The sequence below is a fragment of the Nipponia nippon genome, unplaced genomic scaffold (genome assembly GCF_047370975.1).
Source record: "Nipponia nippon isolate SJK-2023a ecotype South Korea unplaced genomic scaffold, ASM4737097v1 scaffold_14, whole genome shotgun sequence".
Lineage (NCBI taxonomy): Eukaryota > Metazoa > Chordata > Aves > Pelecaniformes > Threskiornithidae > Nipponia > Nipponia nippon.
In genome coordinates this window covers 11174928-11304451 of record NW_028262330.1, presented here as the reverse complement: position 1 = coordinate 11304451, position 129524 = coordinate 11174928, and the positions used below count along the sequence as shown (strand labels likewise).

The 129524-nt window shown below is 43.8% G+C and overlaps 1 protein-coding gene across 1 annotated transcript; it reads right to left on the bottom strand.

Annotated features, from left to right (window-relative positions):
* Positions 1-13875: 13875 nt before the first annotated feature.
* COX10 (cytochrome c oxidase assembly factor heme A:farnesyltransferase COX10) lies at positions 13876-120165 on the bottom strand. Its single transcript, XM_087750794.1, has 7 exons — positions 119908-120165; positions 119145-119269; positions 117112-117436; positions 107863-107987; positions 47662-47732; positions 28970-29202; positions 13876-16514 (listed from the first exon to the last, which is right to left on the bottom strand). The coding sequence occupies exons 1-7, from the start codon at positions 119948-119950 to the stop codon at positions 16072-16074; spliced, it is 1365 nt and encodes a 454-aa protein (XP_087606920.1). The 5' UTR covers positions 119951-120165; the 3' UTR covers positions 13876-16071.
* Between the last annotated feature and the right edge of the window lie 9359 nt (positions 120166-129524).

Genomic DNA, 129524 nt, shown 5'->3' with positions numbered 1-129524 from the left:
TGATGCGAAGCCTTCCAGCCCCGTTAGCCAAGTACAGTTTCAGCCTCCAGGCTTTGGATCCTCCCGAGGCGTTTCCTCACGCATGAGTCAGGTGCTATCTGGGGCATTTTTCCCTAAAATACCACATTTCCCAGCATATAAAAACCACCGAGGAAGACGGTAAGGGGAGATGATGAGGTTTTGGAGCACGGATTTGGGGATGAACAGACCCCGCTGCTTCTCCACATGACCCTTACCTCAGCTTGAGGTCTCCTCCTCCCGCTCTGAACATGCAGACCCCAACTATCAGAGCCCCCGCGCTCCCCCGTGGATGGGGAACAGCACTCCCCTTTCCAGCCCCTCTGCCTCGATACCCACTGCTAATCCAGCACGGGCTAGAATAGCACCATGGAAGGATCCTCATCCAGCTCAGAAGCCCTCAAAACCCCCATGAGATGTTCTTGCTGCTCACCCTCCACCTCACTAGTGGCTGCACCTCAGGGACGGGTGATGTGATCCCTGTAACTGATCTCCAGATCACTTTTTGGGATGAAAGGTGCTGTCCGAAGGTGAGGCAGTGGTGCCGATGCTTTTATCCGCAGCTGTCCCCTGCCCAGCACATCTATCCAACATGCCGGTGGAACATTATCAAGATCCAAGACGTTATATTAAACAGACTTACCTCAAGTGTAAATTCTGCCTAACCGAAGTGGGTCTCCAGCATCATCTAGTGCTGTAAAACCACAAAGAAAAGGACATTTGAGAGGATTTCAGTTTACGGACCGTGGCTGGGCTCTCGGACGCTCTGGCTACCGTCTGCACTCGGGGGTGTCTCTCCCCACCCCGGGGCGAGCCAGGCCCCATATTCCCATGGGAGCACCCTGGCTCCTGCGGCCTCTGGCTGAGGCACCCCCAGAGCCTGCACTCAAGAATGTTAATCAGACTCGGCTTTATCCCTAAACAAGATTTAATGACGAAATAGTAAGTTTAATTGCTAGACTAAAGACAAGGGTTCAGAGGTCTATCTGCTGTACAGACACAAAAGAGAACCACAAGACAAGATAATGCAGTGCTGGATTATACCTGTCAATCCACATTTCCCTCGGTTCCTTTAGTGTCTCAGCTAGATTAGGACGATGGCAGCCCAACCTTCCCACCCGGCAGGCATGTCCCCGGAGAGTTCACAGCTGCACGCCTCGGTGCGATGGCTGCGTCCCTCCTCTGGAGGCTGCAGGACAGAAAGAGAAGCGGGAAAGCCCAGGAACCCTGGCAGGCTGGGATTTCCCACTCCCCGTTCCCCCCACGGCTGCGGGGAATTGCCAGCTGGGGGTCGGGCACTGCAGCATCACGGTGTTGGGGGCATCTCAGTCATTTCCTCCTCCCCAAAGTATTTGGATTTACCTATTCTTTTGACGTGCGTTGGCTTTTTGATGAGCCACACCTTTCGTAGCACTGTATTTTCCAAAATCCCTGCCTGTACCAATACCTGGTGAGATCTGTCACAGTCCACGTATCGGGAGTAACAAGCAGAGACCAAACACAACACACCAGCCCGTGAAGCTGAATTCAGAGCGTTTGGCCGAGAAGACCCTTCCCACGACACCATCAGCTCTGGGACCCTCCTTTCCAGGACTGGATCATGCCAGCATTTTCCAAGGAGCCGGTGGGGTTTTGCACACTCCATGGAAGCGCCTTAGTCAGCATTCACCCAGCAGGCATGTAACTCAGCAGCTTCGATGCATGGGTGCAGCTTTTCTACCATATTTTTATTAGAAGATGCATGAATTTTTGTACTGAATTAGCCTGCTTTCAGAGCACTCTTGCTTTAAGGGCAGAGCCAGGTTTTGCTGGAACCTCTACCTTTTATTTTTAACTTTTGCTACGAAACAAAAGGCAAATCTTTTCCCTACCAAGGGCCTCGATTTTCTTGTGTGTCAGCAGTGATAGCACGATGCTGACTTCTTCATATATCAGCTTTATATCAATTCATGAAAAGCGTCGTGCAAAAGTGAATTGTTCCGATCACACTGGCTGTGGTGTGAGCATCTTGTAAAATTATCCCAAACTACAAACTAGAGTTTACAAACTCATTAAACCAGGCAGATTGAAGAGGGGAAATAAGACCCTGAGAGGTGTACGACTTCTCTAAAAGCTGCTCAGCGGATTAACACAGAGCTAAGAATAGAGCTTGGGCCACCCAAACCCCCATCAGTACCAGTGCCACTGGTCCCCATCCTCCCTGGGACCAGGTATTTGCAAAGCAGATTTTGGAATGACGCAAGGAGATCTTTTGTGCTTCAGCTATGGAGTCAAACAGCGAACAACTCCAAAGCGTTTCTCTGCTGTGAGATAAAATTGACGGCACTGCCGGGACCTCTGTGGTACGAAGGGTGACACGAACCAAGCAGAGACGAGATGCAGTCGTGGGAGGAATCGCTTTCGGGTTTCCCTCTGTGTGCTGGCGAAGCTCTGCCAGCTGGCCCAGACTGGTAATTGTGGGGAGAATTACAGAGGACACTTCTAGGCAGCGCATGAATCACAGCTGCGGGCAGCAATCATCCCACAGGTGACACAGGCTGGCTCTCCTGGACCCAGGTTTACTCACCTCTTTACTCGGTGTTTTGTACAATTCAAAACAGAAAACCTGCTGCTTGCGTGCAGAGGTTGCTCCACTGCACGTTCCTACGCCCATGAGGTAAGAGGACAACCCTTCAGATGGAATAATTCTCCTTGTTCCTTACATCCACCAGCACCAGCCAGGATAACATCAACAAAATGTCACAGAAAGTTTGGTTTAAGCCTTTAATATATGTCAGCTGTAGCTTGTAAAAGTTGGATTGGCTTTTTAAGAAAAATAGCCCCAAGACAGGTTTTACGGTAATTGTATCTTCAACAGTTGGATGTCAGGAGTTTTTTCCCTAGGAATGGCAAACGGGTAAGTGATCAGAAACAGCATCCGAGCAAAGGTGGGTCAGGAGGAGGGCCGAGACCGCTCAGTCTGAGCTCTCCCTGGAGCAGGGGGGGCAGGTGAGGCAGGTTTTGACAAGTGGGTTGGGAACCAGTTGTGGCTCCATCCTCCAGCCTGACCCACCTGCCTCCAGCTGCAGCCTGCACCTCTGCTCGGCGGGGCACGGGTCTCCTCCATACCTGCTGCCACCTCGGGAGCAGGGCTCCAGCGAGGCTCCCACGCTTGCTCTTGGTTCTTGCAATTTGTTTAACGTTCCACATGCAGCAGTTGTGGCAGGAGCACGTGCGTTGTGCCCCACCGGTGAGGGCAATGCTGCAACAGGGGCTACATCGTGAAGAAACCGGGGTTGGAAAGAAATGGGCACAAACAGAAATGCAAGACTGGGTTTGCTCCATGCTGTTGCTGCAGAGCCCTTGAATCATAATAGTAGCTGTCTTGCTAGCTGGTTAATCAATAAACTAATTGAGCTGCATCAGTACAGTCTCTGGATCCCATTTCTTGATGATCGATTTATTACACAGACGGCACTGGGAAGGTGCAGCTCCTGACAAGGGGTCATAGTGGCACTTAGTGGAGCACCGCTGAGATGGGCCTGGAGGGTGCCCAGCTCTGCCAAACGCACTTGATAGGGCAGAAAGCAGAGCACCCAGCGCACCCTCAAGCCAAGACGATCAAAGTCCCCAGCAAGGTCGGAGGAAGGGTCAGCTCTGCGGGCTCACCTCGCCGGCATCCACCCTGGATGACTCTTCCCAGGCCACGTGCCCTGCAGCTGCGGTCATGTGCTTTCCAGCATCCTCCTGGAGTCTGACACAAGGCAGCATCTCCCAGTGCTGATCCTATCCTGTTGGCCTGATGCCGAATTTCACCTTGTTGCTTTATCTCTTCCCAACTAGAAAATCCGTACGTCCTTTTAGCAAACGTTATTTTCCTGCCACTGAACAGGCCGGTTCTGAAATGCTCAGCATCTTCTTTCTTCTGAAGTACAAAGACTTGTATGTCAGTGACAGGGCACATACAGCTCCGTCAAGATCTGCAGGAGCCAGTCCTGCTGGGGCAATAAATAGGAGCAGGTACCCAAAATCAAGCCAAGGTGCTCCTGGTCCCAATCCAGACAGGATGCCGTTTTCCTGACACAGTTGTAGTTTTGTTTGGAGAAAAGTAATTTGCCATTTCATGATGTTAATCAAGTGCACGTTCACGGGAAAATAAGGCATTCTGGAGCGTGTAACCCTGGAGTGCTGTTGCACATAGTGACCTGGCCGGAGGGGAGGTGACCAGCCCGCACCACCTCCTTTTTGGGAACGCACAGCACCTAGCACACCAAGATCTAGGTCTTTGGTGTGAGGCTTCTGCATGCTATTGTGTGTCCTCTTCCATACATGGTTTTTTTTGTCCTTATTGGTCTTTTGCAGTACTCTGAGATGTTCCTCAGTCATGGGTCCACATCCCCAGCCCCTGCCTCCTTGCAAGGTCCCAGGAAGAGAGATCCCGCATATCTTTATTCCACTTCTTCCGCCCTAAGAAGTCCTCGGCGCTGTCCCCTCTCTTCCTCGCGTGTCCTTTGCTGGTGGACTGCAGCTATTTTGGAGCAGAGGGGAGCTGAAGATTGCCAAGGTATAAATCTTGTGCGTCTGCCAGCGGCCTCCTCTCCCTTTGTACCGCAGCAGCTCCATCACCACACACATCTGCTGGACTCATATTAATGTCACGATAGTGAGGTAAGAGCTGGGGGAAAGGGCCCAGGGCATTTGGGATTTTGTCCTGAAAAACGCATGCATTGGTATCACCCACAGAGGCGCAGCTTCTGGTGAGTGTTCCACGGGTCAGGATTGCTGGACCAGCAGCCAGTGACTGTCCCAGCTGCAAACAGCCAAATGGTGGGGCTGGGCCACCCTGGGGCCAAAAGGGAGTGGGGTGACTGTGGGTACCATCACTGGGACTCAAAACAGGCCAGCCCCTGGCAAGGAAAGCGCCCAGGGCTTCATGCGCGTAAGCCCAAGTGCCACATACTGCCCTCGAGCCCTCAGACATGGCTTCGTAACCACGCCAGCGCTCAGGGACACCCCAGGGACATCGTTGCCTCTTGCAGCATTTTGCTGCCGAGTCCCGGGCGTCCTCCCGCCGGGGCAGCGGGCAGCACCGCTCTACAGATGTAAGAGGAGATCTTATTTCTCTCAACCTGAAACCATTTCCTTTCCCCCACTGCTCTCCCTCCCCTCACCCCCTAATTTGTCCCTGGGGTTTTAATATCTATTTCTCCAAGTGCCACGGGCCAAATTTACTGCTCGCATAACTCCGACGACTTCAATGGAGAAGAGCGTTTAGGGTGCTCCAAGGAGGCGTAAGTAGGAGTGATGTGATGGAATTGAGTAAAGGAAAATATAGTCTGACTGTCAAGAAGAGTTTCCTACCAGTGAAATCTATAGACTGTGGAAGTTTCCCATGGGAACAAGCAGAAACCAAGTTGCTGAAGTCATTTTAAAACAGCACAAGAGAATAGGAAATCAGCCCAGTGACTGGCCAAAAGGAAAGGCGAGATGACATAATGCTACTTCTCCTTCTCTAATTTCTGTGGCTGCATTGCTTTGTCCGTGGAATTATTTTCACACAACTGGATTTCTCCTTGTTTTTTTCAGCGATGCGACGGCCCTTGCTGCTTCTGAAGAGGCCTCAGTTCCCCCACTAAATTCTGTCCTGCATTAAAGCAATACCCACCGCAGCCCCCGTTAGTCCTCCTGTTATTCCTGCTGCTTACAAACTTCTTCTGGGGTCTTTTCAAGCTTCTTCCCTGACTTACCTGAGTCTTCGGCTCCAGTTCTGTGCTTATGTAGCTGTATAAAATGAGTCAGCCTAATTTGGGAATAATGGCAGGGCTCATCCAGGCCAAGGCAGAGGCGTGCCAGGCTGCGGAAGCTATCAGACATGGATCTGTAACTTACTGGCAAGCAGGAGAGAGACCAGGGATGGAAATCTTCCTATCTTCAGGGATCCTCCAGGCAGATTCCTGGTAGATCATCTGCCGGAAAATCATAAAGGCAATTAGCACATGGGGAAACGCTGCTGTCCCTGGTGACTTTTGGTTCTGATAACGACTGCCTGCCTCTTTTGGGCCCGGTATCGAAAACCAGGTCTGCACAGGCAGCGGGCATGCCCAGTTACAACCCCGTGGCTTTTGCAATCTCTTGCCCACGGAACTTCCTAATGTATTTATGAATGACTTAACATTCGCTCACCGTCTCAACATTAGCAACTTAAAGCTCTACTGCTAGCAACCTCCTACCTCGCACAGTTCCCAGATAATTACAGATTAGAACCGGCTAATTTTTATTTTTGTAAAGCTGTCAGAGATCTATGTTTGTTATTATTGTCTCCTAGGTTGCCAGTTGCATAAATACATATGTAAAAACCCCTTTGATCTCTAAGTATAATGACACAGATTTATCAAATGTTTGCCTTTTTCTGTCTCTTTGAAAAGGCTGATTTATGGAGTGCAGTCCCTACCTCCCTTCCTCTCTTGAAATATGAAGTGTTTGTGAGCAGCCAAGGTAATATTTAATATCCTGCCAAGAATCCTTTGCACTTCCTAACAAATGAACTACAACCTAACCAAATGGTTCACATCTGTTTAGCCTCTTCTCCTTTTTAACTAAACAAATTAGCATTAGAATACCTGGGAGGCACACAAAGTCCCTTTCTAGATGACAGAACACAGACAATTATTAGCAAGGGGAGTAACTGTACTGAAAGGAGCAGGCATGGACCTAGCAGATGTTTTCACATCTCCTGTAGTGCCCATGAATGACCCGCACCACGGCGGACGTGCTGCCACGGCCTTTTGAAGTGGGCGAGGAGTCCATTCACAGTCCCCTTCTGAATGAAATTAAAGGCGGCGGCCTCAGCTACTTAAATGTTTCATTTAAACCGCTTCCAGATAAGTTTTGATGTTGTTCCCCCCCCCCCCCAAATGGCTGAAATAAAGAGCATCGCCCCACTCCTCCCCACGCACGCCAGCTTGGAGGTAGCGTCCTGCTCAGGAGGCAACGGGCAGCTCTGGTTTTATTTCTGTTTTCAGCAGCGGGTTCTCATCCCAAGAGCATCAAACCACCCAACCTCATTGCCCTTTCTCCCTGCAAAATAAGGCACAACGGGTTCTTTGGGGTTTAGGGGAACCGCAAGGCGCAAATGAACATCTGCAAAGTATATTTTGGATTATTACGGACTTCTACAGTCCGCACATAGGCAATTACAAACTCACACCCCTCCAACCACGCGGGGCCTTTCGAGCACCCCTGCTCCCGCCGGAGTCTCAAACGCCTTTTGACCAGAGATGGAGGCGCAGGTTGTGGGGCTGAGGCGGGAGGGGATGGGGGAGACGGGCTCTCCGCTGAGCGCTCGTTTAATTGGATTCATCGCTGGAGGAGGGAGCCAAATGAAACACACGTTTTATTAGGGCTAACACTTAGCTTTTGTTGTAAATGTTTTGAAAAAGAAAACACTCTAAAGCCTCAAGAGATACTGCTATTCAATATATCATCCGAATAACAAGTGATTAAAACCAACAACAGCTACTATGAAAATGTGGCTTTGTAGCACTGGACCGCATGGGATGCAGCAGGGAAAATCATTATGAACACACCAGCGGGGTGCAATTATAAATAAAAACAGCTCTGTAAAGGCTACAAAAGCAGCAATAATCAGTCCGATCTGCGGTTTAGTAAGGGCTAAAGACATTTACGGAAGGTGCTATTTATTACCAGAGACAGGGACACCACTGGATTAAGGGGTGCAACTTCAGGATAAGTCAACAGAGGGAGTTCACTGCCATCATGGCCAAGTGAGACACAGCCTGCACATCCCTGTGAGCAGCCCGGACCGCGGCATGTCCGTCTGTCCGTCCATCCAGAATGGCCTTCCTGCAGTCCCCACTATAAGCAAAGCATACAAAGGGCCAGCGGCGCTGGAGCAGGCTCGTTAGGTCCGAGCTGCGGAGTCAGACAGTGTCTTCGGCACGGGGCACGGCTCGAAGGACAGATCCAGCGAGGCTGAGTAGCTCATACAGCAGCGTTTCTTCCAGCATGATGGCTCCTCATCTCACCCATGGGCAGCTCGCGAAGGTCCTCACGGAGCCGTCCTTGCAGAAAGCCCAGCGAGACTGCTCCTGAGCGGGAGCGTGGGATGCAGCGCAAATGCCGTTGCAGATGCTCGGTGACCCCTGGGCACCCGACCTGCTGGGCAGCAGAGCGGCCGTGCAGAGGACAGGCCCCTTTCCACCCCCATGGAAGCATCTGTCATCGACGGCAGTGCCCGGGCTGGCCGAGGTCCCCGGGGTGGGGACAGACCCGCACCCCGCGCGGTGCCGTGAATGAGGAGCACAGGGGACAGCCGCTGCAGGAACATCTGCCTGCAGATGCTTCCACTATGCTCTTCCCACTGCTCATTTTTGAAGCAAGGGTTAATAAGCCCGACATATCGCCAGCTCCTGCCAGTCCTTGTTCCCGTTGAAAGCCAAGTGCACGTAACAGGCAGGCAGTGGCCCTAAGCAGCACACCGGGGGCATCAGATGGGGGAGAGGAGATCTAAATAATATTCTTCTGTTGCTGGGTAACTACATGGCCTCGGGCATCCCGCTAACCCTCGGCATGCCTCGGTTTCCCTTCTGCGCCGGCTGGGAGCGGCTGGGTGCAGGGCCGGCCAGCGTGTCAGTCACCCAGCCCTCCGGCTGCTCTGCGGTGCGAGTATCGGTACGAACCTCCGAGTTCAGCTGATAAACTCGGGCTGTTCCTGTCCCCGGCTTGGACGCCGTCCAGCGGCTCCCCTGGAAGCAGGGCGGAAATGCCTTAATCACCTCGTTTGCATCTCTGTTTCAAGTTTAATTTGATACAGTGCCTCCTCTCCCCGGCCAAAAAAAAAAATCCCAAACATCTCCCAGCCTTTCTCGGCAGCACAAATCGTGATCTTTCTCGTCGCTCAGAAAACAAAAGGCGAGTCCCCGTGCCAGCCACTTCTCTGCAAATGAGCTTCAACTGCCGTGCGCCCGTCTGCATCTGGGCAGCCAGCTCCCATGCGTGGGGACGGCGGCAGAGTCCGTCCTGCCGGGCTGGAAGCTCTGTCCTCCCCTGGCACCACGGTCTGGTCTCTACCCCACCCCACCTGCAGGGATGCCTCTTTCCCTCTTCTCCCTTGCTTTTTGGAGGGGCGAGATGTCCCTACTGGTCCCAGTTAGGGACAGTTTGGTCAGTCTGGGAGACTGGAGCCCTTCTGTTTCCAATCACTCAGGGCAATTCCCCAAAGTCTGTGTTTCTGTTTAAGGAAAAGGCAGCCCAGCTACAGCTGCAGTTTAGTCGGGTACAAGCAATGTATTTTATCGCACATATTTCATGAAAAAAAAAAATCGAAGGAAAGCTGTAGTTATGACAGAAAGTGGAGGAGGGGACAGAAGGGACCTTGGCATGCGTCTTGGGCAGCAAAACCAGGGGGAAAAAACCTCAGCCACCAAACTGCCCCAGCCTCGGGGGCCACACGCGTGAGACGTGAAAGCCTCCCTTCGGGTATCGCACTCTGCCTCGCTCGACGGGCAGGACTAAAGCAGGGCTCCTAGCAAAATGCTAATACAGGTACGAACTTAGGGCAACTTTTCCAGCTCTAGGGAGAGTGAGGCATCCTTCCTCCCAGGCACCTCTGTTTAGTGGCAGCAGCTCCCTGCCAGCTCCCCGGTACGGTCTGTGCCTACCACGCTCAGAGCATCTCTTCGGAGGTGTCAGCAGCAGCCTGGTTTCAGCTGGGACAGAGTTAATTTTCTTCCTAGTAGCTGGTATAGAGCTGTGGTTTGGATTTAGGATGAGAATAACGCTGATAACACACTGATGCTTTAGCTGTTGCTAAGCAGTGCTCACACTGGTCAAGGACTTTTCAGCTTCCCCTGCTCTGCAGGGTGCACAAGGAGCTGGGAGGGGGCACAGCCAGGGGGGCTGACCCAGGCTGGCCCAAGGGCTATTCCATACCGTATGACGTCATGCCCAGTATAGAAACTGGGGGAGTCGGCCGGGAGCGGGGCAGTGCTGCTCAGGGACGGGCTGGGCATCGGTCGGCAGGTGGTGAGCAACTGCATTGTGCATCGCTTGCTTTGTATATTCGATGATGATGATGATCTTACTTTATTCCAATTATTAAGCTGTTCTTATCTCAACCCACGAGGTTTCTCACTTTTACTCTTCCGATTCTCTCCCCCATCCCGTGGGAGCTGGGGCAGTGAGCGAGCGGCTGGGTGGGGCTTAGCTGCCAGCTGGCATTAAACCACGACAAGCAGCAACGCTCAAACAAGCATTTGGGAGCAGGAACCTTTCAGGGACGCGGGGAGACACGTGGTACCTTCCCAGAATGGATAAATGCACCAACCTGAACCGGTGCAAGCCCACTGCCAAATCGTCAGTTCTCACTCCAAGGCCTGGAGGTGCCAGAACTGGTTAGGAGCGGTAGGAAAAACGTCTCCACGTTGTGGGAAAACAGCTCGTTTTGCCAACCTTGTTCTGTGAAACAGTTGAACTGTGCCTTTTTGAAACACTGGAAACTAAACCCCAGCCCGAGGCGCTGACCCAGGCTGGAAAATCTTCAGCGCAAACAGTTAAAGTCTGGAAGCAGAAAAGCAGAGGTGACGGAAAGTGTGTAAGGCAGAGCTGATGAGAGATGTTCCTGCCAGCTCTTTTAAACACATGTACTGCTGATGGCGGTCTAAATGGCTTTGGGACACTGCACACATGCTGTGCTCGAAAGACCTCCTTTTCCTTGGGCCGGGGAGAATTTGGCTGCTCTGGGCCTGACAACAGCCCTTCGGAGGTGCGGGCACCCCTGCGACACGGCAATCCAGACCAACGCCAGCTCTGACAGAGCACAGAAACTGTCTGGCGTTCAAGAAGTACGCCAAGCTCAGCCGAGAGAGGGGTTTGGGAGGCAGCTCCAAAGCTTGCTAAACTTTGTGTCGAAGCCCTAAAAGGCTGTAGCACATTTATTTCGGAGGGGACTAAAAACCATCGATGGGAACCACCCGGCAAGTCACAGTCTGAGGAACTCTCCGGGAGGAGCGTCCTCACCAGTGACGCTCCTGACCTCACAACTCGGGAGATGCTGACACTGCAGTCAGGCTCTGACTTGTCTATGGCAGGGCCAAGTGCTGGGCACGCACCCACCGGGGACGAGCCCTGCCCCGCAGGACTGACCTGCAGAAGAAACGGCAGCACCAAGAGGCCAACAACTGACCCCAGGCCACGCCGCCAGCGCGGGCAGCATCCTGCATCCCACGAGCTCTCGCTGGGGCTGGCTCTTCGCCTGCTTAAGAAATACCATGACCAGAAATGCCATCAGGGACAGCCTGCAACGCAGCTTCTAGTATTACCACCTCCAGCAGAGCTGCTTGGTAGGAAAACAGTGCTGATATTTATGTTTTAAAAGCAAAGCGTTCTGTAGACAGCCTGTATTTCCAAGGAAGGGGGAATATCTAATCACCTCTGGAGAGCAACCAGGACAACACGCTTTCTATCTGTAACGATAACGATTTCTTAATAGTATCACTCTGTTTCCATTCCTGCTCCCGTGGGATCGTCGGAACTGAAAAGGACGTGTGTGTGTTGTGTAAGCCTTGAAATGCCGTGGCCTGGCTGAGTGGGAAACGCTGCTGGAGCCAGGAGAGTGTGAATGTGTGACTCTGCTGGGGCAGATTATATCGGAGATTGATACAGGAAGCGAGGAAAAAAACCCCAGTGGGGGAAACGGGAGGGGAAGGGGCTGCGTGCGCAGGGGTTGGGTTTCCTCATTCATTCACGCCGGAACAAAGCGCGGAGCCCCGCCAACCGCCCGGCTCGCTGGGATGCCTGTCACGCCGAGGTACCGCAACCGGCTTCAAGCAGGACCCGGGGGCTCCTCGCCAGTGCGAGAGCTCGGGGCCGCTCACAGCCGCGTCGCTCAGCTGCCCGCGCTGCCCTGCGAGGTCAGCCTTGGGCTGCGGTGAAGCGGCTTGCTGATGGTCGGAGCGAAGAAGGGACGCGGGGCGGAATCAAAGCATTAGCCATTGCTCTCTTTACAGGGCCATAGACAGTAATGGGTAGGGGTGCTGATAGACGAAAAGCTGGATGTGAGCCGGCAATGCGCTCTCGCAGCCCAGAAAGCCAAGCGTCTCCTGGGCCGCATCCCCCGCAGCGTGGGCAGCAGGGCGAGGGGGGGATTCTGCCCCTCTGCTCTGCTCTGGGGAGACCCCCCTGGAGCCCTGCCTCCAGCTCGGGGGTCCTCAGCACGGGAAGGACATGGAGCTGTTGGAGCGGGGCCGGAGGAGGCCACAACGATGACCCGAGGGCTGGAGCACCTCTGCTGTGAGGACAGGCTGAGAGCTGGGGGTGCTCAGCCTGGAGAGGAGGAGGCTGCGGGGAGGCCTCATTGCGGCCTTGCAGTGCTTAAAGGGGGCTCAGAAGAAAGATGGGGGCAGACTTTTTAGCAGGGCCAGTAGCGATAGGACAAGGGGGAATGGTTTTAAACTGAAAGAGGGGAGATTCAGACTGGATATAAGGAAGAAATTGTTTACGCTGAGGGTGGTGAGACACTGGCAGGGGTTGCCCAGAGCGGTGGGAGATGCCCCATCCCTGGAAACATTCAAGGCCGGGCGGGACGGGGCTGGGTGGGCTGGAAAGGCCCCTGCCATCCCAAAGCATTCTGTCATTCTGTGACTGACAAAAACGTGAGCTGTTTACTTGTCCAGCAAGGCGAAACGTCATCATCCCTATTTTACAGATGGAGTGCATTTCTTAAACAGGGATCTGGAAAGAATGAAGATCCCCTGAGCCTTAGGGCTACTGTTTTATCCACAAAACCACACAAAAGGTTTAAAGTCCAAACAGACTAAAACCAGCTTCAACCTTGGAGTCACTGGCACTCTCTGAGCTTTGGTACAGGCTTCTCGTGGTGCGAAGCTGCCAGCTGTAACAGCAACGCCTAGGTGGGACCCCCTCAGCTACCAGCGGGCCGCGGGGCTGGAGGGACACGGCACATGGCTGCTGTTTTTTCACTACCACGCAAATAGCAGGTATTCTCCCCGGTTCATGGGGACATCCTGAGTAACCAGGATAACGGGACACCAACCAACCTATATTCAAATTCTCCAAACGGGACACGGAACAAAACATTGCAATTCTATGCAGGAACGGCCGTTCGGATTCAAGGAGCTGTGCAAAGCCCGACGCTTCACGGCCCAGGACTGAGATGCGGGAAGCCCCAGTTTAACTCCCGGCACCGCCCCGCTGTGCAAAGCCATCACAGCAAGACACTCGCGCGCACCTCGCCCGCCTCTTCCCCTGCGGAATTTCGGCAGCAATATCAGAATACTGAAAAGGGCACCCGAGAGCCCCCACTGTACCATCGGTCTGTAACCGAGATTTCGGTTTGGCAATGTTTTTATTTTCAAAGCACATGCAACAGCAAATTCCTAAAGGCAGTAAAATGACAGGAGATGACTTCATCCATGCCTGATACACGGCCATTTTGAAGCACAGCAGAGACCACCTTCTAAGTCAAAAAAGCTTTTTTTTTTTTTTTTTTTTTTTAAATAAGGTATTTCTTACCTTTAAATCCCAGATCCACTCATTCTAAAACCATGGTCTCTCTCCAGGCCAGACCAACGGGCGGGGAGATGTTGGTGCAACTCTGTGACCTGCATTTTGCAGACACTCAGGGATGATTATAAAGCTCCTGTCTGGCCGTAAAACCCGTGAATGTTACACGTTTTGGCCCAAGAAATGAAGATGACTGCTCTTCAAAACTGAACCACAGGCATCTCCTTGGGACCTTTAATCAAAACTGAGTTTGTCAGGACAGCACCCCGTCCTTGCAGGACATCCTAAAGCCTGGCTCTATAACGACTTAGGAGAAAACCACAACCCTCCTGCTTCAGCACCACTTTCTGCCTCTGAGAGCAACATCTGTGGGTTTTGTGAGCCATCTGCTCTTTTCAGGTTCCTCTCCCAGCTAAAGGTTGACCAAATTCTTCGGTTTTGCACAAACCCTTTCCACTCACACGCCACTCGGTTTCAGTGTGCTTTTTGCACAATAACCCCGTATTTCACAAGCCGTCCTTGCTCTTGCAGTGATCAACAATATTGTTGCTGCAAGAAATGCCACAAAACTATCAAATACCTTTGCAATTAACTGACCTGTACCAGAGTTTCAATCATAAGTGAATTGTTTAGAACAGATTTTGAGCATTCATCTCTCTTTTTGTACAGTACACACTTTATTGCAGAGAAGACCGGATGCATTTTTAAAACAAATTCAGGAGTTGCACAGTTTCCAGACTTTTCCACGAAGTGTTGCCCACAGTAACTTGAGTACAGCAGAGTCCGCCAGACAAAGAAGAAGAGGGAACTCAATCCTGTCATCTGCAATCACTTGAGAGAGTCAGAAAATCTCGCAACCGCTTATTGAAGAGCCAGGTAAACCAGGTGGCTCTGCTCCCGCGAGCACCTCCGCCAGCAGAACAGAGCTTAACCGTGTCACTCCTGATTTACACCAGTGTAACCAAGACCAGAAGTTGGGCTTGCATCACGAAAGCAGCCAGTGAAGATTTTATGTCAGCGTGATACGCATGTGGTGGCGGATTTGTGACGTTTCCCGCAGGGCTCAATTCGGGATCAGATTAGAGCCAGCGTCTCCCATTTCAGGTACTCCCGTATCTTTGGATCGATGCACAACGGTGCTGCCCAGTCCCTCTCCGCATGGGAAAGAAATCTTGGCATGAAAACGCATCAAGTCATAACAGGCACTACCTACCACAATAAACTATAACAGAGTCCGTGTCTACCCTGGGCGCTGCTGTGTTTGGAAGCATCCCAGCGGGTCCCAGCCGGCCCCAGGGAGGCTGAGGGTTAGCCGCAGCCCGTACTGGCATCACGAGCACATCAGGCTGTGGCTAGAAATACGCTTCGGTGTATCAGTTAACAAAGATAATGCATTTTCCTAGTGAGACCGTCCACAGTAATTGCTTTTGAGAGACACTGGCTGCAATTTCAACATTATAATATTAGATAAAAGTCCCCAATTTTTTTTTCTGCCAAATGTGTTTCCTCACCAATGACATACCCCGAGCGAGGCCTTCGCGCTGAGCCACCACGGTGTGATATTAAATACAGATCAAACTCTTGATGCAAGCACAGAGCTCATCCGAGGAGACTGAATGGGCTGGCAGAGAACACATCAGCATAGAAAAACCTTAAAACTACCAGACTCTGAGATCTGGTTCTCACTCCTACACCTTTTCAAAGTTTCACTGACATAAACAGTAATGGCAATTTTTACCAGCGAAGATCTGACACACAGGGCTCAAACTCTAATGACATAAAACCACACGGGAGTCAGAAATTCCCCGTGAGGGATGTACAGCAGAATGGCTCAGAGTGTGTTCAAGGTACGTGCTACAGAAGAGCTGCTCATCTGGAGGCTGTTTTGTGTTTAAATGCTTATGTGTGTGTGCTGAAAGACAGCTTTCTTTACTCCTTTAGCATTGTGCCCGCTGTATGAAAGATAAAAATGTACTGGGGTGAATGGGAACCTTGGGAAAAGCAACTGATTGAAAAAAGCCTCAGAAACTCAAGGCTTCTGCGTAATATCAGAGCAGGGGTGGCACGGATCGAGACAAGAAGAGTTCACCCAACCCACCATGTGCCTCAAAGCTTAATTTGGAAAGGATGCTTGGGGAGCAGGGGCGATAAATCATTCACCTGTCGCTTCCCGGCGGCTTCGCCGAGGCTGCCAGTGCTGGCGGCTAGTGAGTGTGCGCATGTGACTCGCTAACTGAAAACCTACCCACGAGACGAGAGACCACAACTCCCGGAGACTTTGGAAGGCCATCCCAAAGTGATGTGCTTCTGACATAGGCTAAATTTGAATCTGTGATGAGTGAGTGAGCCTGAGGCCCGTGAATGCTTTAAGCTCTCACGTCTATTCCCTTTCGGAAGAAAAGAGAAAATTATCACATAAAGTGGTCGCTAGGCACAAATGATTCTTCTTCAAACAAATCCCCACAGGTTTCCCCCTTGTAATTACTAAAACATACTACCTGATGCGTCACGAGGACGACAAGTAATTGACATTTAAGGCAATCTAATTTCCATAGCCCTCCCATGATTTCCCCCGAGCAGATCGCCTTTGTCTTCCTTCTCTAGGAACGACTTCTTGCACGTGAACATGACGAGCAGCAGCATTGGCAAATGCCACAGACTGCAGAAGAAAAGCTTCCTGGAGCTGCTGCGGTCTGCATCCCTGTAGAACCGAAAGCCGAGGTAGGAGATGTAGAGGTTAATAGGAAGCGAAATGATGGGGAAAGTCCACGTGGTGATGTCGAGAACAGGAGCCACCGTTGAGAGTCCGATTAAGGCCAAGCAGTGACGCAGAGCCACCCGCCTGCACAGCGCCGGGTGGGTGACGGACATCATACAGTATCCTCCTCGGGAGTAATCCTCCCGCAGCCCCCAGCTCAGGGCGTTGAAGTGAGGGAACTGCCAGGAATAGAGGATTCCTCCTAACAGTAACGCACCTGCAGCGGGAGAGAGAGAAGGAAACATGCGTTAGAAGAAGTGCAAGCGGTGCTACGTAAAGAGCTCTGCAGATTCGGGCTGTATTTGCGAAAGAGCAGCGCTACGAACCTGTTACAGCGCACTGCGCAGAAGACCAGGCACGCTCTGTAAGGTAAGGCATGCTCTGCTTGCTGTTAACGGCATTTACACAGGGTTGCGCAGGGTGGTTCTTCTGTTTTTGGAGCACTTGAAAAGCATTTCAACAAGTCACTTCCTCCTAATGAACCATCGCTAATTGGTTTCTGCACCAATTCAGTCTCTACCTGAGGGAAGATTGATGGAAATGAAGCAAAGTTGGGCAAGAGTCTGTTCTCCTGGGAGCCTCCAGCTTCCACTCCCGGGTTCCCAGTGGGTGCGTCCAGAGCAGCGTCACACTGGCCAGAAGCAGGGAGCCCTGCTCAAGAACAGCGGAAAAGGAGGATAAGCTGCTTCCTCCTGGGAACTGGGAAAATACCAGCTCCTGGTAGCCTGGAGCATGGCTGAGCTTTGTGTTTGCCCATTGCCTGAAGGGCGGGAATTGCTCATGGCACGGAGCGCCTTGATCTCGGACCTCGGGCAGGCGGCAGAACTGGCAGGAGCTGCTAATGAGGTGACAGAAGATGGAGAACTTTTTACTCCTTCCAGTCAATTGTAGGAACTTCTAAGGAGTTTGATCAAGTAACTTTATTCACAGCAATTAGCCACTTTTACATTTAAAAAGGAGCTGTGGAAGCACCACATTTTTCACAGCTATCCTCGGGACGTGGCACAGGGCTTATCGAGGCAGAAGCAGCTTTAATGCTGATTTCAGCAAGCTTCAAGGAGGCCCTCGGACTAAATTCCCTTCACTAATTTTGTCTGAAGACACAAAAAATCCCCCAAGGCTGTTGCACATTATGAGCATTCCTGGATTTTCCTTTTGTTTCCCCAGCTCCCAAACACTCCGCTCCGGCATTAACACTTTCTTTGCATCTCCCTGCCTCCATGAGCCCATTCTCTACGGAAACTACTTCTCAAGTGGAGCCGTGAGTCTATCATTTTCTTAAAGACTTGATAGAACCAGAAACAGCAACGCTTATCTGCACACAGGTTCATGCATTTAAATTCTTCCCCAAACACTCACTTCTGCCCCAGCGACTGCTCGGGCGCTAGCAAAGACCAAGTCGCTCTCTCCTCTGAACAGCTTCACGGTTCACGGCTTCTCTCCATCCGCTCTGGCTGTACCTTCCTTGGGGCTGCTGTTGCCTTAAACAGCACACCTTACACTGCTGCTGTCATGCAAATAATCATAATGATCTACGTTTGCAAAAGAGCCTTTTTTTTTGCCCTACCTTATCAACCAGTGAAGGAACAGCCCATTAGACTTAATGAGCTTTTCCAGTTGCGTAGAAGATCCAGTAGCGGTATAACAGACCCGCCTCATGGTTTTTTTAAAATGAGTAGCAAATACTCCATTAGGTGAGTACATGCTCTGAAAGCTGATTACAGGAAGAATGGAGATAGACGCTCATGCATGGGGCACGCAGCTTTCAGAACACCATTGCCCGCTGTGAATTACAGGTGATTTCCTGGACGCGGCCCAAAACGCTTGCAACTCCTGCCGTCCCGTCCTACTGAAGCCGATGTTCGGGGTGCGGATGCTTAGCCCCTTCTCTCAGTCGGAACTTTTAAAGATGGTTCAAAATGCTGCACCCCGAAATTACAATTCATTTCAGAAAATCATGGCAACAAAAGTAATTTTGGCCCTAAGAAAACAGGATTTGATTCAGAAACCCAAGGGAGTGGCTCTACTGAAATAAACTGAAATAAAACTTAATCAAGGAGCAGTACTCCCTACACCAGGAGAAACAATGGGGAAAATGTTCTTGTAATATGTTGTTCTTCAGCTTTTTCCTATTCTTGTAAAACATATTACTGGAGGCAAGATCCTGAATTTGATAAACCTAAGATAGGAATATTTTTCACGTTTCATATCTGAAATGCCTTAGAGACATTAGCCTGTCATTTTTCAAAACTTAGGGGAAGGTAAGCTACAATTACCCATCAGCTGAGGGAACTCAGGCAGCTGGAGCCGGGGCCAGGGTTCAGAGGCAGGGGCCGTCCCCGCTTCCCAGGGCCACGGACCAGCCGGCCTTTCAGCTGCCGTGCGCCGCGTCCCCGTGTTCCGGCTGTAACGCGGGCTTTGCTTATTCAATTGCTCAAACGTGCGCAGCCAAGCTCAAAACACACCCTAAACCTCAAACACACAAAAACCTTTAACAATTCTCTAACTATGACACCATTAAAAAAAAAAGTCATCTGGAGAAACTTGTAAACACAAACAGACCAACTAAACTACTTGAGGCTGGATTCCCATTTACAAAGCTCTGGTTTTTACATGCAAGCCTTTGGAATTTAATTACTTTGATTACATTACAACCATTGAGATAATTGATATTTTACAGAGAAGCTGAACAGTAAAACAATTTAATAGCCCATTATGAGGATTTTAACTGACCCGATCTTTTTGTTCAGGTTCCCATGTGCCTCGGCCATCCTGCAATTTCCTCTGCCCAGGCTGAGACTGTCAGGTTGTCAGAGGTTTTTAAGTGTCGCGTATGACTGATGACTGGCAAAGCACAGCACATGGTACAGCACCATTCAGCATCAAATGAGCCCACAGTAGGAATCCTGTCAAGCCCAGCGCAGACACTGTAATACTCATTAATTACTAGATGAATGTTAACTTTGTCATAATTAGGTCAGCAATGTTTTTAAGCAATATTACAGTGAGAGTAACTCTGGAGACTAACCTGGTTCAAAATAGCGCGGAGTCTACTCTGCTGCTCCTGTGCAGTTCCCAACAGCTTGGGAACGCAGTTTAATCAATGCAAATCCCCTTTTTCTCTATGGGGTTTATAATGAAGTGAAGACCAGACGAGGTCGTTCACAACTGTAACACGTGGAGCTGGCACAGAGTTTGCAAAAGCGAAGCCGGCCGTCGGAGCAGAGCCGTCGCGCTCGCTTTGGCAGCGGGAGCCAGCCAGCACCGGGGGATGCCGCAGCCCTCGGGCTCCTCGGCTCCTCCGCGGCACGTGGAAAACCGGAGCACGGGCAGGCCGATAAAAATCCGTATTAGATCTCTCAGCTTTTCTGCAACTGTTTATAAACTGCAAGACCACAAGTACCTGGCTCGTGGATACCCCAAACTCCTTGGCCTTTTGGGCTAAATTTTTAATAGCTGCATTTTTAGCCCATTTATGACCCCTTCCAAACTCTTCACTTCTCCAGGTGTGAGAATGGGGGACAGCTGCGAGCAGACACTTACGAATCCTGACAACTTGGCACAGGAGTCCTGTTTGATTTTGGAAAAAAAATGAAGTCTCTTTAGGCAAACAGGACCTAGGTCTCCAGTATTCTTCCACTGCTGTGTGCAAAACAGGTATAAAACATTTTCTTGTTGAGCTCCTATGTTTAATCACTTTGTACTAGCTTAAAGCATCTCAAAAGTTACAGGATTGCAGAGAACCAGGTGGGTCCTACAGCATCCACAGAGTTAAGGATACATAACAGATTTTACAATTCTTCATTAATTTTAAGGTTAAGCTATTATTTCTTTTCTTAAATTCTTTTAGAAGTATTTAAATAGTAATAACATATCTTCTTTTTAATAAACAAGAACAAGCTGAGATTTTTATTTTATTTTAATATCTAAGATAAAGCCAAAATGTCAACTGGCATTGAAAAAGATGGAATATGATTCTTTCTTTCTGTAAATATATTTTTATCTAGTGAAATACAGAAGCTTTATAAATTGCACTTTTCCTAAACCAAACAAGACCCACAGTCATTCGGAAACTGCTGGGCAAGACGTTTTAAGGACTCGCGGCCTGTGAAGGATACGGACTCTGTTCACATCTATACATCATCTCCTCAAGAACGAGGAGGCACACTGAGCCGCTAACAGTGCCAGCAGAAATCGTGCCGGTAGCATCGTTCTGAGCAAACCGTTTCATTCGCGTAAAGCAACGTGGGGACTGCAAATCTGTCTTCTCGTCCACTAAAGGGCAGAAGTAAATGTTTGGCTCCTGTTTGACTGCCTCGTGCTGGGGATGCCACTCTCTTCAGCAGCAATTTGAAATATGCCTCTTTCATGCTGGCAATACCTTTCATCATCAAAGAGCTTTATACATTGTGCAGTTGGCACATGGAGCAGTAGCGATGATTTCACCCACAGATGAATTATTTCAGCTGAATTATTTCAGCTGCCTGCCTTCAACAAGGCACAAGAGTTTGGGATGATCCAATTGAAACTCCCCAAAAAAATTTCTGAAGGCAAGTTCTTCCAGGGCAGAAAAGGACTTGAGCTACAAGAGAGCAGAGGCTGGAGCAGAGCGCGTGTTGGTGGGAGCACCGGCCTCGGGAGCGGGGCCAGCTGGAGTCCAACCAGCCCGGGCAGGCGGAGGAGCGTGGGCCTGTCTGCACAAGCCGAGGCAAACGTGTCCCAGGTTATCTACGGAGCCTGCTGCATCAACATCGTGTTCCTGAAAACACGCTGGAGGTGAACAACTTATTCTTTCTTATCCTTCTCGTTGTTCTTTAGACAACATGCAGTGCCTTCCCTCTACACAGTGTTCTGCAAACCTCTGGTACCACTTTCAAGCTCTAGACAGGACAAACACCTATTTATTTGATCAATAAAACAAAAAAAATAAGGCAGGGGGAGCTGATCTGTAGCATCAATTCAGGAACGGACTCGCTCCTTCTGTCTTTGCCTTGCTGCTGCATATGTATGACTGGGAAGTGGCCAACCAGGCATTAAAATAAACATGGAATGGTTAAAATATCAGCTCCAAAACAGATGTTGAAATCTTACTGCATTTCCCAAAGCTGGTGTTTACTGCCTTGGCAACCTAAGAATGCTGTTTTGCTTAAAGCACAATTTTAGTAATTCTTCTGCCTTAAATAATGCGAAGGAATTTTAAAATTATTTCCAGACCCTGGTAGCTCCCTGACTTATTAGAGGAAAGCACCGGCCTTTTGTCTCTAGGAGACTGGTATGAGTTTGCTGCCGTCAGGAGGGGAAGGCTTTGGTAGGCTAAGCTCAGCCTTTTAATGGATCGTAGTCAGGAAACAACCACACACCGTTTTACTTGATAGCACACAACTGGCTCTCCTCCCTTAAAAGATGTTGAACAAATTACTCCTCTTTAATCCAGACAAGGTAGATTAGAGCTCAGAGCCTTGACTTGGTCCAGCTGTATCCACCTGCTTGCGAGCAACCACGCCACCTCAGAATGCATTTTTCACCTTTTCTACAGGAAATTTAACATAACCCATCCAAAACTCCTCACCGTAGTCCTGCATGGTTTTTACAGGATGGGACGCTCGCAGGAAACGCACTGGATACATCCCCAAAGCTTTCATTTTCTGTCTTTTCTTGTGTGCTCGTTTACAACAAGTTTAACACGGTAGTCTTCCCCGGAGGCTTCTGTACTATGCAGCAATTATGGGGGTAAAGAAAGATTTTGAAGTGTCGTCAAAGCCTTGCTGCCCATTGCAGATTCAATGTAATATTAACCACCCAAAGGATTATTTGGGGGAGCTGGTACAAATATTCAGAGTGGTTTGGAGGGTCACGTCCGTAACACAGCTGTAATCTCCTGATACGTAAGGATTGGGTTATTGAGCTGGCAGTAGCATTTTCTGTTTGTGAAAGGGAGTTGGAAGGTGCAGTAATTACTGCCTTTCCTTCAGCTTGTTTTGGTGATGGAAAATGACTATTAGGGTAAATCTACCGGCCTCCCACTACAAGCATTCAAGATACCGCTCTGATACAATCACTCCCGAGGAAAAACGTTACCTACTATTTAATTTTTGTGTTTGGAAGCAGAAAAGAGATTAGCTCTACAAAACTTGCATCTTAATTTGTGATTATGAAGCCTTCTCAAACACAAAGACATTTGGGAATTATGTAGTTATGAACCTTAACCAAACTGATGCAATTCTCCTCTATTTTACCACTGCAGCATTTCCTATCTTAGCACCACAGCAAGACAACAACCGGCACTTCTGCTTCCACTGGAAAACAAAAGCAGATGCTCCTGCTTGTGTCGGACGCCGCCTGAGCGGCTAAGCAGCCTTGAGAAGGAAAAAAAGGAAAAGTATCGCTTCTAAAGCTTTGCACAAGGTCTCTGGGCTGCAAACAATGGTCCCGGCCGTCGGTGCGGGCACGCACAGCCCCGCGCGCGGCCCTAATTGTGCACCTTCAAGGTTACACGGTCACGTAAACGAAGGGCGAGGAGGAAAACACCGGAAAACTCAAAAGCTTCATGGTCATGGGTTTCAATAGCTGTTTCTTTTGAAGGATGGCACAAAAGGCTTGCGGAACAGGAGCATCTCAGGGCTGCGATAGACTTCTCTGCTGCAGCACATAAAGGGAAGGGGATGTTGGCCGTGTCTATGGCTTGTCTGCCAAACAAAAGGACAATCCTTAGTGTCCACCACGAATGGGAGACGACGTTGGCAGTGGGGTTTTTCACCTCAAGGGAGTGTTCCTGGCCACTGCCTTTAACAGGAGGAAACCAGATGTCCTCAGGTATGCTCGCCACGCGGAGAAAAGCTGTGTGCATACGGATACACAGGCGTGCACGCTTTTTGTATGACACACACCAGGTTATTACAGCCGAAAGTCTCACAGGTAAACACCTTTCATTATACAGGCGAGGTTGAGAAAAACAACAACGTTGTACATAATTCGTCTTAGCTAACCCCAGCAACAGATGCCGTAAAAAAAGCGAGCCTGTTGGGTAAGATGAAAATACGGTCTTTGCACAGACCATTCGTTATGTGCAAATATATTTAGGAAGTATTTGCCAAAGGACCAGACTCACCGGAGGACTGCAAGCCTGCAGAGCCACGCAGAGGCTCCTCATCAACCACCTCTTCCCACCGGGGCTCCCACAGAGCCCGAGGGTGGGCATCCCCCCTGCAGGCCCCCTGTCGTGCTTCTGCTGGGGGTGTTGTGTCACACCCGGGGCACCGGTGCTTCTCCTGCGGGTGTTGTGCCACACACCCGGGGCACCGGTGCTTCTCCTGCGGGTGTTGTGCCACACACCCGGGGCACCGGTGCTTCTCCTGCGGGTGTTGTGCCACACACCCGAGGCACCGGTGCTTCTCCTGCGGGTGTTGTGCCACACACCTGGGGCACCGGTGCTTCTCCTGCGGGTGTTGTGCCACACACCCGAGGCACCGGTGCTTCTCCTGCGGGTGTTGTGCCACACACCCGAGGCATCGGTGCTTCTCCTGCGGGTGTTGTGCCACACACCCGGGGCACGGGGGTTGCTGCACAGCCCCATCTCCTCCAGGTGCCCAACAGCCGTGTGTGGGGCAGAGAACCAGGTAAGGGCACGCTGCCTGTGAGTTTGTGGGGTTGGTCCCCCAGGTGCCCCAGCGGTGGAACTGCCATTTCTTTTGTCTCTTGTGAAGATGGAAAGGGGGAAAAGAAATAGCCCATTGGCTTTTGTCCTAAATTCAGACCAGCTGCTCCTAATATTGTCCCTCTGTCTCAGCTTTTACCCCCACAAAGGACACTCCTGGGCCCCCAGCTTCCAATTCTCATATGTCAGTGGCATGAATATCTCCGTTTCCTCTGGAACAGACCACAGATTCTGCTGTCTTTCATCCGAGAAGTGAAACCCCGAAAAGCTGAGTTTACTAGAGGGAGTTTATAGCCGGCGTCTCCTCTGGTCCTGCGGCAGGACCGCGGAGCTCCCGCGCGGCTGCCTTCCAGACCTGCTCGCACATCAAGGGGCTTTGAAAGCTCAAAGTGCTTAACTGGAAGGGACACAAAGATCTCCAAGCTTATTTTGCATGCAATTAAGCTGTTGCTTTGCTCTCCCTCCTCCTGGCAGACAAGTGCTACACCAGGGAAGGTATGAGAGACTCCAGGCATTGACAGGTTGGGCGCAGCCCCCCCTCTCCCCTATTCTCTTCTTTTTGTTACTGAAACCATCCATCTGCCAAATGTCACTAGCTGATAAGAACTGCCCGTTTTTAAATCCCCATTTGTAAATAGATGTTGGCTGACATAATTAATGTCTACCATACAACACAATTTGAATTACAAAGTAAAGGCAATTTAAAAATCAGCCTCCGCATGATTACAATTGATACTCAGTCTATAAATTCCATGGCCCCAGGAATTATTTAAATTTCAGAAAATGAATGAAAATCAGTACAAGATGTCTTTCAGGAAAGCGAGACCAGAAGTGGAGCATCTGAGATAAACTAAATAGTCTCTTGAGATAAACATTCTTTGGTGCAGTAATACCTATGGCTCCAGGCCACCATGGGTCTGTAATGTCTGCTATACTGGCAGGGCTGTTATCTGCTACGCCACTGCCACCTACTCAGAATAAATCCCCTTAACTGATAAGCACATTATGTTGAGGACCCCTGCTTGTCACTTCCATCTAACTGGGTGGTTTATACCAACGCCGCGGCACTGAATTGCTCCGCGCTGAGAGGCCGGTGCCGCTCGCCGGCTGGGATCCAGCCTTCAGCGCACAGGCACAGGAAGGTCGGTGGAAGAAGCGCAAAATGTATAAGGCAAAATACGGGCTGTGGCGCTTGGAAACGCTTACCCTGGATTCAGTTTTTCTGCTAACTAGAAATAACAAGTTTAAATGGACAGCAAACATTTCTAACAAGCAAGCTGCAGCATTCGTCTGGGGAGAAAGACCAGCAACACATGAGTAATTTAAAGCATGTATACGCTGTGCCGCTGGCACGCCAAAATAAACGGCTCCGTTACTTCCTAAAGACATCCGTACAGAGGCTCAGCAGCGGCGCGGCCCAGCCCGCAGCTCTCCTGCGTGCGGACCCTGCGCAGGAGGATCCAGCACGGAACCGGGCACTGCCGAGCTTTGCCTCTTCTTCCTGCCTCCGTGCTATCACTTACGGCTTGGAGTGAATTTCATTATTTTTCCTGCTAGTCCTTCCTTTGTAAAATCAGGAGAAATGATGTGAGGGCATCTAGATTTACTAGAAAAACAAATCTCTTTGGAAATAAATACTACCACAAAGGAGCAATGAAATCTGCTTTCAAGGAAGCAAACGTGTTACTGCAAATCACAGGCTGGCAGTTAAGTTCTGCATAAATACACCAGATACATGGAAGTGATATCCACGTGATAAATTACGTTTATCAGGCACCTTTGACCATCTCACCTGCGCTGGGCTCCCCCAGCGAGGAAACGTGAACATTCCCGATCTTTCATCAGTTGCAAACAGCTGCCATTAAAAAAACACAAAAACCCCCAAACCCACAACAAAGAATTCCACATCTTCCCAGAGATAACCTTATCTTTCGCTTTTGAAATGTGAGGTTTTCCCTAAATTATGTTGGCACAAAATGCAGGGTTGGGGGCAGGAGGTTCAATCAGGCTCCAGAGCATATAGTTAAAGTTACCTAGCAGGGGCAGAAATGGAAGCAAGCATCACTGGGAATCAGGGCAGGACCTGCAAAAGATGTGTTGTGTAAGAAATACCAGCATCACTGGAAATATAAGGGTCCCAGATTTTTATCTGCAATATGGGATATTTGTTTCTTGTGCAAGAAACTGTCAAGGTCTTAATCTTTGAAATAAGAAAGTTATAAACCAAATAAGGACGAAAGTAAACAAGGCTGCTCCAATCTGAGACGCTTTGTTACTGTCTCTGGAATTGGGAACTAGGAATCAGCTCCAACTCTCTCAAACGACCAAAAGCCCCTCGCAGCACGAGCTCTGCACCGCGCCGGTGACGTTACTGAGCCGCTGCCGTTACAGAAGAGGGCAGACACGGCTGTCCCGGGGTGCCCCACCGTGCGGCGTAGCACTCGGTTACCTCCCTCAAATGGTAACGAAAGGTCTGTGCTTAAATATTGTTTTCCCTACAACCAGCAACATGTACAACAATGCGCCTGCTGTGAGAAGATTACAAGGAGAGAAAATTCACAGGAAAACGTAAACTCAAAAAACCACCAGTTAAGCAGTGAGAACCTTCCTTCTCATTAGTTTTCTAACTCCCTTCCTTCACATTCCTCTTTGTTATTGAGTGGAATGATTTTTTTTTTTTTTTTTAAAACGAGGTGTAAATGCATTTTCACACCTCTGCCTAAAACTAGGTTAAGTCTCCAAGCTAATTACACATTATTAATGAGTTCAACAACTGTGGGTAGGCCGGTTAGAGAAGGGATGCAGGTCTGCACGTCCTGCATGTATGCAGGCGGATGCACGCCTGCACGCCGCACCGGTCTGATGCCGCCAGATGCTGAACTCTCTTCTCCCTTCCAACAGCAGAACACTTAACACTGGAAATCGTAGTTTACAATGCAGTCCTTTTCTTCTATTTATAGCTTCTCTTTTCAAAGCTTTTTTTTTTTTTTTAAATCCTGAAATGCACTAAAATATGACATTCAGGTCACCGTTTTCAGGACTCTCCCCAGGTGTACTTCACTACAAAGACCAGCATCAGCTCAATAACATTTCTTTCTCTATGAAACAAGCTGCCTGCCCTCACTGACACAGACCGGGAGGTGACTGTAGAAAGTTTTAGCTACCCAGAACAAACAGTACAACATGGGGTTGCGCACCGGCGCAGATCATCATGTTCTGGCAAAGTCTGCTCAGATGGTTTTGGTAGACCAAATGCCATCATCCACTGATGGCATCATTGCCAGAGACTATCTCCTCCACAGCAGAGCTGGCAGCGGGCCTTGTAACCGCATCTCAGTGGCAAATAAGAGAGGAAGAGCTTACTTGGGACAAAGGTGGTGCGCTCTGCTGCCTGCCCTGTCTGCCTGCCCTGCCTGCCCTGCCTCCCTGCCTGCCCTGCCTGCCTGCCTGCCCTGCCTCCCTGCCTGCCCTGCCTGCCGTACAGTGACAGCTTAGCTTTTTGCGAAACAGGTCTCAAAGAGCAAGTCGTAACTTGACAAATTAAAGATAATGGAACTCGGTGCCAGTTTACTTTGCTGGGCTTTAAGTGCAGCAGTTTAGCTGCCATTTGAAAACCAGGGGTGAAAATTTGAACTGTGACAGCCTCTACAGCAAGGGCTTTTGGTGAGCCAGAGCTCTTCACTCCAGCTCCTCCGGACTGGACTTTGCAGGTGAAGCCTGGGCACTGAGAGTCATCTTCTAGCATCAACTCTGCAAAGAGACGCCAAAACCAACGCAGAAATCTCTAAACAGCTTAAGATCTGAGGTCTAAGCAACTGCAGCCAGAATGATACAGTCCTTAAAAGTACACATTTTGCGTTTTCAGTTCATTCTCTTCCCTTTAGAAATACAGAGCTTTAAATGATGTCTGTTACGCACTCCTTAACGTGAGACACTATACGTATATATACATATCATTTATAGGCCTAAACATAAAAAAAACCTTCCAGAGAAGTAAATGTTTGTATAGAAGTGGCACACACGTTTACAAAAAAAAAAAAAAAAAAACAAACCACAAACCCTTCCTCTCCTGGCTCTGGATTAGATCTGTACCAGAACGTGCACACACAAAGCCAATTCAGACTGAGTTTTATAGGAAGTGCGCAGCATAAATGAAGGCGTGCTATGGATTTTGCACAGATTCTGATAACTTCTGTTTAAAAGCCTTGTTGTTGAAAGTATTATTCAAGCCTTAAATATGCCACACTGCGGGATGAGTGTGTGCTAAAAAAATTCTTAGCAGACCTGTTAATTGAACTTCATGAGTTTCTTCAGACTATAACTATGTGGAGCCACTTTGATTCTTAAGTTTCTAGCTGGCAAGAAAAACAAGCCCTAATTGTGTCAGAGTTTAGCTGCTGAAGAGATCAGTGTTTTACGAGGGATGTAAAAACGGTTCACAGTTACTAAAATAGAAATCTTCGTTTGCTTTTCAAGGAGGAGGGGAAGGAACATTTATAACTTAGAGTTTAGAAGTGGGCAATTAAAAAATACAACAATAAATTAATCTTCCTAGGACATTTTCTGGCTTGTGGAAAGACAGTAATAAACACATCTGGAAATTTTCCAGCTGAAAGCTCCTGACTTGTAAGTTGGATCTTACTGGGTATGGTTTTAATCCTGAAATTACATAATATTTTCTTCCATGTGAACTCCGAAGACACTATCTTCCTTCTAGATTTTTTTTTAAGACGGCCTAAACACATATTCAATAGGACACGGTCTTTTATCAGCTCACATTTGCCGCTGAAATCCCCCCGTAAGGAAGATGATACAATCATGTCTACTTCTTCGGTCCTTATGGTACCACACTGTAACAGACTTTGGCATCGCAAACTGCAGAATATATCCACTTTTGAAGGAGTATCAGGTCAACAAGCATAAAGAACGAGGTTTGCTGCCTTTTGAGTGGGTCTTTTTAGCTATCCCAAAGGCAACGCTGACAACCACTCACCCAGATGCGAGGGTTTTATACTCACCAGCATCAAGACTACCAGTAGCCGCAGTCCAGCCCATGACGGGGGGAATGGCACCGACGACAGCTCCCACCCATGTGTTGGCAATGCTCATTCTCTTCATGGGTGTGTAACAACACGTGTATAAGAAAATGTTGAAGGCTCCCAGGGCCCCGGTGAGGGGGTTGACTCCCAGCGTCAGCAGCGCGATTCCCGGGACTCCGCAGGAGGCGGCAAAACAGACGGCGAGCAGGGGGCTGCGGGCAGAGAGCAGGAGACACGCGCTGAGCAAAAGAGTCTGTCTTAAAGAATGACTGCGGCCCCTCTCCTTTTGCCTCCTCCCAAAAATTAAGATTGCATTTTTGTTATTTTTTTACTGCCCAGCCCACATTTTCCCATTTGACTCCCCACCCTAAGGCAAGCCTTTCTCAAAAGTGAAGACAATCTTGCTGCAGATGTGCAGTGACAGGTGATTCTTATTCTCGTGATCCCTGTCCTCGCCAACTAAATTCAAGCTATGCAGGTAAACAGCCCTTACAGAGAACTGCTGCTTCCAGCAGACCTTTCTCTTTCATTTTCATCTTAGCAAATTTTGACCTGTGGAAAAAGCACTCAGGGTTTCGAGTGACTGAGAATGCTTGTAGCTTGTCAGATTTTTAATTTATTGCAATTATCCAAGGGATCCTTTGACTGAAATGCAACAGGGTTAGACACAAAATTAGGAAGCATTTATAAGAAAAGAGTACATTCAATCAGTTTGAAATTATGTCAACAGGAATGAAGTATTTCTTGGCTTTACTGAGAAAAGGCTGAATTTTCTACATTCCCATTTAGCTTAGGCACTGTGTTAAGCAGGGGTAGCACACCACTGCAATTCTGGCAACAGAACCAAAATTAAAACTTATTATCTCCTAGGTGTGACTGGAATTAACTGAAGATATTTTAGGTTTGGCCAAAAGCAGCAAACAACAAAGATGCACATTATTTCTCTTGATTTCTACTGCACATCAGCTAAGAGCTCAGGGAAAGCTGGAAAGTCCTGTTAAAACCTGTAAGAAAGCGGCTGAAGCTATGTAAACTTCTGCTAATAAGTTCCACAATAAACATCCAAATACGATGAACAAGGATTTTTTGTTTGGCTACCAAAACCACACTTCACAGGCAGCACCGTGATCCAACCCTAAGGAAGCTTTATCTGCGTTCCCTTGCACCAGATCGACGTTTGCTGGTGGAGGTATCTTTATACACGCTTGTTCGAGGGTGTTTGGTGGGATGGAAAGAGAGAACTAAATGCCACTAGGAAACAACGTGGTGTGGGAGACCTCTGGAAGGGAGGAAAATGCCATTAACCGAGTTGCATTTAATAACGCACGTGGCTAAATACACGCTTCTAGTCATCCATATAGGAGCCAAAAATATGTGTGCTTGCAACAAATGTCTCTGCATGAAGTTTAGCTTTACACGTTTTGTGTAATTGAAAACTATGCAGCCTTTGTATTCTATGATCACTCTGCCCTCTGGCCAAATCCTTAACCCTAAAATACGTGTTGCAAGCACTGCTCCAACCCTCATAAGAAAAATTTGCTGGTGGGGATGAATTTTATGGGAGTTCTATCAGCAAAAAATCCTACCATTCAACTCTTGATTTTTAAGACCTTTGTTGGACCAATATGGTATGGAGATCCTAAATAACTGGAAGAAGGAAAATGAGCCAATCTCACACTAAAGATCTGCCTTCAATTTAAATTAAATTGACTAAGTCACTTTATCCGGCTTTTCAAAACCATCAACAGATTTTAGGTTACGGAGCGTGCACAGAGCACATTTACGCTCCAGCATTACCAGCCTTGGCGTTACTAATACATCAGGAATAGAGGCAGGGTACAGCATTGCCATCCATCGACAATGAGATCTACAAAATTTGCGACTGTTTTCAGGAGCCGTACTGCGAGAGGAGCCATACGGTGCTGTGCCCTTTGGTTTTGCAGCTAGCGGTGCTCTTTTGCAGAAAGGCAGCAAAACACAATCTGTACCGTAAACTATCTTGACGCCGACTACAAACGCCGTACTTCGTAGACATTGTCCCTCCGTAGTAAAAGCCTGACTGGGTTCGGTTAAACAAATCTATCTTGACTGATGCCTGAATAAAATACAGTCAGACGGTAAGCACCAGATTTACACAATACACGCTCTCGAGGTGACAAAAGACCAGCGTGACCCTATGAGGCCGGGCTACCCACGTTCGCTCCTGCGGGGCCCACAGACATAAATGAGGACACAGCTTGACCGAATGCAACGAGCGCTTTTCTCGCTAATCAAGAGTGAAGACTCATTTACACGTCTCCAATTCAAATGAACGCTACACACCATGAGCTGGTCACGGAGCGGCGGCCACCAGCCCTTCGTGCCTCTTATGGGAAGGGAAGGCGAAGGCTGGGAGCGCAAAGCCCTCCTCCATGGTTGAACTCAGCATCGCATCTCTCCCACGTCGCTCCCCTGCAGCAGCGATAGCCCTGCGGTGCCAGCCCCGATACCAGCCGTGGGCTGCCTTCACGTCCAACTGATGGATCGGAAAAGTACCTTTAAAAAAACGAGGCTTTACCAAAAGGGAAGGGTGACGTTACGTGACTGAGACCTTCAAAAAAGTTGTTCTGTTCCTGGTGGATGAAAACACAGTTTTGTTTCTTTCTTTCTGCCTCTTTAAAAGGAAGCTCCTGGAGGCAGTTTGATTAGTGTCTGTAATAGTCCTAATGACCTCAGGGCAGGGCATCAAGTCAATGATGGCTGTTCTTCATAAGCAGTTGAACTACATTACTTTTAGACATCCTGAAAGTATCACATTTTCTGCTTCTCTCCAGTGTTTCCTTATTGATCAAGGAACTGTAGAATTCTTCTGGAACTTACCAAGTGCCCGCCCCTAAAACTCCAACTGAGATCAGAAACCCAAACTGTGATCTGATGATTCAGCTTTATTTCTGCCCCTTGAAATACTATTTGGCATTACAAGGACATTGCAATAAGAAATTAGGACCTTGCTTTCTTGGTGAGACATGAGGTAGAGGAGAATTCAACTCACTCTCACGTAAATATGTCATGTTTATAAGGTCTATGAGAAGTATAAGCAACTCCTCATTGGGAAATAGAGAATATTTGAAGAAAAGGTAGAGAGATTTCAGTCACTGGCGCAGTATTTCTGCTTCTGTGACTCAGGATTTTAAGAAGAAAAGGCTGACTCTAGGTTTAAATCACGGCAGTTTAAGGGGTATTCTGATTTCTACCAGTTTATGGTCTTCTAGGGACCATTATGCATTTCCATGCTCACATTTGGTCTACCAAAACTCAGGCATGTGGTGTGAGGGTCACTGATCTGATGCACGCTCCTTTGCCGGGCTGCCCGTATCTCACTGCGGCAGCACAGACCAGGATCCCATTCTGGAGCAGGAGGAAGGCTGTGATGCCAAGTTGTCACTGGATTTGCCCCATCACCTCATGTCCAGGCAGTTCCTCCCACTACAGCCTCGTGGCATCACGCAGGCCAGCGTGCATCACAGGAGCATCCGTCTTGGGTAACCCAACGCTGGGGAATTCTCACGCCGTGGTCAAAAGTGGCTGCGGGGTCTCTGCTGGTTTCCTTCATCCTTAAACCACCCCATGCAGTAAGTGCAGGCTGATGACAGACACTGGTACATAAGCCTCATTTCACTCGGGCGTTCACTTATGCTAAGGGAATCGCTCCCATGGGAAAAAAAGGCAGTCTTCCATTGGAAAATTGGCCAAGGAGCTTGCTCAGAAAGCAAACATATTGAGTAAGAAACTAGGTTTTATGATGGATTCTTGGGAGGAGTTGGTTTCAGTTATTCGACTGATTAAAATCAGACTCTGGAAAAATACTACAAGTGCCAAATGAGTTCTCTTCAAATTTCAACTCTAAAATACCCAGTATGTCACCACATAGGACACCTCCTAAAGGAAAACCAAGAACTGGTAGTTCTGCCTTGTCCCTCTTCTCTGCCTTATTGAGAATGCCCACGCCAAAGTCTGCCTAATAATACTGCTGAAAGACATTCACATTCAACTAAAAGCTTTTGAGAGAACTCCAGCTTGATTAGTGAATAATCAAACCTTTCCTGATCCAAAGAAAACGTGCTGACACGTCTCTCCTGTAGAGTTCGCCCAAGACAGACCCTCCCCAGTCACACTCCACTGAGAGCATCCAAGAGGAGGAGGAGGAGAAGGAGGAGAAGAGACCCAGGCTTCTCCTCATTCCCCTCAAGCTTTTGCTGACACAGAGGTGTCTGGGGCGATGCCGTGGGTCAGGCTCCAGGACTGCTGCTGTGGGGGAACAGGGAGCAGGCAGGAGGAATCCCACGGGGGTGATATTCAGGCCCTTGCACACACGACGGCGAGGCATCCACGTGGACCCTCGATCACTGTATCATTCACAGCAACTTTGGACAACGCAGCAGCCTATTTTAATGCATGTGCAATAGCATAATCTTCCAATCTAGTTGCCACTTACAGATGAGCTGGTTATACGTATATAATGATCTTGCACACATGCACATGAAATATATTTATTTAATAGGCTCCAGAGTCATGGATAACAGTACTTATTGACTCACAGCATTACTTGGAAAAATTGAGAGGGGAAAACAAATTAAAGCATTTGCCCATCTCTAAAATTAATGTACTATTTTACCTATTTCACAGCAGCATTAGCAAGCTTAATCTCTCTAAAGATCAATAGCATCACTACTACGCATGCCTTTCTATGCTGTCTTTGGCTCTTTGGCAAAACATTTTGTGAAGACGACTGTCAAAGTACAGTTAGAACTACAATTTAAAAAACAGTACTGAAAAGGGGAAAAAGTTTAAAGAAAATTTTGTTTGGAAAAAACAATCAAGAAGCTAGACAAAATTCCCTCTTAAAACCTATCGATATTTAGAAATATAGAAAATTCCTGTACCACCATCTGATGCTTCGACCCATCTCTGTGAATATATTGACACTCGCATACAGACACAAAGCCCATACGAATCCTGAATAGGCGCATTCATGCAATCAGCAGTTGTATGCAATTCATGTTCAGATGTTATGTAAATACGTAAGAAACTTAATTTGTGACCTTGTGTTAATGGGAAATTGGGCACGCAAACCATATTTACATAAAAGCATAAGCCTGAACGTAAGTGTCCATTTAAGACTGCCTGCATATTTTTCAGGTGAAGCGTAAGTGCTTACATTTGAAAATTAGATTCAAAGCCTAATACAAAAGGTAACAAAACAAATTCTGTCTTCTCCCTGTCTGTCAAAAACCTTTTATAGCAACATCACCCATTTCTAAAAGGGCAAACTAAAAAAAAAACCCCAAAACAACAATGCTCTCTTGTTTTGCTGCAGCATGCACAGAATACCTTAATGGATTGAAACATCTGAATTCCTGGTTGATTATTTTGTATTAGATCTTATTACTATTGCCAACTGTCCCTCGAGCCACAAGGCCAGGGCTGCATTCTGCCAGCCGCGGGGTGATGATCTCAAATCAGCCGGACAGGGATGGTAAAGAACGCAGCGGGGAGGGCGACCGCTGCGGCAGAGCGCGGGCAGGCGCGCAGGGGCAGGGCACGGCACCGCTGCTCTGCTCCCCAGCCTCCAGCCAGGCTGCACCTCCCTAAAGCAGGTCCTCCACGTCCAGGCACGGGCTGTGGGGGGAGACGGAAGGTGGGAAGAAAAGGAACTTATTTAGAGTCATTTCTGCATCCAAACGAAGCCAAGATACGCATCCTTGCTTTCCTCTGCACAGGACTTTAATAATGGCAAATATCCTTACACCCTTTAACTGCAATTTTACTTATTTTTGGTGAGGCAAAACCTGGTTTTGGTTCTATCTGGTGAGTTTTCTGTTTCATTCAAGACACAGGTTCAGCAAGACCCCCGGGCTTCCTCCCCTCGCTCGTTTGCTCCTGCCACCCACAGAAACGGTCCCAAATTATCCCCGACTTCAGCATCTTCCGCAGTGGCAGGTGCTGAGACAACAAAGGTGAGACTGACGGCTCAGATTAATCTCAATATTGCTACTCTGGGCACAAATTCCATCTGCGTATAGTGTCAAAACAATTTGTCGTAATAAGAAAAGGAACAGCCTGCATCAGCCTTGCGCACAGACAGGCCAAACATAGCGGGAGCTCAGGAGAAGGTATTTAGCAGACAAAGAACACAAGTGTGATTCTCATCTCTGCAATTTCATTTCGCCATCACGGGCCGAGATACAAGTCCGGTGCATGAACGCAGTTCCAAAGCCATAATTAAAATCAGATTTCAGAAGTAAGCATCATACGTTGCTTATTATTTCTGGAGTCTGTAGATACTAAAAATGTCCCCAGACTACTCGCCAGTACAAGGCTGCTGGAGAAAGCCCCCTCTTCTTCCTAATTTTTTCCAGGTCAGCAATAAGTTTTAAGGCTTCTGAAGCTCCTCACAAACTAAGAAAAAGCATCAGCCTGAAGTTTTTCCATTTTTCCAACAGCAATGCAAGGTTACACAAACTGGAGCGCAAGTCGTGTCCCGTTGATTGTTTCTATGGACATAAAAGCCTGTGGTCATTCCAAGAGGGGAGGATGCCCATGGAGATCCCCAGCACAAATGCACCTAACCCCGTGCAGAAAACCATCATTTTCCCCAGCTGCTGATTTACTGTTTTGCTCATCTCCTGGCATCTTCTCAATTCTTGCGGCCAGGCAACACCAAAAGTTGCTGACAGCCGGTCCCAGGGTAGGAGCTGAGCCTGTGATCACCGTGACTGTCATATGGTACTGAGCCATGACTTGGTCACCTCCCTCAGCTGGAGTATCAGCCGAGGGATTTTTTAAAATTTTTAGTTTTTTTTTTTTAAAGATCAGCACCCAAGAACTGCTGAACCCTCCTCGGCAGCTTTTAGAGATCTACCAAGAAAACCAAGGAAGGCCATCAACCCCAGCAGTTACACCAGGCGATCCCATCCCACTTGGTAGAGACACAAGGAGCCGAGGACGTTACGCACTGCAACAACATACGACTATATAGAAGCCTTCCTGCTCCTGTGACTTTAGGTAGCAGGGAAGAAGGCCCATCTCCTTCCAGCACACATCTGGATCGCATTTGCGTAATTTCCAGCTCTGCTTCCCCAGATGGACAGACGCCTGAAACCAGCAGTGGGGTCGTCTGCTGGCGCAAGTGCCGTAGAGTCAGCTGACTGCGAAAAACGAGCCAGAAAGCTGTAAAAGGCACATTTTGCCCTGAATAGCAACGGTAGCTTCCCTGAAATTATTTTTGATGGGAGGTTAAAAAACCCACTCATACAGCTTCTAAGCTCAAAGTGAGGCACAAGGCATTCGAAACCAATCAGTAATCATGGCAGACAACTGAACGATGGCAATCTACCAACAGTGAAATGAAATTTTAACTTTCCACACAAATCCTTTCAGGCTGCATATTTATATATTTAGTAATAAAAACCATATTCATGACCATTGTCAGCTGTAAAAGTTCTATAGTAATAACAACAACACTAATGGAAACTGAAACTGGAACAACATTGCCTGGATCAGTAGCTTCATCTCTGATGACTTTTCTAAAATGATTCTGTTTTTTTTGCAAAAGACGTTAGATTAAACTCTGAAAGAGTCCTACAGACAGATTGAGGATGTACCGGGTAGAAAAAACATCCACACTCACGTTTCAGATTTTAAATCAGAGTGGTTCCATGATGATGCATTATGACCCCTAATTAGTATCGTTCTGAGGCAGCATAGCTTTTTTTAAGGTCTCAAAGCATGACTGACAAAATATTTTTATATTCAACTACAACTTTCAATTACAGATTGGATTAGTCTCAAGGAGAGATATTTCTTTCCTATTAAAAGGAAAAAATAGCTTTAGCATTGGCAGAACGGACGTATTGCTAGACCCCTTTATTTCTTTCACATAGATCTGATTCTGCATCAGCCAGAAGCTTTGGTGAACACACGCAATGCACGCTCTCACTTTTGATATCGTCTTCCACAGGTATGTTGTGACTGAACATTATGAAAAGCCCAAGAATCTGCTGATTGAGGCTTAATCTTGCAAAGTACCAGAATTATATTAAACTGAACAATATCTATCAAGGAGCTAAAATGGTACTATTTTAAGGGAAAAAAATGTAGAGAAAGATCTTAATAGATATTCATTTATTCTCTCTCAGTCATGCAAGACAGTTCATGACTCATGACAAGGGATGAAGGATGATGTGTTTTAAAACTAAAACGTGAAACTAAATTACACTTTTAATTGGGAATTCAATTTTTCCCCATCAACTCCAAGTATCAGAATACACTCTTGTCTACCATTTACCACTGAAGACTGACAAGATGTCCTTTAGGAGGTGCAAACAAATGGGGAGCTTTGTCAAGTCTTTTTTTTTTTTTTCTTATTAAATTACTTAACTTTGTCTTCACAGGTTAAGAAGTAGTATCTACATTCTGTCAGTGTCTGGTATCTCATCCCCAAAAATGTGTTGCTGTGGCAGGTCAGGCCCTACACGCACTACAAGCATTGAATTTTATATCAAATCCCCTTTAACTGGGTAGAACACTACCACAATTTTTAAGATTGCCAGCACACACTTGTTGCAATTCTGCCTGCTTATGTTTTTGTAGCTGGCTTTTTGTGATTTGGTTTCTGGTAATAACTATGACAAAGATGTTGATAATCTCAGATTGGACAGTACTCTCCCCCAAATGTAAAAAAATAGCGTGGAAAAGAGTGGAAAAGTTCTAAAACCAACTTGTAACACAAAACCTGAGCTGAGGAGCGACTTTGTGTTAAGAGGAGGTATGAAACGTGTGGGTGCTCCCAAAAAGCCTAATGAGCTGGGTTAATGGGTAGCATTTAAACGCACTTAAATCAGGAGTTCAACACCATAGCATTGTGTCTCTAGATGAAGAGTTTACAGACCTGAACCTCAAATAAACTTCTTTCAAATGCAAATCTCTGTAAAAGGAATCGCCCTTAATACCTTTCCTTTGTCCACAGGGCTCAGCCAGGCCTATCGGCACCAACCTGGATGTGGTTTTGAATGACATCTGGACCATCAGCGGGGAAAAGGGGCAGGATTCAATGAGTGATGTCTAAATCTCCCAAGGAATGTCATACAGTGAGAACCTGGCACATGCGGAGCTCAGCGACGGATAAACACGTATAGCTGGCTGTGTCTCATCACAAAGTTACCTTCTTAAGTTTTGCCACTAAATTGCCAACACAGCTCTGGTTTTGCTATCTAATATACTTGTTAGAAGCGTACTTAGTGTAAATAAATACAGACTAAGATAAAATATCCTGTGCCTGTGTCAATTCAGCTCTCTCCCAATGAAGAAACAAGCCATGCACGGAGCCCAAGGCGCCCCGTCATGGCTGTGTATCGCTATTGTATAAAAGCGTAATCGACACTGTATTTTAAGCAAATCGGAGGCAATTAGTTCCCCTCGCTTCTCAGAATCCGAGCTGCAGATGTTCTGTCTCCCCTGCCAGAGCGAGGGACTTTAAAACTATCATAAACAAACACGGCTAATTTAAAAGAATCATTTCATCTTGAAAGGGACACATCTCTCTTTTTTATGCTTGCGTAAATCAAAATTGGCTCGATCGATTTTGCTGAAAGTTTCCACAAAGACGCGACGTGTATGCTAAGACGAGATGAGAGGGATTTCAGCTCGGCCAAAAGCAGAGAACTCGGGAGTCCCACCCTCAGCGTGGAGCTTTCTCCTAAACATATCGTGCTCCCATTTTCACCAGTCTAACTCCACGCAAACGATGCCAGGATCTGGTCTTCCGTTGTTCAAGGGTTCAAGAGTCTGCCCGGACAACTGAGACCGAAGCAACCACAGGTTTGGGATGAGATAGCTCAGCAAACCCTGGGGAGACTTGCAGTTTATGAATACTACGTTCAGACAGAAATAAAACTTTTCATGCTGCCCTTTGTTATTAAGCAGATGCTCCAATTGGGCCTCGTCACTTCACTGGAAGTAAAAAATTAAAAATGAAAAGGACCCATACTGATAAAATGTTTATGTTCTTCTTACATTTGCCATCCACACCAGAATGCTAATCATAACAACTCCAAGCAACCCTGCAGAGCATTAGCACGCTCCTTGTTATACGGCTTTGTTAGGCAGGAGTGAAAGGGTGAGTAATAATATTCACAGCTTCCCTGCAGTCACGAAAATGTAAATATTTTTTTAAAGTGCTTACAAGACAAACCTACAGTAAATTTGAAAAATGTCCCCCATAATATTTAAACTAAATCCTCCTCTTCAACCTAACAAACCTAACCTTACAACATGGCAGTTAAGTGATCCATTAATTTCATTTCAAAATCTCAGTTCTCTGTTCATTTAAGAACCAGAGACCAGCTGACAAACAGGATGGATAATACGGTCTCTCCAGAAACATTTTTCTGTGATTTAGAGTGATTAAATCTAACACATGCTTCTGCTGAGCCCTCAGCCAACGTTTGGAAAGCAGTGGGTAAAGAAGTCTCAGGCCAGTTCTCAATCTCGTTAAGATGGAGAAAACTGACGTTCTAGAGTATTTATCAACCTGCTTTTCAAAAAAAGAGAAAAGATAGTCCAGCCATTCTCGGTATAGGATCACTGACTCTAAATACATTCCCAGGAGCAAGGAAAATGAAGGAAATAAGTTATTCACTACAGCCACAGACAGCAGGACAAGGTGCAATGCTCTGCAGTGGCAGGAGGATCAGGCTCGAGACACCATGAAGTGGAAGAGCAATCGAGCAGATGAGCCTGCCAAACTGCAATTTCAGTCAGATCCTTCCTGCCCATGGGCAGATTCCTCTGCAACACTGCAAGCACGCCTTTGATATTCCTATCATTTCAACACTCCATAGCATGCTCTTAAGTAGTTGCTATGTTTCACCTGAGACGTGAAGAGGATGAGGATGGCTGCATTTTGGGATTTCTGCATTATTATTTTGGTAGTTTATCTACAGTTAGCATCTGGAGTTATATTTTAGAAATCTTTGGTGGAAAGAAAACAAAAAACCCCTTCATATACCATCAAAGTACTTGAATACAACATCATTATTGTCACACACGGGCAGCACTATGAGTCACTGTGGCTCACGCTCCTTTACAGCATGCCTTATAATATAATATTCCTTGTGATTCTACATCCCTAGCAAAAAAAAAAAAAAAAAATAAAACATATCAAAGAGGTTCTCCACATATCTCAACCTCAGGAATGCAGCTTTTCTAGTCATAAAGACTAGAGAGCAAGCATCTGTGTTAGCGCAGCTAATGGAAGTTTAAGAAAAACCTCTTCTATATCTGACTTGCGAAGTTGATAACATGTAAGTTATAACTTGTAGAAGACACGATAAACTCTGGCCTTCACAGAGAGAAATGCACTTCTAACATGACTTACTGTAAACAGATCTCAGGGTATAGCAGCTTCTAATCAGAGGCAGCTCCATAATGGACTTGTTGAGCGGTGACATCTCCTACAACACTTGGCACATGCTGAGTAATGATGCTGTTGTGGTTAAACCAGATAAGGTTCAATACTAATACAGGGAACAAAGTGTGGGGATTTTGACTGCATTAAGCCAAAATTTACAAACATGAACGTGAAATGTTTGACAGACACGGGAAGAAGAGCCACCAGGAGAACACTGCATTAAGTTGGGGAAAGGTTCTTGGGCTTTGAGCTTTATTTTTGCTTGTTTGCGTGGCGTAAGAGGGAAAATTCACTTTAACATCACCATTGAAGAAAATGACACATCACTAGTCAGTTAAAAAAAAAAAAGTCAACGGTTACAACTAATGTCCAAGAGGCCCGTTCATATCGGACACAAAGATGGAAGGATTAGTGTACAATAGCTTGGCTCCCTCCAGCTCATGGGGCTCTACCCCCTGGCGAGGAGCTGACATGAGAGGATAAGACAACTCCATTAGGAGCCCGTATCACTTCTCCGCAGCGTTCCCCACAAGCAGATGGAGCAGCTATTTAGCCAAATGCACCGTGACTCCTGGTTTATACATGAGCATCTGGGATGTCTCCTAACGTGGGGCGATGTACAATGTACTCCGATTTATCAACCGCCCCACATGCAATTAAAGATTCGGATAAATAATTTGGCGGGGAAGGCCCCTCGGCTGAACTGAAAAGCAGCAAGGCGTGAGGGGTCAAGTGTTTCCGCAGGATATATGTTTACCAAACGGAGCTGCCTGCAAAGGAATGTCTCCGTTGAGCTGCGGCAGAATTAGGTCCGGGCAGGAGGACCGAGCTGAAGGCACTAGCTGGATAGCTAGCAATTTCTTCGTTTCAACTGAAACGAATTTGGATGTAATGTTAGTTATTAAAACAACCCTCTTTATTGCCCTAAGAAACAAAATATATATGTAGTTAGAGCTATATAATTTCCTGGTAATACACATTTTGATCTGAGGATAATGTGCAGTATCACCATTTTTCTGTGAATTCTACAAAAGGACTCTAATACCTTAGAACCATTTAATCAACATCCTATGCAGGCAGTGAATAGATAATTGAAATATAAGTACTGTCATCCATATCCCCTTTGGGAAAGTGACACAGTAAGCATTATATCATTCCATTAGTCCATCCTTTGATGTGGGTTTTATTCTCATTAAACTATGTTTTAGCCTGAAGGTTTCTCTCCCCCCACCTCTCCATGACGTGGCCATACCAGAAAAAAAAAAAAAAATACCCTGCTGTTCAAAAGGCAAGGACTACATTTTTACAAGCGATTGTTCATGTCAAAAATATCAAGCTGGCTTTTTAATTTCTTGTTTACCAAATACAATCAATGACAGCTTCTGGAAAACACAGGGTGGAAAAAAAATGAAGCCAGGAGGGTGGTGGTGGGGAAGGAATGCATTTACTTGTTTTCAAATAATAAAGCCTGAATACAAGTAGGATAAAAAAATGCTTGAAAAGGCTGCCATGGTGGTGTCTGCTTTGAATTGTGCCCTGTTTAAACAAGAGGAAAGCCTCCCACTGAAAAAAGAAACATTTTTATCATTCAAAAAGATCTCAGGGCAGTCCCTTTAAAATGAGGTATTTTCTAAACAAAATATTGGAATGTTTCCCTGCAGGGAAGGAGCATCTGATCTCTCAAAAATGATTATTCTTGAGGAACTGTAGATTTATGGAGTTTTTGTTTTATTTGTTTTAACTTAAGTAGAATGAAACCTGTCTGAAATGACCACCCAAGGGAGCAGACCAGTCAGCTAAGTAGAGGCTGATCTTTAAATGGGAACCAAAGTTGTACCGAAACCCTTGGGGAGGTTTTAAACTGCTGGCTTAAAGCAGGGCTGGCTGAACGCTTAATGCAGGTTTCAGCATAAGCTGAGGACATGGATTTCCTCTCACTTACATCAGTGTAGCTCTACCAACATCACTAGAAACGTTCCCGACTTACATTAGTGTTAGCAAGCAAAGAATCAAGCTAATTACACAGAGTTATCAACAGTGATTACAGGAGGATTTTTTTTTTTTTTTAAATGCACACACATTTTTTCAGCATGGACTGGTTTTGTAACACTTTGTAGTAGCAGGTCTACTACAGGCAACTGAGTGGAAAGCTCAGCTTTAGTCTTGAGTCTCAATGTGTTTTTGAATAAATACAAAGTTCCATGTGCTGCAATTTTCTATCAGTTTATGAATGTCCAACTTCTATATTTGCAGTTATAACTACAATTCATAAATACAAGCCATCAGTGAGAAATATTGCTAGCTTAGGAGCTCTTTTTGGTCTGATTCTTCAAGAGTTTGGCTTAGTTTTAACTGACCAAGTCAACACTCCACTCAGAAACGTCAACTAGTAGGAAAAGCGTTACCGTCTCCATCAATTTCCATAACCATCAACCCTGGCCATGAGAAGCGGGAAGCTCATACACAGAACACAGCTCCTTGTGCATTGCTGGGTGAGGAGGTTAATGGGATTCTAGGAAAAAAATATTTACTAAACAACACAAAGATTTATTCCTTTGGAAGCATCCAAGGCACTATCTGTGTTGTGCCACCTTCTGCCAAGTTAGTAGACTTACACTTCTTAAATGCGCAAGGAAGGGCAAGCTTGAGAGTGCAAATATTCTGCCTAAGGAGAATATAATTAAATTCCATAGCATATTATTCCAATAGTGAAGGTTTTTAAGACAAGACTGGATAAAACCTGGAGCAACCCGGTCTGCCCTCAGAGCTGACCCCGCGGTGAGCAGGAGATTGGACTACAGCTCTCCTGAGGTCCCTTCCAGCCCGAACCATCCTCTGATGCTGCCCTCACAACGCTTCACGGCCCAGGTGACACGAAACCTGGAGGTAGAGCGAGGGAGAAATCCCAGCCCCGCTGCAGCCCCTGCTAAGACCAAAGCCAAAAGCTGTAGGACCTGGTACAGAGAACAGTTGCAAATTGCAAAATACTGCAGAAGCAGAACTGAAAGGTGCCTACGTGGCCGTGAGTTAGTTATTTAGAACATGCTGTTTGACGACTTATTTTTTTTTAAGATGAAAAACTATTCCTGTACAACTATTAAGTTTTTTATGAGTGCTTAGCACAGCAGATCCAGCAGTACGGTAAGTTCATAAAAACAGCCTGCTTTTTAACAAGAGCGTACGCAGGTCTCTGTAGAAGGGCAATCAAAACTGTCACTTTGTACAATATAATGGAGCAGGACACTTGTCATCCCAGAGGCCAAGCTCACTCAGCTACTGCAGCTAATACTAGAGATTTATTTAAATTAATCTGCAGGAAAATTAAATCCATTACCTTAAAAAGCAAGGGAATAAATCAAATGCAACAGGAAACCAGGAAAAGCTGCTGCCATTTCAGTCAAATCTAAGGTTGTGTGAGCACATGAAATTTTTCCTCGTCAATGACATAAAAACAATTCATAACAGGAAAAATAATATCAGCTGTCGTTACAATGCAAAACGCAAATATGCTCAGCGAGTTGAACACCGCAGCCGAAGTATGAAGAACATCTCAAGCTGTTTGTATTTCCAAACAGGACTTGAGGGGTCAGGGGAGGGAGGAGGACATGTGGGCAGGCTGGAATGATGGATGGCGTTTAGTGGCATGCTGTGTTTGGGTCTACTCCTGTTATTTTTGCAACAGGATGTCTCTGATTACTCTCTGAATAGAGAATAAGTATGGTTACGTCTCATTGCTCAAAGGGAACGTTTTTTTCAGAGCCTCACAAATTAAATAGGACATTGTAAAGCAAGCAGTCAATGAACTATCAGGTGCTGTTTGTCACAAATCTAGCAACGGTGTCAGGAAATTCCCTGGGGGCATCAGCGGTGGGTTTGGGGGTGGCAAATAAGGTGTATGTACTCTTGTCCTATGTACTGCAGACCCCAGCTCTGCAGAGTCCTTCTGTGCCATTGCCTATACGGTTTGGTCCAGGCCAAATGATATAAAATATATATAGCAGGGACAAACTAAGCCTCTAGATAACTATTTCAGCCATAAAGTTGCTGCGATGTGGAGAGGACTTCACAAAGGACGGAGGACAATTGCTTTTCCAAATCCCATCCTTCCAGAGATGTCTGCAGAACCGGCTCCAGGCTCCCAGGGTGCTGCCTGCAGCGACGGTCAGGCCAAAGCTGCCTAAATTGAACACTTATTGAGTGTCACCAGTAGGATAATGACACTGTCCCCAGCCAGACCTCAGAGGCCATGGCGATGTTCACACTCCACAGCGCAGCCCTGGCCACGGAGCATTTCTTTGAAAGCTACTGAGGTTTCTCACTGATGCCAAAGGGAACTGCAAGTCCTCGGCAACTTGTAGAAAAGGCTGAGATGTGGGGACTTGGGAACGACATGAACGTGCATGCAGGGACATGAACACACGCAAGCGTTGCCAAGATGGGGGGGTGTGCTGTTTTTTCAAAGCAAAGGCTTCAGGGAGAAAGGAAGGGGAGAAATGTCGGAAGCAAGGTCAGTTAGAACAGACAGCTGGTCTTAAACCTAACTAAACTCGGGGCTGAAGCTGCAAATGGAGGCCACAAAGCGAAACACACGGGAATAATTTCTCTACAACAGCGTAACATTTCCTAATGAGCCAGCTCCATGAATTAGCTTATCTAAAATAGAGGCGCCAGCTCATCCAGGGTCAGGATGACTCAGTAACACCAAGGACCTCTCCCTGGGAGTTACCAGTTTGATTCTGGCCCAAGTTCAAAGCATCCAAGAATTGTCTTTGTGATGCCACAACCTCTGTAAAAAAAGTCACTGGTCTCAGTGCAGTTTCTCAGTGGGCAGATGTTCACATCAAAGCCACCATCGAAAGCCTTTCCAAGGAGGTGCAGTGAGCCAACACGATGGAGAGTCAACAACCTTCTCCCTCTTCAAAAGGGATCTCAAGCTCAGGACTGGACCATACAAAAACCGGTATGACCCACACTGACCAGTTCTGTAACAAGGACTATGCAAAATAAATAAAAAGGAAAGAAAGAGAGAAGAGAGAGAGAGGGAGAGGGAGAGGGAAAGGGGGGCGGGGAAGGGAAATCACAATATATTTGCAAACAGTGCAAATGAAGGCGGATCGTAAAATGATGGCTCATTTGCACCAGATATCACAGACGTTTTAACACAGCAGAATTAAAAAAGCACCAAACATTTCATGATATGAAGCAGCTAAAGAGAAGAAACTGTCAAAACTCACATGTCAGACAAATTTTGGGCAAGAACTCTGTACATACCCCAAGCTCTCTGGATTCCTTCCCAGAGCCAAGACACCAGTCTCTCACACACAATTTATCCGTCTCTGTCTAGTCTGTTTTTGACTAGTTTTAGCACAACCATTTAAGGGTTTTATTTAATCAGTCAGGAAGGAAAGAGTTCAAGGAACACTAGGGAATATGTGGCAAAATATGACAAGGTTAGATCACTTGCACTGGATTATTCTCCTCTGGCACACCGCAGAAGAAATAACCCCAGTCAAGCTCCGCATGTTCAACGGTCTACAGGGAACGAGACCGGCATTATTCAAGGTAAGTGACACTTTAAAGAACTTTAAATTAGCTGTTGACAGTCAGGTAGATAGATTGATGAGTGATTACACGAAGTCCCCAACATTACCATTTTGTGGTGAAAGCAAATATGAAGGGGTGGGGGGAAGTAAGAAAAGCCGTTAAATACGGTTCTGCCAAGCTGTGGTGCATTCAGATGACAGTGAAGTTCGTTTAAGGACACTGGAAACTTCTAAAACAAATTGCTTTCTCTGAATCAAAAGCTGACAGAAAGTTTCCTAGCTATATTTTTGACTCCAGAAACACTGCAAGCCATGCTAGTAGACTATGATAAAAAAAACCAAACCAAAACAAAACCAAAGAACAACCAATAAAAAAAATCCCCCCCATCATCCTTCTTCCTAACAAGCATTCCTTCTTCCAGGGCTACAGGACCACACGCGAGCGGAGCAGAAGCGAGCACCCCTGAACTGCACAATTAAGGCTGACTTACTGTATGTACAACAGATGCCCTCACTGCAGTGGTCCCTAAAATATGTTTTTTAAATAAAATTAACTCCACTCAGGAATCTGTAATTAGCACCATCTTCAAGAACAAATCGGAACAAGCTCATTGAAGCGCTCTAACTATTTACAATGAGAGGGAATTTACCCCCGAGGTTCACTTTACTATTTTGTCTCAATTTTCTTGTAATTTCATCCATCACATTTTTTTCAGTCCTCCAAAGGTGATGGATAAAACACAGAAATAAATAGGACCAACTGTTCGCAGAAGCCTAAGGGAAAACATAATTTTGTTATAAATAATCCTTGGCACAAATCATGGAAACGCAATACTAAAATTGTTTGTTGAATCATTTATGAATTGGGCCTTCAGTTTTAGTTTGCAAATAAGTTAAAGTTTTTTGTTGATGTTCTTTTTCACTTTGCTTTTTTAGCTGGAAAACAGCCTTTGAGAATCTGAACTGATATATAATCCAGAAAACAGAGTGAATGACGGATTTTTTTTTTTTTTTAAAGGGAAACCCTATGCTAATATAGGGCTTTTTGGGGGGTTGGGGGAGGGATTTACTCATGGATGATAATAAACTAAATGATGACAAATTTTTACTTTATTTTCATAAGATGCCACCATTGTGAGTTTCCACTCCAGCTTTATGCTAAACATGTAGAAAAGGCCAAGACAAAATGGTGCCTTACAAACCCCCCCCCAAAAATGAGTTGCAGATACCTCTGCCGGGAGACTCAAATGAATGTTCATGATCTAACAGATAAATGTGACTACTGAAAACAACATACACTTTTGTGTTTGTTCTTAGATGTGAAATTTTGAGGATTTGTTGTTACAAACGAATGCGAAAGTTCAGTGGAACATAACTGCGCGCTACCGCGCTGTGCATGTCGTCGTCACGCATGAAGAAAAACACAACACGAGTGGAAATTCTGCTGTCGTGAGACAGCATTGCAGTATTTTAGAGGACAGCTGATTACCCAAACTCCTCACATGAAATTTATAAACACGAAGAAATATCGAAGAACAGAGAGGTGCATTTCTTTCTTAAGTTTTTTTGTCTGAAATTGCTATTTTTCGTCATCTGAAGAGAGAGAGAAGCTTGGAGATAGATAAAAGCAATGCGAAGACTCATTTCTCATGAGCCGGAGCAGGTGTGCACAGCCTTACCTGATCTGTCCTCGCACCAGTGGTCTGTTTTTTGTCCTGTTCATATTTGAGTCAAACGGAACCTCAAAGAACTGTAATAAAAAAAAAAAAAAAAGGGAAGAATGAAAATGAAAGGATGCCGGAAAGCATGCCATGCGTGGAATGTACTGTCTGCATCTGCAGGTGCTTTAATCTCTATTTTTGAAGGTTCAGAAATACGAGGAAAATGGCAAACTCCTTTTACGGAGCTTTGATAGTCTGCATTAATGCTTTTGGCATCCCCTTAGAAAGAAAATCACCTGGAGGACAAAAATAGTTTGCACAAGTCCCCAAAAGTTAATTATTTGAAGTTGAGTTTGATTCCAAGTTCTGTTCTCGACAGGTTTGACACAGCTTTTATATGTACACAATTATATATACACATACACACAGCCCTGCCCCCAGTTTTATATTAATACAAACAGCTCTTGCAAATGTTGCGCTTCTGGTATTTAAAAGACAAACACTAAATTTTTTTCAAGATCATCTAACTTCTGAGAACCTATAACCCACCCCAAAATCAATCAACTCTTGTAAAACGCTACTGAAACTGCACTGAGCATCTAGTTCTAGCAGCCGGGAACAAACACGCCATATGGTGTTATTTAATGTCACAACCCAGTTTGACTTTAAACATCGCCTATGGGAAAATTCAGGCGGCACTATCTTCACGCTAGGAATTCCTGCAGGCTTTTGTGCGCTCCGTTTTATAAAGAATGTTACTGGAAAGGCTGAGTGCGCTTTGCCATACAGCAAACTGTAAAGCCGTTCAGCTTTACGTGTGGCAAATTAATAATAAAAATAATAAGCATATATTTATTTATAAAAAGAGTAGTTTGTATTTATAGAAAGAATATTTTCTACTGACCTTATGTCTGAGGTTTTGGGGTAGGATCCCAATTATGGTGAATATGTAGGAAAAGTACCATAACAAATCCTAATTTCAAACAATCCGACGGACAGTAAGCTCAGTACAGTCAACTGCAGACAGATGTCAGGTGACGATACGATAAACAACTGTATGATAAAATCTATGTCATTCCAGCAAGCTGATGTAACCTTTTACACAACAGAAGACCAAATTAACAAACATCTTTATTTTGACAGTGCCACATTACTGGTCTTGCTACCTTAATGGGGCAGCATTCCCGGGGGAATGCCAGCAGACGGGGACGTCGGGAGCAGCAGGGACCCCATCGGAGCCCTACAGGTGCACATCAGGGGAAAAACACTCATTTACAGGCACACAGAGACACCAGGAGCCACCTTTCCCATCCATTACTTTGAAGTACTGACTATATAACAATTTGGGAACCTCTGCCGTTGCTCCTACGTACTGCAAGCGGGGCAGGGATCGGATACCCACGGATCATCCTGCTGAACACAGCCCGTGACATGGTGATATTTTTAACCTCAGGTTGAATCATCTTCCCAACAGTTTTAACCATTCCCAGGAAAGAGGTTATAAGAAAACCCTTCATGCACACGAGCGAGAGCGAGCGCGTGCACGTGCTCAAGCCCACACGCTAAAGTTATCCTGCTCAAACAAAACTTGCTAACAGTATGCTCTAAAGCCAAGAAATTTGGCAGTGGGCTTCATCTTCATGTTTTGTTATGCTTGTGAAACTGTCCAAACCTGGGAAAGAACGCGACTCAGGCGGGTGGCAGGGAAGGGAGGGGAGAAGGTGGAGGAAGCAGCAGAGCCAGCAAGGGGGGCACTGGCCGGGGGACCCCAAACCTGCGCTCCCCCCTGCCAGCCAGCAGCTGTGAACCCCCTGGAAAAGCGGCTGCCTCACCCCCCTCTAGTGGCTGGCCAACACAAATTAATGGATAATTACTGTTGTTAACTCGGCTGAAGCCTGTGCTGCGTATTAAAGCCCTCAGTTTGTCCATGATGGATCCAAAACCTACCACGGTTCTGCAGGGGAGGAATCCTGCATTTGTCGGTTTGCGGTAAAGGCTGCAGATGAAATGCTCAAAAGTTAAAAAACATAAAAGAACGGGAATTGAAATCATCAACACAGATCTTAATGACTAGTTCACATCCAGTTCACTAAAATTTCTCGCCTCCATCTGTGCATTGGGCTACGCAGCCTTTGGATGGTTTGCTCTCGGTAAGCCTCCATTCGGAGCAATTGGATGGAGCACCCGACCCACTCCCAATCCCTACCGACTCCCAAAGCCTTCCAATTTTATTATCGATATTCCTGAAGCAAACTCAGGCTGCTCAGCCAAGAGTTACTCACGCAAAAGAGGAAGAGACTTCAGGAAGAAAAAGGGTTAGCTTATACGCCTTTCACTTTGACAAAGCGTTCCAGTGCAGCACTAGGCAACTCATTTATTTAGTTTTAGCTAGGCAGCTAATAGGTTATTTCTCACCCTCTGTTTGTTATGCCTGAGCTGCAGCGGCAATGGTCACTCCCAGCTACAACTGAAGCTGGTGGAGACCCTGGTTTAGAAGAAAAGCACAGAGGAGTCTCCGGGGCAGCGACAGGCCCCAACGCCCGGAGCCCCGGCAGCTCCGGGCAGAGGCCAGGCCGGACCGGCACGGCTACAGCGCGGCCCTGGAAGGGCTGGGTGTTTCACAAAGAACCTCTGTAGGGCACCAGAACGAGTACCTTCGGAGAAGGGAAAGCACCCCGTTTGGATCCGAAACCAGTGATTGCTTCTGACAGCTCAGCATTTTGCTAATGGTTTGTTGCACTGTTACATTTCAGAGACAATTATGTTAAATGAAGAAAAAAATGTCATTTGACATCAGACTGGTAGAGCAATACAAGGGAAAAATTCTATATAGCTGAAGTATTTTCTCCTGAAAATATTCTGAGCTACGCTCAGTTTTGCTTTGTTTTTAAAGACACAATTTTCCCTTTATTTCTGTTTGCAAAGTGTGACTGCTGTGAGCTTACTTCCAGTTGAAACTTGTGCACGTGAGGAGGTTCTGGCTCATTTGAGAGTATTTAAGCTTACCGGTAACGGTATGCTGTGTGCAATGGATAAAATCAAAATAATGCACAGGTTTTAAACTCCATGTGTCTCAAACACAAAATGACTGAAATGAAGAACAGTTGGACACTCAACACTGTTGAAAGAATTTAAACTTAGGCAGTTATCAGTATAACCTGACAATACCATAATCAGTGTATGAAATTTTTCCATATATTTAATATTGTAGTTAACCCCTGAATAGAACACAAATTCCGAAGAAGAAATTCCTCTGTTGAGTTAAGGAGTCAAAAAATGCCAGTCTCTGCTGGACACAGACACGGCTGCTCCCGAAATTAAGATTACTGCATGACTTAAGTCTGAATTTTTTCGCTTTTTAAAATCTGACAAACTGAATAATCTGTTACTGTCAACTGTACGCACGAAACTACATATCCGATTGAACCACAGTTAAGAAAAATCCTTTTATTTGCAATGCCCCAGATTCTTTCACTGAGCTAGTTGCTATTACATGTCAGCAAGATGCCATTTATCAAACTTTTCCCATTTTGCTCCCAGATGTTCAGAAAAATTCTCTCTCCACTTGAAATTATTTTCCCCTGATATTCTAGAAAAAATGAAAAAAGTGCATCTCAAATATCATTCCATAGGAATGAAAGAGTGAACGCAAACATATTATCTCATGCCAGGCCAGCACAGTACAGCCTGTTTTAGCGAACAGTAAATTCAGTAAGATGAATCCTGAATAAATAAGTATTTCAGAAGCACTCAAGAGGCTTTTTCCTCAGGAAGCGTGAATGCATCAGTTTGGCTGGACAAGGCAGAATATTATCTGGCCTAGGTATTTGGGAAGCTAGCCATCGAAAGGACAGGCAGAGGGTTAAATCTACAGCATCTAAAAATCCCTGAGTGACAAAACTTGGCAACAGCTTTCAAGATCCTAACCTAAATTTTAATCAGTATGCATGAACATTTAAAACATGATGATGGAAAAAAATAAATCAGGCCAGCTAGTACTTTGTGGTTTATTTCTCTGGCAGGCTCATCAGACTCTTTTGTGTAGATCTCATCTAGTTAATATACAGTAATTATATCTTAAACATCTAACAATTCTTAGATTAGCTGTCACATTACTGCTTATAGCTATTTACACTCACGGGGTTTTTTCCCTCGCTTCTTCATACTGGTTTCCACTTTGTTTTTAAGTGAAACGTTAAAGATTGTTTCATTTCTTCAAGCTACCTCCTGGAAACAGCAGTGAATGCAGAGGGTAGCTAATCATTCAGACCTCCTGGGGGACACGTAGATTAATGATTTTATTTGGACTAAGCCAAGATTCCCGTAGCATCACCTTGCAGATGCAGACGGCATTACGCTACGCTGGTGCTTCGAGGACTAACGTGATACGGAAAGAGCGCGAGGGCGTCCCGTGCCTTTACAGGACTTGCTCTCGCTCTTTCCGTATCATCGGTTAAACACCAATACCACCTAATAAGTTTTCAAAGACACTGGCCTGCCTATTTGCAGTTAATGAAGCCAGCAGAGCGGATGGAAAGCCCTGAGCACACACTGCATTTGCCATCCGTGGTCATTCCTGCGAGAGAGATTTTAACTACTGAATTATGACAGTTCAATACCTTTACTCCTGTTCACACGAAAATGTAAATAGCGTCCATTAAAAGGAACAACGCGCCATACAGTTTATCAAACAGGTCACCCACACTTAGGCTAGTAACCGTCTCTCGTATACCGCTTTGGATGTAGAGCGTAGCGAGCACCAGGCTGGCCCCCGCCCAGGGCCAGCTCTAATCTGTGACACATGGTGGAAACAGCAGCAGCTGAAATAGGCAACCGGTCTTCCATGTATTGACATAACATTTTACTCTAATGCTAAACACATATTTACATCAGAACCAATAATCCCATGAGTCTAAAGACAGAGCGGAACCCTGCTATTAAAAGACAATTTAATTCAAGGCAACTTGGAGGTCTTCCCATCGCAAAACCATCCCTGCATCTGAGGAGGCTTCCATGTCCTCTTTGGCAGCAGAGTTGCCCTCTGGAGGTATTTCTCTCCGAAGACTCCCGGCAGGGCAGTGTTCAGGTGAATCTATGGCACTAACGAGCGAATGAGAAGATGAGGCTGTTGCCAAAGAGCAGTCGCCGCCTCCTGCACTGAAGTGCTGCTGGTCTCCAAAATCCTCTGTGTCTTGCACTGCACTGGGGAGGAGGAGATGAGCTACAGGGATGGGTGCAGGTGGTGGCCGAAGCCTCTCCTTGGCTAAAATCTCTTGCTGCAGACCCAAGCAAACATTTTTAACACAATGCAAATAACAACCAGTACAGCTCGACTCCCGACTTGAGCACTTCACTAAATGTCACTAATGGGTGAAACTGGACTGTATAAGGCAAGTCTTGCAAATATTGGTCTTGTTGAATTAGATGCTTCTGGGGTTCTCCGATTTCCCCTGTGCTACAGTAAGCTCTGATCCTCTTGGTCTTCTTTGGTATTGCCAAAGGGCAAGCAGTTAACCAGAAACATCATAGAAACATGTTGGAAACCAAAAAGGCGCGTGAATCAGGGAGGTGGTCCACCAGCGGCTGGACCAAAACCAGGTGGAGAGCGCGGTGGCAGAGTGGAGTCTGGATACCTGGACAATAACCTGAGGTTTCCTGGGAAGGTGACATCCCGAAAGCTGTTCCTCACAGCTGGCCATGCGGCCTCCAAATCCATCAGGTTTTACCACCAGCCTTCCACATAAAGTCTCCCGACCTTCTCATGCGCTCAAAGGAAAGTTGCTCTAAGCAGCACTGGAAACCCATCAGACCACAAAGAGTTGAGTTCCTTCCCTAGTGAGTGCTCTTCCCTTCCGTATTACCTCATTATTTCTACTCCTCGTGTTTTCAGTGATTTATCTTACATTTTGATAAAGTAATATATAATTACATAAAAGGAGAAGAAAAACCATAACATATAATTTATGGTAAATAAGATCAAAGTCAAGATTATTATTATAGGTTTTCTTCTGGTTTCCTTTCAATCACTTTTATATGAAACCAACAAAGAATAATTAAAGTGTATTACAAAGGTCTTTTTATTCAATTGTACACAGATGTGACTAAAAAAAAAGCGAAGGGAAGGATTTTCAAAAGCACTCGTGTACTGATCTAACACTATTCTCACCGAAGTCAATGGCAGTTTGACTTCAATGAGAGCAGAGACAGACCAACACTGAGTGATTCTGAAAATCCCACCCTAATTGTACAAACAAGGGAAGGCTTTAGAGATTGCTGGCTTGGAGATTGTATATTTGAGAATCATAAAGGGCACACAGCACCTGTTTGTCTTCAAGATATGAAAATAAAGCAAGGCAAATATTTTAAGGATTAGAAATGGCTTTTTTTTTTTTTTTTTTTTTTTAAGGCAGTATCTGAAAACCCTCTGGCTCTGCAGTTCCCAGTCTAGCTATAGATCTGCTTTAATATTTTCCATTTCAAAGAGGATTCTAATTAAAAACGAGATTGATGCAAGCCTGAACAATGTTACTTACAGACAGAGAAGGGCAGCTAAACCCCGAACAGTCATGTCCCAGTGAACCCAGGAAAGGACTGCTAGGTAAAGCAGCTGCCACAGTTTAGTTTATTATTTTTTTAAAAAGCTTCCACAAAAGACACATTCTTCTTCTTAGCCAGTGTTTAAAAGCCCGTTGCTGTGTAGAGGGCAGAGAACAGGAGGTAACTGCAAAGAAAATGCTGATACCTGTCACTTCAGAAACATATTTTCAGGATGGAGAATGCAAAGACTAGCAGACTTCAGTTAGCTCTGACTTGTCCCCTCAGACGAACGCCCTGCCGCGTGGGCTCTGCTTTCAAGGGCTCAAGAGATGACACGTTGCTATTTCCTTGACTACTTACAAGTGCGTGACTTTCTAGGGATCCCCAGAGACATCCGCTGCCCCCAAAACTGAGATTTTTATTTTACATTTCTCATTGCACTTAGTATTTAAGTGCACTTAGCTGGCAGCAGTGCCCAGAGCCCTTGGCACACTGCTCTGTATTTGTTTTTAGCTCATCCAAATCCTTTCAGTGGGTTTGACCAACAAAACAAGCGGTCATTAAACCCTTGCAGCTTAGCGGCCTCTTCATCACCACTTTGGCCAAACGATACCCTTTGGTGATACCAGAAGTACCATTACAAAGAGCTTGAAAAGTGCATGACCGTGTTAACACTCAGGAGCGTCAAAGCGACATGGTTCAAATACCAGAGTGCCTCCTTAGTGCTGCTCCGTCTACAGGTCCCGTCAGGATGACAGGGGGTCGGCATGGAGGCGAGGATGCCGGACGCATCCCGAAACACGCCGCCTGTAGCTGCTGAAGCACAGCTGGATGAACCGCTGTCCCTGCAGGTGTGGATGTGCTTGTGGCATCCACCTGGGTAAAAGCAGCAAGGGTGGAAGGAAAGACCCCGGGTACGCATGTGCGTGTGTGAGCGTGCTGCAGTAAGCGAGGAATTAATGAAGTAAGAAAAGATAATGAAGGACTACATGCGGTTGTCAGTTGTATGAATAACTCTGAATGAAATAATGGGGCATTTGCACCAAATTACTTTATCTACTTTACACCTACATACAACATTTTTCTTGCTTTCATCTTTGAATTAAATTTGCTAGCACCAATGCATTAAAGAAAAAAAAAAAAAAAAAAAAAAAAAGCTTGTTCCATCTCATTTTTTCTAATGAACATGATATCCAAGACTTGAAATGGGAGAAAAAATGTCAATCCCCTGTTTTGGTAAACAGAAAGCAGGTTGGGCGAGCACCGATGAGCCCAGCTCTTCCCACTAAAATCATATTTTGCTAAGAAGACATTTAACAAAAATGGAATAATAAAAATAAAACCAGGCCCTTATTTTATAAGCTGTTCCATCTTGCAAACTGCTGACATTGTGAGCCACCCAAATAGCATATTCCCGAGGCCTCACGGAGGTCAGCCACAGCTTCAGGGGAAATGCAAGCTGGATGCCGCAGACAGGCTTTCACCTCATGTGATCCACCTTGGAGAAACAGCTTTCATGGGAAGAAATACTGCTTTCTGGCCAGCTGCCAGAGACTCCTAATAATATCAAATATTTACCACCACCAAGTCCTTCTTATTTAGCACACAATTAATGCATCCACAAACAAAGCTCCTTACTGCAAGCCTTCCTCCAGCCCCACTTCCAGGAGGGCGCTTGCCCATCAACCCGTTTGGGCTCCTTAAACCAAAGGGAGCCGTTTCCAAAGCACAGGACGAACTGCACTGAATGCCTTCCCATCCTTTTCTTTTGGACATGACTTTGTCACCGGTGGGCTCTTCCTTTTCATCTTAAAATGAAAACTGCTAAAAAATGTGTTCCAGGTCTGAGCCCCCAGTTAGAGGAAACACCTCGTGCCCTTCCCTTGTGCTGACCCAACCAACTGTACCCACAGAATGACCTGATCTGGCCAAAAATATAAGTAATTTCCCTCTGGATCTTTTCATTTTTTGATCTGTCTCACTGGATCAGGTCACCCTGGGCATGCAAACGGGAGAGGGAAAGGGTGAAGCTGTGACTCAGCTCGCACCGCTGCGCTGGTGCATCACGTACCCCAAGACAGAAGCAGCAACACAACGGTGTGTCTCCCATTTAGGTGTTAACCTCTTCTCTCTATCCAGGCTCAGGGAGATAGGCAATGAAGCAATATTCATCTCTAAGCACTGGAATAATAAGGGAAAACTTAGCCTACCCACGCACACTTCAACAATTGGACTCTGATCACCCCAAATCCGTCACCTACCTATGCAAGGGTTTTTGCGAGCTTTTAACGATGAATTATAAGCAGAAGTCAGATGCAGAGACACATACTTCCTGCTCTTCCGGAACTACTTCTGTATATTTTATGAATAATTATTAGAGTTGAATAAAAGTACCACCTTTATGCTTACCAAAATACACTGCAAAGCCACCACTTTGCAAAGCCATTTTCTCAAAGAGATTCCTTTGCATTAAATCATATTTGTCACGACGCCAGCATGCCATGAGCGCAACGTATAATTTAAAAAACAAACAAAACTTCAAATTACAATCTCTTCGCTGAAGATAGGAATTGCACAAGGTCAGTATCTGGTTTAAGTTACTATATGTCCTAAAATACACAAGGCCAGGCCCCCTGGACACTGTGCAGCTGCCTTGAGCAATACTGCAGATAAAATCCAATACTGAAGATGGCTTAGACAAATTCCTGTGGTGGAACACAATTGTTACTCGGGAACTGTTGGGGAAGTATTTCTGCTGCCCAATGCAAGCGCATAAGTCAAGGAGGAGATCCAGAGTCAACTGGGAGACTCGAGTCTCCTCCAGATAGCAAGTGAGAGCAAATAGAGGCAGGAGCTGGTCTAATAGAGATGCAAAGCCTTTATTTCTCTCTAGTAACTACAGAGGGATCCCTGATCTCCCGTCTTTAGCCAGGGCAGTTGTAAAAGCGGCAAGTAACAAGACAGCCCTCTAGACTATCGCTATCAGCTGCTTTTCAGTCCCCTGCGACTACTAGAGAGAGCTATAAAATAAAGCAGCCTCGCGCTGCTCTGTTCTTGCCCAGGAGATTAGAGCAAGGAAGTGGAAAGGTGAGATTTAAATCACTTCCACACGTCTCCTGGCTCCAACCCATGTGTCCAGGATCCAGGTCATTTTAATCAGCTTTTTATAATTTGTCACTCAAATGATAAGAATACTAATCCTCCGCAATGTGCTTCCTGCCAGGCACCCGAATATTAATCCATAAACTGTTCTCTTATATCACATGTAGATGTATTCCCTTTAACTGCTTATAGCTGACATGTCCCCTTAGCAATGCTTGCTTTCTTATAAGACAGCCAAAAGTAGCACCGTACATAAAGCAGCAGGCTTGCCTGCTTTTGGCTACAGGAAGGTTATTTATGTAGTTGCATACACATAAATTACTTATTCAAAACATCTTTTAGTTTTGGAAATAAATTAACTTTTTTTTTTTAAGTTACGGGCACCTGTGAAAAAGAATTTGCTTTGGTCCATCTGTATTTGGCAAAAGAAAAATCTACAGCTCCTTCTGGCCAAAATATTAAAAAAAAAAAAACACCAAAAAAACAAAAAAACAACACAAAACCAACCCCCCCCCCCAAAAAAAACCCACAAGGAGTGAAATCTGGGAAAACTGTAATATAGCTGATAACAAAGCCTCAAGGTGAACAAGGGTGTAAAGCAGCATCAGCGGTCGCTGCCATGCCTCAGAAACCCAGTACGATAACACTGCCCGACTGTCGCAGAACCGATCTGCTGGACTGACCCACAACTCAAACCTCTCAATATTAATAAAATCATTCCTCAAGAGTTATTCCTTTAAATTATTTAAAGAGTTGATATCAGGAAGAGTTTCAAGGCATATTTTTACATAGGGCACATGTAAGGAATCTACCAGGTCTATAGGAGAGAGTTTACAAGGATACCCTTTACAATAAAATTTCAGAATGACTTTTTCCTGTTGTTCCGATGCCTGAAAAGAAAGCAAGAAATCTCTGCGGGGGATTTCATGATTTACATTCACTGGCAAGAGAACAGCCTCATTGCTTCACTCCACCACGCGCTCTCCGTGCCAAAAGGAGTCTAGTTTCTTACATTCTGAAGAGCTGTACATGTTAAGAGATAATATCAAAGGCACCTTGATGAGTGCAATATTGTAAATTCATTTGTACAACACCGGCTTTACTTTTTAAAAATCTTGGCAATAAAGCAAATTAAGAGAAATCTGCACAGAATTTAACAGAAAGCTGTCAATATCCTAATAATATATATTTACTCTCTTATTAATTTCACAGACCACAAAGGAAAGCCACATCTCTGCTGAGGAACGTAATAGTCAAACAACCTCCCAAAAGTCTACAGCTAAAGACAAAGACGCACTTCTGTGAACAGGGGGTTTCATGTGAGGGTCCTCAGACCGCGCAGAAGAGGACTGGTAAAGACTAGCAAGAAAAGCAAGTTGCATAGGCAACATGGCAGGCCACATCTGTGACACGTTCACGGCGTTCTCTCCTCCTCCTCAAGCTATCGCAGCTCTGCTGATCAAAAGACGTGGAAGAGTTGCTCACAGAACTATATGAAGTTTCTGGTCAAGCCTAAGGATTTTGCCCATAGTAAATTAGTTTTGGTAAGGGATTTCTCTTCATAAAACCATGATTTTATGCAGAATGTGTCGATCTGCCAAATACAGTAACAAGGTACAATATAATAACAGATATCCAAGGTATACTTAATCACTTAGTGCCAGCTTTGCAGGTAAAATCCAGTAACCATCTACTTTTTTTCTTTCGTAAAAGCATAATGCACAAACTGGGACAATTAACTGAGGATGGCCATCGTTATGCTCTTCTGCTAAGGGCTGGACGACAAACCTATACACTGAGAAGTCAAGTTACAAAGACATCGCAAACCAGTAATTAGGTCTCACCTTTCCTTCCCCTTCATTAAGAATGAAAGTGAAGCAAGAGTCTCGCGATGACCCATTAGAAAGCACAAACACCCAAACCTGTTGCAGGGGAATCACATCATCCATCTTTCTAAAGCTGTCAAGAAATGTTTGTCATTCCAATACTGCTTGCATCTCCCAAATGCTAAGATAACACGCCCATCAATCTCAGCTAGAGTTAAAAGGGGAGTTGAAAAATAAATAGTTCTGAGTCATGTTACGAAGAGGGATTCCACACACTATTAATTTTAGCTTGGAAACCAATTAAGACACCAAATCAGCATCACCTCCCTCCCGTTTTAAGGTATAATAACCTATTCGCTTGTGTAAATTTATTTATTTTGTGACAGTGATCCTTTCAAATGCTTTAGAAGCTTATACAACAATAATTTTAGTCCTGGCTTCTGGCAACAGGAAAATTTTTGCCAAAAGGAGGTCAAAGATATGGACAAGACAGCATGATTCTCTCTTTTTTAGAAGGCCATTCTTACAATAAAAGAACAATAATCAGAAACATAATGTCATATAAGCAAAACCCCTCCTAAGCACTGCATGAGCATGAATATGCTGGAATAAATTGGTGCTTTCCACTCAAAACCTGGGGCAGCCTTCGTCCCCTTCAACCCAACTGCGGCTTCATGCTCACGAGTGCCCCCAGCTACGGCAGCACTTCTCTGCCTCAAAGCAGTAATCAAGTGATGTGTGTGTCCAAAACTGCACAGTCCTTCTGTAAAAAGGTTATTACGGCACGAACTCCCTGCCCATCCGAAGGTCCCGACGCTCCCGCCCGGCTCCTGGAGCTCATGCAATGGATATTACCTCTACCAAGCAGCGAACTTGCAAGAGCTTTTTAATATTGACACGGAAATGCCGCTCTTGTCAGATTTGTCTTCCAGGTGCCTCAAATGTCACATTTGTTTGCTAAGTGCTAGTCCAATATGAAGTTTTCTGAGTATCTATGGGGGGGAAAAAAAAAAAATAACCAACCCTGCACCTCAGTGTCCTAATTTCCCCTGGGTGCCAGCAGCCATCTGAGAGCTTTCTGGGGGACTATTTCAAACTCCTTTCTGTCTGCGCCTGCACAGGGATGTGGAAGCTTTGACTAAAGAGGTCTCACTAAAGCCGGAGAGTTGGGACTAGTGTTTTATTCAACCACAAGGAAAAAAGAAAAGATCATCTGGATTCAACGGGAGAGTTGCTGAGGGTCTTTGTACAAGGGGTTAAAGCCAGACTCTGCATCACAGGAGTTTTTGGCATTCTGTTCATTTTCCATGGAATTAAACCCAGAATCATGACAAGTCTTTCTGTGATGACGGAAGTGCATTATAGTATCTAGTTTTGGATCAAAAACTTTGTTTAGGAAAGTAGGAATATATGCATGAGAAGACAAAAGATCGGAAATCCAGCATCAAGGTCCCACCAATTAGAGCAGGTTTTCATTGCTGGCAAGTATAAGATAAAACAAGAATTTAATTTGCTTGTCTCAGAGCCCAGATCTGTGTGTGACGCCACCTACCCCAGCGTATCTATGGACAAGCCTAAAAAATTAAAAAAAAAATAAAAAGCTATCTTCTCCAGAAAGGATTGTAAAATCAAATCGGTCGCTCTCACAGAAACTCTTGAAATAATAATAAAAAAATTCATTACGAACTGGAACTAAAATGAACATTGTTGTATTTCTATGACAAAAAAAGAATCTGCTGAAACATCTGCTTTTGGGCCCGATTTCAAATTCTTCAGCGAGGAAAGTGTGTGTATATACCAGAGAAACACTAATGTTGCAATTCCAAAAACAAGCTTGCGACAAAAAGTTCTTATTCCAAAACAAAAGTACCCATTAAAAGCCATTCCTGAGGAAAAAAATTCTGCTTTAAAATTCACATCCTACTAAAATTCAAATGAATTTCCCTAGGTAGGCAAATCCTTAAATGTATACCTCCATTTAATTATGCTGCAGTTCCTGTGTAGACAAGTCCCAAGATGCTCTTACATGATAATCATTAAATATGAAGTGGTGAAATGAATTGCAACATTTAGTAATGCTTCTTATGAACTAAGATTTATAGAGGAAGCATGAAATAAAACTAAAAAAGCACATGGTTACTGGGTCTGCATGTTGTACTGAAAAAAAGACGACGGATATGAAAATAGCCATTGAAAATTATGAATAGCTGGGCACAGGCATCGTACCAAAACTCCTGCTGCAGAAGGTAATGCTCAGCCCACCTACTTATTTAATCTAGGCAATCGGAGTATTAAAATTAGAATGAAATCTAATTATGTTTTACAAGTCATTTAAACACTGAACACATCATGAAAATAATTGACAGAACTGTGCTATTTAGTAAATACGCTTTTCTGCTTAGCTCCACACTTTAGCACTTGTTTAAACGGAGCGGTGCAAAGCTGAGGTATAACTTGCAGTTTCACTATAAAAAAAATATTTCAGTTCTGAAAAACCATCATCTGTTCATGGCTGCAGAAATTATAGAAATGCAAAATATCTCAAATTGTGGTCCCAGGAAAAGCAAAAAGAAAGAAAGAAAAAAAGAATAAAATAACTGCAATCTGGCAAAAGAAACCCCAAATGCAGCGAAAGGCAGCTGGGTATCCAACTCCTTTACGCACCTTGACAGTTTCTCTCTAAACATAGGCTCATACAAATAAAGGTTTAAAATATATTTTCTACACTAAAACATACATAAAACAGGTTTGGAAGATTGCTCACAGGGTTTATAAGCACTTCATTTACACACAAGCATATGCATTTACTATATAAATATTTATAGTTTGGCAGTTCACTCTCCCAATCTGCACGGGTTTTCTCTGTTGGGTTTCACCAGCGATATTTCCTCTGAATTTCCACATTTCCAGATGCTTTGCTCCTGCAGCCTTGATGGAGAACAGTTGTGCCTATTAGCAGACAAGCTGCTGACAACTAAGCCCAGCTTCTAAAAGCTGGCAGAGAGATAATCTGGCACCGAGATCTGATAAGTTTAAAGAGAAGAGGCACGGTGGCCTGCAAACACTGAGAAGTCGGAGGAAAACCTAGTCAAGCCCGGAGCCTTTCCTTAGGACGCTTCTCATCTCATTCCAGAGTATTTCAGTCAAATCAAGGAAAAAATCTCATCTTAGACAACCATCCTGTTGCCCAGCACCACTCAATTCTTAACAGACACAGCCTTCTATGAAAAGAAGGAAAGAAAAAGTTGCTCCGTGAAGTTATAGCCTCTTAAATAAATTATATTTACAAAAGTATTTAATAGAGATACATTTTAAAAGGGTTGTTTCTCCTGCTTAATGGTTTAAAATACGATGAAGACAAAAAAACCTGTTATTTTATTCTGCCTTTCCTTCCCACAAATAAGCAGCACAGTATAATCTTCTTCATTGTACAGAAGATATTATTTTGGGGGCGGAAAAAAGGCAAATGCACCTGGGAGCGCAGGAGATGTTTACTGCAAGTATTCACGCCTTCTCTGAAACTCTCCGAAGGCTGAACACCGGTATTCCAGCTACCACCAAGCAGGGGTACCACCAGCAGAACAAGTCAAACCAAGTATGAACCGGCAACGTCAGCAACACGTCTCCATCTCAGCCCCTCGGTTTTCAGTCTCCTTTCTCGCACGGTTTTGCACGCCGTGCACAGCACACGGCGAAGGATTTGCCGAAATGCCCCAGCCAGGGCTTGCCTTCGCATCCAGGGGAAAAAAGTAATCCCACTGTGTGCCCACAGCTTATGTTTTCTTAATCTCATGGTCATCTGTTTCTAAGGTAAGACCAGAGATTATAGGAGGCTTCGGTTTTATCTCAATAGAAACTTGCTGGGGCAGGTCAGCGCAACCGGCGCAGGCACACCGGGAGCTCGTCCTGGTCTGGCCCCAGCAAGGACAAGTTCAGGCAGCATCGTGCTTCATCTATCCCAGCAGTAATGTCATCGTGACTTCCCGAAGGATGAGCCGTCCCGCTGCTTCCCAGCGCTGTGCCAGACCAGACAGTGATTTTACTCAGACAGTGATTTTTCTTTAGACAACACTGGAATCCTTCCAGGGTAGATAAAATCTGAATTTTTCCATGCAAAGAACTTAAATACTCATCAAAAATAGAAGACCTCATTTATATTCTTATACTCCTCCTCAGGCACTCAGTTTTGGCCACTGTTGAGAGACAGAATTTCTTTGTTTTGACCCCAAATGACTTTCCCAATGCATCTTACAGGTGAAGGGATTCCCTCCCTCTCCCGCTGCTGCCCTCCCACCCGCTCCTTAATTAAAGATGCTGAGGTCTAACAGAAAGCATGTTACAGATTAAAACTGGACTGTGATGCATGAAAAATAAGTATGTGGATAGGTTTGGGAAAACAGACTGTTGGCAATTATTTCAGTGTTTATTTAGAAGCTTTAAATTGTTTTAAAATAGATGGCGAGGAGGATTATTGCAATTTAACAATAACCAAGTGGAAAAAAGCACAAGGAAATGTGTTTGTCACTTCTGAACCAATGCCAGGGACTGGAGATCTCTTTAGGAACGCAACAAAATTGAAAAAATCTTTTATAAAGTAACATGGCAAGCGGAACCACTGTTTAACCAGAACTACCCCGGTTCAAAGGACCGACAGAGCCAGGACCAGCACCCTCCTTCTGACTGCGAGCGCACAGGGGCTGCCGCTCTCCCAGACAGCAAGGCACGAACAAAGAGCCGAGCTGCCTCCACGGTCAGGTTCATCCAAATACCTTTTCCATGAACGAATCAAATAGGCATTTATCAGCTGAAAGAGGACTACGCAACCCTACGGGGTTTTATGTAGGAGTTTTTCCCTTCATAAAGAGTCCTGAAACTTTTAGTGCAGAAGGTCTTAGATTATCACGCTGTAGCCAGACTAGTACAAAGCATCCTTGATGTCTAGACCAAATGAAAAGATTAGCAGGTCTGCTCCGGTGCTGATTACACCAGGCTCATGCTATTTTTCCAGCGGATGCTTTCATAATTAAATATCAAGTAACAGGAGGCACTTCAACATTTATGTCACCCTCACCTATGAAAATAATAAAAAGTTTATTTGCATTGAGAACTATAAAGTACTAAGAATCATTCTATGGCTGTAACAGCAACCTGTCAAGCTGTAAAGAGAAATCTAGATTTTAGTGAAGGAGGTCCCTTGGGAACGCTGTGTATCAGCAAAGCAGAACAGCAATCCCATTATGCCTGTAACGAATACGGACAAAGCGGAATGAGTAATAAAAGCCAACAAAAAACAACTTTCACTCTGATTAGCGATCACAGACTAATAGGCTTCAATTGCAATTTAAAATTAGGTGGCACCATCAATCACTCGGGTCTCTCCGAGCAGCAGCCGCTCGCCTGCTAAGGAGGCATCAGGGCTACCTTCAGAGACGGACTTCTACGCTGAGCTTTGCCAGGGTCTGAGGTTCCTCCAACAGAGTAGTTGTGTTGATCTGGAAGAAGGGCAAACCCCCAAACACGACCCTGAGCACGACGAGAAAGGGCAGGTTCTCCAGTCTCTCAATTTTTTTGGTAAAGTTAACAGACTTGGTCCAGACAGGCCTATCAACTCTTTGGGATGAAGAAAGGTGACAGATTTTAGCTGGTTTAAATAGCTGTTGTTCTGCATAATGCAAATAGATCACATTTAAAATTCAGAGAGGGCCATTCATAGGAAAAAACCAAACCACAAAGGGAATGAGTATTTATTAGAGAAATAAACAGACAAATAACGGACCCATTAAACAACGTTCATACTTTCTTGGTAATTCCATCAAAATACAAGACAACAGGCCAGGCTTTTATGGGGATTCTTTGTTTTAAACAGCTGGGTGTAAACCTTGAGCAAGCTACTCAACCCTCCTGCTGAATAAAGTTCTCCCTTGCTAAATAAAGCCAAGGGGGCTGCGCTGCCTCTGATACCCAAGCAACCATGGCATACGAAAGGGATTACCGTTTCATAAATTGCTAAAAAGTTTACAATAGCTGGAAACCTTCATCTAATTTCCAGCTTAAATTTACGCATAGCTAATTTATGCCCATTTGTTCTTTTGCCAACACTGCTCTACAGCCTAAGCAGGTCCTTTTCCTCCATGGTACTTACCCCTTGATATATTTATAGAGCAATCATGTCCACATCAGCTTTTGTCCTGCCAGGCCATGCAAGCCAAGCTCTTTCAGCCACCTCTTGTAAGCCTGGCTCCTCATTCCTCCCACAGCCCAGCAAGTCCTTTTCAGCACCTGTTCCCATTTGAATTAATTTTTCTTGCATATGGGAGACCAGAATGGTGCACAGTTTTCCAGATGACTATCTGCTAATGGCATTAATAGTTCCCTACCTCCGGGGAAATGCCTTGCTTGAGAGAGTCAAGACTGCATTCGCCTTTTGCACGCTACTGCACAGTCATGCTCTAAGAAAAGTACTTTTTTTTTTTTCTTTTTCTGTTCTTTCTGCCTGAGAAGCCTTCAGGCTTGATCCAAGAGTAGATAATACTCTGAACTAGAAAGCAAAAAACCTGGCTCTTAACCTAGGTCGGGTATTAATAGCCCACAGAGCGATCCTGAAGAAGTCACTTCATGTTCCTTTTTTTCATTCCCACACTTGCCTATTTAAATCCAGAACTCATTGAGGACAAGAATCACCTCTTAATCTAAATTAACCCAGTGCCTCACAAGGATCCTGCCTGCGGCTGGAAAAATCTTCATGCCTCCCAGGTTAGGAAGTTTCATGAAACAGTCTAACTCTCCATTCTTTTATGGGTTTGTCACCATTTTGGAAAGACACATATATAAATGCATACACACACAAGTACGTGTGAGATGAGGTGGTATTAGTAAATAAAAGGAGAGCTGCTAATGGCATACTGAATCATGGCAAAATCTGAAGGCGTTTCCAGGAACTTGCAAGTTTTCTGTTATTTTTGTGAATGTTCCCATAAACGTCCATTACTGAGCAATCTTTGGGGAGACTGCAACGTGTGTGAAATTTACTGAAAATGAGAAGAAAAGCTGGATTCGGGGAGACATAAATTCACTGGGCAATTTGCAACGTCTGCTGTAAAACCAGCACAGATGGGGACAGCGCTGGTTAGAATTACGCTGGGCTCCCAGCATGCTGCCCCCGTCGTAAAAACGAAATTGTGAACAGAAGATGAATCGTCTTGGATATTTTTCATAAGTTTTTATAAATTATACAAAATGACAGTCAGGGTTAGGAATCCTCACAAGGAAATACGTTAAATCTGAAAAAAACTCTTAACATTAGAAAAAAACCCTCTTATCTAAGGGCAGAGGAAACCAATCCTTCCAGACTTGTCACAGGGCACGTGAGATCTAAGCATCATTATTAATATACCACCAAGCTTATCAGAGACAAACTATATGCTACCTACCAATATCCCGACAGAAATTTAATGTCTCCTAGCACAGTGCATCACTCGTACAGGTTTCAACTTATGCACACACAAAAATATACCAAAATTCAGACAACTGCAACCCAAACTAGGTTCCCACCAAATGCAGCCACTAACATTTCTAATTAAAAATATAATAGTGTAAGATGCGTAGTTATATTAAACAGGATCAATTCTGAATTTATAAAGTTCTAAGGACTAATTTTTTTTTTTTTCAGTTCAAGTCTATTAGAAAAAAATATGCTGCTAGGTGGCAATAGCCAGGAGGGAGCTGTGCTGCTACCCAAGTTTTTGCTGGCACTTGCACCAGCACCTGAGGACGAGCCCTCCCGAGGATCTGAGCTGGGAAAACCCTCCCCGTTCACAGGGCTAGGCAGGAGGGCTTCCAAATGGCACATTAAACACAGAACGTGTGCTAAAATACCTTCTATCAGAGCAAAAATATATCCTGTGTGATACTCACACTCAGTTAAACTGCTTCAACTGCAACAGCAGGTTCAATCAAATACTCGGCTCGGATGCACCGGAGGAGCCGCCAAATTAATACGTGGGACTAGAGAAAGGCGGCAGCAGCTCTGCACGGGCTCCGGCAGCGCGATGCCAGGTACTTTCTGTACTCAGCCTGACCTGAACACATGCAAGGTGCCTTTCTAGTGGCAAAGTAAAACTCCTCGGGCTAGCAGTAATGCTGAGAAAGAAGCTTAAGAAGACATTTCAATGTGGAAAGTTTCACTCGAGCTAAGGAAATGGCCGATCCTGGTCCTTCTCACTTATCACTACCACAAAACCCACATTTCACAGTCACGCTGTTACACTGCCCCAATACGGAGCTTTTGTGAAAGGCCTATTTTATTTTAAAATATACTTCAGATTCGAGTTCTCTGCCTCAACGATACATTTGCCTGAATTATTGCTAAAAAAAAAAAGTTATCCAGCTACCCACCACTTGTCTTTATGGCTCATCTCATCCCGAGTATTTGTAAGCACACCAGCTACGCTCACTCACAGCTATTAATTTAAATGCCTGTAGGAAAGAAAAGCTTGGCAAGAAAACAACGCTGAGTGTCTGCGGTGGACATAACAGCAGTAAAGTCAGCAGACATACCGATACGTATCACCGATAGGATAACCCAAGTACAGCGACCAAAAGCTCAGCCGACCTATTTATGGTAAAAGGTTAAGAATTAATTATGCTGGGGATGATAGCTCAGTGGTTTGAGCATCAGCTCAGAAATAACTGGACTTGTTGGGAAGTCAGTAGTTGAATTCCAGTGGGGCCAGTTTAAGCCGTTCATCCCAGTGAGGTAGACAAGCTGGGCTCCAGGAGGGTTACTGCCTGCGGGTCTCCTGGGCTACTATTTAAAAACCTAAATCTTATGTATGAGTGTTACGGGACCATGCAACAATTTCCCCTAAATACACGCTACACTGGGCGGCACGGAAGCCCCGTCCCTCGGGGCGAAGTGACAGCATCAGCGCGTGAGGACGCACGACAGCTCACACCCCGCTAATTCACAGGGCCTGAATATGCAGCTCCCCTTCCTCAAGGTAAAATGCAGGAATATTATTAGTGGTTTGGATGCTATATATTTTAATGGCAAAAGGCAACAGGCAACTTCTTCTGCCTATTCTTTACACCAATTGAAAACAAAAGGATTTTTCCAAACTGGGTCTTCCTGTCTGATACGTGACCGTCGTTTATGTTAGCTGCTACGCAAAATGTCACCCTTTTTCTCAAGGCGTATAATAATGTGACAACCATTCCGCTGTGAATATTAGCAATGCTTTAAGGAAATTATTTTTATTCCTCATTATATAGAAGGTTACCTGAGAGGTTGTTATTATTGTTATTAACGGCAATTAGCATCAGACGGCAATTCATGATTTCCAAACCCAGATACAAACATTAGCAAAATATTTGCCAATCGAAGGCCATGTGTTATTCCCATTGCGTGGGAAACAAATTATCGAATTCAAGTGATTTGTGTCTTTACAACTGAATTGGGAAGCTTATACAAGACTTACCATGCGAATAGTACATCGGGGATAGTTTCAGTAGACTACAAATTATTCTGAGACTCCGACTCACTCTCAAACAAAATATTCTCAGTCTGAACTCTCTTGCAGGCAGACTTTACTATAAAGCAAGAAAAGCTTAAGAAACCACTCAGAAGAAAACACTAATAAAATTTTATAAAGAAAAATCACTTGTAAAGCCATCATTATTAAGAACTATATTTGGACTCCGGGCTGAGAACTCAGCTGATGTAAGTCTATCCTAATGCCATTTAATTGAGTTATATAGATGTAAAACGCGAAAGAATCCACTCCTGAGCCTACCAGGAAAACAATCTCCGCTCACATTCTGTGCAAACGTTGGTCACTATAAATACATAATAAACATGCAAGGATGAGCCACACGCAGGGTTTTGGATAGAATATTATGCACTCATAAACAACTTTAAAGTGTATACATAACGCTTGGACCAAAGGATGGATCTTTATATTGTGGGAAACCAAACTTGCCCGCGTGAGTTGCATTTCTAACCTCCCCATGCGGCCAGGATTAGAGGACAGGAGAGGAGAGTTCAGGCTTTGGGAATGTTTTAGAGGTGGAAGAAAACAGGCATCCCCAAACCTCTGTGAGAAGCTAGGCTGGGGGTGAAGGTGCACCCCAAAACACCACCAGCATTGGCCGAGCAGACCCGTACGGGCTCAGCCTCTTTGCTAGGGAGCTTGGGCTCTCCAGCATGGCCAGCGCCGGACCCACGGCAGAGCCACTCGTGGGCCACGGATGCGCCCCGTGCTCTCAGACTGATGCAGTACGGCAGCGCCCGCTTCATCTAGCACCTTCTCCTGTGCTGCTTCTCCTATGCCAGAAAGCAATAGGTTACTGGGGAGGTGGGGGAAGGGGTTATTTTAACATTAATATATCATAATACTTCCAATAAGTGACAGCTTAAACAATACTTCTCAGACAGAAGCAAAACATCTGACATTTTGTCTCCTTGAATCACTAGCGAAAAGCTGAATTTTGCAGTACAGAAGAGTTACAAACCTAACAATTGAAGAATAATAAGAAGAAAGCATGTACCAAGGGATTTCTCAGCAGAAGAATGATATACTAGACAAAAATAAAAGGATACACCATATGTTGAGTAATAAAATTGGCAAACCTAGTAAGGTTCAAATACTGCTATTATACACATCTGGGCAAAATGAGGGGAGGGGGGGGGAAAAATCATTAAGCAATCTGAGAAGTCCCAAACAAAGAAACTGTAAAATTCTGAACTGTAAAGCAAAGGAAACACACTTAATCCCTCAGGAGTTTAAGTATGTATTTCAACTGGGTTATACCATCCCTCATAAGGACATGGAAGCACACAAAAACCTAGAGACACAATATAGCCACTGTGAGCCTGCCGGCAGAAAGCCAACTGGCTTCAGTACCCAACAGCCCTGGCACCTGTTGGGTTTATCATCGGCAAATGCATTACCTCCTTGGGGCACGCAGGGAAGGAAAAGACTCTACAAAGTGCCCGTTTTCCAGCAAAAGCGCACGATTGTGGACGGCGAGTATTTTAAATCGGGATTTCCAGCTGCAAAACAAGCCTCCCGCAATGCTGAAGTAGTCGGGGCTTTTGTGTGTTGCAAAGCAATGTGCAGAAATACATAACCAAGCAGCAAATAATATAATCCTGCCCTCAGGAAACTCTGTTTCATCTATAACTGCAGATGTAACCTCTTCCACGGCCTCCCCTGAGGCTAATTTATTTATGAATGTTCCTATTAAAAATAGGACTACTCACATAGTAGCTTACTTTCCAGCGTTAACAGGGGAGGCAGGATAAATGCAGTTTAATGAACAAATGTCTTGTGACAAGACATCTCTTTTTACGGGTCCACGTAGTCTGGGTTCACCCTGCCAGACTGAAAACACCGTGCTCTCGGGCCGCCTCGATAGCAGACCCTTGCACGCAGGCGCGGTACGCCAGGTAGGTTGGGCATTTTGAGGTGGCTTTTTGTTTGTTTTGCTTTTTCTCAGATGCAATTAGAAGTCCTGTGGCTGTATCAGAAGTTAGAAGGAAACTGCACACAGGTAGCCAGCTACCATTGCCTTGGATTACAACATAAAAAATAATACATATCCCTAATACTACATTAACACAAATTGCCTTTTTTTGAATTTTTATTTTTTGACAGAGTGGTTTATAAGCTAGTCTCATGCCTCTTGGCACCATGGAAAGGTTTGTTATTGCCATCACTCTACGTGTTCTTCAAAGGGAGGAGGAGACGGCTTTCCCCTACCAGGGCAGCAAACGGCACGTGAATGGGACCAGGCTGCGGGGGACGCGGTGGGGGAAACCTCACAGCTCGCTTGGAATTGCCCTTTGAGGAAAGGGGGTTTGGGGGGATCGGGGGAGGTGGGGAAAAAGAGAGGCAATATGGCTGTCCAACGGAACTGGGGAAACTTCTCCGAACGTAAGGGATGGCACGCAATAAATAATAAAGAAGCAAAATTTGAGAGCACGACGTAAAGGGACGCACAAAGAAGGCTTTGAACAATAGCAGGGCGCGAGGGGAGGAGACGAAACAGAGATGCCTTTGAATGCCAAAGGCACAGAAGGGAAAATCTCTGCCATGCTTTTCATCCCTACGAACAGTGACTTCTGTTCAGGGCTTCTGGAAAAGCACGTGGTGGATTTGGAAAAGTCTCCAGCCATGGAGAAAGACCATGATGGAAGATCTTCATTTGGGGGATGACCTGGCAAGATCCTGACAGCTTTCAGCAGCTGTACTCGGAGTCCCAACCGCCCGCCTGCCGCTCCGCCGACGGCTGCGCTCGCCCTCGCTCCCCTGCCTGTCATTCTCAGCCCATATCAAATGAAAGAGAGATGGGGCAACCTTGGCAGCCTGCGTGATAGACGGGCAGGAGTGGGACCACAGGAGGAGCTGCTGAAAGGTCTGAAATTGCTGATGTGTCCCACAGCATGAAGGACACTTGCCATGCATAATGGATAGGATGCTGAGTATTTTCCCAGTATCCCAGTTGGCCTGTGTACCACTTGCTGCCTGCTTCTCAAAAAGGGAGAGGAAAAAAAAGAAAATAACCCTGTGAAATTTTGTGACGGGGTATCAGAACAGCTTCTGTGTTTTGAAAGAGCCGTTTGTATGTTGCCACCTTCCCGAAGGATGCACAAACAACAGAGCAGAGCAGGGGAAGGCTGTCGCATTTGCCGTCATAGATGCCCAGAGCAGGGGGATGCGGCCGGTCCTGCCGCAGCCCGGCTGGGTCAGCTCCTGGGGCCAAAGGCTGAGCTTTTTAGTGCTTGAAAATAAGGCATATGCACTTTTTATTTAATACCATGTCTAAAAATTAAAATACAAAGACTGCCTAAAACAACCAACGGAATTACTGGACGCAGAAAACAGTTTACTGCTGGAAAACCAATATCCAAACCCACTTTTCATAAATACTGGGCATTACCTGAGCTACGGACTTCACCGCTCGTTCAGGATATCAGCAATGTCAGTACAGTAAAAAGCTTTTCTGGCACTCATACTGGATTGGAAAAGAAATTAAAAAGAATAACCCAAAAATTGAATTCAGCTTTTCAAGGGGGAGCTTGCATTTACACTTCGCTACCCGACAGCCTCAAGCGAGCCACAGCAGCCCCTTCCCTGCCATTCCCAAATTAAAGCGAATCAAAATCTGAAAAATTCGGGCACCAGTTTTCACATCCAAGATTCCAGATATTTGCTTCAAATGAGATTTCAAATTCTACTTGTAATGGCAAAGCTGCTTTCACACAGGCATATCTTGCAGCCTGGTTATACACTGCTGTATATCTGGTTATACACTCTTGTATAACAGAAACAGTAAAAAGCAACAGGGGAAAGGTTCAGTGGGATTTTAGAAAGTCTAGTTGTACACGACAGTAGTTTGGACAAGGAGCAGAAACTGCGAAAAATTGATTTTCTTCAGTTTCCACAAGTGTGGAAACCAGGATTTTTTAAACCAAATTAAGCCCCAAATGTAATTAAATCCATAAAAGCTATGAGGAAATTGAGTCCATACCACATACTAACGCTTAAATTTATAAGCGGTGGAAAAAAATCCACAGGAAAAAACACATTAAATTCTATATATTAGTGTAACAAAATAAGGAAGGGAGTGCTTTAATAAGTTACGCTTTTTATGTCATCCAGTTACCAAAAACAATATTTAGGACTCCGGTTTTTCAAATCCGTAGCAATTAAAAAAAAGAGTGCAAGAGCGAGGGTTTGGTCGGATCAGTGTCACAACATGGAAGGAAGAAGAGCGGCTCGTGGAGCAGCAGGAGCAGGGAACAGATTTTTCAGAGTGTTAAAATAATAAAAATAAATGAGGATTATGGGCGTTACCACTCACAAGTTCGAAAATTTAATGAAAAAGAATAGTAAAACAGTATCAGGCAAATATATGAGATTCTGGGTTCTAATAACAATGTTTCTTAATGATGCAGAAGGGAAAAACTGACTGAATTCACAACTACTTTTTGTGAAAGCTCATTCCTTTATGAAAACATGTAATATTGTGTTGAATTTTTTTTCCTTATTAGAGACAAAAGATATCCTATATTCTGACATGAAGTGCTACACGCAGTCTTACATGCACTCGTGCGTGCAAAGTGATCTCAGTTTAAGGATAATGTATTTTTGTGTTCAACCATTTAAATTATATTTAAAGATATTTTAAGGAAAGTCTCGTCAATTGTTCAGCCGAAACAAAGATTTCTTTTGCACTTATTTTCCTAAAATGCTTCATCTAAGATGTTCAAGTCTGCATAATTTTATTGATCTCAAAACGTTTTTCAAGAGATGACACTGCGTTCCCAGAGGTAATCTCAAAGTTGAACATCAAAGTTTATATTACTTTTCTTCGTATTTTTTCCCTTTTCTTTTTTTTTCTTTTCTCATTGTGAAAGACACTATAAAATGCAAAGAGCACATGATCTTAAGCAACATGAATCTTCAGAGGATTGCTAAAATATTTGATGATTGTGTCCGGAAGCTATGTAAGGGATTTCACTGCTGTAAAATATTTCTGTAAATATTTCTACCATATTATCTGCAGAAACTATATATAGAGAAAAGCACTATTATTTGATTCAAGCGCTGAAGATTACTTAATGCAAAGCTCTGTAGGTATATCATTAAAGATAATAATAAAATACAAGCGTTATTGTGCTCATAAGATTCCCAATTTTCAATCGCAGAGAAGAAAGCCTCATAAATTTCCAATACTAAAAAATCTCATATATAAAGACTATTTCCCAGTGATTTTTTTTATTCCATGAAGTTTTTTAAGGATACTGCAGCCAGCTTTCCCTCCTACACGCCCTTTGCAAAAGAGCAAGGCACAGGAAACAGATTTTAGGATAAAAAGGGAGCGCGATCTCTCAACCAAATCCCCCCGGCATTCCCTCCGAACGAGCAGCATGTGAAAACTGAGAGAGAATCTGGTCGGTCGAGAAACCGTAGTTGCAGAGTGCATTGCAAGAGCACGTAAGAACAAACAAACGGTTATCTGATGGCTTCAGGAAAAGGAAAGTGTAGGAGGAGGAAATAATATTAGTTACCCTGCAAGTACCATTCGCAACTGGAGTAGGAGCCGCCGTGAAAGGAAATATTGCAGCTCCACTGGCCCCCAAAGGATTATAAATCTTTTGGCCCTTGGGAGCAGGTAAAAAAAAAAGGCATTTCAATCATTAAATAATAAAGAACAGTGCTGAAACCTTCCTGGTGATAGCATGTGCAATCAGGTGTTGGCCAGACGGACGGAAAGTGATTTACAACAATGGGTCTGGTGGGTAAGGAGACTTCTCTTTGTAAATACCAAAAGGTGGATCTAATTTAGTAGTATTAAAAATCAACATGTAGATTTGGATAAATTCTCTAATCTTGCAATGAATTTTATCATTTCGGAGTTCTTGGCCAACTCTTTGTGGTTTCTTAAGTAGTTTTATGAGGCAAGGGAAAAGGATGAATGAAATTTTTCATTTGTAGGAACTGTAATAATTTTAAACCTTGGTTTCAAACTAAAAAGCAATTAGGTTAAACACGGAACACCCCAAAGAAAAATTTGATCATTGCAATAAATAATATCTGAAAACCACAGCAGCTTCAACATTAGGAAACTTTCTTTTAGTCAATTGTGAAACAGCGACAGACTGCCAATGGAATCACGTGGAACAAAAAGATATCAATAATGTAGGATCTTTTATAAAAGAATTCAAAGCTAACAGGAGTCAATTAAAATATCACTTCAAAAGTAAATTAAAAGATCACTACGGACTCCTTTTGGATCGGGATTTCCGCCCTACAACACTATTACAAAACCTAGAAAACAAAACTCCCTCCACTCCTGCTCCACATAGCACCTTCCCAGGATAATCCCCTGCATGTAATTGTTACAGGGAAATAAAAATATACAGATATAATAAATTATTTATAACATCGCAGAACATGTGAAATGTTAAGTGGCAGATGTTAACAGGAACAGTAGATTTTCACATATTTTTGAGAAATGCTGCAAGTTGCTGACAGAGAAGATACAGAACAAAGTTATCCCGATAGCTAATTGAATTCCCAGAGCTCTTTCTCAACAGCAAGGGTTTGGTTTAGTTAAAGAATCTTTAGTTAAAGACATTTTTCATACATGCATATACTTTAATGCACTGATAATGAATTATAATTTAGAATTGTAAATAATCTGGTCTAATTAAATTACACTGCAATATAGGATTTCGGATATTGATTTAACTCATCTAAAGCTACATGACGGACGATTCAACTGCAGGCAACAAAAACTCTAGCCTTGATCTCAAGAGGCTTTGTACATTGTAAGGACCCGAGTCTTAAAATTAAACTTTGCTCCCAGTTTTTAATCACTGCTTAGGAGAGACAGCTGTGGTAATTTTCCCCCAGTAAAATAAATTCGCTTGATAATTTTTCTGGGTTGAATTGCATTGATTTTCCAAGATTTGTTAACACAAGTCCAAATTACAATTTTTTAAAATATCCATGATGTAGGCAAACACCCTCACATCCATGCTTTCTTCCTGGAATTTCTTAAGCCATGCCTCGACAGAAAGGGGGGAAGTAGAAAAACAGATGAAGGGAAAAGCGTTGCTGAAATAACACCACTGGCTGTTTTGCTCCAAGATATGGAAAATATAATTTTAAAGTTTTCTGCTAGAGAAAACTAACTGAAATAGTTCCACGCTAGCCAGACTGGGAAGGTAGCTTAAACCTTTTTTCCTTTTTTTTTTTTTAAATTATCTAGTTTCTTATGCAAGTTTTGGGCATCAAACCTTAGAAAATGACTTCGGGCTTTCTACGTGTTCATAAAATGTCAGAATAAACTAAACGTAATAAAACCACACTTGGAAAAAATGGTCGCTGTGTTAAGAAGACGTAAAAATAACGCCACCTCCTTAGCTACACACCACGGGTACAACTGTTCCGCAGTCCTGCTCTGCGCCCATCGGCCTGTTTATCGCTGTGCTCGTTTGTGGCCAGCGAATTCAAGCAGACAACGACGTAAACGATAGACCGCCGTCATCATCCCGACATACACCTTCTTCTGCGCGCCACAGCCAATGTGACCTTTATTAGAGGATTTTTTTTTTTCTAGTAAGCATTTGCTAAAGGAAATCTCATACGTAAGAGCGCACATGTGTGTTTTATACACTTATTTCACTTCCAGATTAAAAAAAAACCCACCAAAAATGGATGGAATCTAACAGTGGCTTAAATACGTGGAGGCTCGATCCCGCAAGCACTCACATATGAGCTCAGACACAGCAAAGTTGCTTTCTTCAGGCAGCAGGACTACCCTCCACCATTAGCTGGCTGACAAGTACTCACCATTTAAAAGACGCAGTCTTAAAATGCTATGTATCCTACAAAAAAAAAAATGATTTTTATATCTATGAAATTGCTGCGTTTCCGTAAAATCTCCTGTTAGATTTACTTCACTTTAAATAAAGCTTACTTGCAAAATGTTAATGCAGCCTCTCTCTGTATCAATTAGCACTATTACAGAGGGGGTGACCTCTCACCTTGGCAGGCAATGATTAAGGGCCAGAAATTTTATTGATTTTTCTGTTAGCTTGATTTCCTTCAGCCATCTTGCTGTCTAGAAAACACTTTCTGCTACTCACCCTGCTTACCGCCAAAGGAACTTCACCTTGTCCAGGAATACTGACTGTTTATGCAATGCAAAGCTGCACTGCCATCGATTATTCATCGAAATTCAGAAATTAATTTATTCCATTCATCTAGCAACAATTTATTTATAAAAACGGGCACCATCGCTGCCCGCAGCGCCCAGATGTGCAGGTCTCGGTTCTGCCGCTACAATCTCGTCACCGAAGCAGGACCTTCCCTGCCCTCCCCAATAAAATTACACCCACATTTTGGAAAGGATTTTGAAGCTAAGTAGCAAGTGTAAAAGTTTATTTAAAAGCTTATTATTAAAACAGACGTAAAAAGCAGGACTAAGTCATACTAATGCAGTGCTCAAAACACAGTAGGCATTTAATAAACAATAGCTTACGCCTCATCCCCAAATAGCTAGAGTCCCAACACTGGATAACACTATTAAGGACTGATTTTTTTCTAATATCTCCCATCCCAACTGAGATCAATTCTTCTACTAGTCTGGTAGTGGATTTAACTGAAAATATGGTGGTTTCACCTCTCCATAGGCAATTGCAGCTATGGCTGAAAGAGAGAAGGAGCTTACACGCCCACCGCCTGGTGCCCAAAAGGCAAATCAGCAAAAATGGACAAAGAAACTTGAAAAGTAACCACGGCATTTTTGCCTAACAAGGTCACCAGAGTGGGAAGAAGAATAGCAACCAAAGTCAGTTCAATAACTAGATCGACACCGATAATTATAGCTACTTTTTTTTTTTTTTTTTAAAACCTATCCTATTATATCTTTTCCCAAAGAAAAGGAAGAAAAAGCAAAGAAAGAAAAAGAAAAGCAAAGAAAGCAAGAGAGAGAAAAATACGAGCAGATGTGTCAGATTAATAAAAGTTTTAAGCAAAATGGAGAAAACTGGCAGGAGAAGGAAAGCTTCGCCTTATACTAACTCACATTTATTTTAAAAAATATCAAAAACATTGTGCACTACAAAATGCACTCACTGAACCTGCACTCACAGGGACATATTTCTCCTCCTCTGTCAAGCTTCGTTTTTCCTACTGAATCGAGATCCTCACTAAGCCAAATACTTTTTTGAAAGTTATCTCTAGCTTGCCTACACAAATACATTACTATCTGAAAAGACCCCTAACGTTCTTACGAGGGCGAAGATGCTGAATAAACACCAGCTTGGTTTTTATTTATATTAATGTTTTAAATAGCTTTTAAAACATTCTAGGAGAGATGATTTTTATTTATAGCTTAGATTTTTGTGTGTCACATTTTTAAACAAAGGGGGGAGAAACTCTGCTGCGCACATTAGACGTCAGGCAGACATCAGAAAGTTGTACAATTTCAGAAATGGAGAGACCAAATTATAACAGTAATGTCGTATTTGCTTACGTTACTGACTTCTCCTCTCCCTGCTATTAAATTCCGCGTTGCGGCGCAGGGTTTTTGGAGCTACACACACCACCGCTGAGAAATCTCCCCGAAACCTTCGCAGCATCGCCGCAGCTCCGAGAACAAGGAATTAGAAAATGTGACATTTGACAGGCAGCGGATAACAAGGTGCAAAAACTGCAAAGTTCCTGTAGGTAGAAAGCAAGCAAAGCAATGTAGTGGAAGAAAAAATTCCTGACAGCTCTGACACATGGGACCTATTTTTCTCCTCGATGCACATGTAGTTCTCCTATGAGTATAATGAGAGCTGTGCGCGTATGGGGAGGAGGAAAGGTTACTCCGTAGAGCAAACTGGCCAGCTGTCCCCCTTTAAAAATACTATGTCAAAGAAAGCACGAAGATGTTTTTGGTAACTTTTTGAGGCAACTAACCTGTTTGGCAAAGGCTTTAGGTCACTTCAAAGTAGAAGTAGGAAAAGACAAATGTTTATAACATCTCAGCGAATGTCTAATGCCTAAAATCAATCACTTGTCTACTCAAAAGATAACTCCTCCAATTCCAGTCCGCAAAGTAACAGCTACATCAATCCAACAGAAAGCAAGGATAAGAGGATTGATGGCAAAAACTGAGATTTCAGTGATTAAAAAAATATTCTTGAATAGCTGAATTACTCAAATGCCTCCGTTTAATGTCATCAATGCATTACTCCAGGAATGGAGATAATAAAAACCCCTTGTTACGCCAGGCCAGTAACAGGAGCTTCCAAGGAGAGTAATGGAAGCACAGCAGCAGATTAGCTGTGATTATAATACTTGTACCTAAAGTCGCACGGAGGTTCAAGCACGGACGGGATTACTCTAGCCGTGAAGAACACAGTTTGGCTGGCAAACCCGGGGGCTGCCACTGTAGCTCTGCAATTCACATTTTTTCTGTTCTATCCAGGTAGCAGTTACAGGGTTAAACTTTCAAATTATCAGATGCTAGCTGCTGGTGAACGTGCTTCTCTGGGTTTTAGACACCGCTTTTCCTCTTGAATGATAAAAGAGCCCCTCTTCTCTTCCCTCTTGCCGACCACAGCAGGTCCCTCAGCACTACGTTTGCACCCCAGGAATGCAAAATGACTCCTCCAGCCACCAAATTGTCACTGAGAACGCGCTTCCTACTGCTTCAGTTGCAGGCTATTATTTTCAGTTCTGCTTTTCAGAGCATTAAATTTGTTGGCTTTTTAAACCCACCCCTACGTCCAGCACCAATGTGTTCCACAAAACCAGGGCTGATCTCCTCCTGGGTGCAGCAGCATCCCTTTTCTGGAGGTGGAAACATCTGTGGCGCACACAAAGCAACACCAGGCTCCCCGCGGAGCCCCGCTGCGCTCCGAAACCGGGTCCGAGAAAGGAATTGGCTTTTCATCTCCATTGCTGGCGAGCCGTGAAACACTTCTTCAGCACGCCCCCCTCTCAGAAAACCTCAGCTCACGCGTTCCTGTACCCACACGATGTCTCCGGGATGGGGCAGGACAAAGATGCTCTCCAAGCCACCTGAAGCCCAGCGGGATTTTCATGCCCAATTTTCAATGGACCACAGGCTGACTATTAAAAAGACTGGTGGCCGTATCGAAGATAGACCTCCAACTCTAAGGCAGAAAGCTACAAACCCTGTTCTGTTTAACTGATCCCGACACGCCTGCTTGATCCAGGGAAAAAGAAGCTCTGCGGCCGTTTACCATAGGAGGGCTGTTCAAAGCAGAAGGACACCTTATGTTAAAATCTTAATTCTTACAAACCGTAGCATGAGACTGCAGAGAGGGCTACACCTCCCAGCCAACAGCTACAGAAGAACAAAGTCCATTCGCCAAATATATGTTTATATGGAATAGAGCTGAGGTAGATTAAATGTGATTTCTGTTTATTTTAAAGATGTCAAAACCCCAAGTCTTCATACAGCTTTCTAAGTTAAAGGATGTATCTTTTACATTAATTAAAAATGCAGCATGTCATCCTCTTTAAAGAAGTTAACTTATATTCGCACATTTTAGAAGTTAATTCTTAGGAACATTTGTCAGCTCAAACGAAATTTCATTCTTAATAAATAATCCTTCCCAAATGAGAAGAAAAAAAAACCACCAAGGGAGAAAAATGATGAGCAACACAGTCTAGATAATTGCCACCTTGCCAAGAACATGTGAGCTTACTTTTTTTAGAGTTCTTTAGAATTTGAAGCAAATTCATTCTTAAAGTAATTATTAAAACGCGAACTAAATAAATATTAACTTCACCACTCCCTACACACCCTCTCTGCAGAGTTTTCCTGTAAACAGCTTGATTTTCTCACTAGAAATTACACCAAAGCAGACAAAGAGGTTTCACTGTCTGCAGCCCAGAGACATCGAGCCAAGGTGTGAAAGCAAGTGAAAAGAAAGGGAAGAAGCAAAAATATAGTAATAGCTACTTAAAACTGCAAAGTTTTCTAAAGGATTTGTTTCAAAACCATCCTCGGCCATTCTGGATTTCAGTGCTGAACCATGCTCATGAAGCTTCAAGGTCGTTTTGAAAAGTTTGAAATAAAAATAAAGCCATTTAATATTCTCGCTTCGTAAAATAGGTAGGTAGAGTTCACGTTGTCACAACACGTGAGAAGTTAGGACGGGCTCCAGACCTACCCCAGCAGAGCGGGGGCCAAGCAGGAGGCTGGAGAAGGCTCCACATGCTGAGGGACCTCGGCTCCTGCCCGCCGCGGCCCTGGCAAACACGACTTTCTCTGCCCGCAGAGCCGCAAAGTCATCGAATCATAGAATCGCTAAGGTTGGAAAAGACCCTTAAGATCATCCAGTCCAACCGTTAACCTATCACTGCCAAGTCCACCACTAAACCATGTCCTCGAGCACCACGTCTACCCGTCTTTTAAATGCCTCCAGGGATGGAGGCTCAACCCCTTCCCTGGGCAGCCTGTTCCAAGTCCTATCAACAGAAATATTTTCCAAATGTGATTTATGTCCCCAGTCCAGACCATCACTTCGAGGAGCTGGTATGAAGGAAAGAGGATGAACTACCTGCAGCATTCTGGTCCTGCAGCGGGCAGGGTGATACATGTATTCACCCAAAGCCCTCGACTGGAAACCCGGTCTCATATAGCTCACGTATGGATTTGTAACGATACATACACAAGTATTTACACATGCACACACACCCCCAACTTAAAATCACCGTTAAACCATTTTCAGAATTCCTCCTCATCTGCGATTAAATGACTGAATTCCTAAATATTTGTAAATTAAACCTCATAAGGATTTAATAAACTGAACTGATAAGAGACATGAGCTTAGTAAGGATATAAACAAGGTGGTCTTTCTTTAATCCTACACCATGGCTATTGTAAAGAAATACGAATGAGTACCAAGCTCTTATCTAAAATTCAGTACTCTCCCAGCGAGCGTCCAGCACAAGCGAAACCATAGCAGCCTACATGATAAATATTTAGGCAAAACAGGTGGGTATTTTTTATGCATTACAATACTATCTCTCATGAAAGGAAATGAACTTTATAAATGAGTCAAAGCACAGATGAAGGCATTTTCTCTTCTGAAGCTGATAATTAATGTTGTTAATTTGAAGCCATGCACTTCATTCTGTACGTAGCTACCTATTATTTAAGGTTTTGCTGTTAATCTGTCCCTCCCAGCAGACTCAAAAACATATCGTTCAAATGAGTCATTCAAAAAATAGTCAAAGTCAGAGCAGAAATCCTGTCTAAATAGCTGGCTCTTATGAAAAGTACAGACTACTACATAATACATAATATCCTGTATAACCTAACAGTCAAAACTGTTATGTTACTGGAAAACAAGAAGATATTACCATATGTGAAGATGGGCACTTCTATAAATTAAAAATAGAAAAATAAAGTCCTGCAAGCAATATACACCAGCGTGGTCTAAATATAGCTTTGCAAGCGTCATGCAGTAACACTGTTAACTTGAATCAAAAGTTGACACCAACCCGCAGCAAAGATACCCACCCGCAGAAGCGTGCCTTGCTCCCGTTTCAGCCCCCGGCCGCAGCGCTCCGCAGGTACGGCCGAGCCGGGCCGCGGTCACGCACGCCAGCGGCGCCTACCTGGCCCTCCCGACCCAGCCGCGACACCGGGAGGTGTAGGACGCAGGCATCGGCCCCTGCAAGTCAACAGGTTTGGGGATTATAACCCAGCCAGCTCGTGATTCTCATCCTCTGGGGCTCACTCAGAGGTTTAAATCAATGAGGTGATTTTAGAGCACACACCAAGAACGCTGGTTTGCACAAACGCCCTTCGGTGCCGCTGAGGACTGCGCGCCACGTCTGCTTCCAGCACCGGCACCGCTGGGCTCCCGCTGGTGCTGGCATCGGGTACCACGGTTAGCAACGACAGCACGAGGAAAAGAAAGTTCAGCTGTTAACTGCAGCTCTGCAACAGCTTTCACAACAGTAGTCTTAAAAAGTCACTGTGCACATGAAAAAAGCAGTTTTTAAATTAATTTACTAATAAAAAGAAATTTAATTTAAAAAAAAGTCTTCAGATGAGTTTTCTGAATATGTGTTATGTCCTATATGCCAAGTTCTTCTGCTCAGGTAACAACTCCAACTTCTCTTCGCTGGAACAATAAAGTCACGCTACCTGTTCCAGCATCCGGAGGGTTTCCAGCAGCACGGGATGAAGGTGAAGCAGTAAAAGTAGACCTTCCCTGAAACAGCAACTGCTAATTTCAAAAAAACAGTCTTGAAATGTACCTTTAGTTTTAAAAATGTATCAAAAAAAAAAAAAAAAAGACATTAAACACTCAGCAGACTGTTTCTGGCAGTGCGTGCAGGGGGCATTTGGGGTTTGTTTTTATGCAAACATGGATCCCATTGCCATAAACACTGACTTTTCCCATTTGGGATTTTGGACGCAGGGCGGTGCTCTGGGTTCGAAACCAGCACCAGCCTGGATCCGGCTTTTGCAAGCGCAACGCGCGCGCGCGCCCAGACCCAAAGGTGCAAAAGCCCACGGCAGGGACCAAACCGCCCCCGGCCGGGAGCAGCTCGAGGCCCCCGAACGCAGGGTGCGTACGCGCTTCTGCAGACGTTTGCTAGACCTACGTTATAGGGAACACAAGGAAAAAAAAACCCCGCCAACAAAACAGCTTCTTACAACATTTATTTAACCAAGATTTCCAAACTATTCAAGAAATCATTTCTCACTCCACCACACTCCACAACCTAGATTGTGATCCTAAGTTATTTTGACAGAATCCTTTTAAAGTTCTCCATAGCAGAAGAGGGGGGAAGCCAGGCAGCTTTACATCCAGGAACTGCAAAATCTGGGCTATGGGCTTTTTGTCTTTGCGGTTTGCTGCTATAATTTAAAAACCACACACAGCGCTGGAGTCTTAGACCACTCTTAGAAACGCGACTTTGGAATAAATTAAGAACACTCGTGGGAAGGGGAACCAAACTTTCATGTGGCTTCCTGGAGGCTGTTTTGGCACTGGAGAAAAATCAGACACTACACAGTAGTGGATTGGTAATAAACTGAGCCATAGCGGGACTTACAGCCACTGTCAGGCACTCGGTGACGTGGACAGAAAACATATGTAGAATGAAATCATGGTCCCATGTCATTCCAGAGCGCAAGAGGAATTTTTCAGTGTGGGGATAAATGCACGCCCAAACATACAGACATAGATGTCCACGTTAGAGGGAATGAAAAATGTAAGAGCTTTAGAGCAGGTCTTTCATTTGCGTCTTTCTTACTATTCTTGTTTACTGCATTAAAGAAAACTGTTTATTTTACAGGACCCCATATTCGCTAAAATAAATGTATTATTATTCCAATAATAAATGCAGAGCATATGCATAAAGCCAATAGTAAATCTGTGAGATAAAGCAGAATTGTTCAGGTTTTCAAAATGAGAAAGCACTTGGTGTTTACTAGGCACAAAAATACATGCACCACAAAATACTGCTTTGTAATTAAAAGGTCTATTTCTGGCAATTACCATGCAGTTTTCTCAAGTTTTCCATCTTCTTGGACAGACAATGATTTAATTCAGGTTTTAATTATGTTACAGAGAGATTATTATTCTGTAACAGATAAATAGCATTAAGTCAGTTAGAAGTTATTTCAGGCATTACAAAGTTACTGAGACTCCCTGCTAATACGGTTCCTTTCTTTCCCAACATTTCTCTGTCCTCTACTAATGTAAGAAAGACCTACACAATCAAATGGAAAATGCAGCTACATGCTTCTCAACGGGAAACCGAAATTGGCTGTGCACCAAGCACATCAGTATTCAGAGATTTTTTTTTTTTTTTAAAAAAAGGAAAAAAAAAATCACATTAAGTTGACTGTCTCCTAGCATTTTTGATTACTCAAATTATAAAATCAAAGACATTCCCATGCTAGCAGTGAGGCCAATGAGCGGATGAATTAAATACGCTTTCACTATGAGATGTCTCCTTTTGAGGTTCACTGCTCTTCTGTTTTCTAGTAGTACATAACAATATTCGTATTTAGCTCCGTAGGATAAATCCTACTCCTGTTAAAGACAGAGTAAAAGCTACCAGTCCAAGCAGAATTCAGCTAAAGAAAATGCGATTACAATGAACTAGCACACTACCCCACACAAGAGAACGGAGTATAGTACTGCACAAGGCATAAATAAACTTCAAATATCAAGAAATCAAACATTTTCTCAGAACTTTTACCAGATATAATCAAATATATAGTTTAACTTTTTTATTAAAATCTTATTTTACTAATCAAAGTAGTTTCTTCGCCCCCCTCCAAATCGCATCTGAAAGCTCATTCATGCTGCTATTCAAAATATCTAACAGTCAACGCTAGAATTTACCTAACATCGTTCCTAAAATATTATCATATTTGTTGGCAGAAAGCTGTTCAAGGCATGGAGGCAATTAGTTCGGAGAGCACGCTTCAGAAAAGGACGAAGAATCCCCCGAGATTACTAGGAAAAAATGCGAACGCTAAGGGCACGTTGTTCAACGCGATACACCCCCCAACAACCAAACACAGATGTACGATTAAAAGGCCAATTAAAGGAACATTAACCTTTAACCAAAAATATAACAGTAGTTTAAATTAGTCAAGAAAGTCAGAGCAGAATGTTATTTCAAACTCCTTTTCCTATGCAGACTTCTTTAAAGTGTTATCCATTCATTTTTGTTTTATGAGGGCAGCACTACCCATAAAACTAACATTTTTGAGGTTAACACATGGCTAACTTGGAGAAACAATGTTTTCACAAGAATGTAAAAAAAAAAAAAAATAAAAAAAAAAATCAAAAAGCCAGACCCCACCACATATCTGCAATATGCATTTTACACATTTTGAAAGTCAAGGTGGCAACGCTGGTTTAAACCAGGATTCGCTTTTGATAGGAACAGATTTATCAGTAAAGTATGCATACGTTTATGTAGCATAGTTTGTTGCACATTGCTAACACTCAATCCTGTACTATTAAATTCTAATTTCAAAAATCAACCATAAATGGTCAAGTACAGGGGTTATACTGAAGTTTCATGGTTAAACAGAAGGTGTTCAACAATTTACTGCATTAGGTGATCGAAAGGATATTGGTATAAAGTGAACTTGGGAGTAATATCTAAAATGGAGGTGAAATCGTAAAAGGCACTCAAGTTAGGTTGTTTAAAATAAAAAACAAAGCGGTGAGATGCACAAAATACAGGGAGCAGGGGGAAAAAACCCAGCAATGATTCAACAGGAGCGCCTCTTCTTAACCACAGGACCCCATTACAGGCATTTTTCTAATTGACGCTGAATTAGCATTTACTACCCCAGCGAGAGCTCTGCGTGGCAGACGCTTGAATGGAGGCTGCTTGATGGCTTGGCTCCTGCTCGAGGTGTAACGAACAAGATTTAGGGAGCGGAGGGAGCGGCGGTGTCCCGGCCCGCCGAGCGCCAGGCTCCCAGCCCGCGCGCTCGCGGCGAGCTATGCGCGCAGCCCCTGCCCTCCGCCCCGTCCCCGCACCTCTAAAACAATGTATTAATTATGCATTCGCCGGGAGTCTGGAGACTGTGCTTAATATGATTAGTGCTGCTGTCTACCCAACTTAAGTGCTGACGTGTATTTTAAAAGCTGAAAGTCGAGCGGATGTCTTCTGCTACCCAGAACATTAGGTTTGAAGTCTTCTCAGAGAGCAGAGAATAAAGATGAAATCTTTTCACAAGTGGCATAAAAGAAATGCCAATACTCTTGCGCATACCCCCTACGAGTACAGCTCTGCCTTGTTTTCTGCCCGTTGGTTTGGGGTTTTTTTTGCTGTACTGTTACCAGCAACAACAAAAACTATTTTCTTGTAATGGGATTCTTTTTTTTTTTTAATCAAAAGTATTTTACGGTTATGGGTCTGTTCGACTCTGCCTAGCTCCTAAGTGTGCCATCTAGTATAGTTTCTCTACCTTCCCAATTTAGTTGTCTTAAAAATAGTTTAATAACAGTAGCCAACATTTGGTTTTTATACTGTATTAGCAGAAGAAGGAATAAGTCATTAAATTAATGACTTGAAATATTTACTTTAAGTAAAAGGTTAAAAAAAAAAATGTACAAAATCTGCCTTGAAAATTATTTCGACAGTATTTTCGGATTTAATGGTATACCCACTACCATGGCTATTTTAAATATCTGTCAAAAGAACCTTTTATTTGTGTGCATTTGCTTGCAATCAATTGCTGAAGAGACTCTAAAGATGAAGCTAAATGTTAATTAAGGTTAGCTTCCAAGAAAACAAATCCTACAAATGTCTCAGGAGTAAATTTATCATCTGATTTTTGAAGCTGTGATCTGCAGAAATATAGGCCACTAGCACAGCCGATGAACTTGAAATTAAACTTCAAAGGGAAAACTTGACGTTCCAAGCTGTTTTAATACAACGAAAGAAAAAGCTTCAAAAGTTAGTTTTATTAATTGTAGGCAGGATCCTTGAACAGATCCTTAGCCGGCACGCTCTGGCCGGTGCTATCTTACAAGATAAATCTGCGGCGCTGAGCCCCGCGCTGACAAGATACGCCGTGCGTACGGCGCATACGGCTTTGGGAGGACCACCCAGAAAGACAGCCCCACGAAATAACTCTCCTCCAGCAGCATCAGCTACCAGGGCACCTATACGCCCAATACAGCATCTGCGAAATGAAATACTTCCCAACAATTTAAAGTAGAAATCCACATATTACAAGAAGACGAACTGAAAACACTTACTGCTCAGTAGATGGTGTCAGTGGTGTTTGATGCTCACGCTACTCCAGTCCCACCAGCAAACCTGTTTCTGTCCTAGTTCAAGTGGTCTTTGGTAAAACTAATATTCCAGAAGAAGAAAGGAACTTGCAATTTTTATGCATAAAACATTTTCATGCCTTGGATAGCAGTGAAGTTGCTTTCTAGTTGCTACACATTTCCAAATATTTTTGCATCAGCCGCTGCAGGAAAACCCTGTACAGTGAACGCTGCCATCTCTCCATTATATTTATGCTTTGTTTTCACTGCATCTGTTTTAAAATATCACAGAAGACTCAGTGTTGAAAGCTAGCGACCAGACGAGGACCCTATTCTCTCCGCATTCAAGCCTTGGTTACGTTTCTAACACAGGCTGATGCTGAAGTTTCTTTAACGGCTCTTCAATCCCATAAACATGCTGTTCTATGCCTGTGCTCTTTGGGGCATCGCACACAATCTCCCAAACCGACCCATGTATAAAAGCAGAAAAGTCGAAACGGGCCATCGTGCACTTACACTACCTGCAGCTGTTACTTTGGAGCAGAAAGATTAAAATTTCAGCAACCGGGTCTTTTCCACATCCCACCGCTGGGTCCTATAGGACGCCAATCCACAAAAGCACCGACCGCGGCCGATTGCGTAGCACGAGAAAAGTAGCCGTGGACCCATATGGTTTGACTTAACATTAACTGATTAAAGGTATTTTGACTAGTTCTACAGTTAAATTACATGCACCTGTTACAGACATTAGTAGCACCTACACCCTACTGCAAACACAAGGACGCTGGCCTGTGGATGTAAAACTCAAGAAGATTACGTTTCACATGTTTAGCACTGGAACAGAGTAGATTTATTTATCAATTTCACAGTTTCCTTGAAATAAACCATTTACATTAAAATAATTCCACCTAATATGCCATAAAAATAACATTTAAATACTCTAATTTATACCTTTTTATATAAATTGTACTATTAATTTTATGATCTGTGCAAAAATAATTTCTCAGCATCCAGTTTGTATTATGTATTTTCAGGTTTTCCAGGGCAAAACCATATGAATCATGAGAGAAAATGTTCCTGCCCTTCTAATAGCTTTAATTTCGGTCATTAACCATAACAAATAAAGCCAATCTATCTAACATGTATAAACTTTTTCGATGCATTAATTATTTTTGCTTTGACAGCCGGTCACCAGCGTATGAGTCTTTTTTCTGCCCAGAAAAAGGCTGGTGCTTTAGTTCACACGCTAGCCTGACGCTGACTCAGCTTCAGTTTTGGGCCTATTTTGTCAAATGGAGAGATAAAGGGGTATTGTGAACACAAACATGGTCAACCGTGTTTTGGGGGCACATCAGTACAGAGGACAGGTAGCTACGCTGCATTTCTAAAACTCTTTGCCTTTAGGTTACTACAGAATAGTAGGCAATTTGCTGGGAGAGCACAAACATGTTATTGGAGCGAGTGACATAGTTTGGGGCGGGGGGGGGGAGGGAAAAAAAAAAAAGTTTCTGAGCACACCAGTGATCCTCTAGATCTGAAACAGATGCAACTGCTCAGCTGAGCTGGGGCAGGGAGGAGGCACTTTCTCTTTTGAGCCTAATGAGAAAAGTCAGCACTCTGGCGAGAAAGACAGGGCAAGCGCAGTAGTGCTCTGGAAGGCAGCTAAAGCACACATGCATTTCCTCCACCCAAATAATAAACATCCCAGAACAGGCACTGACAACAAAAAAAAAGACTGCAGTGACTTGGGAGAAAGTCTGATTTCAGAAGCAGAAGCCGTCCTTCTAGCCAGACACACGGAGCAGGTTTTGGATGCCTTAGATGATGGGTTAACCTTGAAATCACCACGCTGAAGTCTTCGGAGCCTCCCTCTGTCCACACTGCAGCTGAACGCCTTCTGACTTCATGACAGTGGTTTAAAAAAAAAAAAAAAAATCAATATTCCCATGTGTCAAAACCAACACTTCAGTAATTTCAGCAGCAAAAGCATGGAGCACTCTCGTTAGGGTAAGGCTGCTCCAAGTCATCTGTGTCTTCTGCAGCAGACTCGGGCTCACGCCTCCCTGTTGGTTCTGCTTAAGCTCAGCACAAATTGCACATGCTTAATCTGTGTAAATCAGACCTCTTATTGACGTCCCTACATCAAGAATGTAGGGTATCTAAGTGTGTAACTTTAAAATGCACATCTCCTAATGCAAAAACTACAGGTTTGCACACCCTTCCTACGTGCCTTTGCAATCCGTAAGAAATTCAGGGCCCCCCAGATGGGATTCCCAACCTGTTTAGCTGGGACTCACAGGGGCAAACCAAGAGGAAGGGCTGAAAATAGGGGTCTTACTGAGATCATCCTTCTGTCACGGACTGAATTACATGGGTTACAAGTACCACTTGCATTAGGCTGACGGGCACTGTCAGCAATCCCATCCTGGCCGGCACATCTATGGCAGCCCTTTCAAAAGACGCTACCTCTTTTTCTTAGCACGAACAGGAGGCAGTGGTGGTTGCAGTGACCCTCCCCTTATAACAACAGCTCAACATTTCGAAACAGGGTAATTCCACCTCGGAAAGATGGTTAACGTACTTCACGATAATAAGATCTCAGATCTTATTTCACCCAAGACCAGGGCGTGCTCAGGTGGACAGACCACTTGGCTCTCCTATCAAAGCCGTTCAGACCTTTAAGGGTGGAAGCCGATAGCGAAGAATTGCAGAAGTACCTTAAAATACCAGGTGAGTAGATATTGAATGAGAGGCAGAGGTCAGTATGTATGGATAAATATAAATGTTATCTTACCCGTGGAAAAGAAACCAATCATCTCCGAGCTATTTTCCCTTAGAAAGGACACCACAGGGTAGGGATAGGCCTATGAAAGAGTCGGTCACTATTCAGAAATTATTTTAAAAAGAGAAGAAAAACAAAAGCTAGAGGCACCATACCAGAGATAGCTGATTGCTGTGATTGATTACCGTCCCAAGAGGTCTCGTTTAATTTTAATTATGTAAAGGACTTGATTAATCAAATTTGCTGTTCTCAGTTCTACTCACTAACAGAGCGTGTGTATGTGTGTGCGCGTGCACGTGCCCGTTGAGGGAGGGATGCTGCCCTGCACGTACACTGTCACTGTATAAATCCCTTCCATATCCCTGTCTATACCCTCAGGGGATGGATTTTGGGTCCCCGTTTCCCAACGAGAAGCTCGCAAGCCTAGCAAAGAAAAGACAAAGGTGATCACAGGTACAGAACAGCTTCCACATAGGAGAACCAAGACAGAGCAGCTTTCTTCAGCCTGGAAAAGGGCAAGTGTGGGAGAATATGAGAGATGTCTATAAAATCATAAATGGCATGGAAAACCAATAGGGAGTGAATCGCCATTGCCTCTCCCAGTGCTAAAAAGGGAAACTGGACAAATTCATGGAGGAAACTTTTCGCAGATACAAAGATACCATCACTGTTTCAAGGAGTCCCTGACACAAAACTTGCTGGAGAGTCTTCTGGAGACTCATCCCTTCATGCCTGTGCTCATCTTAACCTTAAGTATCTACCACCATATACTTTTGTTACTGATTTTCACCTACCAAAGCAAAATACCATTTTCCATCTCCACTCCAAACAAGTGTGGCAGGGAATGTTCACGGGACAATGAAAAGGAGAAGGAAACTCAACAGTGGAAAAATGGGGAAAAGCCGGAGGTACTGAGCAGCCTTCTCCAGGAGCGCCCACCATCCCTGCGGGCACCCAGGGAGCTGGCGGTGCTGCCCAGTCGTGCTCCACGGAGGACGAGAAGAAGGTCTCAACTTCTGGGACCTCCCACGTCAGGCATCCTCCTCCCAGCACTGCAGATAGCCAACAGGGCCAGGAAGAGATTACTGAGGAGGTCCCGCGACCCGATGGGTCTGAGACAGGAAGGGCATCAGTGAACTCGGACGAAGAGAGAATCCTTGCGTCAGACAGCCCTTTAGCCTGACCAGGGTGGTCTTTCTTATATGAGAAACTAAGGAAATAAAGCTTGCTTATGATTTAAAACAAGTGTGGAAGGCTTTTTTCAGTTGTTTATAGAAGTGCTGTTTATGCTCAGCGCTGAACAAGCACTGAAAAGTTGCGCTTTCCCACATTTTTCTTAGGGGAACGTTGAGCAAACCAGCCCCACCGGTCCCCATGTCCCACCCGGGATGATGACAGATCCTCAGCTCCACAGATGCTCTGCGGACCCTGCAGTTAATGTTAGTAACACCTCAAGCCATAAAAATAGACTTACGGACATCTACTGGAGCTCCCTGCATCCTACCATAACACCACCTTTTGAACAACTCGGCAGCCTGTCATCTGTGTGCCTGCCCTCAAATGTAAAAACATATTCATAAATAAGTCAGAATCCATCACAATTAAGCTACTTTCAGTATTCAAGATCATAATCAAATCAAAGAGATTATTCACTCTGAAGATTTCAAGTGACATCTGCCAAAATATAGTTTGGAAAAAGACTGTAAAAAGATGACTACGTTATTACCAATAACTTTTACATCTGTCATTAATTTTCACTTGGTTTTATCTGCTCTCCTAGCCTGCATCCAATTTCACATTGACTTGTGTTTTATTACAATCCCAATGCGGATCCCATCAACCAAAAAGACTAATAATTGCCTATGAAATGCCTATGAAATGCAGCAAATAGCAAGGATATCGTTTCCCTTTACTTAGCAAAGCACAGGGTCTTTAAGCAACTGGCAAAAAGGAGTATCGATAGTTTTTAAACTGTCTCTTTCCAGAATGCAAGAGGCAACAAATATGTATGTATAAACCACAATTTTCCCTTAAAACCTGTAAAGGGTTAATTAAGTTACACTTCTTGAACCGGTTAGTGAATGAGGTTGAAATGGCACAGAAACATTTTCTGGCACAGCGTACCCTAGACAAACTTCCCCCAGTGACCATAATTTAAGGCTACTTTTTAAAGAGCCTTTTAAAGCTCAGCGCTGCAGAGAACTGCCGAGGCCTGTAACAGTATCTCTCTTGCCTTCCTCCCCTGAAAGTACACCAAACTCAAAAGTATACATTTAACACCCAAGGGTCCTACCTGTCTTTAAGGAATTTTTATAAAGCAGATGGCTACCTCAGGCTATTTAAGTACTTTGTAGTAAGACATCAATGGCATGTATAGAGATAGTCCTTTGATCATTACACCACTGGAAAAAAATAAGAAAACAACTCCTAAATCTTCACTGTATAAGTTTACGCTTGGAACTCAGCGACGTAAGAATCATCACACTACAAAACCACAAATAGCATTCAATTTAGTCTCTGTGTTCTCGCTCATGTGACAGCCTTTGATATTCCCGAGGATGAAAAATGAATACATTTTACTACAAAGATGATTTGTGAACAAAGCCCTTTGTAATTTTGGTTTTCTATTGAAGAACAAGAAATCGAAAGTTAAAGGGGGAAATCAATAGCTAGGCCAATTATTAATCAAAACCAACAATAAATGAACGAAATTGAGATTTTCTTTTTTGTAATTTCTAGCAACACATTTCAAAACTTTTTTTACTCTTCTGTTTTTCAGTTCAGGGTTCAAATTGCAATTAATATGAGGCAGAATTTAAACCATTTGCATTTGCGTTGCCTGCACTGAAGGCTGTATAATGAAAAGCCTCAACAAAGGAAAAGTTACAGGAGTTTTATTTTAAGGGCTGCTCTTGAAGAGCGAGAGGATGTGAACATCTGTGAAAAACAAGTGCAGAAAGAAGACGAAGATAGGTAGATAAATCATTAGTTATATTAAGATATGAAACAGGCACCCAAAGAATGGCATAAAATGTAAATGAACTTTGGGATCTGGTCTCTTAATTTGACAGCTGTTTGACAACTGCAAAATGGAAAACTGACCTCAGACAACTGTGTATAAATGAGACTATTAAGCAGAAGAATTTCACATGGAATGATACAATATACACGGCAGTAACTCCTCACATGGGAATAGATAAACGCAGACTGGAATTTTTATTGTCTTTGAAGGTGGTGATGTTAAAAAGACTTGAATTTCACAAAGAGGAGCTGTATGCTACATTATCACAATTAATGCCACTTTCTGAAACACACCGACTGTCGCCTACAGAAGTACCCTCACACACATAACTCGCAGGCATTTTAAAAACGTACCCGATGAAGCAGCTCTGGAGACACAGAAGAAAAAGTCTTCTGCGTTGGGGCTGCAAATGCGAAGCCAGCAAAAGTATACAGTGACTAGGTCATGGGATAACTTGTTTGAGAGGTTTCTTTGGAAGCTACGGGCAGTCACAATTGCACATGGAAATATATATCACCAAAGCAGAACCAGAACAGACGCTGATCCGTGGAGAGAGTGGCTTAAGGAACTATTCTGCAATTTGGCCCCTACGGAGGGACCTTCTTGGTCAGAGTGGCAAGGCAGCAAGGGGGGAAACTTCTACCCTGACTGCCTGAAGCACGGTTTAAATCCGATACTCTCGTCAGTAACAGAGAATTCAGTAGAAAACAGGGAGGAAGCCTACTTTTAGATGTAACCAACCATTTCTGCTCACAGTTCTGCTCCAGATCCCACTGAAAAGGGCAGATCTTCCAAGAGCATCCCCAAGCACTACTTCTTCATGCTCTCCAGCAATGCAGAGAGCCATTTGTGATAAATACGTTTCATTCCAAAGCAGTTAAGCACTTGGCTGTTTCCTTTATTTCTCTCTTCGGGACAAATACTTAAAATCAGCCTTCCCTACGTTGGTTTTTTAACCACAAAAAAGCCACAGAGGTTGCACAACCTGCAACAGAAGCGACAAAAAACCACCCAACCACTTGCAGTGAAATCCAGACTTAAAAAGAAAGGTTACAGCACAAAAGGTTAGCAGTAACAGCAGCAGAAGCAAAGCAGGGTCAAGTGAAACCAAAGGGTGGATTTTTGGATAGAAAAGCAATTTGCTGTGCAGCTCCTTTAATTTTCAGTAGTAGTTTGTTGGGGGGGGGGGGGGCGTTGTTTGTTTGTTTTTTTTTAATCTCTGTTCAGTTGTATGTCTCAATGGCATTCAATTTGTTAGTAACTAAAATGAAACTGAAAACTAGACAAAGCAAATCCCAAAGATGTAAAAGACAACATGAGCACCATCACCAAAACCTTCGTCGTTCAAACCTCCTGCAGCAAGGAGTCCCAGTGTAACTGCACACTGCGTGAAGAACAGACTCCTTCTGGGCACTTTTAACTCACCTTCCGCTAAAAGCTCTCATTCTTGTTTTCAAGATACAGTAAATAACCATTTCCTAAACATCTCCCTGCCAGTTGTGCTTTTACAGACCTTCCTCACAGTCAGCTGTACTGTCACCTACTTAATGCTATTCGGAGACTAATTATGGCATTCTATTAATACCACTGATTTATTTTTACACAATCCTGGCATAAAAAACAGCTCTCGGAGTCCAAGATGACTAGTCTCTAGATATCACCAGAGCCACGGAATCACATCTGCATGATGACTTGAGGAAAGTTTGTGCTTTATAGGTTATCCATTTTCTCTGACTCTAGCAGTACTTCTAATAAAATATTTTAACTCTCCCTACAAAACCTGCTCTGCTTATAAGCCTCTGCATCACCTCTTGGACCCACTTCAAAAGAAACTTTAGAAACATCCAGATCAAGAGGGAGTTAAAGTCAACCGTCATCTTACAGAGGAGACACAAATGATTTCCACCAGGAGTGGTCCTCGCTCTGAAGACGTTAATCAAGGATGAAGAATGTGAATCCAACACACAGATCGCAGTGCAACGTTTCCCCATGAAGGCTGAAACTCTGCCAGGTGATATTCTGCGTTCGTCCCTTCCAGACACTGCTCTGCTACTTATCCACAAGCTCACGGCAACCTTCCTCGGAGTGAGAAAACCTTCACTGAGCAGAGACAGCCAGGACGAACCGGGGGCTGTCCTCCGCCCCGCACGCTCCCACCGGCGGGAAGGTGCCGAAAACGATGGTAGGAACACCCTAGGAATTGAGCTGTAACCGGCACAGGCAGAAGTTAACCATAGCAGAGTCCTCCACTTCACTGCAACTTTGTTTTCTATTTCCAATTCAGTTCCATTGCTGTCTAAGGCCATTTCAGATAAACATTTTTATAAAGGATGCCCTTCAAAGATAATACTTTGCTTTTATTGCCCTTTAATAAACACAAGGCATTCTAAGTCTTAATGCATCTTGTAAAAGATTATTATTTTTAAAAGTATCTAATTTCAGAACATAAAAATGAGTTTGAAGCTGAACAACTCAGCCTGCTTTCAAATGCCATCACCTTTATGATACTCTCTGAAGTTAAAACGGATTGTCATGTCTCTGTTAGGAGCATCGACAGAAATCTCGAGTGTAATAAGAAAGAAGTCTTAAAAGGAGGATTATAGGGACAGATTTTCATCTTCTAGAAGTCTGTTTTACTTCAAAAATTTACATAATCTATACAGATCCAGACAGAGTTAGCCTTTAGTGACCTGAGACTACCAAACCTCAGAGATTTGCAAAATGTTTGGTTTAAAGTCAAAGCTCATATTATTAAGCTGCTACAACTCTTACATTTCCATCCACGTGTCCCATTTTACTTCTTGTCCTACTTTAATGCTACTTCCAACGTGCCTTGTGCTTTTTAATCTGGATGATGCACCTAATGATTTTGGTATTGAAAACTAACCTCCTCCTCTAGTTTCCATGCAGATCTCATAAAAAACAGAAGAAATGGATTACTGCCCAGAGCTGTGGTTTACTCGTTCATTAAACAGCTTACGCTTAGAATCCTCTTAAAAAGTCACTTAGTGGTAAATGGCTATTCGACACTACAAATAAAATTTTTTTAAAAGAATTTACTACAGCTTTCTATTCATACCAGTGTTATAATCCCACTGGGGATACTGCTGAATTTTTGGTGCCATTTGGACAACTGTTTCCCAACAGAATCCAAAGAATTGTGAAGCAATTTATATATATTCTACACCTTCCCAAGGAATATGTCAGATGCCCATCTACTTAAAGCATGAGAAATTTTAAATCAAAAAATCCAACCGTCGGCAACTGTGGGTAGAAGAGATCTTTTTAGGACAACTGACAAATGCCCCAAGAGTTGGCAGCATCAATATCGTACATGCCATGTGTGCTCATCCCACCATAAATCAGGCAGATCACTTAGTGGAAACCTCTTGCACAGCATAGGCATGCTTCCAAGAATCAAGCAACATACCTTGCTAGTGCCTAGAGCAACGCCCGACCCAACCCGTGAGCAGAAATAGAGGGAAAAATTAAAAAGCATTTTAAGACTAAGAATTTTAATCAGCATAAATCAACTCTCAATGACTTTCTTGTTTCTTCTAGGATGTGACGTGTGTTGATCTTTAGCATACTCTAGGCTGACGCTAGTACGTAGCCTTACCAACAAACACGAGCTTTGACAAATCTTAATACTTCCTCCAGCACTTCCAAGGTTCAGTTAAGTCACATCCAGAAAGCAGATGGATGGTCCTGGAGTTTTTACATGCCTAATTCAGCTTGTTTCCATTCAAGACTACATCTCTCATGACAATAACTACCTTCTTTGATTTCTACAGACTAATCAACTCGCTTTTCAATCTTCCCTCTATGCTCCCCTGAAGAACTAAAGTATGTGACTCAGAAGTGTTTTGGTTTTTATAGGCAAACCCACATACTTTCACACTCTGTAACTTCCCAGATTGCAAGCTCTGCAGGACACACATCATTACCTTCTTACGCTGGAAAATCACTGGACTTTCAAGACACTATTGCAATACAGATACAAAATAATAAAATTCTGTGCTACCACCGTAGATACGAGGGGAAGGATCCTCTGTAACTCGTATCTGCCATGATCCACGCACTCTACTTCAAAGACTTGTTACGGTGCCTTCAAAACTGTAATGTTTAAATGCCATAGCGTTGACACGAGAGCAGATGAGCGCTATTACGTATGACGGGGAGTTTTTGAAACTGGAACCGAACCCACCTATTGGTGCATCACTTCTGTCAGAGAGCACTTTGTCACGCTCCCAGTGACCTGCTACCCTGACAACCCTAGAAGTGCTTTTCCAGCAAACAACTTATGGAGTTTGAAGGAAAAACCAAAATAATTATGTCATTGCAATGTCTGTGCCAAGCTACCAGGACAGTTAAATACTATATAAAGATAACAGAAAAGGATCAATGTGACCAAGGAAAGAAGAGTTGAAATAATCAAGCACTTCATACTACACCGTCATCAGACTTTCTAGTATTAGTTATGGCATGGGCTACAGAGACATTCACCCAAATATGCACTACATATGCATGTGTTTACATCAGACCCCTACTGAAACCTGAAACAGAGGTACTCTTCCCCACATGAAAAGCCCCTAGAAAACAAGAGTTTCACTGTTAATAAAATAGCGCATCTCTTCAACCTCACAGTCACAGCAGTCCTAGCAACTGCGCAAGAAAGATCCTTTCCCCTTTCAGTGGGGAACATCCATAGCGATTGCTCCTTCACTCTTTGCTAGGAAAAGGTGTGCCAAGACCCTCCTCATCCCTTTCCTCATAACCTAGAGGTGTCTCTTCTTCCTTCTCCCTACTCAGCTACAACAGGGAAAGAGATGCTTCCCTTGGGTCACCTGCCTGCCCAAAACCCACTACTGAGATCAGGTCAGCAGAACCAACTTTGCGCTAGGCTTTACTGTAAAATCTTGCAGTTTTGGAAACAATAAGTCAAAAGCCACATAAGGTGAATTAACGTCTTGCAGCCCATGCAAACAAGAACATTACAAGAGCTGGCTCCTACCCTACTTGCCTTTGCCAATGCTAGTCGCAAAGCACCATCAGCACTCTGCTGGCACACTCTGCTCTTCACGGCCACAGTCGTCGATAACCGGAGCGTGTAACAAAGACAAAGCAGAGTAAAACTTCATATTAACAGCAACAACAGTCATGCAAAATTAAAGAGAGAGGACTTTTTTTCCATTTGACTGCACATAAATCCTATCCAACATTATGAAGCCAAAGTAGAATCTGCACTCATGGCATTTACGCGGTATTTTTTAACAATGGAAATTTGAAGAGCAAACCCTAAAATAATTCAAAAGGAAAGGGATTGTTCGAATGCTCTGGGTTTGTGTTTCAATGAGCTATTCCCTGAAGAAATGGTATTGGTAGGCTGTTTCAGGGAACCAGGAAATCATTTTCCTTAACCCTTGTGAGTCAGACTTCACCGCATACTTGTTATTTTGCGTACTGCACAGTACACAAGGCACTGGATTGCCATTTTTGAAATTGTCAGGAGTCTCACTCAAGGCAATAAACAAGATGAATATAACACCATTTAAATTACAAAAAGAAAATGACACTTCACTAATTATCTAATAAGGTTAGAATTTAATAGTTGCTTTGCTGAAGAAATTCTCAGCGATTTGGAAAATGACAAAACATGCATTTAAAGACTGACAAAAAAATATCGCCCAGCTATTTTCACTTTTCCTTTTCTAAGCTTAGAAAGGCAATACCCCTATGGATCAAAAGGCCAGATAAATCTTGTTAAGTACTAGGTTTTCCCTTTTGTCTAGTGCTCTCTCCACATTCCATCATTTCAGTCCTTTGAAATTCCTTTGTTCTGCCTGTGATCAGGGTTTCCAGGGGAAATCTGGCATTGGATCTAAAGGGAACCCCACACCGCTGAAGTATTCCTGACAATTAATCATTTGGTAAATGATTTCTTTCTTTTCCCCCTACCTCACTTGCTCCCAGTATTTCCAGAGCGCCTTTTAGTGCGGGACTAATGAGACAAAACTTCCTGTAGCATCAAAACGCACCGTCTCGAGGATTCACGTATGCACAGAAGTTAAGCGGTTTCTGCAGTTACCACCCAAAAGTTCCTGCCATCAGACCGATATTTCAGAATAACAACAGGAATTGTCTCTGTACTCACTCTCGGACCATATCTATCACCAAAGCTTATGCGGATGAAAGGCCAGTTTCAGCTGGGGGAGAAAGCAAACACAGGACTGCAGGGCTGCTTCCCTTGCGCCGTCCTGGCAGCGCGGAGGAGGCTGCCGTCCCCGCAGTCACATCTTCTCCATAAAATCCCCTTTACCATCCTGCCCACTTTCTGGTGTTCATTTAGGACATCAACTGCTCACCAACAAATGCAACCACGGAGAGAAAGTGTGCACCCGATACTAATACTGATTGCCCTGTTAACTAAATAAAAATCAATGGGATGTACTTATTTTGTGTATCTACCGAAAAAAATGTCTTTATCAAATCAGGAAGCATGGCAATCCATAAAGAAAGGGCACGACATTAAATACAACTTTTTATCCACTCTTTATGTTTTTGGGTTTTTTCTTTTTTGTTGGATTTTAATATATACAAAATATAACATAAGAGAAAGAATCAAATCAAAACATTTTGATTTAAACTCCCCTAAAATCCAAAGCTTCATGCTAATAATGAATGCCACAGAGGGAGGCAAAGTAGTAAAAAAGGATGCTGCTTTATTTATTTTCATTGTCTCTGTTGAAGATCCCACTTTGGTGACCGGGGTCTAAGTGCCCCTCCCTCTAGGGCTATGGGAAGCCATCCACTTTCTTTCAAAGACTCTTCATGTACCATACTCTCACAATATGCATATGAGGAAAGAAAATTTCTTCCAACAATGGTATGCATTAATTTATAATATTTTTCCAAGATCCTTTATCAAGTTTCAGTTGTAGGTCAAATAATTTATGCTTTGCAAAGATAATCTCTGCATTTAAAATTTATCGGTCCTTCAGAGGTTGGTTCTCATTAGTGCTCATCATTTTCACGGCTCATGAAATACTTCTTCACAAGCTGAGCCATTCCTGCTCGATATCAAGGATTCCTATACACTAACTTGATCTAACTGTTGCAATTATGAATCATCTGATGAAGCTGTAAGTTATGATCTTCAATGACCACTAATGAAGGTTGCCTAGCAGTTAAAATATCAAAGCAGCATATATCAGCGCACTTTAGAGCACAAGATAGACTTCCAGTGTTGCACTTCTCTTATATTTATTATATACTGTAAATTACATCCCAGGCTGCCTCCAACACTGACAGTCCCGTCCTCCAGAGTTAAACACCAGGTTTTAATAACCACTGCTGACAATCTTTTGATCGCTGGGGGGGGCAGATGAAAGGCAAGGCCGCCTGCTGCAGGCAATCTGCTCAGTCAAAACAAAGGGGACTTCAGAGAGAGACAGAGATGCATCAGGTGTTAATCTCAAATGAACAACCAGGAGTGCAGGCTGATGGGCGCGCTCTCCACTGCCAGCCGAAAAAGGGTAAGCGCCTGCCGGTGGGCTCGTTCAGGACGCACACAGGAAGGGAAAGGTGCTATTAGCTAGGCATGAAATATTGTGATTTGGAAACCCAAAACCTTGGAAAGTCATTTTAGCCTCTTTCTAAATCACTTTAATCATTCAACTATCTGATTTTTCAAATATGCTGTACGGAGCAAATCTTGTTGGCATTTAAAACAAGCGCTCTCATTCAAACGTGGCAGTGTAGTAACCTGCTAGGGGAAGAAGAAAAAAAAAATAAATTTTCAGAGCTTTCAAAAAGTGGACAAGACAGAACTTTGAGGCGATGACTTGGGAAAAACCTCCTGCATCGAATGGAGGTGGCCTGGATGATCTGACAGAGGTCACCTCCTCCAACTTGGCTCTGAATGAGAGCGTATTAAAAATATTAGCATCAGAATAAAAAGTTCCCACTACATGCCTTCAGTCACTGAATAAAACACCTATTTGGTAGGAAAAGTTCAGGCATGATGAGATAACACCAAAAAAAACCCCAACTTGGTTTGGGGGAATATAAAAAGAACTATTGCTGCTCTCTCCTTTGTGTTGAATTTCTTCACTGGGAAATAAAGAGAAGGGGGTCTGAGGGACTGCCAGGCTCCTGCTATTTTTTTTTCACTTCTTCAATAATCCAAGCATCTATCACCAACTACCACTTTCTGCACATTAGTTTAACCCTTGGGGTTTTTTTTGTTTTTCTATTGCTTCAATCCTTATAACAGATTTGTCTACAGATTTGCTCAGAAACCACAGCAGCACTTTCTGAAAGGAACAAAACTACTAATGTCACATCACTTTACATTATTTTTCACAGCCACAGAAAGCAAACAGTTTACTTGGGGTCTAATAGCCCAATGTGAACCATTCTATGATCAAAACCCCTGCATTAAACATCTCTCAGATGAGAAAACTGAGAAACAAGTAGTATTGCAGGGCCTCTGATCAAGCTAAAACCAGAATATTTATAAAACTTGCAGAAACAAAAGAAGAGACAAGTAAAAAAAACTCCGTGCTCACAAGATTGGTGGGACTCAACCACATATGAACCTCCCAGGTTTCTTCTCATTCACAAAAGCTGTTGGATGGGGCAGGGGGCAACAGGGGAAAGAAGGGATGAGTTAATACTTAAAAACTATTTCAGACGCTGCGTCTCATTCACATAAAATCATCCTTGTTACTGCTTGACAGCCCTGAAACAAAATGTGGAGATGATAAGGAGAAGACTCTGCTCTGCTATGGAAGCTGGCGGCACATCTCCCAACCACCCTCCTCCTCCCAACGATGCAGGTGTTCACAATAACTAATTCCTCATGGTTTTTTTCCCTCCTTGAAAAATGAATTACAATTTTTACTGGCCCGGCAAGCTAAAACAGTTACAGCCAATATATCTTGAGAGAGGAACAAGGTGTTGGACTTCTGACAATCAGCGCCACGCATTCTTTCATAACATTTACTTCAAAATTCAAAAAACCCTCAAACTTACTTTTTCCTACTGCTTTCATCCTGTTACATGACCTTAAACATCAGGTAGTTCAGAAAACTACAGATACACGACAAACATCAACTCGTTATGACTGAGAGCAGGAATACAAGCGTGACTCCAACTGATGGCGTTGTTGCTTGGCCATTACGGTATGAACTATTTATCCAAAACCGGATCAATTTGCCTGTTTAATCCCTGGAGTCCAAGTATTGCTTATTAACGCATATTTGCAAAAACAACTGTAAAAACGCTGATTTCAGACCATCAGTACAGTGAACCACGGCTTCATCTACAGGCAACGGAGGTGAGATGAAGATTTCAAAATGTTACCGTATTTGTAAGCTCCAGTTGGCCTTTCTCTGGAAGATGGGCCAATATTTGCTTATTACTTTTTTAGCATTTTTTTAAGTTGTTTTGTGAGTACTGGTCAATCGAGTCATTACAGAACAGCAAAATATCATAAAAGGTGAAGACTACAGCTATCCTTCTGGCAGCGTAAAGATAGTAAGTGGATTAAAAGCTGGAGGAGAGGTTACTCTGTTCTGACTTTCTTGAGCCTGGTGCCCATCACTGCAGTATCCAAACGACCACCACAGTTTGTCTTAACACAAAAGATCACACACAGGGTTCACGGGCTGGCAACTGAACTCGGATCCTGCATTTCACCCCGTTATTTTAACACCAAACCCATGCTTCCCACCCATTACAGCTGCACTTCTGAGGGATCGTTGCTGTCAAGAGAGGACGACATTAAGAGCAAACCGCAGCCATCAGATCAGACCCTGAAGGGACGGGGATGTTAACTGGTCTTACATTTGTTCTCTCATTCTGGTTAGCGTATTTACTATATTTCTTATTTCAGCTCTCTAACTTCAGCTAAGATATTCAGTCCAGTCTGCTTCCTTTTCAAGGTACCATCAGTCAAATCCAACCAAATCATTTTATCTCTCGGTTACTAAATTCAAACCATTTTAAACATCCTGCTTTCATCTTTATAGCTCTCTCCCACGTCTTAACCGTGCTGCAGTTACAGAAGAATGTACTTGACATATAAAACGTGCATGTGATTCCTTTAACATTTTAATGCCGTGTATTGTGTTGTAAACATCTCTTCATGTTTTATCTCCTTCGCCATAAATCAGAGGCTAGTATCTTAGAAGTCTCAAAAAATGACATGTTTTCTCCATAATATAAATGTAAGACTCCACTCCTTGAAACTTGAGTCAGCTTTCAAAAAAATCATCAAAAACCAGAGCTACGAAAAAGCAAAAGATTATCAAGTAGCTTAATATCATTTTCTCCCACTCCATTTCTATGGCAGCATGAGTACAGGATGGGAAAAAAAAAAGTTACAAAATTGGTCTCCACCAACCAGAAAACCAATGTTTTGATTATTCTTTTTTGTCACTTGTAAGGAACAACACTAAGGTAAAATACCTTCTTGTGCATCCATACCAATATAACAACGCTGAAAGAGTCAGGCAAGTGGACAGTATAAAGAAGTGATATGCTAGGAATAATTATTTGCTTTATTCAAGATTAACATGCAGTGTTTGCAAGATGAAACCCCAGAACACATTCCCATTTCCTTACCATAACTGCAATTAATAAGACTGATCTCTTATAATGAGATTTTCTGGTGGTTTTGGCCTGGCTTAGTAATGTTACAGTAAAAATGTCTATTCCTTGGTAAATGCATTAAGTGATTTTTTTTTTAATTAAAAACCACTGTAAAATATTGATTATTTTGAAAAGAGAGAACACCAATAAAGAACACCTGTCCAAAATAATTTTAAGTTACTTCAATGATGGAAAAAAGAAAGAGCACCATTAGAAAAAGAGGGGAAAAAAAAGAGGAAAGCAGTTTTAGCAGGTGGGACTGAAAAGTGGTGACATGTTGTAGTACAATACTGAAGGGCTGAAGGATATAACGTGGTGTTGCGTGATGTGGAAGAGAACCAGGGACCACTGGATTAGCGTGCCACTAAAATGCTAGATGAGGTGCGAAGTACAACTCTGAAGTATTGTGATACGAAGGAGTGAGGCAGAGGCAGAACTGCTGGTAGAGGACAAGAGAAATAAAACACGATCTTTTCTTTGGCACCTTCCAGCAGGAGTTTACTCCCTCACAGCCCACAGACCCAACACACGCTACAGGAAAACCCAAGGACCCTCCAATATTTATCCAGATCCCCAGAATTCATAACATTTTCAACCAGCCTGAGAAATTCTGTTTCTCTCAAACTACTGTCTAACATAAATTATTCCAAGACACTTTTCTTGACGTTTTCTACACAAGTGTTTCTAGAATAACCTTTCTGTAGAACATGCACCACATTTCCACCTAATGCAAGCCCACACTCACGTACTTTTTATCTCTATTTTCCAGGATATTTTCAAACACAGCTTTTTCACTGTTATTTCTCAAAAAAAAAAGTCATCAACTTCTTAAAAATAATTATCCAATTTCACAGAATTGTCATAAAAATCCATTCTTTCTACTTGCATCAGAAAGTACAGCTAGAATTCAGAATTTACAGGCTGTGAAACTTGTTTGTAAATACATGCCTTTGGTTGATAAATATCCGGATCGTATTTCTATAAACAATGGAAAAATACAATGTTGCCAACTCCCATGATTTTTTTATATTTTGCTTTCCTGTTAAGACAGTGAAAGTGAGGGCAAGAACCTCCACTCTGGCAAATTTTTGTAACTTTCTGGCTCTTGTGGTTAGGAAAAAATTGTTTAAAGTATGACATACAGCCACCTGAAATCAAGAAAGCAAGCGATAATTAAAAGATTATTTTAGACCAACTTCGTAAAGAAATAAAACATGACTTCTTGGTCTCTGTGCGTTACTCAGCATAGCCCAGACTCCCTCCCCAGTAGTTAATTCAGCTTCAATAGTTAATTCAACTTAATTCAATGGGGGTAAACTGGCCTCAGCTCCTACCAGATTGCTAAAATGAAGTGGTCGAGAGAAGGAAAAAAAAAAAAAAACCTAAACCACAGAATTTGAACAGTTAAAAGTTTGTGTCAATACTTCCCCGAGTGTTACGGGATCTCCGTTGCAGTTTCACAGGATCAGGCTCCTCACATCCTGTCCTAAATCACGAGGAAGAATCTTACACAATTGACACTTTACCTTCCCACGACACAGTCGAGGTCTGTAAATCCTGAACACAGATTTATCAGGGAAATGAGGAGTGGGAAAGACGAGTTGCCCTTAAAGATGTACAGATTTATAGCAATATGGGAAGCGGAAAGACGGTTATCATATAAAAAGGTCCTTAAGGGACAGCAAGGAGCAACAAGGGAACCGTGAGTCATGAGCTGCCAGAGAAGAGGATGCGTATGGGGAGCAATGGCCAGAGCAAAGTAGCAATAAAGGAAGTTCCAAGTCAAATGTGCTCCTTCCCAAAGGTCGAGATGGATACCCAAGCTTACAGTATTTATCGAAAATTAAATTCCCAGCCAATTCAGACACTGCACCAACAGCAACCCCGGGAAAGGGACATCGTCGACTGAAAGGATCCATTGATAAACAAGGTCACGGACCACAGCTCTTTTCTTTTGCTTTGTTACCAGCTCTGCTTCTTTATTTTCCTTAGTAAGAGTAGTTGCCTTGAAGGTCTATCTACATAGGCAAGTGGCTCAACGCAAGCGAGAGTGCAAACTTAAAGCATTCAGCTGAGATTCTGAAAGACGGTATTACACTTTGGGAGGCTGGAGTAAGCTTCTCTATTTAAGGGCCTATTACCAGCTGCTCCTATGGTGAGACAGCAGTGAGTAAATCGGGAATTTAAAATCGAGTAAATCGAGTCCAAGCACAAAGTTACTGCACTCCTAACTTTCCTTTCCCATCCCAGAAAGCCTCAAGAGTGTCAAACTCCAAATTCTGGCGCAGGATCCCTGGTACTCCCATGTATCTCAAGATTTTAAAAAGCAAGGTTTTAAAAAGTGACTTCCAGGAGTTTAAGCAGCAGCTATTTTTGAGACAAAATACAACACTGAGCAACACGTGGAAGCTGAAGACAAAGAAAACCAGTTATCTGTGCGTGAATATCATCTCCAGGAAGATCTATCAAAATCTCAAGAGAGACAAGTTGCACAGAAGTCTCTAAACAAGAAATAATTAATTCTCCTCTTAGTCCAGTAGTATCCACATCAAAGGTGAAAGTAAATATGACAGTAAATATTTCAAAGAATTGACAAGTCACAAAATGAATTTTTAATATTAAAAAAAATGTAGTAAAGGAGAAAAGGGAGGAAAAAAAGCACATCTCTCAAATTGTATCAAACCCAAGAAAGCTTCACCTTAGTTACGACAGCTTTTCCACCCAGACTTTATGTAAAAACTATGTAAATGATAATCAAACGTATACTTCAGAAAATAGTGTGACTTTCTTAAAATGATTTTTCAAGGCTACCTAAGTGTTTTCAAGTTAAGTAGGCTACCTAAATATTTCCAAGCAACTAAAAATCATGCAGCATCCTTCCTATTTTGCAGAGAAAACAGACACAAAGTTAGCTGCCTACCCCAATTTTAAGCTCAGTGAAAACTAACAGTAAAACCTGTCCTTACTTCAGTCTGAGCGAGATGCATGCTTATGGGTGCCATCTCAAAGAACACATCGGGTGCGTACAACTCAGGTGTTACAAGGTGTAAAAGCAAAAGAGCCCAACTCAATCGAGGTGACCCCAGGATGTAGCTCACAGGAAGCCTCCATGCCCTGTTCCATTAGCAGGGTCCCAGGACTCGGCCCCCCATCTCCGAAGTGATTGCTGAAACCATAAAGTGCTATCGAAGGTGGCACTGCCTCTGCCACTTCTTTCTCCAAGCCATATTTACAACTGAAAGTGACCGTGGCTACTATGCTTTCTAACTCCGTTCAACACCACAAGTGGTGTTACCTGTTCACTAGTTAGGTTCTCCTTTGGAATTTAGGAAGAGCTTAACAACAACTTTGCTTCACAGCTGGACTGCAAGAGAGCTGAGAGATCAGCATTAAGCTCCACGGGCACGTTCACACATGTAAGGAAGCTGAAGTTCAGGCACCTGGAACATCTCCGGCACGAAACAGCTACCCCATGACGGAGGCTTACGGTATGTTTCATAGATGTCTGGGATTCCCTGACTCCAGCCTGAACAGAAGCACACAAACCCCACCGAAGTCCCACTACAGACGTTTAGAAAGGTGCTCTGAGCCATTCTTTAGACAGATCTGACAAGGTCATACAATAACGCAACCGAGAAACCAGGCCCGTAAGGCTGAAGCCCCGATGGCTATTCTTATACTCCAATTACACAGTTCTTCCTATGTCATTTGCAGTGACCCAGGCTTAGTATTACCAAGATAAACATTATTATTGGGAGGCTTAAAACCTCATCAACTCCATTCTGAATAAACACACTGTGCCTAGCAACTATACTTTAATTCGCAGACATATATTCCTTTCGCGGTGTCAGTTTTAGTGGCTCAGAGCTCGCACGGCAGCTGAAGGCACAGCGCTCCCAGCCATCCATGTACGCTCCTTGGCAGCATTTCAGAAGCCTGACGACACCAGTTTGCGGTACAGGTGAAGAGATGGACTGACCTGATTGATGGAGTTGGCCGCACAGGACGCCAGTCCGGTTCCGAGGGAGGCGAGCAGGAAACAGGTCAGGTCGAAAGGGACCGGGGCCATGGCAAAGCCAGCAGACGCGGTGCTCACAACCAGAGCTGCAACACAAGCGAGAGCACAGTTCAAGGCATCAACATGAAACCGTCTCCTTTCTACGTACCACTAGAGTTAAGGTTTTTAAACCCCGTAAAAGACCTTGTGCAGATTAACTTTTTACTACTTTTATGGATCAAAGCAGCTCCAGGAGCTGCGTTCAATTAGTACTAATACTCTACATAAAGAAGTCAAAGATGAGAAGGAGAGCTGTCAGGGATGAAATGAGAAACCCAGACGCATCAGCACCATAGTAGAAGAGGTGAGAATAAAACTTATACCTGTATTCCCTGTTCTATGGATTTGCTCCAGGATCAAACTGCCTCACGCAACATGTACATGAAACACATTCGTTCCAGTAACTCAAATGCCTTTGCAAAGTCTAACATGGAAGAGAAACAGTAAAAAAAAAAAAAAAATATCCTGAACTGAGAGATATGCATTATATCAAATCACAGCAGGAACTTGAGCAGTGCAGAAAGTCAGAGAGACTCAGGGCATGTTGGCTACAGCTGGTGAGGCCAGTAGCCTCCCTATACAAGTATTTGCCCACACTGCTCCCATCTGACATGCCCACTTCAGGCAGAAGGTACAATCACATCATCACATGGACCTAGCAATGTTTAAAGGCCTCAAAATTTGAGTGGATTAATAAAAATCCATTTCAGTTTTGTCATCCAAAATTATAACTTTAGCACAGTACTGCAAATCACATCCTTAAAATTAAAGTCACCCAAGTCTCAATCCTAGTATTGTAATTATCCAAATAATAGGTCTTACGAACATCACTTTTGGCAAGAAATAATACAACATGAAAAATTTCTTATTCTATAGAAGTCAGCACATTTCCTGAATATCTTGATCATGACCTTGAACCTTACAATTTAAAATTAATCCTTTTTAAACAGAAAGTATTTAAATAATATTTTGCATGTAATTACACGTTCCAGACCTCAGCTAGCTCAAATCAAAGAATCAAAATGTTCTTATCTTCCCGATTCCTACAAAGTCTCCTCTTTCTCTGAAGTTAAATGACAAATAAATAACTTCTGCTGAGTGAAAATACCTGGATTATCTACTAAGCAGCGTAACCCGAGATGAAGAACTAAATGTCACGGCAGAGACCTGCCGGCAAGGATGCACATGCAAAGTGCTAATTTTAAGAACTGTGCCTGCATAAGAATCTTAGGATTTAATCCTAAAAAGACAGTGAAGAAAACTTGCTGCTCATCAAAACTTTCCTCTAAGTATTAAACTCTATTGGCAGCTGAATATGATTATAATAATGTACGTAATATTATTATAAGCATTCATTATTTAGCCCTGTTATGGATTCACAGGCTGCTGTGCAGATGGCTGTCACACGGCCTGGCTGTGAGTGCGCTGCGTCGGCGTCCTTGACACCAAGGTAGGTCCCTGGCTTTCATTCCCCACCACAGCACCGCCGGGGCCAGCACCAGGCTCTTGCTGCAGGCCCTTCAGCCCCTTCTCAAATACAGTGAATCTACGACGGAGCCTTACCCCTCTGAGAAGCTGTGAAATAACCAGGGATTCTGTAACCCCCCGGGACAGACACGTAGCTACTGATCATTTCTGAAAGACTGGACCCCTTTATTATGGAAACACAACAGCATCTTGGTTTCAAAACTCTTGGATCCTTCTTAGTAGAGCATGCAAGAAAATATGAAATGCATTGGTTTACAACTGATAGAGTTAAAAAATACACTGAAAAGATGACGGGGAAAGAGTGGCGTTTGCATTTCTGAGAGTGATTGCATTCTCTTTTTTGCATAATAAATCACACGTTCACTTCTAGACAAGAATTTAATTAAAACTTATCTTAGAGAGCACTTTACACCAATTTATTATGGGAAAACACCAACTCATTTACTGAAGAAGAAAGGTGGAGAAGATTGGCAAACAGTCAGTGTAACATTACCATTACACTGACCTCAAAGAAATTCTAATACTGTACAGCCACAGCACTAATTAAAGTCCCCATTGATTTCTCCAGATTAATTTCAGCCAGTCATTTCAGCGTGACTTATCAGGATCTCATTAAAAAAGGCTGTCGTACATCCTCTCACTTATCCCATTGAAACAGGTATTTTTAGTTGTTTGGGCAGTGCTCTGAACTCAAGGCATTCCCTGCTTGTCTCATTGCCCAGCAATTCAAATGCAACACATTAAGAGTAAATAAGAAAATGTTCCCTTTGGATTGGGAAGTTTATTTTCTTTTCCTGTGGAAGCAATAATTTACTCTTCTACTTTCCTCATGGAGGAAAAGTATATTTAATTGAGATCACATCAAGGGAATGAGATAATTGACTCTGTTTGTTTTTTAATCCCTGTTAGTTTAGTGCTTTAGGGGCCAAATTAACTTCACCTTATTGCATAATAGATGGAATTGATCCTTTCAAGATTTGTTGATGAGAGCTGGCATTATATATGCTCTTCAAAAAGCAGCAAGGATTTGAACTTACGATCTCAGCCTAAACCTAATTTTTGGTCTTCTAAACATCTTTAGCTTTAACAAAAATTCACAGGGGACATTTGTCTCCAATTTCAATGTAAATGAAAAAGAAAATGCTAATGGAATGGTGACAAAAAGGGTGAGTTATGATGTGTCTAGCATAAAAAGACATTCCAAAAGTCTACAGTGTACAGTATTCTTTACATTCCTCTTCAGCTTCATTATAACGTGATCTGCCTTTATAAACCCCTGAATTTGTATTTATAGCATGCGAATCACTATGCCATATTTTGTTTAGCTCCTATTAAAAAGTAGCCAAGCCAAAATAAAAGCGTAGAAAGCCAAAGCAAACCAATTCAGTTTCAAATCTCCTTTCTGCTCCTGTACTGATGATATAGCCGTACATAAGGAAGGAAAAAAAGCAAATGCATTTCTACTTTAATTTAAGAAGCAATTTCACTGTTTTACTACAAATGTTTATATACTCCTTAAAGGAAACCAGCATTCCAAAAGCTGATGGAATTTTCCTTCCAGAATTTTCACACTTTGGTTTCTGGAAAGCTAAATGTAGCATCAGTGTTAGTGCTATACATCTGACCAATGTTTCCTTTGTAAACTTAGATTTCTTTGGGTACAGGCATATCTAAGTTTTGTTGCAGATTATAACCTGCACGCTAAAGAAGGCCAGACTCCTGAAGCACACTTAAATTCGGGACAATAATTTGAAACAAGTCTTTGCATCATATCATAGGAATTCAAGTGCAATACTACGAACAGAGCAGATAATCTTTCTACCATCAAACAATTTTAAAATGCTTTGCAAAAAATAAACTGTAATAATAGTTTATTTTTATTTCATTAGTTTTCCTTGTAGCATGGAAAACAAACTGCCAGAAAGCTACCGCTATTAAGCTTTTTTTTTTTTATAGGATAACAGTCACTGTTTTACTAACCACAAAATGACAGGCGTATGAAATATATTTAAAACTGAGAATAAATGTAGACTAGTAATAATCTAAACAATATGCACCGATAAATCTTTGTCAAAGTTTCTGGCTATATTAAAGCTACCACTTAAAGAATAAATGCCATAATAAATGCCATTATTCCAGAATAAAGTGAAAATGTACTAGAACTCCACTAAAGCAAATGGGTTTTTTTACTAGAGCGGCTGTTACCAGATTTTTAGCCTACGAACAGAACATAGGCATCTGATGTAGTCATTGCTGCTCCATTACATAGCGGTTTGGTAACAGTCAAACGTCATTATGCAAAGCTGGATATCCATCGTCTTCGTTTTACAAATACGCAACAGACGCAAAGATGAAGCAGGATGTTCACGATCACATCGTAAGTCGGTAGCAAATATCTCAGGCTTCTGAGTTCCAGTTCAACACTTTCATGCTAGAGGATCACTAACGCAGATGCAAATTCATATGTGAGCAATACATCCAATAAATCCCAGCTGTCTTCTAGTAAACAAGATAGGACTATTTTCTTAAAAGGGGACATATCAGAAAATGCTCTATTTTAGTCTCCAAAACTGAAAATGCTCATAAACTATCACCTTTGTCCACTTCGAAAAATCTTAAATCTGGGTCAGTAAGTCCATGATGTAGAAACCATGCACAATTTTGTAGCTGGTAGTCTTTACTCCTCGGTTTTTGTCTAACATTGTCTAGCACAACACAGAGGAATTCAGATTGGAAGGGATCTCAGGAGATCATCAAGTCCAACCTCCTGCTCAAAGCAGGGTCAACACTGAATTCCGGCCACGTCCCTTAGGGCTTTGTCATCTCCAAGGACAGCAATTTCACACCATCTCTGGGCAACCTGCACCAAAGTTTGACCGTCCTCATGGCGAAACTATTTTCCCTTATGTCAAGCCAGAACCTCCCATTTCAATTTATGAAACATGTTTTGTCTGTGCCAAAATTCACGTATTTTAAAAGAGATTTGAAAACTAAAGCATAGATGCTTCCAAATCTGTCTTCAAAAGAATTTTGGCACCTGATCGGAGAATGTCCCCATCCTCCCGCCTGTGGAAGGAGCTACAAATGATCAGATGGCATGAAAATGATATGTAAATCTTTACCTTAAAAACAAACATCAAACAAATGTATGGGCCTCCTCAAAGAATTGATTATATCAGTCTTGCGATTCTGTCCATAACATGCACATTACACTTTGATAAGGAAAACGCACAATAGGTTTGATTCTGATCTGACCACAGTAAGCCCCGGAATGACTCTATTAAAGATAACTAATTCCTCCAGATTTACAGAGGTGTAAACACCTCAGGCTGGCCTATTTTAGCTCTAAGGTACAGACCATGACAAAACCAGAGGTAATTTACTGTCAACTCTACTTCCACAATGTTAATAGGATACTGGGTTGAACTCTCTGAGCGCTAGCTATAACCAAACAACATCTCACATCCTCAGTGAGAGAAACACAGCAAAACATAAGCTGACTTGGAGAAAGTTTCCAGATTTCTTTGTGTTTGGAGAAATAGTAACATACTTAAAGCGAAGCAAAGGAGGGTTTCTGCTAGAGAGACAGAGATGCTTTTCAGCAGTAAGGGCAGTAACACGCTGCTGCAGACTGCCCAGGGAAGCTGCATATTCCCCGGCTGGTTTTAGGAATGGACAAAGCGACATCAGGTCAGGAATGCTACACCTAAAGGTGATCCTGATTTGAGGGAAAATAGAGAAGATTAGAAGTGTCCCTTTGAGGTCCCCGTGATTCTGCATGGATACTGCACACACTGAACCAAAGCAAGATACCAAGTGCAGAAGCTGCCCTGGTGAGGTCTGAAACAAAGTCTTCAGTCATCAGAACAGAAAAGCAACGTTCACCATGCTTTAATGGATTGACTGTTAAAATGTACTTTGAAGAAAATACTACCAAAACTGTAAAACACTTTTTAAGAGTTGGAAGGTAAAAGTGCCTTGCAATGAGCTGCTGTAAAAGAATGTAAAGACTTTGGGGGAGAGACTGTGACTTTGCATATGATCTCTGGGTAAACAACAACCAGTTAATACACAATTGTGAATAAAAAAGAATCTTTAGACAAATTAATATGCTTGTGAACACAAGTGAAAATGTTAACTGTAGTATATTAAAACACAGGATAGAGGAAAAGTAAATGAATGTTTGAAACATATGGGCTTTAGTATGACTTTCTAAAGGAGATCCATGTTACGGTAGCCTGGAGTCAGGATTCAATTCTTCCCGGCACAGCAGACAGAGATATGCTAAAGACACAGCCCCTTCCTCAAAGAGCTTGCAAGTTAGATTAAAAATTCTACAGCTGTTTAGAAATCAGCAGTGAAGTTTACACCTGACCTATGATACATCCATTTCTCAGACAGGCGCCACACATCTAGCTGGTTGTCCTCACCAAAACACCGATGCGCAAGACATCCTTCACTACAGGAGCAACAATGAGAAAGTGTTCAGAAACCAGAGAAATAGCTAATGAGAATATTCAGCATTTTTCATATCGTGCCTTCATCACACTTCCCCCAAATTAAAAACTGAAGCTTAATTTTCCTGTGTTTTTGCACATAGCTTATCTTAGTTTTCATCTGTGATCACTAGGGAAAACATTACTTAAATGTAAACTTGAAGTTAAATTTAAGATGATACAATCTGAAATTCTTAACGTCTTTGCATTATAAATCATTAGAATTTCCTCCTATTACCAGACCCTCACAGCTCTCTCTCCTATTTTCAGCTACACATGAACTTTAGGATAAAGTAGAAAACAATGACACTTTTAATTCTGAAAACTTATCAGACAGATGCACTGGCTTTCCAAGTGCCTCGGTGGTAAGGCACAGCTGTTCAGACAGCAGCCAACACAGAACGCCACAGAGACGGGAAAGGATGGAAATTGAACCCATAAAGGTAGATGACGCAACAAGTAATTAGAAGTTCCCTAATTGTTTTCTATGGAAAAGAATATAAACAAAAGTCTTTTCCTGTTGGTAAGGCAGAGCTTCTAATGGCAGCGTCATGAGAGCTGCAGTTTACATGAAGCAGGAGGGTATGGTAATAGCTAAACTCATTTCCTTTCCAAGGTGAATTACAGTTCAGAATACAAACAAACATTCTCTTTACTTCAGCAGCGGGAAAAGAAGAGGGCATAAGGAAGTCCCATTTTAACATAATGCAGAGTTTGTTTTTTTGCTATTTCATACTCTAAAAAGTATAAATAAAAAGTCTGCCAAAAAAACCACACAGGGTATGAGATCTATCAGAACTTCATGGGTGAAAGGAATTGAGTTGTGTGTCATTTGTAACTTAAAAACTGACCTCAGAGAATTTATTTTTCTTTTAAAAAAATTAAATCAAAGAACTGCACCACCATATTCTTTACAGAATATATAATTTGTCTAAATGATTACACAAGTTGGAAAAAAGCTAATTCTACTTCCTTGCTCTGCACAGTACACCCAATATTCTTCCTGCTCCTGTCTCCTACGCTATCCTATCACCAATAAAGACCAACAACAGAACTCCCCTCCTACAAACCCCTCTTCATCCAACTTATTCTTTTACACTTTCTGCTTCCAATAAAATCTCCGCACCCCAGATCATCTTCCCCACCAAATACGTAAAGATTACAACAAGAAGAGAGATTAAGGTTTTTTCTATATCTCTACACCTTCTCAACAGGTACAAAGTTTACTACGCTTGCCTTGGATCAAGAACAGCACATCTCAAAATGCAGACTCACACAAAACAACAGACAATCATGGAGCAAATGAAATTCTGGAACCTTTGCCTTTTACAGGCTTCAAGGAACACCCTATTTTAAAGTCAGAGTAGTACTTTCTTGCCTGTCAATATTGCCTTTTGCATTAAAAAAAAAAAAGAGTCTACTAGAAGCTGTTGAAAAGTTTGGCAGCAACAGTGAGGCCACACAACAAAAGTATCACGTAAAATTATTTTCTCCAGAAAGACACTCTTCCATCTTGCTGCAGTTCTTGAAACTCCTATTTTGAGGAGCACCAGTAACACTCTGATGCAGTACTAACACTGAGCTTACCCCTGAGGAATATCAGCAACAACAGTTCGTTCTCTCCCTCTTTTAAGGCGGTCACTTAATCATTGCATTTTAACTTTTAATTTCTGGATCTACTGAGATTTTTTAAATTTAATTCTGCTTCAATAACTAGCACAGCTTTCAAGTTCACACAAAAGAGCCACTTAAATAAAAACACCTCACTGAAAATATGCCCAGAGAGCTACTTGTTCATAGAGCACTTATAAGTTATCCACGGTCAGCCTAACAGAAACAAAGTATTACTAGAACTGAACAGCTTGGGGGAGAAAAAGGCAAGACCTTACGCAGAAAGAAAGAACAGTTGAGGCTGTATGTGCCACAAGGCTGTCACAAATTTGAAGTACAATAATCCTGATAACTGCTGAATCTGTCAGTAAGAGTTTTATATATCTAAATTTGAAATTACTAAGGCTAATATGTAAAAGTGACACGGTAAAGTACCAAAAGACATGCTTTTCATCCCTCAAGTCTACTAACCCAGCTCTTTACCAGCACAAAATTAATGCCTTGAGGTTTTTTTAAAAATAATGAGGAAGAACATTTGGACATACAGACAAGATCAGTTTTGCCAAGTCCAAAACACGAAATGCCTCATCAACACTGAGAACTAGAAAGCTTTTTATTATAGAAAAATTTAAATGACCACTGTACACTGTATGTGGTCAGTACAATTTTTCCATGGAGAAACAAACAATGAAAACGTATATATTGCGAGACAAAAAGTTTCAAAAAGTAAAAAGTAAACTGAATTCAGGACTTTTATTATAACAAATTGTTATGGCAAAGAACAACAGTTTTATTATCAAGAATTTATTTCACCCAGCGGAGAGAGCACCACAGTAGGGACTTAGGAAACTATATTTCTGTTCTTGGCCCTGATACAGACAAGATGTAAGGCTTTGGTCAGATCATTAGAGCTTCCTTAGACATAAAAGTATATATAGCACTACCTATTGGCAAAGAAGTAATTTATAGTTGTTAAGTATTACTACTAGAACAAGGGAAAATGTAGCTAGGCTACAAGGCAATTGCTTATCAAACTGCTGGTTTGAAGATGCCACGCTATCATTGACTAGAAAAGTAAATTAAACCTTATTTTAAAAAATTTAATTGGTCACACTCCAACGTTTTCCTTTATAAGATAGGAAATTATTCGGATTATCTTTTGTTGGCACTTTTAATTTCACAATAAGCGGTACTAAAGTGAAAGCTAAGTAAATAAGACAGAACATTGGTAAACTTAAGCAAGACGACTTTAAATACTTAATACAATGCTCATAAATTCACTTCCTAACTCAGTTGCACTGTATTTTTTGTACTAACTCTTGCTTATCATTCCCAAAAGCTAGCTGACAATACGATGCAAGCTCCTCCTCACTGTTTTTAAACAAATTTAATGGGAAAACTATTAAATGCTTCCATAAAACAATTTTTCCCTGCACACATATGATGGAATTGACCCAGGCGCTTTCTGTCAGTAAAGTGGGAATTATCACAGGAAAACCTACACAGTACCAGTAACATGCTAAAGAACTCTGCTACCAAACAGGATGCACAGAAGTGAAAAAATGACCAGTAGTACCTGTAAGCTTAATTTTGGACAAGCGTGCCAAGATTCCTGGCAAGTCATCCAGCCGTAGCTTTATTTCTTTCCATTGTCTGTCGTCTTTGGATTCTGCTCTTACTGGTGTGACTGAGTCTGCAGTTTCTGCAGCTGACTTCACTTCTCTCAACTCATTTCTGCTTGATGTCTCAGATAAAGGTTGATGAACAGGTGGAACTGGTCTAATCTTGTGTATAACCTTTTTTTCTTGATCAAGTTGCTGAAGCTCACGAAAAGGAGATACAATTGAATCCGACTTCGGTTTGGCTCGTTGGCTGAGGTCTTTGTTGTATTGTGTTACATACTAAATAGAATGAGAAATGTTAAGATGAATGGTTAAGAAGATATTTCTGTCCATTTCAGGTTATTAACAACATCAATTATATTGCTATATTGTTCTTATCGTTAGGAGAATTACTTCCTATGATGACATGACTGAGTTAGCCTGAATTTCAAACACTTATTTCACGTGCAAAAAAGTTTCTGAAGTTGGACAAGACATTACAAAGGCAGCTTTTCATTTCACAACAGCACCAGTAATGTCTACTTAAGCTTGACGAATTGCTTCTGCATAAAACTATTTCCTCCCTTGTAGCTTCAACAGCAAACTCTACTTTATTCATATTCAAAACAAGCAGATAATAGCATCTGATTTAAAACTGATCAATTCACCTTTAAACAAAGGGGTACACATGTGCCCATAACAACTCCAGTCTCCAAATATAAGGACTAAACTTTTTGTAACTTTAAGATACAAAAAAAAAAAAAAAACAGGAAAAATACCAGAAAATACAATCTACCTCCTATGATATAAAATCAACTCCCACATTAGGCTATTACTATTTATCCCAAACTTTACGCTAATTTACTAGACTTAACAATTTTCAACAGGAGTACAAATGAACATATATAGAAAGAAAAGTTAGGAGACAGTTGTCTCCTCTCTTGTAGAACTCCTACAGAATAAAACACAGAATAAGAAAAAGACCATTTAGCTTCTCCTATGTTTCTATTTCCTTTCCCAAAATATTCTATATATTTCAAGCACAAGAGACAATCATAAAAAGACTGAGCTTTTAACTAATCATAGCTTAAAGTACACGTTAATAATTATAATGAGGAAGAGGGATCTGAAACTTTTCAACTCTGAATGAGTGACGTGAATACAGCTCAAATCAATAGGAAAAAAAAAAATAATAATTTGAGAAGTGCTGGTGATCCCCAGAAGTGTGGAAGAGACCCCCATCTCTTGCTTCATACAGGATGGAAGCTCAAAAAATACCAACAGATGTACACACTTCTTGCGGTCAAAGCAGTCATTAGCTGTAAGGCTTAGCCTTATCCATATTTCATAGATATAGCTCCAAAGTACAACGAACAGGACAACTCAAGGAAGAGCAAAATATATCTTTTACCACCATCCTCTGAGATGTGATACAACTCTTCAAAGAGGAAGATAAAATTTCAAGAGTTTGAATGATAACTGCGGCTCTTTTAATACCCCAAACTAACAGCATGCTACAGAATGCAACCCATTAAGTTAACGAGCTCAGAAGTTTTGATTCAAATTAACTCATTAATTCTTCAGTCAGAACACACTACCTCCACAAGTGAGTTCTATCTATCACTTGTATGAAAGCTAGCCAAGATTTCATTTGCTTACTGACATTTTAACAAATAATAACACTGAAAATAATTTCATTTCACATTTCTCAACATGAGACAAGCGCTCCACTTCAAAGGCACTGAAAGGAAAGCCCCCCATCAGGTAGACGACTCGCTGCGGCAGAAGGCACTGTCCTTGACACAGTGAGTTTCCTCCAGCCTCAAATGTTTTAGATCCCAAGTGCTTTACTCTGATACAATGCCGAAAAGGAGATGCTTGGAATTGCCTGAGCTTGGTAGATATGAAAAATATTATTTTTATCAACTGCTTTCCATTTGGACTCATCACATGGGACAAAACAAATTAAAGAATGAAAAATGTGGGATAAATGCACTCCCTGACTTACCATTCGTTTGAGAAAGTTAAAGTACTGAAATGTAATCAATCTGTCATTGGCTACGTGGCATAGATGCACGAACTGGCATGGTACCTGCCGTATTCCAGTCTTCTTCAGATGCCAGACAAATAGTCCTATTTAAAGAAAAAAATGAGAACATTAGATTACAGTTCCTTCTCTCCCATTGAGTTTGCTTCCACTCCAGACTACACTGCCTGTTGTCCGCTGTGACACACGACACCCCCACAAACGAGAACCAGGGCTGCTCAGGTGGGGAGAAACGTGTTTGCAGGCTCCAGGTGAAAGAACTGAAAGTGCAGCCTTGCCCTGATGGTTTTGGGGTTTTCTTCCAAATCTCCCCACTCCCTAGCGACGCATTTTTAGTTTCTTGTTCCATGGCTATCTCTACATGCTATAAATAAAGTTATCTTGGCAAAATGGCACGAGCAGCGTGGAAAGGAAGCAGGTGACACAGGGCAGCATCAAAGTCAAACGCATCAAGAGGACGCCCCTGTGTGACACGACACCTATATCCCTATATAGAGGGACATATAGAGAGATATACAAGCTCTGGATATCACCATATTGAGCAGCCCCAGGGACTACTCACAGCCCCAGGGTCGGGTCGGGTCGGGTCGGGTCGGCCCAGCCTAGCCCGGCCCGGCCCAGCCCAGCCCAGCCCGCCCCACCGGCCGCCCCGCACAGCGCCGGGCGCGGCCCCCCTCCACCCCCAGGCCCCGCCGGGGCCTCGCTGCCCCGCGGGCGGCCGTACCTGCCAGCGCCCGGGGCGGGCTGCAGTGGCGGGCGGCGCTCATGGCCGCAGCGGTGCTCCCGCCGCCCTCTCCCCTCACCGCCTGGGCGCCGCCATCTTGCCCGCCATGACCTCTAAACGCCTTCCGGGTCGGCGCTTCCGCCGGCGGGGAGGGGATGCCGGCCCTGGGTGAGGCGGGAGCGGCCGGCGCCGTTCCCCTTCCCCGGGGAGAGGGGTCCGGGCCCGGGCCCGGGCTGTCCCCGCAGGCCGCAGCCCGGGGGATCGGGGCCCGTCAGGCTGCGGGGAGGCGCCCTCGGCCCCGCCGTTCCCGGGCGGCGGAGCGGGAGCCCCGCGCGGGCCGAGCCCACCGCCTCCGGCTCCCCGCCGTTTCGCAATGGGGAGAGAAAGCGCCTCACGGCCATGGCGGCCTATATTTATATATATAATATATATATGTATATATATTATTTGGGGTATAATAACAGATTAAGGCGTTCAGATGGGAGCTGGGGCCGGACTGGAGACTTCAGGCACCTTTCCCATGAAGAAGCGGCCCAGAGGCCTGCCTGGGGCATCCTCCCAGCTGCTTCTTCCTGGCACTGGTTGCGATTCCCTCATTTGGGAATTTCCTCATCATTCCTGGGCTCGTTTTCCCTTAGCAGTTGCAGACTTGAGGTGGTGTCCATGACAGAGGGAGAGAGGGTGCTGCGGAGTTCGTGGGGAGATCCCATGATACATGCAAAGCAACTGAGAGGTGTCTAATAAAAAATTTAATTCTTGAGGATGTGGAGTCTCATTCCCAAAAGAACCCGAGCTTTAAAGAGCCAAAGGCTTGGTAAAAAAATAATAAAATCTGTATTTAGTTCCTGAAGTAATTTTTGAAAATGAAGGTTTGGTTTCTATACCCCTTGAGCAAAGTTAGGCATTGCAGGAGGTCAGCGCGAAGAGCTGACCCATTTCATCCTCCCCTCACACAAGTTCTGGGGGTGGCTGGATGCTTTCCTAAGCTGACTCAACTCGCTAACCTGAAGAGAAAAAAAAAATGTTGATTTTGCTGGTTTAGCCGTTCGAACTCACCCCGTGCGGGGTCTGATGGGTTGAAAGCTGGTGCAAGGCACGGAGGAAGGGGCCTTGACTGGAGTCTGAACAAAGAAGGAAGGGAATGGCTAGGACTGCTCACGCTGTAAAGCGTAATTGCACCCCCAGGCACCTTTAAAATGTTTGCTCTTAAGAGTTTAAGTTCAGGAGATGTAGGCTATAAGTCACTTAAATGCTTCGGAAAATCATTCTTAATATTTTAACATGGAAATCTTCCTCAGAACCATCTTCCTCCCAGGCTCTCATTTCTTTATAGTGCTTAAATTCATGCAAAAGTCATCCTAAATCATTATTAGGAAGATAAAATGAAAACACTCACTCTAATTCACCAAGAATATCCTACTTCGAAACATTTATTTCCACTCTCTTTCTATTTGGGGAGCTGGGGAGAAATTAGGACTTCACATTTCTTACAATTAATATCCTGTTTCACTCTGAGTTCTCATCACTCAGCATATATCACTTCACAGTTCCTGTTTGCATCTCTAGTTTTTGTAACGTTCACAGATTTGGCCTCAAATTTACACCTGCAAAAATAAAATAAACATCACGTAGCAAACGCACACAATGGTTACATAGAGGGCTGGAATGGTTCCTTGGGTTTAGGGCAGTTTGGGTCAGAGAGGAAAAGGCTGAGGTAGCCGAGTGCTCTGTGTCAGGGCCGAGATTTAAGGTTTAATGATTTTCATTGCCTTTCACTTGGGCAATAAATTGCACCCCTGGAGAGAGGGGGTAAAACACTACTTTTCTAATTAAGGAGAATGTTATCCACAGGCCTCAAGACAGAGCAATACCTTCTTGTGAAAAAACAATGATGATTTAGGGCACACAGAATGTCACGTACCCATTTGGGTTTAACCACTAAAGCTACTCCTAGAGAGAAAAAAAATCTTAGGATTTTTAGTGGACACAAGTATCCAAATGTCAGCGTTGTATTTCAGCCTAAAATGGCTCCACAGGCTTTGGATCTCGTTACCAAAGGTTTGGGTCTGCAAAGCGCTGGTTCCGCAGAAGCTGGCTCCGCCAAATACTGAAGGCTGCAGAAAGCACCTGGGCAGGGGACTACAGAAACGGGGGTAGGGCCCTTCCAGGGAGCTCTGCGCACCTTCCCCACGCAGCTCCCGCCATCTAGTTCATAAAAGCCCGGGTACCGATGTCACAGGGCCACGTGGAGGGTTGCAGGAGAAGACTCATCTTCTGTCACAGGGCTCCAAGGTCAAGCACTGTTGCGAGGCAGAGTGATCCCTGAAGCATCTCGTAACTTTTTTGCTAATCGCTAGGATGGGCAATTGCTCGGTATCTATTGCTACTTCCCTGCAGTTATAAAGTAAACACTGCACCTACAGGTCCGTTTTCAGGGTGATGCAAGAGGCATTTAGCCATGCGACTCCCATTAATGTTAATTATAGAGCACATATTAACAGCATTATACGATCCTTTTTCCTATAAGCACTATCATAAATCTGATTGGTGGGGCTTAGTTAGATCTCAGCAGCAGAATGCAATAGTTTGGTACACGAAAGGGCAACTTTATGGAGACAGCAAACTATTATTATACTTTAATCTCCAAATCTCTCCTTCTCTTACTCATAACACCAACAAGGCTGCTTGTAAGATTGATTTGTTGTCAGAAAATGATTTAAAGACCGACTGTAAAAATACTATATTTTCCTTGCTTCATAGAATGCGGCATTGATGTTAGAGCTCCACAGAGACTCGATGTACTTTCAGATAGGGAACTCTAAAAGCCAAGTGCAAAATAAATAAGATGGCATCCTGCTGTTATTGTGGTAACCTTTACAGATCATTTCAGAACTGTGACTGTTGTGTAGTTTAATAATATGCCATGGGGGAAGCCGGGCCTTAGTGCAAGTCTACCCCGGTCAGCTGATGCCCAACTGTATTTGCTTTTTGGGGGCCCAGTATGTACCAGAAGAAATGGTGTCCAAAGTGAAGGGCACTAGGACATATCAGAAACACAGAAATAACAGATAAGAAGAACTAAGAAAGAATTAAAGGCCAAGCCAGACTGTAATGATAGAAAGCTGGTTGACTGCTTAAGGCATCTAGATTGAGCAAAAGATCTCTGCCGAACATCCCTGCCGAGATCTCCTTGAGTCAGGACTTGTCCCAGCTTCAGCGTTTGAGAAACTCCAGTGATCCTGATGACCCGTTAAGTAGTTTCTTGAGGCACTTGCAGTGGCGTGGGTTTGGGGGTTTCTGTGATTTTCTACAAACCAGCATTTGTGATGCACAAGCTTTATATCAATGCAAGATTGAAGCATAGACATAGTTTGGTCTTAAACAAAGAAACCCCACAATCAGGAGCAAAATCTACTGGTACCAACTGAAAGCCTGAAACATGCCAATTCCATGCTATTAAAGACTTGCCCTCAGCAAAAACCTCCATGTGGAATGTAAAAAAAGGTAAAAAAACGCACACCAAAAAAAACCCCACACCAAAACCTCCAAGTGGAATGTAAAAAAAGGTAAAAAAACCACACACCAAAAACCTCAAACCCTTCCCACCATCCCAATTCCAGTGTTTCAGAGTAGTTAAAGCTTCCAAGTACAAGTGAAATAGTAGTTCTGGTAGATCAGGTCTCAGTAGCCTTTCTGAAGTAGTGTGCCAGACTGATTTCGTTCCCAAAGTAGAGTTCAAACATACCGTAGGAAATCAGCAGAAGCTAGAAACTGCTGCCTCTTCCCAGCTGTCAAAGGTGGCCTTGTGCTGACCCTGTGCTATGCCATTTTTTGGCAAGCGCTGTGTTGCTTGCTCACCACCTGCAATGGCCTATGAGCTATAATAGCTTCCTTCAAGTAAAAAATGTCCAGCCTTTCCTTAGGTAGAGCTTTGCCGAGTGTCTGGTGTAAATTCAGCTGGGATCAGATTGGGAGTTGACGTCAAATCTGGTGCGAACATGTAGGCAATGGGAAGTAAACAGCAAGATGACTGGGGATGAACCATACTGAGGGCAGCGTGAGGGGAATCGCCCCTAATAATAATAATTCTATGAATAAAAAAAATGGCAAGACCTGCCTTAAGGCAGCAGCAGCTAGCCACGCAGATTCACAAAGGAGCTACATAACCCACTGCAATCCCCCATCACATCAGCCATCCCTTGTTAACTCACCCTGACATTGCTGTTTCTGACAAGTAGTGATACCTCTTATCCCTTAAAGTTCTCAGCCAGAGTCAACAACAGCTCTTTCCAGCAGCCCTTTGCCCAGAAAATGACATTCTGAAGAGAAGGACCCATGTCCTCTGCTCTTTTGGCTGAGAATTGCTGCCTGAATGTCTCTAGACCCCCTTTCTTTTTTTTTTTTATCCCTCTTTTCAGAGGTCTTTCTTTTCCTGGAAAATCTATGTGAAATTCCCAAGCTGCCTAGGACTCAAAAGATCTAATAAAAATAAGATTTATTAAGAGCAGAGGGAGGAAATAAGATTAAAACTGAAGAAACAGCTTGCATAACTGATCTCTCATACTCAGCAACTGCTCAGGAAGTGCTCGGTACACACACATTAACTGTTTTGTGGAAGTGCTTTTCAGCCTGATAGCCAGAAACGGCAGGCAGCAGTCTGCAGAGTGTGTCTTCTCCGCAGATATGGCCATTAGTTGCCCAAAGCCCACCAGTGCTCGTGCCCCCAGCTTCTCAGCACCAGATGCAAAGCCGTATTTTGCTAACCCACTATGAACTCGTTTTGCCTACAGCTTGGGAGGGGCAGACCTCCCCCAGCAGCGGCAGAGGGACCCCAGGCAACGCTGTCCCCAGAGGAGCTCAAGGCACCAAGACTCTCCAAGCTCCACAGCCCAGTATCCCCCACCACAGCCAGTATCTCTCTGCTTCTGCCCACCACTGGCTCTCAGTGGGAGCGATATGTGCATGCTATGAGGCCAACAGGATGGCTCTTTCTGCCTCTCCTCCCGCTGCCCCATCACTCTTTTCTGCTCACCCTAAGGCCATGATTTGCTACCCCTATCAGCCCATCACCCTATCCACCTCCCTGCTTTGGTTTGGTTTAAACCCCACCCTGCAGCACCCACGTTGCCAGGACTTCTCTTCTGACTCGTTTTTCTCCCTCAGCAGCGTTTTTGCCCAGGTAGGCAGCAGTTCTCGCGTTGAGAGACGTGACAGGCAAGGCAGCACCCATCTGCTCAGTCCCTGTCTCCCATCCCTCTGCGGGGGCTGACTGAGCGCGATGAAGCCCCATGTGCCAAGCTCCAAGAAACAGCTTCAGCTTCCTCCTCATTTCAAACGATGCCCAAACAGTCCTAATTCAGTCGCTGTGGGCTCCAGCTCCTGGAAGCAATTCTTACTTTTTACTGTCCTCATTTGGATGCCTTTGCCTCCGTTCCTTGAACGTAGATTTCGGACTTAGTAGCTCCACTAACCCCCATTGACCTTCACCAGACATCTCCCTCCTTCTCCCTAGCTGAGTCCAAGCACAGCACTGCTCTTTCACTTCTGCTTCCACTGACATAGCTTCTCAACTTTGCTTATGGTTTCTTATGGTTTCTTTCATAGAAGACCTCTCACAAATCTTCATAGCTTCTTCTGGGTATTTTTCCTACTCTTTCTCCAAAATGGAATGAAAAAGGAGCAAATAGATTTTGTCCCCTGTATCTCAGTGCAGAACCTATCCCCTGTGGCTTCTTGGATGCCGTTTTTCTCCATGTTTGTTGCCACCCCAACCAGGCGTGCAGGGATGTTGGGGGCTTGGCAGGTTGGGAATGGAGATGGCCACCACAAGAGGCGCACGATTTTGAGAAATGATCCGCAGCATGACAGTGGCTGTGAACCCTGTCCCTACACCCATTGGAGGCTGCGTGGCCTGCTCCTCCTCCTTTCCCGGCGGTGGAAGAGCATGGTTGTCCTAAGGCACCTTAGCCTTCGCATCCGTGTAGGTCCTCCAGGCATCTGCCCCAAGTCAGGAAAGGACAATTTACGCTGTCTGAATTACTGCCCAACCCAGTCTGTGAGAAAGCAGCATAAGCATGCCCAGGTATTTACAAATTACGCTTTATAATTATATGTCATTTGCAGGTTCTGGACTTTTAGATAATTCAGCTGAACTTCAGAGAACCGGTCGTGTTTCTGCTCATTTGTATGCTTCATCTTGAAACTTAAGCCCTGAACCAGCTCTTACTGAAATCAATCAATAAATGCTTCCATTGACTTAAATGGAAGTTGAATCGGATCCACTGTTAATGCTCACACATCCCTAATTAACTGTCTGCGGCATCATTGAAGTGAGAGGAGATAGCTCCTCAACCATCTCAGTGAAAACCGTGGCTGAAGCCCTCACTGGCAACCTTGTGCTTGCTTGTTTGTGCAAGACGTGCCCTCTCCTGTGGCAGCCATAGCTCCGGTGCCTATAACATCCGCGCAGCTTGCTCAGCGCCTCGCGTTATTTGTCTCACAGACTTAACAGCTTTCCAGCAAATTTCCCGTTCCGTGTTACTTCCTCCTGCCCTGTACTATTTCAAACCTTTATGTAAGAAGCATCACAAGCCCCTTAACACTAGGTTGTTTGGGCAGTGGTTCTGCAGCAGAATTTCTTGGCTTCAGCAAAAATGCCTTCTGCTGTCATAGCAGCACCAAACACGTAAGTGCAAATGACTGACTTGCAAGGGTAACAACACTCCTGAGCTTTGCAATTATGCACAGTGATGCTATTATATAATTGATCTAGGGATTTCGTAAATTATTCTTTTTATAGTTCTGAGCAGTTCTGAGAACACCCAAAGTCAGGTTAGGGAGAGCCTTAATGCCCGCTTTCCGTGCTGAAAGGACGTTGGTTTATTTTGTGACCTGGAAGGTGTGGGAGCAGCCTTGCTCTTACGGAAAGCCCAGCTGCCTGATGGCCGTCCTGGCTGACTCCAGGATTTCTGTCTGCTCCTCTGCCTACCTCATCCTCACCTCAAACAAGTATGAGTGCAGTGATAGCAGATCCTGGTATAAATAATGTAGCCCTTGGCAACGTCTCAACAGCGTGAGACTGAACAGCTCACGGAAGGAGAGGACGGTGGCACTGGTGAGATGGCATGCTGCAGGCAAGGGTTGCTCGAGCATTATCCCCACCACTTCGCCCATGCACTTACTGCCTTGACCTGCAGTACGTGGCAGGCAGCCAAGCTAGTCCTACCACCTGGGGCTGCCATCTTCTCACATCACACCAGCTAAGTGAAATTTGGTCTTGTTATTACTTGGATTGATCCCTAAGGAAAAGCCGAAGCGCTGCAAGAAGTGGTCCTGGTGACTCAGACGCTGGCACTTTTCCTTCTGAGTCAGTGCTGAGCCCTTGCCCGAGCATGGTACAGGGGCACGGCGTGGCGGAAGGCTTTGCATTTCAGGTGTGGAACATAATTGAGGTCGTAACCACTCATCATCCTATTCCCCTTATGCCTTCCCATCCTCCCTGGCTAGTTGCTGCCTGGTTGAGCTCTGGATCCCCCGGGAAGCAGCACTTCCTCGCAATAATTTCCTTACACCTACCTCACCGGTGAGCACAGCCCTCCCTGGCTGGGAGATGGGAGGGCTGTCTGCTTTCCCTCCTTCGGGGTGTTAAGCTCGATGAGTCCCTTGTGGGAGAAGAGTGAGAAACTCCAGTGTTCCCCCTCACTGTGAAGGGAGGAATGTTTTATATTTTTCTAATTTGTTCATGAATCAGTTTAGTTTCTGAGGAGAAAATGTCATGTAAGAGAAACACACCAGAGTTGGCAACAGGAGGTGCAGGAGACACCCCTCAACCCTACTGCTCTTAGCGGTAATCTGTGTCCTTCCCCAGCGTCTTGCAGCCTGGGATGCTAGATGGCCAAAATAAATGAATGCCTTGCTTGTGTTTCCCGTCGATTTTTACGTCACAAAATACATCTAAGACACAGCAAGTCTCTTTTTTAGAGAAATACCATATGTGTCCTGTTGACTGCAAATTCCACAAGCTGTTTGGGACCTGCAGGCTGCAGATCCAAGGCCCTAAGCAAGCTGATACCAGGAGAAGGCTGTCATGGTCAGGACAGTTCATCTGCCTGCAGACTGTTCCCACCAGGTCCTCAGGAAGGGACGAGCCTGTGGTCGGAATGACACATGGGGGAAGGCTGCAGGGGTGCACGGTGAGCAGCCCTGCTCGAGGGAGCAGAGCAATGCTGGACACCTTCACCATTGGCTTTGAGCCTCCATGGAAGAATGTCTCATGGAGATGTTGGCAGACTGTGCAGAAACCCCTCAACAGGGGAAGGGGCTTATGTGCCAGACAAGTTATGGTATTCAAAGGCTGCCTGTTCTGGTTCCTGGCTGCTGCAGTGGGTCCTCGTCCCTCCAAAATGAGTGTTGTGATGCTGTTGATTTCAACTGGAGCAATGTTTAGCCCATGGTGTACATCATCCTGAAAGACAAACCAGGCCCAGAGCAACCTCCTCAACTTAAACAAAGGAGACTGAAGACGTCTTGATTATAGAAAAGCAGAATACACATTCTCCTTATTTATGGACGGCTAGGGCAGTCGGAGTTGTTATAAATCATGCAGCCAAGCAGTCATTTTTTGGAGCTCTCACACCCCAGACCAACTAACTGTGTTCATATTAGCCTCAGCAGTTGACAATCATAGCAAAGAACTTGCAGAAAGGATAACATTTATGAACATATCAAAATGATTCATAATGGGCTATTAAAAATAGCAAGAGATGAAAGAGGCAGCCTACAGATAAGCCATTTTGAGATCCTCAGTAATTCAGAACACTGTTTTTAAAAGTCAAGTTTTAGCTATCACAGATCTGTCCCTGCTGCTCTGCAGATAACAAGGTAGGCTGTTCTGATCAGGGTGAGAGCTCTCTTCCACCTAGGGCTCTTTATTTCACTCTGGCAGCTATCACATAGATATTGAAAAAAGCTCTATGTAACTCACACCCACCTTCCATCTCCTGTACACTGCCGAAGCGACAAGCCTGAGCACACATCAAATTCAGCCTTATTTTCCGTGGGCTGCCTCTGCTCAGTGCTGCCATATTCTAAGGGTTAATTTTAGCAAACAAGGGTAGCTGGTCAAGTAAAGCGTGTGCACCCCCCGGGCAGTTTTCATAGTCTGTCAGGCACTTGTTAACACACTAACCCATTCATTTTTTGATGAATTTGTGGCATGTTGGACACGAGCCAGAGGCTGAGCTGGCAACAATATTTATTTATATCTACACACAATAATTCATGTCTGCCCAAATCATGGACTTTCCCTAATCCGCAGTATTTCAAAACATTTGCAGTTCTCTCAGCCGATTAGCATTGGCTTTGCTTGGCCCGACCTAGTGGAAAGAAACGTAAGACAGTGAATGCAGCTGAATGCTTTGATTCACTGATAGAGGCTGACATTTCTGCCCTGGCTGTTCTATCAGTCCATAATTTAAAGATTCTTCTGAGGTGTAAGGAGCCGCTTTTTGTGCTGTGACAACAATATTGGACCTCCAGTCCTTGTTCTGTGAAAGAAGTCTTGCCAAATACCAGCCTGAACGAGGGGGTGATAGTTTTGTGTGCCACTGAAACAAAGT

What these genes read in the sequence shown, in the direction of transcription:
- COX10 (XM_087750794.1), bottom strand. Translation starts at nt 119,950, where the DNA reads ATGAGCGCCGCCCGCCACTGCAGCCCGCCCCGGGCGCTGGCAG. An exon ending in CCCGCCCCGGGCGCTGGCAG is followed by an intron (nt 119,270 to 119,907) that starts GTACGGCCGCCC and finishes TTCTTTAAATAG; the next exon opens with GACTATTTGTCTGGCATCTG. An exon ending in TACTGGTAGTCTTGATGCTG is followed by an intron (nt 16,515 to 28,969) that starts GTGAGTATAAAA and finishes CTCCCGCTGCAG; the next exon opens with GTGCGTTACTGTTAGGAGGA.